Source organism: Canis lupus, chromosome 1 (assembly GCF_003254725.2).
Source record: "Canis lupus dingo isolate Sandy chromosome 1, ASM325472v2, whole genome shotgun sequence".
In the NCBI taxonomy this organism is placed as follows: domain Eukaryota; kingdom Metazoa; phylum Chordata; class Mammalia; order Carnivora; family Canidae; genus Canis; species Canis lupus.
The window spans coordinates 31,496,724-31,640,902 of NC_064243.1; the positions used below are offsets into that span (position 1 = coordinate 31,496,724).

A 144,179-nucleotide genomic window follows, 5' to 3' on the forward strand; every position below is an offset into this window, starting at 1 on the left:
TTGGGGTTATATTTAAGAAATCTTGCCTAAACCGAAGATTACAAAGATATTGCTCTGTTTTCTTCTAGAAGTCACAGGGCTATAGGGGATCCCTGGGTGGCTCAGTGGTTTAACGTCTGCCTCTGGCCCAGGGCTGATCCTGGTGTCCTGGGATCGAGTCCCACGTCGGGCTCCCTGCATGGAGCCTGCTTCTCCCTCTGCCTGTGTCTTGCCTCTATCTCTCTCTGTGTGTCTCTCATGAATAAATAAATAAAATCTTAAAAAAAAAAAAAAGAAGTCACAGGGTTGTAAGATTTAGATTTATGATCTCATTTGAGTTAATTAGTATACATAGTGAAATGTGTGGTTTGAAGTCCATAATTTTGCACATTGCTATCCAATTATTTCAGTGTATTTGTTGAAATGATTATTTTGTCTCCTCTGCACCTATGTTGAACATCAGTTATCCATGTGCCTGTTGGTCTCTATTCTGGACTCTTCTGTTCTGTTAATGCATTTGTCTGTCATTATGCTAAACACATACCATTTGATTACTGTAGCTTTGTATTAGGTCTTGAAATATGGTTGTGAGAGTCCTCCAACTTTGTGCTTTTTTCAAATTTGTTTTGGCTATTCCAGTTCCTTGTACGTCCTTTACATTTTGTAATGAAATAAATGTGGCCATTTCCACAAGAATGTCTGCTGGGGTTTTGAATACGGATTATATTGAATCTATAGATCAATTTGAGGGGAATTAACATCTTAGCAATATTGAGTTTTCCCAATCCAGGAACATGGTCTTATCACTTGATGTTTCTAGGAGTTCTATTACATCTCACAGCATGTTTTGCGGTTTTCATTGTATAAGTTTCTCATATCCTATGTTAGACTTCTCCCTATTTCACATTTTGATGCTGTTGTTTGTTAGTGGCATTGTTTTTTAAAATTTCTGATTATTACCAGTGTAGAGAACTTCAACAGATTTCTGTATATTTTTCTTGCATGCTGAATCCACTTGTTAGTTCTAGTAGCTTTTAATTGATTCCATAAGATTTTCTACAGACAATCATGTCATCTGTAAATAGACTTTTACTTCTGCCTCTTCAATTTGGATACCTTTCATTTATTTATTTTTTTCTTTTTGCCTTTTGCACTGGCTAGAATCTCTAGTAAAATGATAGTTTAAGTGGAGAGGGTAGACATCTTTGTCTTATTTCTGATCATAGGGGAAAAACATTTGTTTTTCATTACTAAGAATGAAATTAGCTGTAGGTTTTTCACAAATGTCCTTTTTCCCTTTATTAGGTTGAAAAAGTTCCCTTGCTGTGAACTTTTATTAGGACTGAGAGTCAGGTTTTGTTAAATGCTTTTTCTGCATTTAATTAAATTATCATGTGTATTTTTTCTTTTTAGTTTGTTGATGTGGTGAATTACATTAATTGATTTTTGAATGATAAACATTGCTGCATTTGTAGGATAATTCCCACAATTATCCCCCTTGGTTATGGTAACATTTTAACATATTTTTGAATTCAATTTGCTAAAATGCTTGTTGAGTAATTTTATGTCTACGTCATCAGAGGTATTGCTCTGTAGTGTTCTTTTCTTGTAGTCTTTTTTTTAAGATAATGCTTACTTTGTTGACTGAGTTGGGAAGTACTCCTTCTTCTTCATCAGCCTTCTGCAGTATTTTGTGTGTGATTGCTATTGTTTCTTTCTTAGATGTCTGGTAAATTTTTCTGGTAAAAATACCAAGGCCTAAATTGTCTCTGTGGGAAAGTTTTTAGCTCCAAATTCAATTTCTTTGAGAGATATAAACCTATTCAGGTTACCTATTTTTTTCTGAAGTTTGTGTATTTCAAGGAATTTTTTCCATTTATTTTAAGTTGTCAAATTTATTGGCATAAGGTTTTTCATAATATTACATTATTGTCCTTTTAATATTTGTAGAATCTAGACTGTTATTACATCTCTTTGTGGATATTGGTAATTTTTTACTCTTTTCTTTTTTTACTGATTAGTCTGGCTAGAGATTTTCTAATTTTATTGATCTTCTCAAAGAACCAGCTTTTTGTTTCATTTATTTTCTCAGCTAGATTTGTGTTTCTATTTCATTGCTCTCTGATCTGATCTATTGTTTCTCTCTGTTACTTGGGTTTCACTTTCTAATTCTATAAATTTCCCCTAAGTACTATTTTAAACACATCTCAGAAATTTGGAAGTAGTTTCTTTTGATTTTTACTCAGTTTAAAATACTAATTTTCTTATTGATTTATCATTTGTTTAATGGATTATTTAGAAGTGTGTCATTTTAGTTTCCAAATATTTGAAATTTTCTAGAGATCTTCCAGTCATTAATTTCTAATAATTAAAAAAAATTTCTAATAATTATATTATGGTCAGAGATCATCCTTTGTATAGCTTGAATTTTTAAAATGTATTGAGACACTTTTTCATAGCCCAGAATATGGTCTATCTTGGTCAGTGTTTCATGTGCACTTAAAAAGAAGGCATGTTCTGCTTTTGTTAATTGGAGTGTTGTATAAATATCCTATTAAGTCAAGTTGATAGATTATGTTGTTAATTCTTCTATGACTACAGATTTTCTATTTTTTTTAAGAGAAGAATATTGAAATCTCCAACTGTGGTGGACTAGTCCACTAGTAATTCTAAACAGTCCACTTCTGTAATTCTATCAGTTTCTGCTTCACCTATCTTGTTATCAGTTATATAAATATTTAGATTTTTTAATGCCTTCTTGATGGACTAACCCCTTTTTCCTTATGAAATAACCTTTAAAAAAAATCCTGATAGTACTCTGCTTGAATTCTATTGTGCCCAATACTAATATAGTCCCTCCAACTTTCTTTTAATTAGGGTTAGTACGGTATATCTTTTTCTATCCTTTTCTATGCAGTGCTTACATGCAGCATATAGGTGGCTCTTACATTTTTTTTGAAAATCTGATTTGACAGTCTCTACCTTTTAACTGGGATGTTTTGACAATTACAGTTAATGTGATTATTAATCTAGTTAAGTCTATCATTTTGACATTTGTTTTCTATTTGTTCCAGTTCTTCCATTTTCCTTTTTGTCCTCTTACTTTGCCTGAAAATTTTCCTTTAACATTTCTTATATAGCAGGTCTGTGGGTGATGAATTTTTTTTCAGCTTTTGTACATCTGTAAGTCTTTATTTTACCTAATTTCTTAAAAGATATTTTGCTTAGTGTAGAGTTCTAGGTGGACAGGTTTTCTGTTTCTTTCTTTTCTTCTTCATCTTCTTCTTTTTTTTTGGACAATACATTAAAGATATTGCCTCATTGTCTTCTCTTTGTATTGTTTCCTATGAGAAATCTGCCATCATTCCTCTTTTTCTCTGTATTTGACAGGTTTTTCTGTTTTTCCCTGCTTTTATAATTTTCTATCACTGGTTTAGAAAAAGTCAATTATGATATGCTTTGGTGTATCTTTTTTCCTAAATCTTGTGTCTTGGATTCATTGAACTTAGATATGCAGATATATAGTTCTCATTTAATTTGGAAAATTACTGGCCATTATTTCTTCAAACTTCTTTCTGTCACCCTCAAACCAAACAGAGACTTTTATTACATATGTACAGATATGGTATCTTCAAGTTGTCCACAGCTCACTGATACTCTTTTTTCTCTTTCTTTGCTTTATTTTGGATAGTTTCTATTGCTGTGTCTTCAAGCATTTCTGTTCTGCAATTTCTAATTAACTCTTTAAGATAATTTTTACTGTGCTAAAAAAGCATGTCACATAAAATTTACCATCTTAACTATTTTTAAGTATATAGCTCAATAGTGCTAAGTATATTCACAGTGTTGTGAAACATCTTATTGATTACTTTTTTTCTAACTCTTAATTCCACTTGATTTATTTCTCATCTCATCACTAAATTTTTGTCACTAAAAGTTTGATTTAGGTCTTTTCTTTTTCTTTCTTTTTTTTTTTTTTTAGGTCTTTTCTATGTCATCCATATCTGTACTTAATTTTTGATCATATGGAAAACATAACTGTTCTAATGTCCTTGTCTGCTAATTTTAACATCTTGTTTGTTTTCAATTGATTGACTGTCTGCCTCATTAAGGGTTGTATTTTGTTTCTTTGCATGCCTCATAACCTTTTATGGGATGCTGGACATTGCAGATTTTTTCCCATTCTGTGCTGGATATTTTTATATCAGTAAAAATATTCTCAAGCATTGTTTTGGGATATAGTTAAGTTACCAAAAAAAGTTTGATTCTTTCATAAATTGCTTTGAAGATGTGTTCAGCAGTCCTAGTGCGGTGTTTAGTCTAGGGTTAATTATTCCACACTACTGAAGCAAGATGCTTTACCAAATGGCTTGTGAATTATGAAGTATTTCAGTCTTGCTAGTGGGAACAGGCACTATTCCCAGTCCTGGGTGAGCACCAACTATTGTTAGTTTTAATCCTTTTGGGTAGTTCTTTCCTGGCAGCAATCTCTAGTACTCTGCCCTGTGAACTCTAGCCACCTTGTTTTCCTGAGACTCTATCTCCTCAATGCAGGGAGTCGGCTTTGAGTTTCTGGGTTTTTTTTCTGTGGTATAGTCTGGAAATTCCTTAAGGCCATAAGCTAAGGAAATCATAGGATTCACCTGATTTCTTCCTCATTTCTCAGCCATTGGTATTGGTGTTTTTCACCTGATGCCAGGATCCTGAAATTTGTTTCTCTCAAATATTTTGTCTATTTGTTTTGGTTGTTTCAGGCAAGAGTGAATCTGGTATCTGTTACTCCATCTTGGCCATAAGCAGAAGACCATGGTGCCAGTTTTTGTCATAGACTTAGACTTTGTTTATCATTCTATATTGTCTTCCCTTTAATCAATGAATAATGCTTATGAGAAGATATAACACAATCGAGTTGAAGAGAGGGAACACATTATCACCAAGAATTTTTGTTCACCAAAATTTCTTTGTAGCACAGATCTCATCAGAAAGTTCAAGACATAAATGAATAAAATATTATTTTCTCAGGAAAAAATATTTTTTAAGTTTTGGAAGCTGCAATGAAATAATATTTTAGATCCACCAAATAATTCATCTCTCCAGCAGAGCCCAGGAACCTCAAGCAGAAGAGACCAGCAAGGCCATGAGGATGCATACAGAAGATGTCTAGCTTGGTGGTCCTGGGCCGTGGCAGGAAAGTCAGAGCTGAAACTTGGTAAGTCCTCCAAACTGTGTGAAGCTCCTCTTTAAATAAAGAAACCAGTTACAGTATAAATGAAAAAACTCTATGAATTATAGAAACAAGGGAGAACATTTCAATTCTGAAATGACATCTTGTTGGAGGAAATGACTGTACAGTTTTTTATTGTTCACTGTTTGGCTTCAGGATATCTTAAATGGGAACAGTCTTCAGATTGGTTAATTTCTTGAAGTGGTTGATGTAAGTGCCATGAAGTTCTTAATGAAAAAGGAATTGCTATGTGAGTCCTAAGACATTTTAAAGTTGAAATTGGACATAGTTCTTAAAGTTCTCAATTTTGCATGATTGATGGAGGTGGTTGTTCTGTTCTAATCTATTAACACATGGTAAGCTCTGTGTAATGTTAACTATTATTATATATTTAAACAATGAAAACTAACTCAGCAGACTGTAATCTGCACTCATGGCAAGGCACATTTTTGTAGCATGCTATAGATATTCTCCACTGTACTACTCTTTTTGTTAAAGATTTTTTATTTTTAAGTAATCTCTACACCCAACATAGGACTTGAACTTACAACTCTGAGATCAAGAGTTGCATGCTTTACTGGCTGAGCTGCCAGGCACCTCTCCACTATACTATTCTGAGTTGAGTTGACTATGTTGCAACATGGTAGTCTTTCCTGTAGCTTCTCTTTAAGTTATTTATTTTGTACTTGGCAAATAGACTTGAGAACAGTGTTCTAGAAAAGTGAAGCAAAGAAACTTCATACCAGGTATTAAAATTTGAGTTTTACATTGACTAGAGGAGACTTCAAAGATAGAGCTGTCAGGGATTAGTGGTAGTCTATTATGAAGTATACTATAAAGAAAACTGCAACAAGAGAGGTCTGACCAGAAATTAAACAAATGGGGCTGGGAAAAAAAATGTTCCAGAGACAGGTCATGGGGCGAATTGAGAAGGGAAGAGTGAGTACCAGCTGATAATGCTGGGGAATGCATCCCTACCGGGACCATGCAATAACCATGTCAGCCATAGCTGACAATGGCAATTAACACTTATTTCCAAATGTACATCCCTTCCAGTTGATTCAATCATACTATTTTGATCTTTAAAATCCCTGTTTAAGGAGCACCTGGTTGGCTCAGTCGTTAAAATGCCCAACTCTTGATTTTGGCTCAGGTCATGATCTCAGGGTTGAGAGATCAAGCCCTACATTCTGATAATTTCTCTCTGTGTGCCTCTTTTAGTTAAAAGAAAGAAAGAAGGGAAGAAATAAAGAAAGAAAGAAAGAAAGAAAGAAAGAAAGAAAGAAAGAAAGAAGAAAGAAAGAAAGAAAGTAAGTCTCTGTTTAAGACAAGATCAGTAAATTATCCAAGAAATAAAAAACTCCACACTCTCTGCAGCTGAGCACAATAATTATTTCTTATCAATGCAAAATCTGCTGTGGGTCCAAGCAACTCTCCAGGACTACTGCTCTCCATGTGGTTATTCAGTGATGGAGGCATGATCCTGTAACCTGGAACACAGGGCCTCTTAAAGATTTATTTATTTATTATTTGAGAGAGAGAGAGAGAGAGCAGGCATGCGTGTATTCATGAGTGGTGGGGAGGGGCAGAAGGAGAGGGAGAGAGAGACTCTCAAGCGGATTCCCTGCTGAGAATGGAGCCCGACTCAGACTCATCTCACTGTCCTGAGATCATGATCTGAGCCGAAATCAAGAGTCAGACATTGAACCAACTGAGCCACCCAGGCGCCTCCAGGACCTCTTCAGTTAAAGGTCAGAGGACAAGAGAGATTGCTGGATGTCTTTTCTGCTCCCATTTTAGTGGACAGAATTAATCACATCGCCCTGCCCGGCTACAAAGGAGCTGAGCAGCAGAATCCTCTATGACTAGGCAAGAAAAGGGAGATTGGATACTGGAGAACAGTTGGTTCTTACCTTCTTGCGTCCAGGGCTGTTGCATATACTGCCCCATGCCTGACTTAGACCTCAGTTTGGCTTTGTTCACACTCACTAATCCTTCTAGCTTCAGGTTAAATATTATTTGCTTCACATGTAGCTCTACCAGTAGACTGTAAACTGCATTACTCATCCTATCTGATTTCCCCAGCCCCTAACACACACAGTACCTAGTATCTAGTTAGTCCAAAATTTGTAAATAAATAACTACTTTGGATAGTAACAGAAGCATCTGCAAATTTCCTTCTTGATATTGTAATTTCTGCTTTTCTAACTATGGAAACATTCCAACATTGTAAAGAAACATGTCATAAGTGGCAGAGAAGAAGCTGGGAGACATTTACAGGCCAGTAGGGCACAGGTGCTGTGGATTGTCAATAGTGATTCCAGTTTCTGATATTGGGTAGTGTTTTGTTTGTTCATCATTCCTCCAGATAATATTGCTGTTTTTTTTTTAAATTTTATTTATTTATGATAGTCACAGAGAGAGAGAGAGAGGGGGGCAGAGACACAGGCAGAGGGAGAAGCAGGCTCCATGCACCGGGAGCCCGATGTGGGATTGGATCCCGGGTCTCCAGGATTGCGCCCTGGGCCAAAGGCAGGCGCCAAACCGCTGCGCCACCCAGGGATCCCAATATTGCTGTTTTTAAGAGAGATAAATTATTTAAAAATTTCCTTCAACTTTTTTTCCTGACCGTAAATATGACATGTATACATCATAGAGAAACTGGAAAGTCCATCAAATATAAGGTCTTCATTCCCATATTCGAAACGATTGTATTTTGACAGGTTTACATTCAGACTTTTATCAACACACATCTTTACATGGTTGAAATAAAATGGTAAAATGGACTTTTATTTTGAATTTTAAAATATTTTGTCATAGAATTTCCACTTTAATTAAGGTCTGCTAAAGCATCATTTTAAATGACAACATTTTTCTTTCATGTTTAAACCATAATTTAAACATCTTAATAGTGGTCATTTAGATCATATCCAATAGCTTTTCACTACATAAAATGTGTAGTAAATACTGTAATGAATAAACATTTCTCTATTTTTTGGACTATTTTCTTAGGATAGATTCATAGAAAAAAAACAGATAAATTAAAAGACAGGAGCATTTATACAATCGTAGTCACTTTAGTCAACAGTGTTAAACAAACACTTAGGGATTATTTAAACTGCTTACTATTTCCTTGGTTAGAAATACGGAATATGAACTCAGAGGATTTAAAATACTTAGTCTTTCTATGTAGCAGTAAAAAAAAAAAATCTTTAAAAGTAGTTTCTGTATGATCAGCATTATCTCATTGGGTGGGACCATAATAACATGCCCAGCATTTCCACACTGCCTTATATAGCGGGTTCTTAACATTCAAGAGAGATACATCTGAAACCCATCTGGAATCTTTCAAGTTACAAAAGTACTTTAACATATAGTCCCCCCACCCAAATTTCCATATTTGCAGTGGCTAAAGCACTAGGTGAAAGACTTTCTTCAATCACCTTTTCTTCTTTCAGAGTCAATAAATATGGCAGTCTTTCACATAAGAGTGTCATTAACCATGGATAAATTCAAGATTCTGCTCTTTAATATGTTTAAAACTTAATTTTTCTGAGTAATAATTATTACTTTCTTAGCTCTCTTTACTCTGTATTCAGTTTTTCCAACAACACTTGCATGTGGCTTGCTTTGGCCTAAGGTGTCCATTTTTAACAAAGAACCAAAGTTTCCATTGCTCAGTGTGAATTTTTGCTGATGAGAAGGGTACTATAAAACCAAACAAATTAGTTATTGGACAGTGCAGGTGCTCAGGCACTCTGAGTGACTATCTCGGGTATCATCCTTAAACATCCACTAATTCAAAATGACAATCTATTGAATATGTCAGAGATTATGTGTGATGCATAGCCATGAAGATTAAATCCATACATTCCAATGATCCCTGCGATCTTTGCGATTTTTCAGAGCATATTAATAAATGGAACAGTTATAATTATCCCCTTAGTCTAGAAGAGGAAGCCGAAGCCAATGAGGATGTAATTGTCTTGACCAAGGTCATATAGTCCATAAGTGAGATTGCTGGGGTGAGACTTAGATTCAGGAATGGAACACTTTAGAAAGTGAATCTTCATTATATACATGAACAGATGGAATGGAGCTGAGTAAGACATTATTCTTCAGAGTCAATGAGACGTAAATATAGGTGGAAACAAGAGTAGACAAGATAATAGGAAATCAAATCATCCTACAGAATAATCCTTACCGAATAATTACTGCACAAGAGATGACCTCAATACACTCATGAAGAGAAGAAAAAAAATGAACTGATGTTTTTGCCATATGCTGGCTGAAGACGTGTAGAGGAAATAGCAAGCTGATTTGAGTTGAAGGGGCATGGCAGGAGCTGGCAGCCTAATTTCTTTTCCCATTAATTTTTACCCCCATCCCAACCTCCACCCCACAAGGGACCTGCCAAAGTAGACATCCAAAATGAGTGTATCTCAGTTAAGGATAGGATGTTATGCCATACAACTGAGTGGAAAAGGAAATAGGTTTCTGATAGAATCTAGCTTTTATCTCCTAGGGAGTTGTGCAATTATAAATAAGATCCCAGATAAAAGGTAAAGAGATTTATCACTTAGAATGTAATACACATATTTATCTGTCCAAATATGGGTACAATTAATTCAATAAACTTCTGTTTTTCTAATTCAAGGCTTATGTTCAATTACATCACTTCTGAATACTATATGCAATAATACAAATTCTGCTTGGTTAAGATTTACTGACCTTTACTGACTCCAAAACTCATTGTGCTACTGGAACTAAAAATATCAATTATATTATTACAAAATAACCTCAATTGGTAGTCTTCAGAGACAGAACCCCATGAATAGTCTCTGTAAATTCTAATCGTTTATAGGACTGCAATGGAAGTAAGACTTCACTTTAATTTCTGTTCTAATATGTAGGACTCTAGACCTCGGTTTCTCCATCTGTGAAAGGGGATACGATGATATTTATCCATTCTACCTCCCAGGATGATATGAGGATCAAATAAAGCAAGAATCAGGTCCATAAAACACTACCATGATGTAAGAAATTATTATTACGTTGGTATGATCATTACTGACTATTAGCTCTCTTTCTCGACAGATTGGTTGTGAGGTGGGAGTATGTTTGGTTCACTTTGGCCATCCAGAGAGTATGTTAGAGATTAGATTTTAGCACAGGGGCAAAGGGCAGGCTCTTTCTTCCCCAAATCCTCCCAAACCAAAGCAGAATTCCTAGTAGGATTTTGTGTGTTCACTTGGGTTGATTATTCTATTTTTTGATGTGAAAAGTAGGAGATGATAAAGGACATTAACAAATAGAAGAAGGGTGGCAGTGGCAAATATAAACTGGCTTCACCTACATTTTCTGGTCTATCCCAGCTCACATATATCTCTTCCCATTCATTCTTCCATCTATCCATCCACCAATCCATTCATCCATCCATCCAATGAATATTTATGAACCATTTACTGTGTGCCAATTTGGGCTTCCTTTTAGCTTTCCTCATCTGAGCACACTGCTGAGTTGTATGAAAATGATTGCTTAAGTTGCATGTGTCCAATGAGACTGTGAATTTCTTAAGGGCAGGAGATGTGCCTTATACTTTTATTCTGTCCTCTGTAGTGCTTAGGATAGTGCTAGGAAAGTATAAGGAGCCATTAAATAGTTACTGAGTTTTTCTTAAAGGGCCATGTAGTATCTTTATGGTTGATGATTTTTAAAAAGCACTGTGTTGCAGATTGGGTTTCTCAGGGGGTGGCCTCTGAGATGGAGATTAGCATGCTGGGAGTTGAGTGGGAAGTCAATGCCTGTGGAAGGGAAGGGAAGGGAAGGGAAGGGAAGGGAAGGGAAGGGAAGAGAAGGGAAGGGAGCTGAGGGGGTGAGGAAAAGACAATGCAGCCCCAGTGAAGTTCTCAGCCCACCCCATGGGAAGCTCTGATACTAAGATGGCCTTTCAGGGTTGCCCTGAGTTGGAGTGAGGGAGCCAGGCCTTTGTACCTAACATTAACCGGTCATTGGAGGCAGGCTGCCTCGAGGAAGGGATGTGACCTTGGGCGAAGTAATGAGACCATTCTGAAAGAGAGTTGTCAGCTGTAGGCTGTCTTCTGGCAGCATTCTCGGCAACTGAAGGAATAGGTTCTTTAGTCCTGGAGGGAAATCTGGACGGCACCCATTGCTAATTTTAATATTAGTAGAAGAGGATGCTGTAAGCTTCATCTGAGAGGAAAAAAGTGAATTTTAATGCTGGCACTTTATATACCTTATGTTCATTAAAAAAATAACATTCTTAAGTCGCTCACTAGTATAGTTCTAAAATAAAAGTTCCCCCTCAAACACATATTTCTATGAAACATTTAAAAAACAACCCAAATTAAGATGAAACTTGTGTTAGTATATATTAGTCAGAGTGAGTTTGTTTCATGTAATCGAACCCAACTAAAATTAGTTCAGAAACAGGAAATTGTATTGTCTCATGTAACCAAACTCCAGGAAAGGCAAAATTGCAAGTAGGCGTCAGGGACTTATATGGTAACAGATCACTTCTTTGTCTCTGCTTCTCTCTTCACATTGCTTCTTCCACAGAGCTGGAAGTGAGGCTCACAGCAGTTTCCAAGCTCAATTTCATCACTAGAGGGGGATTAAAACTTGATCTGTCTTTTGTGAAGTTAAAAACTCCCTGGGAAGGTTTTTACTGGATCCATTGTTATCTGTGGACAAATTAGCTGCAGCCAGGAAGATGAGGTATGATGATGGGTTCAGTTGAGTCAATCTGGGTAGCTCTCACCAGTCACTGTGGCCAAGTAAGATTAAGGGAATTCTCAAGTGGAATCCATGACTGGAATGCAGACCAGGATATATTGTGGAAAGGTAGGGCAGGCAATGAGAGGATAGAACAAAAGCTGTTGCGTATTAGATTTCTCTTATTCCCTGTTTCAATCTTACCAGACTAATATTATTCTGTTTTTGGCTTTGGCATATGGGCCAGTGCATCTATTCATGGAAATAGACCATATACATAGCTATCAATAAATTGTTCATAAGTATTAGGTTCCACTCATTTTGCACTGAGATTAATCACCTGCCAACGTGTACATGGTTTTCTTGGCTCAGAGAAATTGTTTATTAGTCATATTAACAAGGGAATTTTTAAGGGCTAGAAATGAAGACATAATGATTATATCTTATTTTTAAGAGGATATTTATTTATTTATATTAACAAATATATTCACAATATATTATATATGATTACATTTATATTAAAAATGATTATATTAACAAATAGAAGGCATTTGAACCTTTATCAAAAAAACTTACTCTGAGTGATTTATAATATCATTTAGTTGGCTATACATCTTTATTATATGAAGAAGACTTATTTGAAAATACAACTTGAAAAATAGTCCTGTTCAGTTCCAGTAAAAAATCTCTGCCTTCAATTTCAGAAAGAATCAGCTTACCTTTTAACTCTTCTAGTGTCAGAGTTACTGATCCAGTATTTATCTACTCCACCCCAAGTGATTAGTTACAGTCAACTCTTACTCCCATCCCATGGTAAATCCAATCCCAGTGGTTGGTTCAGAAAGGGGTATGTGGTATGATACACAAGAGAATGAATGTTTCTGTGAAAAGTTTTCCTCTTCCACAGAAAGATGAAAAATTTTCTTTTAGAGATTGTTGGGTCCATATGTCTCAATGCTCTGCTAATATTACCTGTCACTAGTCCAAGGTGAAGCCAACAGTGAGAATATCCCAATAGAAAGATAAGAACCGGGGCATCTGGGTGGCTTAGTGGTTGAGCATCTGCCTTTGATTGTGATCCTGGGGTCCTGGGATCGAGTCCCACATTGGGCTCCTCACAGGGAGCCTGCTTCTATCTCTGCCTGTGTCTCTGCCTCTCTCTGTGTCTCTTATGAATGAATAAATAAAATCTTGAAAAGAAAAAAAAGAAAAAGAAGAACCCAAGTCCCTGTAGACATTGTTGAATCAGTGAATTAACCAGCCTCAGAGCCTTTCCTTCTATTGACTGAGGATGGCTAATACATCTCCTTATGGTTTAAGACAAAATCAGGTTGTTTGCTACATATAGCTGCATATTTCTTAATATATATACAGTCTCCCCCATCTATGGGGAATATGTTCCAAGACCCCCAGTAGATGCCTGAAACTATGAATAGTATAGGATCCTATATATATATACTCATACATACATATGATAAAGTTCAGTTTACAAATTAGGCACAGTAGGAGATTAGCAACAATAACTGCTAATAAAATAAAACAAGTATAACAGTATACTGTAATAAAAATTATGTGAGTGTAGTCTCTGTCTCAAAATATCTTACTATATTATACCTACCCTTCTTCTCTTGATGATGTGAGATGATAAATGCCAATGTGATGAGATGTAGTGAGGTAAATGACATGACATAGACATTGTGACTTAGGATTAGGCTCCTGTTGACTTTTTGATGTATCATCATCTACTTCTGGACCATGTTGACTATAAGTAACTGAAACCATGGACAGTGAAACCCCAGATAAAGTGGACTACTCCAATTGCAAAGCATAAAAGAGGAGCTTATGAAATAATTGTAGTACTGTGTGATAAATACAAATAAATAGGGGTATCTACAAGGTATAGGGATGCCACAAAGTAGAGAGTCCTATGAAAAGATCTTTTGGAGAGAAGACACTTGAAATGGATTTTGAAGGACACTTCAATGAGAGAATGAAGTGAGGAGAGCCTCCCAGGCAGAAGGAGCAACATATGCAAGAGCACAGAGTAATAGAATAGATGTTCCTCTTTAAATCACTCAAGTTAGAACAAATAAAGAAGTCTGAGGATATCTCATAGGAACAATGCACAGGTGAGTGTCAAGGGGACTGAATTGGGGGGTTAGAAATCCATTGGGGACAGATGTATTTTCTCTCTCCGTCTGTATTTGGGGTTATATGGTCTTTTAGTATTGCTCTGTTCTGACCCAGTGTCCTCTCCTGTGGACTTCTACAGGTTATTTTCTCTGGTCTTCTTCTTCTTCTTCTTTTCTTCTTCTTCTTCTTCTTCTTCTTCTTCTTCTTCTTCTTCTTCTTCTTCTTCTTCTTCTTCTTCTAAATTAGATTTTATGTATTTATTCATGAGATACAGAGAGGAAGAGGCAGAGACACAGGGAGAGGGAGAAGCAGGCTCCCCGCAGGGAGCCCAATGTGGGACTCCATCCAGGCATTCCAGGGTCGTACCCTGAGCCGAAGGCAGATGCTCAACCACTGAGCCACCCAGGTGTCCCTCTCTGGTCTTCAATATGAGTGTATGACCCCCAAAGGACATCCTGGAATCACCTCAAGATGATTTGTTTCAACACCACTGTGATCTGACTATAGTTTCTCTGTGTCTTGGTTGGAATTTCCTGGCCAGAATTTTTTTTGGACAGCTACCAGTCTATGGTCCAATGATTGGTGTTACTCGGAGACAGGGTCATTATAATATGAACATGGCTGCGTATATGAACTGTGTTAGTTGGGCCTGAGTAGTAGGATCAAATCTGTATCTTAGAATAACTCTTCCTGAAGCATGAAGCTTGGATGGTAGGGGGTAAAATCGGGGTAGTGAGACCAGATAGGAAGTTATTGCAGTCTAAGTAAGACATAGGATCTGAACTAAGACAATAGAAGGGGGATGGAGCAGAGAATGATACAATAAAGGTGAAATGAATTCATTCACTCATCGACTCATTTGTTTATTCAACAAATATTCATTAAGCACCTACCAAACACCAGTATTCTTCTGGGTATAATGAACAACATAGGCAAAATTTTTAATCCTCATAGGACTTATAATTTAAAGTAAGGACAGAAATCAAGAAATAATTTGAGTAAGCAAATTACATATTTTGAGAGATAGTGATAAGTACTATTCAGTTTTGATAGCTATTTATCAAATCACCCCAAACTTCCCATTTTATGATACTCATGGATTCTGTGGGACAGGAATTCAGAAAGGGTACCAGGAGCATGGTTGGTTTCTGCTCTATGATGTCTAATGTTTGGGGCTTTTGCTGAAAAGACTTAATAGCCAAGAGCTACTCAATGCCGGAGAGTGGAAGCACGTGGAGGTTATCTTCACTCACACTGGAGGTCGTTACTGGCTCTCCGGTGGGAACGTGTGTGAGCGCGCGCATGTAGGAGGCAGGATGTAGGAAGGAGGTTGGAGCTAAAAAGATCCAGGTATTGGAATCCTCAGTTTTAGAACCCTTTCTGATCATATCAGAACCTTTAGGAATTTATGGAATTGGTAAGTGAGGGTGAGATGAGAAGTCTGGTGAACATCAATACTTAACGGAAGAGCAAAAGGCTTAATAGAAGACATCAAACAGCACTGGCTTGAGAGATAAGATGAGGAACAAGAGAGAGGAATGATTTAAGGGGCAGAGAAAGGCAGAGAAAGACCTAGCAATCTTTCAGATTGGTGCACAGAAACCTCCCATTCAAAACACTCCTTCAGTGTAAATGTTGTACTCTCTCCAGAGTTTCTCTCCTAAGATATAAATATCCCCGGTAGGACAGAAAATTGAGCCACTGGTATCTGAGTGAACAAAAGGCTGGGTGAGAGCACTTTGGAAAGGGAACGGGGATAAAGGGGGGGGGGGTGTTGGAGAGTTGGAGAGGAGTGCTGTTCAAAGATACCATTATACCATTTGTCCATTTCCAATTTCTGTCAAACTGTAGTGAGCAATAGTGTCTAGGCAGAGTATGTTGAGGTGTCATTGGCTTACCTTTAATTTTGAAAGTTATAATAGGTCACATGGAACATTTTACATTTCAATAAGTAAAACAAACACCAGGTCAGGAGGCAAGTTCTTTAAACTTGGGACAATCTGGTCTGGCGGGGTGACTGAAGTGTAAATATAAACTTATGGATCATCAGCTACACCTAGTGGCCAAGCTGTGAAAAGAACGAATGTTTTATTGTAATATTTTAACATGGTTCTTCAGCTACTTCACCTTTACATAGTCAATAATTGTTTCTTGGGTAGTTCTGTATTATAGTGCAGTTTCCTCTGTATAACTATTTTCAATGACTCTGTTTGTCATCGAGCTAAATATTCTCCAAACGGGAGGAATGCGGTGGTATAAAACAGAAAGAGATGGTGTGTTGGGAAGGTGGGGAAAAGGAAATGAAAGGGCACAGTGGCTCAGTTTTTTGCCTTACCTGCTTGATAACTCTGAAGTATGAACTTACAGTGTTTAGCACCTGCTAGGTTCCTGTACTTTAACTTTATATAAAGGATTGTCTTTTCCAGAAAAGAAATAACAATGGTAGTGATGATGATGGTGGTCCAGGAAGAGTTGTTTGAAGGAAAGAGAGCCCAAATATTTATTCTGCATCTGAGATTTATGAGGTTGCAAAAATGAAATTAACCTGTAAGAAAATGGAGCAGAACCTAAATGAAGAATTGATCAAATTGTTTTCAGAACATATATATATACTTCAACCACTGCATCAGCCAAGAATGTTACATAGTCACCTGTGTCTTTGCAAGTGGTAATTTTTTTGGCATTTGCTTACAGTTTGAGAAATCCCAGTAGCCAACTCTAGTGTTTCTTATGGCAGTGAAGGGAGACATGTATAGAGATGATTCCAACCATTGAAGAGTTGACTTGACTGGCAATACACCTGTGGCACATCCTCAGACTCACATTTATCTTGGAAAAAGAATGGCAAGGAATGATGCAAAGATTTTGAAGGGGTTTTATGACATTATATTGCAGTTTTCCAGAGGAAGAAAATGATAGGAATTGGTTTATGTTTCCTTCATGAGAATCTGAATACAGGATATATTAATTAAACATATATCTTCATTTTACTGATGGAGAAACTTGAGCCAACAGTGATTAAATTACCCAGCTATTTAATTGAAGACTAAGACTACAACCCATGGTTTTTACTCCTGTTGTACTATTCTTTCTATTATAATTATTAATGGAAAAGTTTTCTGTTCCCAAAGAAGACCAAAGCAAAGGAAGTGGGCTTATACCTACATCAAGAAAGTTTAGATAGATTGAGGAAGCTTATGTAACTGTAAAAGAACTAAATACTATATTTTCTTTATTTTGAGATGTGTCTATTTTTTGCATGCTAATATTCTGAAATCACCCTAACTCTTACAATGTTAAATCATAGTTGCTTCCAGGCAGTGTGTCAAGTCGTGAGGTGGTTCTGTTTACGTGGAAGAATTTAGCCATTGACGTTCTCATTTAGTAGGTTATGGAATTGGCAAGGCTAAGGTGTTGCCTTAATTTGCAAAAGAAACTTTTAATTCGCAATGTGTAATTCAATCAAGAAATAAAAAAACAAAATCAAACTTTAAATCGCTGGTACTATTTCATTTGGCTGGAGGTGTGAACGTGGTGACGCTGTTTAGAAGGAATGGGGCAGACTCACCATCTAAGCTACCCTTACACTGTCAGGGCCAAAGTTAATTTAGAAGAATCTTTAGACTGGATGTGAAAAATACAGACCCAAATGTTGTGAATCCCAAAAAGAAATAGTATGTAACTACATGTATTTCCAGGTCTCAGTTATGTTAGTATACTTCATCATTTGTGTATTTCTAATGTAGTGCTTTTATTTCTCCCCCTGAAGCACGTTATTAAATTGACTGATGAGCTTCCAGTTGTGACATCCAAGAATAAGAGGAATTTGGTTTACAACGGTAGTGTTATGTACCAAAAGCAAGATCTGGAAAACCACTCTGGACTACCAGCTGTATTGGCCTTGAGTAATTTACTTCCTCTGTAAAAAACAGTTTCCTTACCTAATATTGGAATAGTGACGTGAACCTTGCAGGAATATTGTGAGAATTAAATAAAACTCTGCATATAAAGTGCCTACCACCTTGCCTATCACATAGTAGATGTTCAGCAAAGTCAGCTCAGTCATGGGAAACTCAGTTAACAAAATGATTTGTCAAGTAGTGCTCGCTGAAGGGTGAATTTCTCCGATTTGGTAAAAATCATGTAGCCTAAACAGTGTTTCTCACCATTTTAGTCTATGCCCCATCGGTTGATAAAGTTTTTAAAAAGTCCTACTGGGATACCTGGGTGGCTCAGCCGTTGAGCTTCTGCCTTCAGCTCAGGTCATGATCCTGGGATCTGGGATGAGTCCCACTTTGGGATGCCTGCATGGAGCCTGCTTCTCCATGAAGCCTGCTTCTCCCTCTGCCTATGTCTCTGAATCTCTCTCGCTGTGTCTCTCATGAATAAATAAATAAATCTTTTTTTTTTAAAGTCCTACTGAAATAATATGTATTTAAACATGTTTCCAAATACATAATAGTGTGGGATCTGTTTTTTCAAGTTACTCCCTATACCTTCTGCCCCATTCTGATCTGCCTCCTAGAGGGGTGGCCCCACCTAGCTGAGAATCTTTGCCTTAAAGCATGGTGGCAGACAGGGATCTAAGAAACATTTGGATATTTATTTTAGGTTCATATTAGGGGCATAGCAGTTCAATCATTTTTGACCTACCGGCTCCATTGTCCATATATTTGCTAAATACATATGGTAAAGAGAAGAAATATGGAACTAGCCATCATTTTGCATCCAGGATCTTCCTTTCAATAGTTATTCAAAATCAATGTAACGGGGCAATGTTTACAAGGTGACCTAAAGATTATTATGTACAACTTAAGTGCTATGTGTTTGCCCGCATGAAGATATTGTCATGAAGCAAAGGGAGAACAACAACAAAAAAGGGTGGGTTACCAGAAATTTTAAAGTTCTGTGATCCAGCTAGTTAAAGAACCTACAAGGCTGAATTTTCTATCAGTCCCTAGGGAGACACAAAAAGAAAAGGCTGCAATAGCCCTGATCACATTTCCTCTACTCTAGCATCCTGTCCCCTACAAGTGTTCATAAAATAATATCACACCCTAGGGTTGGCTGACCTCTGACAACTTTTTTTCTGGTATTGTGCCCGTTTGACTTTTACTCAAGCCTAATTCTTGCTCCCCCCACCCCCCCAGCTTTCTAGAATAGACCAGCAGGATTCTCTAGCACTATTAACTTTTCAAAAGCCACTCGCCTCTTTGCATATCTCCTGCAAGGCTTACCGCACTAACCTACCCTTGCCACAGGCTCCTTTGGAGTCAGAATCCCTTGTCGGCTTTGTTCAGCAGCCTAAAATGTGCACATTGGTGAGACCGCGGGAAAGTTCCAGGAATCCTGTGAACCACTGTTCTCACCCACGTTGTTCCCTGCCTCACTAATCTTTCAGATTAGTTCAGCCTAATGAAAACCAACAACATATAAAGCCATAATACTACTCATCGTTTGCCTTGTGTCTGCTTTAGTTCACTCTGTGTGTCTCGGTTTAACCAAGCAGAATTCTCAAAAAGCACCACCCACCGGCTCCTGGGGCTGTCTCTGACATCGGTTAATGCTCATGTGGGGGAAAGAAGTAGCTGATAAGGATCCAGGCACTAAGGAAACCATCATCTCTTCCTAGATCGCATGGAAGGTGTTGGTTGATACTCTTTTCCCAAGGACCAACGTGGATTCAGTTCCAACTCAGTAGCAACCCCGATTGCTCTTAGCTTTTCTTTTATTATGTTCACCCATAGCAAAATACTCTGGAAAATCACACCAGCAACTCTTAGAATATTTTCAGTTCATTATTTAGCATTCCTTGTGAATTTAAGTTCTCCAACGAGGGGGGGAAAATGTCTTTATTTCAGATGCCTTACAATCTTTCAAAAATATATGTGAATCTTATTTACTATACAGCAAACTACAACTATTTATGAACAGTACAAGTATTTGATAGAGAAATATCCTTATATTTCTTTTTCCAATTTAAATTATAAGTTTTGCTACCAGACAAAACAGAATCATTTCTCTCCTAGCTGGGTAAAAATAGGTCAAGTAATTTAAGCCAGTCCATGGCAATTAAAATTCTGACATTGCCATTGTTTCTTCTATTCTGGGGGGAAAAGACAAACAGAACACATGATAATAGGGGTTCATTGGCTAAGTCACTTGGTGTGCTACCTATTGTTCTCTTGCTTCAACCTGCCTGGGAGCTCTGATTCTGATGATTGTGGTACAGTACCAAAATGATAAATACCATCTCTGAAGCTGTGTAATACCTCTTTTGTGCTAACAAAACAATACGGTTGGAGAGGAGAAAATTGCCAATGGCTTGGGTCCTAAATTCCTTGAATTCTAAATTTATTTATTTTTTGGAGACAATGTTATCTGCCAAGCTTATTTTAAAGTAAATTTTACTGAATCAATTAGACAGCAACACTCATTCTCATTAAACATCCTGTGGCCCTTTCACAAGATTAGAGCCTGTGGCTTGGTCACATTCCAACACAGATAACTGCATTCTGCATTCCTAGATATGGCTCTCCACCTTTCCAAACCCTTACCATCAGACCCATTATTATTTGCACTTGTCCCAAATCAACAGTTCTGTTGTGAGGGTGCAGAGTATCAGCTTCAGCTGACAGGCTAAAGCACTGCTCACTATACTTTTATTAAAGAAAATTCCTTAACCAGTGCATATTTTGAAATGTGAGGCAAATCTCAATTATGTACATTTCCTTGTAAGTTAAGTAAAAGCCTCTTATTTTCATAAAGGGAGTTTACTTAGGATTCTTCTTTGCTAAAAAAATTTGTTGCTCAGATATGTGCTGTTTGCTTCAAGAAAGAAAATGAAGCATTCAGAAATGGTAAACAAACAAATAGAGCAACAAAAAACCCCTCTTGAGCAAATGGTTTTCCTTTGACCTTCTAAATAAATTCCACAAGGGGGCGAAAACACCTAATAGTCTGGGACTACAAAGTTTATATTACAAAGCCGGCCACCCATAATAGATTAGTGGATTAATATTTTGCTCTAAAGGATCTGGCCTTTAATGTTGACATCAATTTATAGCTATCCCAGGCATTTACAGTAGTAAAAGTCATGGAGACCATAAACTTCACAATAGATGTCAGCCTTCTGGTACTAGTGCTCTAGCCTAGCACCCCATAAACAGTGGTGATTAGGTAACTGTCCTTCAAAGACGCATCCATAGTTGTAACGGCTTTATCAGCTCCAGCAAAAACCCGGCCCCAGGATTTTAGCAGCCACAAGGCAGAGGGACAAGTTTTTATCAATGTGTTATTTTTCTGACATGTTCTATGATGTTCTTGCTTATCATTGATCTCATCTCGAAAAATCAAGCGTGGAGTGTCTATTTGTGTGCAAAGCTTAAAGAACAGAAGCTCTCTTGTACCATATTAGAACTTTTTGAAAAACAGCCAAGGTACAGAGGTCAAATTTCCCCATATGCTATAAGCAACTTAGTAGGAAGCAAGACCACAAAAGGTTTTGCAAATGTCCGCCAGTAGCCCGGTGATCTAGGTCACTGTACAGGTTTCATTAATCAGGTTGTTCAAACAAGGAGTTATTTTCCTCTGCTTAAGAGACCTGCAGATATCACATAGAATCTGCTCAATTGTTGATCAAGAGAGAGTTTTAATGAAATAGATCATTCAAATGAATGGGGGGTGGGGGAGGCTTGTATTTGCACTGAGGAGAAATTGTGCTTTTAAACCAGCTCCTCTGTTTGAGTCCTCTGTTCTGGTAGAGATGGGCTCAGGATCTAATAATAGTTCCTTGGGCTCTGCATCTCCACATACGTGTTCCGGTGTTAGAGCAGCAGGAGGAATTTAGTGACAGAGCAGGTGTTGTGGCTTATTTCCTGGCAGAATAAATGGTGAAGGGTGGTGGCAAGACTATTCTTCTGCGTCTTTCTTTATGCAAAAAAACAAAAACAAAAACAAAACAACAACAACAAAAAACAATGCCTCCAAAAGCTTTCCTTTTTTTCCTGGCACAAGTGAAAAAGAACAAGAATTGCTGTATTAATATGTATGCAAACATATTTTTTCACTTGAGCCTCTGGGGCCGGGAAGGGGGGGGGGGGGGGGAAGGAAAGAAAAACTTACTGTGAAAATGCTTAGCCAGAAAGATTTACTGCTGATTGCAGATTTAGTATTGACATATTTTAGCTGAAGAAAACTTCAGCTTGAACTATTAATGTGGGAAATCTGGATGGGTTTTTAAAAATGGGGTGAAGAGTTTGAAATGATTTTGTTTTCAGAGAAATTATTTATTTAGAACATAATTTTGAATAAGAAAGTGTCAATTATAGAGGTATAAAAAGCCCAGTGGAGTGTGCATCTTAATTTTAATGGCTTGCCTTGGAATTAGAATCATAGTGTAGGTGATCTGAATTATACTGAAATCAGCCTTTACGCCAGACTCACTGTAATTTAACACTTCTGTGTTTCCTTCTCTGATTTTTTTATTATGAAATATGGGATTTAAGATTAGAATCTAAGAGTCTAAATGAAATGCTCTTTTAAAGTATTAGTGTGATTTCCCTCAACCTCTATTTCTTTACTTCTCCAGTGGGTCAAATATAAAAGACTGAATTTTTTTCTTGAATGTAGATGTATTGCTCCTACAAGCTAAGCTAAGGAAAACATGAAAGGGAAAACAAAACTCCATCTTCAAACTGGGATAACTTGAGATGTTAACAATACTTTTTCTTTTACTTGATTATATAAGGCAAAACTCGACACCTACTTAGCCATAATTATGTCTTCTTGATAACACGTTTAGGTAAAATTAAAACAATCTTATCCCTATGTCCTTTGCACCCCTTTCCTGTAACAGAAAAGGCTCAGGAATTCTGGAAAATAGGGCATGCTTGAGAGGGAACATCTTGTGAAGACTGTAATTTGACCTTTGAATCAACCTCCCTGTGTAAATTTTAAATATTATAGAACAAAATAGAAAGCCTCAAGGTGGAATTCTGGCCCCCTCTTCCTCTTAGGACTATAAACCAGTCAGAAGCTATTTCAGAGATTAAGCTAGAAAATGTGTGCCTCTCCTTAGGACTTTTGCTGAGAAATAAAATTCGTCACTAGAGATAAAGGTAGATTTATGTCCAATGCCATCCTCATCAATCTCCCAGTATATTATTCCCGGTCTCCCTTCATTTGTGTAGTTGAATCAGGTATAACCAGAAACACTTGGTTTTCCCCCTCCCAGACTGTGAAAAAAATATATTTGGTGTTACAGACCTTTCTAACTCTGGAGTACACTCGAATATGATGGCAATTAAGAAAAAAAAAATGCTCTTTGACAACTTTGCAGCTTCTGATTAAACCACACCAAGAGGCATGTTACAATGATAACAATGAAGCATTATGCCAATTATGTTAAATCCTGCTCTCCACTTAAGCTCATCATGACCTGTTTTAGTGTCCTGTAATTTATCCTTTGGAATGCTTACTCTCATCAATAAAGTGTTCAACTTAAAGAGGAGGAAAAAAAAAAAAAAAAGCCACCAAAAGGAACAACCACCCCCCAAATGACTTCTAGAAAACAAGTATTTCTTAACTTTTTATTGACATTGGCAAATTAAAATAGAATAAATTAACAAGTATTTTTTCAAAAAAATGTTTTGTACAAAAATACTGTCAAAATTTCCTAAAAAGCTTTCAACACAGTAGTATCTTTTCATGTACTGAATATAACTATTAGCACAGTGTCAAAAATGTTGAAGACAGAAACAAAATAAAAATCTGTGAAATGTTTGCCACTGACGACATTCCACACCCTATTATTGTCTGTACATATGGGGGAGGGGGGACAGCCAACTTGAAAGTGAACAGTATGACTTTTCCTGATCCAGAACGGTTTGGCCCACATCTGTTTAATCTTCCAGTTTAGCATATTAGTCTGTACTCAAATGCATAGTTAAAAAAAATGAAGCGAGATGGCAGAGTTTGTGCAGTAATATCTGCCCTTCAAAGTTCATGCAACCAACTAATGCAATTTTTCCTCTCACTCGTAAATCTGAATGCAGTTCAGTCATTTGAAACCATCTACAAAATCCACAAGATTAAGCAGTTTGCCAAGATTAATATCTAACAGTTGAGCACTGGAGAAAGTGAGGAAATAAGGAGTAAACACAAACAACAAAAAAGACCAAGTTAGCTAGATTATTTCAACTACATAAGGGAGGTGAATGTCAAGGCTACAAAAACGAAACGAAAACAGAAAAAAAAAAAAAAAAGAGTGGCAGCAAATTTCTTTTAAACCAATTTGTACAAGTTTATAGTTTTACTTTGTCTCCAAGTTCTCAAACCTTTCAAGATCTGAAAAGCGAGATACTGTGTCTAAGGGAATGTTTTTTTTAATTCACACCGAAGTTGGGGGTGGGGGCGGGGGTGTTTGATTTCTTCTGGCCGGGGTGGTTTCGAGCAAGTCAACAGCTTACTCTGCTGGGCTGCTGTTTGCACACGAAGTCCGTCATGAAATCAAACTCGTTCTGCCCCAGCCAGAGTTCGGGCAGCTCCTTGATGCGGTCCAAACCCATTTCTATCACTAAGGACATAAGCACTTCCTCGTCGATGAAATCAGTGTCTATGACATTGGGCGGCAGCATTGCAGCAGGGACGTGGGCCACGGAGGCGGGCATGTTGCCGCCGCTGCCGCCGCCGCTGCCGCCGCCGCCGTTGCCGCTGCCCGCGCCGCCGCCCGAGGTGCCGCCGGAGCCGCCCGGGGTGCTGCCGCCGCCCGAGCCGCCGGGGGTGCTGCTGCCGCCGCTGTGCTTGGGGTTGCAATCTCGGAAGTGCTGGTTTGTCCCGTTCATCTGGTGGCCCGCAGCAGGGTGCAAATCCGGCATGTAGTGGTTGTGGGGGTAGGGGTGATGGTTGAAATACTGGTTGTTGAGCTTCTGCAGCTGCATGCTGGCCGGCAGGGAGCCTCCCTGGCTGGCCACCGGGGGGCCCATGAACTGGGAGTTGTTAAACCTGGCCGCGGGGGCCAGCGCGCTCGGGGGGTGCCCTCCGTTCACAGTCCCCGGCCCCATCGCGTGCCTGATGCCGCTCGTGGCGTTCATGCTGCCCGCGCCGTAGTGTATGTGCTCGCCCATCAGGGCGTTGAAGGCGTGCTGCGGCTGCTGCTGCTGGTGGTGATGGGGGCTCGGGAACTGCCCCATGCCCATGCGGTGGGCAGGGTGGTGGTGCAGCCCGTTGGTGCCGTCGGGGAAGCGCCCGTGGTTCATGGCCATCATATGGTCTGCCATTTCCAGTCCTGGAAGCGAAAAGGGCAGGCGGTTAGCACCCGCGCCACACGTGCCGCCCACCACGGCGCACCCCGCTCTTCCGCGCCTCTGCCCCCCAGGCTGCCCGCACGCACGTCGGCTGCGCAACCCCTCGCCACTCGCTCTCCCCGGGATCCGGCCGGTAGCCTGTGCAGCCGGGCCCGCCGCGGCGGGGGACCTGCCACCCACCCCAGAGGCCGGGCGCCGAACAAACAGCCCCTTCCCCGGCGCTCGGGCGGGCGGACCCGGGCCCACACCCCCCTCTGCTCCCCGAAGTCGCCTCATAAAGGAAGTGCCCCGTAGCCCCGCCGCGAACTTCAGGCATTAAATCAGCCCTCCTCATCCTGTTGTTGCACATCCTGTTGTTATTCCCCAGCTCCGCCTCGCGCTCTTCCTCCGGGCAAACCCAGCCCTCGGAGGACGGGGCTGGCAGGCGCCCCAGCCAGCGTCGCCCGCCGCGCTTACCTTCCGTCTTGGCGATTTCTGCTCCAAAGACCGAGGGCGGGATCGTCGGGTCCAGGACCGGCTCAGCAGCACATAGAGGGGGCCTTCCCGGTGTGCAGGGCGCTCGCTGTCGCGACGTCGGCACCGAGGTCCTGCAGCGGCCGCTGGGGCAGAATCGGAGCCGTTCCCTTTTATTTCCCCTCCGCTGCCCTCACAGCTCGGTAAGGCCGCCCGGCAGCTGCCAACAATGAGCTGTGTTTCTTAGGGCTTTGGCCACAGTTAATATAAGGGTTTCAGGAAGGGCGGAGCGAGAGCCTCCCGGGCGGGCGGCGGCAAAACGCGGACTGCGGAGCCCCGGGCACGCCGGACCGGGTGGGCGAGCCGCGTCCCCGCGGCCGGAGGCACGTGCGCAGAGGCTGCGGGCCCGGGCGCCGCCTCGCTGCCGCGGGGCTGTGCTTTCTTCCCGCCGCACGCACGGGGGGCCCCGCGCGGCTGTGCCCGGGGCAGGGAGGAAGTGCCCCTGGACGCCCCCCAGCCCCGGCGCAGCGCCTGCCCTGCGAGGAGCGAGGAGCGAGGACAACCGCACCGCTCCCCTCTGGTCGGATCCCCCGCCCCCAGCTCTCCCGCTCGGCTCTCCTAGCGATCTCAGGCGCCTTCTACGGGGAAAGGGGGGTTCGCTCAGCGCCCCATTCCTCCACAGTGCCCTTCTGCCTCCCCGGCTTTGCAACCCCCGCCCCCCCCCCAAACACACGCATCACACACACACGCTCCCGGGTTGCAAAGAATGGCTGTGTTTTTCCGAGTGGGGTTTTAAATCCCCGGACACATAATGCCCCTTCCCCGAACGCACTTTCCCGGGCTGCGCCTTTGTGCTTTTACAGGGGCACTAGGTAAACCTGATCTAGATATTTCTGCGTGTAAACGCGTCCCCCCCCCCCCCCCACTCCTTTCAAGGACAGGAGCTGGGGGCGGGGAGCGGCAGCGGCTGCAGGTGGACGGAGCGCGTTCGCGGGCCCGGCCGCCTCGGCTCCCGCGCCGGGGAGTCCGGTCCGCGCTTTCGGGCCCGCTCGCCGCTCCCGGGGTACGTGTGCTTCTGCTAAGTTTGCGTTTGCAGCTCTTGGTAGCTTTGGCATCCGAGCTGAGGCGTCTCTGCTCTGTAAACAAACTCAGCGATCCTCGTCCCCAGATCCACCTTTTTGCACATACACAGTTTCTTGCTTCTGCTGTTGCCCTTGATCCGGGGGGTGGGGGTGTGTGCAAACTTGCACAGCCTCCCTCCGGGCTCTGCCTGACGATTTGGGGTTGATTTAGAAGCGAACGGGTTTGTAATTAAGAAATTCGAGGGCTGAGTAAAGCTGCTGTTGCTGGAAAAGGAAAACAAATAGATAACATGGTAATCGCTTTGTAAATAAAGTCGTTCTGGAGGTGGGCACGTAGCTGCACGTCCCGTATGGCACCGCGCGCGCACACACTGCTGGGACTCTTCCCTTTTCAGGGAAATTGTTCAGCGGGGCAATAGGCGATAATCGTAACCTTGCTTCCCAGGACGCGGCACAAGTAGCCCGGGCGTCCATTTGGCTCATTGACTTGCAAATAAAACCCCTTACGCCGGTCTGGGCTCCTACCCGGTCGGAGCTCTCCTGCTTTCTCACTTGGGGAAGCCGAGCTGTTTCCCCAACACCGTGGTGACGCTGCTCCGAGCTTTTATATTGCTCTTTATGTGGCAAAAGCGAGTTTAGCGCTCCGAATAAGGACTTCTGTTCAGAGTTGTTTCTTCATAACTCGATAGCCATTGAGGACTTCCTGCTGCGAAGAGCCAGTCCCCCGCCCTCCACTCCTCCTTTTCTCCCTTCGTGCTCACAAGACTTTTTTTAGGCCCTATTTTTTGAGGCTTGGAAATTCTGATACATTTACCCTTGCAGGAATTTTGCAAAAGAGAGCGAATCCTGATTACGTTAACCTCTTGCCCCTCTGTCTTCCTCTAGTTAGATTATATAGAGATATATGCCTAATATGCAAATATACTTTATTTAATAGATCTATATTTAAACATTGTTAATGTCTTCCTCTCTTTCTTTTTCCCAGCTCTTCAGCATTTATAACTGTGGGTGCAATTATTTCTTTTGTTATGTGTGTGTGTGCAGTAATTTTTAAACCTCAAAAATATTTACTTTTTGGAGACTCGTGCACAGGACACATTGCATTGTTGGTTGCAGTAATCCCCTCCTCTCCTGTCCACCCACCACTTTTACCTGTAGGTCAGGGACTTGAAGTTACAGAATCAGAGCCTGGGAATAAACTTCAAAGTGCCACTGCCTATCAAAAAATAAGCTCCAAAATACTGGTCAACCTTAGACTCGGAGGGATTGTTTACTTCCCTTCCTTCTACTGCAGTGTCTTGCGACACAAGGACCAGCTCTTGAGTGTCTAATCTAAATTTTTCTTGCAACCATTAAGGAAAGGTGCAGTTCCATCCAACTCCACTGGTTCCACATGCTATTGGGAAATCTCTGGAAAGGTCACCTCCCCGTCCCCCACCTCCTTAAAGGGAAAAAAAAAAATTTAGTTCTGGGACCAGCTGGTTAAAACACGGCATGTTCTGTTCATTTATTCATCTGTCCAGTGAATGTTTCCCAAGAGCCAGGCACTTTCCTAGTGCCCAGAGAAACAACCAATAAAGGAACTCATGTTCAAAAAGAGGAGATGGACAAACAGGCCTTGGGCCACTGTAATGAATGCAACAACAGCATTCCACACACAGACTTCTGAAAATACACAGGAGGGACAATCTAACCTGCCTTAGGGGCCTTCAGAAGGCTTCCTTGTGTAGGTGGTAACTAAACTGAGGCCCCAGTCCAAGTTAGGCCACCAGAGCAGGGGGCAGAGATAAGAGAAGCAAGGTTGGAGAGGCAAATCCGGCCGGACCATGTTGTCTTTGGTTCCCGAGATGAGAAACTTGGATTGTATCCTACAAAGAGAAGCAGGTGAAGGTTTGTGAACCAGAGAGATGATCACATTTTCATTTTAGAGAGATCAGAACAGAACTGTGTAGAATGGATTGGAAAGTAAGCCTGGAAGCAAGGTATCCGGTTAAGGGGTGGTTATAGTCATCTAGGAGTACCCAGAGGCCCATGTAAAGATAAACCCCTTCTGAACGAGGCAAGGCAGTGGTCTACGTGTGACCTTCACAGCAATAGACAGCTACGAACTTCGTATACACCACTGAGGCTTAAAGAACAGGAATTTATTGTCACAGTTCTGGAGGCTAGAATTCCGATTTCAAGGTGTGGGTAGGGCTGGTTCTGAGGGCTATGTGGTTCTGAGGCCTATGAGTAGATTCTGAGGGAGAATCTACTCCATTTCTGTCTCCCAGAGTTGGTCATTCGCTGGCCGTCTTTGGTGTTCCTTTGCTTGTACCTGCGTCACCCCGTCTCTGCCTTTATCTCCACCTGGTGTTTTCCTATGTGCCTATCTCTGTATAAAATTTCCCTTTTTATAAGGACAGCAGTTATATTGGATTAGGGCCTAGCCTGGTGACCTCTCTTTAACTCAATTACTTCTACTTAGACCCTATCTCTAAATAAGGTCACACTCAGAGGTACTTGGGGTTAGGATTCCAGCATATCTTTTTTTTTGGAGTGACCCAATTCAACCTGTAACAGTAGAGGAGGAGTTGAATAACACAAGACCCCTGCCACTGTGGGGGGGAAAAAAAAAAGATGTTTCCTGGAACTCTCTTCCCAGATATCCTGCCAACCTACATTCATTCCTTCATGTTTCTGTTCAGTCGCTACCTCAGTGAGGTCTTTTTGACTGTCCTACCCAAATAGCAATATCCCCGTTTGCTTTCTTACACTGTTCCATTTTTCCTTTTAGCATTTGTCCCCACATGGTGTACTGCATATTGAATTTTTTGCTGTCTCTCCCCCTCCTAAAACGGCAGCCCCAGAAGAGTGAAGACCTTGCCTGTTTGTTCATTCAGTGTCTAAAATAAGTCCTAGCATGATTAGTCTTTTCCTAAATAGATGGAAGGAAGGAAGGAAGGAAGGAAGGAAGGAAGGAAGGAAGGAAGGAAGGAAGGAAGGAAGGAAATATATCAGAGATATTGAGGAAAACTAAATGAAGGATTTTTTTTTAAGATTTATTTATTCATGAGAGACACACACAGAAAGAGAGAGAGAGAGAGAGAGGCAGAGACCCAGGCAGAGGAAGAAGCAGGCTCCTCTGAAGGAGCCCAGTGAAGGACTCAATCCCAGACCTGAGATCACAACCTGAGCCGAAGGCAGCCACCCAACTGCTGAGCCACCCAGGGGTCCCAATGAAGGATTTTATTTTTAAGATTCTATTTATTTATTCATGAGAGACAGAGAGAGGCAGACACAGGCAGAGGGAGAAGTAGGCTCCCTGTAGGGAGCCCAATACGGGATTCCATACTCAGGTCGTGATGACCTGAGCCAAAGGCAGGTGCTCAACCACTGAGTCACCCAGGTGCCCCCTAAATTAAGGATTTATGAGGGGGAATGTCAGAGAAGATTTTCTGGTGAAGGTTACTCTCAAGGCTGAAGGGAGAAGAATCTAGTGGAAAGAACAGCAGGGTACCAGCAGGGTACCACTGTCTGCCTGTGGCCTATCATGCACTTGAGCAACACTGTGATCTCTTTGGGAAGACAGCTCATCTGGGGGTCACTGACTATTGAGGTATGGAAGTAGGCCCCTTTTGGTGTGAATTTTGGATCGAAGCAGAGCTTTTGTGAGGTAAGCTTTGGGCTTCAGGAAACCTTGAGTCGAGGAAAGTCTAAGTGACTAAAGGACCCAGCTCCAAGACCTCCGTGGAAGAGTTTATACATGGTGCTGGTGGAGTGGGGGTGGGGCTGGGGGAGAAGGTGGAGTCTAGTACTAGATTTTGTACTTTACATAAATGACCACCTTCTCAGAGCAATTAGGGAAAAGGGGAGAGAAACAGACAGACATATCTTTTTTATTACACTTATTTATTATTTATAATCTCCCCTCCCCTCCCCCAGATCTTAGCTGGTGAGAAAAATGCTACTGTCATCTTATTCCACCATCCGTGTGAACACCGTAATAAGGCAGGGTCATCTATCTGAGCATGAGGTGTGGTGACAGTCCCTATTTCTGCCTTTTCCCTCTTCCACTTCTGTTCTCCCTCATTTGCAGTGTCTGTGGTAGAAAATCCAATATTTTATTGGTCTGTCGCATAATTTGGGTTAGGACCTGTCACTGGATCCATAGTTCTTGATCCAGACTATGGATGGACTTTAGCGTCAGGGTGAGGACTCCTGGTTAATAAGGATTTGGAAGCCCTATATGCAACCTTGTATTTCTGCAAGTTGAATAAATAATGTCTTACATGCATGTGCTTCAGTAAAAATGATATTCATATCAGTTTTAAACCTGTAGATATGGTTCTATGTAATAAAATACAAATTCACTTGAAGTCATCACTAAATTCATAATAGGTTTTTTCTGTCTTTATGTATTTTCTCACTCAATAGAAGAAATACACTAGTTACCGGGGGAGAGGGAGCAGGCACTCAGATGTTTTGATTAAAAGGGATCCTTAGAGGCCCCTGAGTGGCTCAATCAGTTAAATGTCTGCCTTCAGCTCAGGTCATGATCCCAGGGTCCTGGGATTGAGCCTTGCATTGGGCTCCCTGCTTCCGTGGGGAAACTGCTTCTCCCTCTCCATGCCACTCCCCCGCTTGTGCTTGCTTGCTCTCTGTGTCAAATAAATAGATGAAATCTTTTTAAAAATTTAAAAAAAATAAAAAGAGATCTTTAAACTTGATGAAGTTGATACAACTTACCTGAGAAGTTGTTTAAAATAAAGATTCTAGGACATTCTCTCTAGAACTCCTGATTCAGCACATTAGGAGTGGGGCCTGACGATCTATATTTTTTGAAAAGCTTCTTTTTTGAAAAGTTAGTTGTGATGTTTAGACAGGTTTACAAACCACCGACCTTATCCTCAGGTGTAGCATGAGTGTAGCTTATACTCGTAAAATTCTGTCCCCTTCCCCAATTGCCATCCTCTTGCCTTGCCTCCCATTATTGGAATTTTCCTGATCTTTGAAGGAGATTCTGCTCAGGTGATGTCTCCTGTTTCCAGCCTCAATCCCCCAATGGAAAAAATTCTGGCTTCCTTGTTGCTTTCAGGGCACTTTGCTCAGATCTTCCCTTAGAACTTGTTCTGGCTTGAGTCATGTGTGTTTTTGCCCTCCTGTAGCCTTCTCTGTAATGGCAGAACTTCCTTGGTGAGCCCCAAGGAGCTGTACAATGTCATGCATAGAATAGCTTGTATTAGTCTGCTTGAGATGCTGTAACACACCACCACACATACTGGGTGGTTTCACCAACAGACATTTATTTGCTCACAGTTCTGGAGTTCTATAGGCTGGAAGTTTAAGATCAAGGTGTCAGTAGATTTGCTTTCATGTGAGGCCTCTCTCCTCGGCTTGGAGATGATCACCTTCTTGCTGCTCTATACGTGGTCATTCCTCCACTTATCTCTGTGCTGAAGCCCCAGCTGTCTCTTTGATTAGGACCTACGCAAATGGCCCAGTTGTACTTCAGTCAGTTCTTTGAAGACCATATATCCAAATATAGTTACATTCTGAGATACTGGGGGAAAAGGCTTCAACATATGAATTTCATGGGATGCAATTCATCCCATAACACATATCGCATGTAGATTCTTTTTAGATAATTGACATTTGATTAGTCTACAGCTCCAACAATAAACTAGGCAACATTCACATTGGTTATGAAATTGGGTGAAGTCTGCTGGAAGGCAGAAGAGAACTTCAGTGACCTTAACTAATTAGGGAAATGCTCCATTAAAAACAGAATTATATTCAATAGGAAATACTTCAAAGGGCCCATGAGGACAATAACAAATTACATGAGTATTAGGTGGGATATTATTTGACTAGCTATAACAAGTTTAGCAAAAAAGAAAAAAAAAAAAAAAGAAAAAGAAAAAAAAAGAGAGAAAGAAAGACAAAACAGAAAAAAGGAAAAACAAAACAAAACAAAAAACAAGTGTGGGTCCCAACTGAGCTGTTGGTTGAATGGGAGGCAACCATGGAATGTCATTATTAAAAAGGAAACAACTTGGAGTGTGTTGGGAGTAAGAAGATCACATGATAGAGCTGGAAGTAATCCTTTTTCTACACTTGGCTCTTCTCAGAGATTGTGGTTGGTTTGTAACCTTACATTTTAATAAAGAATTACAGAGGCTAAAGAAGGTTCGTTTAAAAAAAAGAGGGGGAATGTATTTTAAAGGGATGGGAAATGGGACTTATAATGGCCTTTTAATCTGGAGAAGAAAAGCTGACAGGTGACTTAATACATATGTTCTGGTGTACATATAGGGAAACTAATATGGTGGATCCTTTCCAGATGTTTTCCTTTTCCACTGAGACAAAGAAAAAAGAAAAGCATTTTGAAAAGAGAGCTTTAGATCAGTGGTTTTCAGATTGTGTTCTGCAGACCTGGAGTGGTCTCAGCTTCACTTTTACGTGCTTTATATATTAAGGATTTTTTGTTTGAATTTGTTTTAAAACATTGTTCTGATATTACACAGTTATGAAAACTAAAGCTTGAGATAATACAAAAATCATAGCATTCTAATTCTAGAGGGACTTTAAAGAGAACCTTTTCCAAACCCCTTCATTTTCTAAATGAGAAATCTAAGGTCCTGAGAGGTTAAGTGACTTGCCCGTAAAAGACTTCCTTAATATCAGGATTTTAAAACACTAGAGCAGATTATCAGAGGGAAGTAAGTCTTTATGAAGACTTCAGTGAAATAGGATAAGAGATGTGTTGAATGGCTTAAATCAGCATTTCTCAACTGGCACTTGGTATTATAGGTGGGTGCATTGTAAAAGCAGTAACAGAATCTGTATCAGTTTCTACTTTTTAAAAAGTGGGAAATAAAATGATTTAAAAGTGTTTTTGCAGTTCAAAATGGGAGTTTAAGTCTATGAGTGTATGCTGAGTGAGCATACCGAGCTCATAGACATCCCACATCTGATGAGCAGGCACTTAACTCATTTTCTCTCTAGCTTAATACCCCCATCAGAGGGATGACTTTTACTGTTGTACAACTTTGAGTTGCTTTAATTCTTATTCACGTAGGGATTGTTCCCCTTTTTTCTTTTATACTTTTAAAATTAAATTCAAGTTAGTTAACATACAGTGTATTATTAGTCTCAGAGGTAGAATTTAGTGATTCATCCGTTGCACATAACACCCAGTGCTTATTCCATCATGTGCTCTCCTTAATGTCCATCACACAATCACCCCATCCCTCCACACACCTCCCCTCCAGCAGCCTTCAGTTTGTTCCCTATAGTCAAGAGTCTCTTATGATTTGCCTCTCTCTGTTTTGTGTGTGTGTGTAAGATTTTATTTATTTATTCATGAGAGACACGGAGAGAGAAGCAGAGACATAGGCGGAGGGAAAAGCAGGCTCCCTGCGTAGAGCCCCATGTGGGACTCCATCCAAGAGCCCCGGGGATCATGATCTGAGCCAAAGGCAAACACTCAACCACTGAGCCACCCAGATGTCCCTCTCTCTGTGTTTTTATTTTATTTTATTTTATTTATTTTATTTTATTTTATTATTTTTACTTTGGGGATTTTTTTTTTTTAAGATAGAAGAGAAATGGCCCTGAATAAAATAAATCAATGAGAAATAGATTTGTGGTAATTTTTCTACCTATGACTTAGGATGATGCTCACCCCATGCAGAGGTTATACTCTTATAATGAAAATTCTTATGTAGCACTAATACGTAACTCTAGAACTCAAAACTCAGAGGGCAAAGAGAAAACAGTTGGCCTTTAATTTATTAGAAATAAAGATTCAACCGCTACATATAACAATAGTAGAGGTGTGTTTACAAATAAGAGCCTCAAACTCTTTTCATCTTATCTCATTAATTACAAACAAAACAAATTCTTTTTAGAAACCCCAGTTGGTTTTTAAGTACAAAGTACAAGAACTAAAAAGCACTAAGAAGTGAAAGTATTTTGTGTCATTTTCTGATGTTATTGTATGCAGTTGATGCTTTTCCTTAATAATTGATTCTTAAAAAAAAAAAAGATTTATTTGTTTATTTCAGAGAAAGAGAGCATGAGTGGGAGGGGCAGCGAGACAGAATCTCAAGCAAAATCCACACTGAGCAGGGAGCCCAAAGTGGGGCTTGATCTCACAACCCATGAGATCACAGCTTGAGCTGGAGCCAAGAGTGGAAATCTTACCCAACTGCACCACCCAGGTGCCCCTCCTTAATAATTGATTCTATAGAAATCATGCAATAGAAGTCTACAACATAAGACAAAAATATTTTGTTTTTATATTTTTCTGTAGCAAATATTATTAAAGATTGGCTTAAAATAAATGCCACAAAATATAGTTCAATAATATATTTATTTAAAACATAACAGTTTCTATGAACTCTCTTCTTTTTATGTAGCATACAAAAAAATTCTAAATGACTAAAGAATGCCTAAGTAGCTCATGAAATAATAGAGAAGGAAACTCACAGGACAGAAATATTGAAAAAAAAAATGCTGGTTTAAAATAATGTTTCTCAAAAGTAATATATGGACCTCTTTCAAGAGAAAAACCTCTCTAAGGCTTTCAATGCTTACTTAAATAATTTTTATTAGATTTCTTAAGTATGTAAAAATAGAAAACAATATGTGATATACTTGTGTTTATAGCTCCTTTACAACTGTAAGACTAAAACTCATTTACATGCTAAACAAAAAATAAAACTGGAGCACCAGTAAAAATTAAAATCAACAGCATTTCACGGCAGATTTTGTCAAAATCAAATTGTTGCTTTTAATGTGAATCTAGCAACAAGAATACATTTTTATTCTATCAAGTTTGATTCTCTAATGGATAGCATGCTGTGCAGTGAAATTCTCTATTTGAACCATTGCAAAAACTTGTATGGACTGCACCATGACTTCACTTGGTTTCCACATGGTATGAACGTATCACTTACATTTTAAAATCACCTCTATTCTTTTCTTTTTAGTGTTTAATGTTTGAAGTAATATGGCTTGACACCACACAGTTGTAACCACAAATCCAAATTTGAAAGATAGTCATTTGGATGATGCACAATATGCCTGTAATAACTCATTAAAAATTACCAATAAAATGAAAGCATAAAATTAAAGAGTACTTGAAGAGGAAAAGAGACCCCCCCAATACTTTAAATAGTATGAAGGGTTCATGAACTCCAGTTGCAAAAACAAACAAACAAACAAACAAACAAAAAACTGGTTTTAATGGTATCCAGCTTTAATATCAAAAGTACCTTGGATCATATAATTATTGATTATAATAAATAATTTGAGTCAGTGGTTGAAGCAGGGGAGGGAATGGAGAGTTTAAACTACTGGGATGTCTGAATGTTATCCATTTTCTTTTAAAAATATAGATTTCTTTAAGAAACAAGTTTGGTGAGGATATGTAGAGAAAAGAACCCTCCCGCACCGTTGGTGAGAATGTGAACTCATGCAGCCACTGTGGAAGATGGTATGAAGGTTCCTTAAAAAATTAAAATTAGAACTACCCTATGATCCAGTAAGTGCACTACTGGGTATTTACCCAAAGAATATGAAACACTACTTTGTTTTTTTTTTTTTTTTTAATTTTTCTTTTTTTTTCTCTTTTTTTTTTAAATTTTTATTTATTTATGATAGTCACAGAGAGAGAGAGAGAGAGAGAGGTGCAGAGACACAGGCAGAGGGAGAAGCAGGCTCCATGCACCGGGAGCCCGATGTGGGATTCGATCCCGGGTCTCCAGGATCGCGCCCTGGGCCAAAGGCAGGCGCCAAACCGCTGCGCCACCCAGGGGTCCCTGAAACACTACTTTGAAGAGATATATACACCCCTATATTTGATGCAGCATTATTTATAATAGCCAAATTACTGGAGCAGCCCAAGTGCCCTTTGATAGGTGAGTGGAGTGGATAAAGAAGATTGGGGGAGACATATATATATATAATTATATAATTAAGTCCTGGAAAAGAACTATATCTTGCCATTTGCAACAACATAGATGGACCTAACATTACTTTGTATATAATGTTACACAAAATAAACCAGTCAAAGACAAATACCATATGATTTCACTTATAATTTAAATGGAATTTAAGAAACAAATGAACAAATGAAAAAGAGAGAGAGACAAACCAAAAAGACAAACTTTTAACCATAGAAAACAAATAGATGGTTACCAGAGGGGAGGTGGACAAGATGGGTGAAATAGGTGAAGGATATTAAGAGTATGGTTACTATAATGAACACTGAGTAATGTTGAATTGTTGAATCACTATATTGTAACATTGTATGTTAATTACACTGGAATTTTTAAAAAATACAGATTTCTTTACTATATCAAATAAATACATGACCCTAGAGTTGTCTGTGAGTTCAATCTTTTGCTTGTTGGTTCATTAGTTCCTTCTTCCATTCATTCAAATGCCTGTCTAATAACTAGATAAGAACGGTTTGTATTAGTGTGTCAATTATTTGTATTTTAAGTAGTATTTTTGGGGTGCTTTTAAGTACTTTAGTTCTTTAAGTACTGTAAACAATCTTTACACCATCAATTTGTAGTGAGCAAGGGATTTCTAAGCTAATTTGCTATGTGGCCTAGTTTCTGGAATTGGTATATTGAGGCACCAGAGAAGCACCCTCAGAACTTTGAGAGTAGATAATCTTCTGGAAGTGAAATAAAGGAGTATGAACATGTACAAGAGAAGATCAGCATCTTCATCAGGAAAGCCCCAGCTTCGTAGGCCTGCTAGGTATCTTGAGAGTTAGTTGCAATGGGAATTCCAGGCACTAGAAGGGCATATTCCTGTTGTAAATTAAGAAGCCATACTTCATCTGTCTCTTCTGGTCTGATGAATGTAGGATCTGGTACAGCTCCAGATGGACAGACCAGCTAAGCTGAAAACCAGTCTTTGGTGTCATCACCAAAGAAAAAGATACCGGTGCTGTGGCTGATCCTCTGGCCTTCCTCCTTTCCTCTTATCTGAATTATAACTATAATGGGTCTGTTGAAATAATTTGAAATTCTGAAGTGTCAGAATCCTACTTCCTGATCTTTTATAATGCCTTGCTATTCTCCCCCAACACCCCCACCCCCCGCCCACCGCCCAGCCCACCATTATTGGTCCTATTATGTATAATGCCTTGTGATTTTCTTTCATGGGCCTTCTCACAAAGGTGGAGTTATACATTTATTTTGTGACTTTTTGATTACTGTCCCCATGACGGCAGGGACCTTACTTCTATTTTATCCCAGTGCCACAACATTGTATCCTCAGTGAAAAAGCAGAACCTGGGGCACAGTGGGTGATCACAAACTCAAAAATTCTATTTCCTTTCACCCTTACAGTTAAGCGATTGAGATTTAATTTAAAACCTCCTTTAAAAAAGAAATTGAAAATGTTTTCCAGTTTTCTAGTTGACTACTTTGTGGACCTTCTCAAAGTTTTCTCCATAATTGCTAATCTATGCTAAATAATTTAGAAGGCTCTTTATAAAATTACTATTTTGTTGTCAAAATGTTTTTAGTCCTTGTGTTCACCATCTTTTCAAGATTCCAAACTCCACCCCCCACCCTGAATTTAAGTTCTCCTCTCTAGGCCACTGATCCTGGATTTTTTATTGGCTTTATGGGTCTTTCATGGTATCATCAGGTGGAAGAGAATTCTGAGCAGGAATCAGTTCTCTGCCTAGAGAGGAGGGCTCCTCATTCCTGTTTCTTTCTATGTTTGAGAGGATATTATAAAAGTGGATTCCAGAGAAGATGAACCAGCATGCAGTATGTTTAGGTAATCCCATGTTACCTGGTGCAGTAGTAGGGCACAGTGATGCTTTCTAGGAAGTAGTCATTTAGGTAGAAGTTCCCAAGCATCATAACACAAACAAGGAGTGATTTCCATGGTCTTTTTTGCTTAGCAGGGAGCCTCCTTAAAAGGGAGGTAGAAGAAAAACTACAGACATAAGGAAGAAGCCCAGAGTTCATGAGGCTGGGTGAGCTCTGCTTTGTGAGATCTGAGGCGATTAGATACAAGCTGCAAGACTGGAACCACAAAGTGAAACTCAGGTCTGACAGAACGGTTTTCCTACGTGTCACCCCCTTACTGCCACTGCCACTGCCACCACCACAACCTTCTTTAGCCTGGGAACCATAACTTATTTTTCACTGTGTCCTGATTTTTGGCACAGTGAGAATTCAGAGCAAGCTTTGCATGATCCTCAAGCCCATTCCCTTTTTACTAGGCTGAAGGATATTAGTCCAGGGGAGGAGAGATTTTGGTAAGTAAAACTACTCTCAGGAAGTAAAAATGGCTTCACTCATAGATCAGAAACTATTTTATTTGAAGTATAGGCCTAAATTCAGTATAGGGTAGAAACTATGTTCAGATATATATTATTTTGATAGACAGCAGACTGGATAAATTGGATTAACAAAATTCTTTAGGAAGAGACTCTTACATTACTAATTATGCTCAGAAGCTCCAGAAGTTGATTGAATTATGGGTCTGTGTCCAATCTGTTATTCTCTGGTCATCACTGCTGGTTCTGTTAGACCCCCTCTTTGCCACCAAGAGTGTACAACTGAATCATAATGGTAATGATTCAACTTGATGTAGCTGTGCTTCTAAAATTGAAAGAGCCTAGGCAGCTAGAGCCAGAAAGTTTTTAGTTTTCTTTAAATGCATCAAGTTACCAACATTTTCAAAAATCTTTACCCTAGTGTCTATCAATGAATGAATGAAGATGTGGTATACCTACATATACATTAGAAATTTGAGGGCATTATGCTAAGTGAAACAAGTCAGACAGAGAAGGAAATACAATGTATGTATGATCTTGCCTAAATGTGAGATCTAAACAAGACAAGACTCAAAACAAAACAAACCCGAACTCATAGATACAGAGAACAGACTGGGGGTTGCCAGAGGTGGGGGATGGGGCAGGGGTGGAGGGTGGGTGAAATAGGAGAAGATAGTCAAAAGTCACAAACTTCTAGTTAAAAAATAATAATAAATCCTGGGGTTACAATGTACAGAATGGCAACTGTGGTTAATAATACTATACTGTATATTTGAAAATTGCTAAAAAAAGGGGGGGCCTGGGTGCCTCAGTTTGTTAAGTGTCTGCCTTCAGCTCAGGTCATGATCTCCAGCTCCTGGGTTGGAGCCCCTGCATCAAGCACCCTGCTCAGTGGGGAGCCTGCTTCTCCCTCTTCTTCTGTTGCTCCCCCTGCTTGTGCTTTCTCTCTCTGTGTGTCGAATAAATAAATAAAATCTTAAAAAAGAAAGGAAGTTACTAAAAACATAAATCTTAAAAGTTCTCATCAGAAGAAAAAAATTTGTAACTGCATGTGTTTATGAATGTTAACGAGACTTACTGTGGTGATCATTTTGCAATGTATACATATATCAAATCACTATGCTGTACACCTGAAACTAATGTGATGTTATATGTCAGTAAAAAATGTTTTATCTTAGTAAAAAAACAAAAACAAAACCAAAAACAAAACCTTGACTAGTTTATCTAGTAATCAGTGCACAAAGTGCGACTATAAAATAAGGGGAAACTTTTCACAAGCCACATGCAGAAATGTGCTTGATTCTTACCACAGCTTGAATGCCAATAATGGAACTTTTGAAGTAAACTCATAAGGTCATGGAATCACAGGAAGCTGCAGATGGGAGGGCCCATAAAAACCATCTAGTCCAACCCTTTACATCTAGAGATTATAGAAATCGTGACTAAGGGAGGTGGACTTTCCCACAGACACAGAGGGACTCAAGAGCCAGAAAGAGGTGCACGAGACCATATGAGCTGTCTTCTGGAATCTGTGCCCTGCCATGTATGCCTTGCTGATAAACATGAAGAAAACAACTGGCACTAGAGGAAACCTACATACAGCTGAACACTTCCCTCACATACAAACCAAAGGCTGCCATTGTGAGACCACCAGTATTCTTAGCTCTCAGAAATCTTTAGAAAGCCAAATCACTATCAGAACTTGAGCCAGCACATGCATGTAGGTCACACTGGTGGCTAGGAATAGCCTCTGAGGCAGAGGAAACACCAGGGACCCCTGTTCAGACAAAGATGTAGAATTAGCCCATTGATAACATCTTGATATTCTGCTTTCAGATTATTTTATGGGAGCCATTTGCAGTAGGCAGAAGCACTGGTTTGGAAAATACTGGCAGGCAAACATAGTGCTCTAGAAGATGGAAATAATGGTCTATACCTGGGCCTCTAGAACACCTGGAGGTAAGGTGACAGTTCTGACTCAGGTCAAGACTGCTCAGTGGACAAATAGAATCTGAAAAAGAGAAGTGCCCAATATGGATTATATTGACAAGTTAAACAAGCAATTCTCTCAACTCAATTGTGTCCCTTTATCAGTGCCAGAGAGACCACTTGATCATTGTTCTTTTCAAACTCCCCTGTTTATTACAACATTCTTTTAATTTTTAGAACATAGAGTGAGGTAAGGGATAACTGGAATTTTGAAGTATAACTAGACAATGAAAATGAGTGAAACTAGGAAGGACTATGTATATTGTGTAAGATTAACTATCTAGAGAAATACCCCAAGAGATTATTTATACACATTTGGCTGGGGAGAATAGGATCACCCACATCTATCTAGTCAATGTTGACCAGGCTATGAATCTCAGGGAAGCACTCTCAGAACAATAGAGCAGTGATACAACTTTGGAAAAGCCAACAAGTAACATAAATGATTAGAACCAACTATGAAACCTGTGGTCTAATAAGTTGTCTGAAGGTGTTAACTGAAGGTCAGCATGACATGTAGATGACATAGAATCTAAAGAGTAAGAATTTGGCTGTGTTAAGCTGCCTTGAACCAAAAACGCTAACTTTGGTACCTTGAGAAGTGTCCTTTCCTGTGTGGGAAACTTTGCTCAGTGACTCTACCAAAGTGTCTGTCAACTATTTCTCATGATCATTTTTTTTTCCCCTGTGTTGATTCTATGTCTACCAATGAAATTTCTGATAAGTAATTTAACTTTTAAGGATTAGAACAAGAAAAAAATATAAAAAATCATTAAGATTTTAGAATAGGGAAAAACTTAAGCAACATATAAAAAGCATTGATAACTTTGATTATGTTAAATTTAGCTTTCTGAATGACAAATAAGATTATAATATTGAGAGATAAATAGCAGACTGGAACAATATATTTGTAACATACAATAAGAAAAGGATTATTACCTAAAGTATCTAAACCATGTAAATATGTAAAAATGTTTAAGAAAAGCTACCAGGTTAATAATAAAACACCCAATAGGAACAAAAACAAAAACACCCAATAGGAAAGTGGGCAAAAAAAAAAAAAAAAAAAAAAAAAAATGAGCAAGCAATTCTCAGTAAGCCACAGGGAATCCAATGATTAATAAATATGATGCTCAAATTCACTTGTAATCAGGAAAATTCAGAATAAAATACCAATGAGATTTAATTTCACTTTCATAAGTTTGGAAAAATTTAAAAGTCTAATATTATTTGTTGTTCAGAAATATGCGGGTGAAATTGTGGGGAGGCAAATGTAAATGTTGCTGCTAGAGTGTGGACTGGTACAGTCATATCAGAAGTCCCACACCCTACAAACCAGAAATTCTACCTTAAGATGCATACATTAGAGAATCTCTTGTGCATATGTACAAGAAGGGAATGAGTCAAATGTACTATAGCAGTACTATAGAAAACTATGGCAGTTAAAAGAAATAAGCTAGCTAGGCCTATGTAGATCTACATAAATGGTTCTCAAAAGAACGTTTTTTTTTTTTTCAGCTTTATTGAAGCATAACTGAGAAATAAAATTGTAAGATATTTTAAAACAAAGAATAAAGATAGGGTAATAAATGTAAAAAAGATATTATACTTGGTGGACCTAAGTATTTCAGCCACTGAAAAAGCATGTCCCTTTCCCATTAAACATTAATAAATTTAGACATGAATATACATTTTAACTGAATCTTGATTAGGACGTGTCAGACCATAGAGTCTGCTAAGCACCTAAAAAATTGAGTTTCTGTACCTGAGAACTAAGAATCACATTCTTTTTTTTTTCCTTTTTAAAAAAATTTAAATTCAATTAGCCAGCATATAGTACATCATTAGTTTCAGATGTAGAGTTCAGTGATTCATCAATTGCATATAACACCCAGGGCTCATCACATCACGTTCTAAAACAGTGACCACTGCCTACAGCTCTTTCTCTATGAAGACTGCACCTTTTGCTTCAGATGCCACTAAGATTAATCTCAGGCCTGGTAGATTTTCTCAGAAACAGCTACCACATTAGCTACCATAGTAGTGATGCCCCACTGGAAGCTCTCCAGACCCCTATAAGTTAGCCAAGGTAGTAAGACAAGCTTTCTAGTGCGTTTTAATACAACTAAATCCTGAAAATCCTGAACCCTATAGGCCGTAATACTGTTCAGGCTATTTAAAAGGTTTAGTTATTTTTGCTTTTGACTTCATTTATTTCAACAAATGTTGATAACAATGGGAATGTCAAGTTGCCATTGTAACTTGGCAGTTATGTATTATTTTATTTAATAAGAACAGGAAAGTTAATGATTAACTTATTCAGTTGGCTGCGGATCCCTCTCCCCTCCCCCCTAAAAACCCCACAGAGGCTCTAAGGGAGAAAAAAATAAATAAAAAAAGTCTTTAATGCTGGCTTTTGGCTGTCATCCACTGCCACACTGGATTCTCCTCCTTAGACAACACTGTGTCTGATGACTTAGAAATTGAAAAAGAGGGTGCCCTTGGGGGAAGTAAAAGGAAGAAGAAAAAGGACACAGACTTCACTTGCTGAGTGTCTGTTACGTGCCATACATACAGTATTCCATGCACTTCCATCTACATTGTCTTATTTAATTTCAGTATCAACTCTGCTAAAAAGGTATTATTATCAGAGGCCTAAAGAGCAAAGTGGTTTGACTGAAGTTATTCAGCTGCCAAATGGCAGAGCTGGCCTTTCACATCAAGTCTGCCTGACCCCACAGTCAAAAGACTTTCTATTATTAGTTGTCACTTTTAAAAGACGGTGGGATGGAATATGACTCCAGACCGAAGTTAAGTTTTGCAAAGCAAGGGTTGTGCTTTATTGTTTCTCCAAATCCAGAAAAACTGCTCCAAAATCCTTTGGCCTTTCATCTCCCTTTGCTCCACTCTGAGGAAAGGACAGTAATCGGCACTATCCTGAATGGAACAAAACAAAATACTCATTATTCTTTTTCTTTCTACTTTCCACCTTCCAACTTCGAATGAAAGAACAGCTTTCAAAGGATACAATAAGACAATCTTAACACAAGAATAAAACAGTGACAGATAAACATCAAAGGAAGAAGAACAATGAGTAATGATATCAGTAAACCCTGGGGGAAGCAAATTTTCTCAGAGCTTCCTGGTAGCCCAGGCAAAGGAAGAAATATGTTGTGTTCCATGCCTTTCATGGTCAAATAAGGAAAGGACTACTTGTTCATCAGGAGAGAGACACTTTTTTTGGTTGTTACTCTGAAAGGAATTTATTGTGTAGGTTATCCTAAAAGGAATATTGAATGACATCAGTGAGAAAATACTAGAGAATAGTTTTATTTAAAAAAAAAATAAACCTAAGATAAATTTTTTGTTCATTACAGATGAAAGACATCTCTTTGACAGACAACTCTGGCTGAGAGGTGAATTTCCATGTTCTGGTTGTTTATTCAACATGGTGCACTAACTTTTGATATATTGATCAAAGAAAGCCTTTAATAGCCTTCTTCCATGATATTGCTCAGACTATTTCTCCCATAAGTTTTATAGTGTAGGCCTCTTTATTCTTGTCCTGCCACATTTTAGATTGAAAATTCCTACGAAGAAGGACCATGTTGGCTCCTTGTGCTTTGCATAAAACACATACACACTATATAACACATAAAGGATCTTTCCATGGGGACTAGATTTTCATGTTTTATTCTTTTAAAGGTTCACTATCAATATTTACTTTGGAAATAGCAACAATGCAAGACATCTGAATTTTACTCCTTAAACCATGTCTCTTCATTTGCCCTATGACCCACTGATATGTTTCTCTCCTTAATATAGCTCTTATTTGTACTTCCAGATTGAACCATTCATGAGTATTTTATCTGTGTGTTTTATTTCTTGTTTCCTGTGTCAAAAATCAAAACTTTCCACAGAGTGCTTACTTTTGGACTTGAGCGAAGTGATCCATTCCTTCTTTTTCACATTTATTGGAATCAACATGACTATTTTTCCTATTAGAGACAGTTTCTCAGTTGTGTTTCTACATCTACTTTCTTTGAGGACAGCTTCTGTATCCATGGACTTTGTGTACCTCTGACATTTATATAGGGATGTAACTTTTTTTTTCTTTCTTTTGCATGTAGATTAAGTTTTACTGAAGTTTGCTGGAAGACCAAGGGAGAGATTGTATTAGAAAAGTGCAATCAATTTACAGCTGATTTCTAGTAGATTTTTTATGATTGTGGTGAAAGCAACAGATGTAAACACATTACAGAAGAGTAAAATTATAGGAAAATTAACCGTGGTTGTAAATAAATAACTTTCATGGAAAATACAGAAAGACATTAAAAAGAAACAAAATTGCCATTTTCCTTAAATTGATACTGTAGGATTTTTTCTTTCCACTACTTCTTACAAGGGGTTTCCAAGGACTCCAGAGAAGACTAGGGTGAAAAATACATGACTCTCTCCAGCAGTGGTGTCCACAACACTATGTACCTTGAACTTGCATTTGACTGGAGTTGCCCTGTGGGTTGCTTCTAACTCCCTGGGCTGTAGACAGCTGCCTTTCCCAAATGCCACTAACACGAGTCCAACACCAAATGATCACAACTGGGTGGTCTACAGTATGGAAAAGAGCTGTCAGTTAAGAGGCTGTGAAGAAACCATTTGGGCAAAACATGCTAGCTTCAATTATGGCACTTTGCTTTCGCCTCTAAGGGTCTTCTCCTTCTGGCCAAATACTTTATTTCCCCACCCCCCTTGCCTAAGAACATTTATTCAAAGCTGTTTTGACTTTCCCTTTGTAAGTATCTATCCAGTAAACATTTTTTTTAAAGATTTTATCTATTTATTCATGAGATACACAGAGAGGCAGAGGCACAGGCAGAGGGAGAAGCAGGCTCCCTGCAAGGAGCCCGATGCGGGACTCGATTCCAGGACCCCAGGATCACGCCCTGAGCAGAAGGCAGATGCTCAACCACTGAGCACCCAGGCATCCCTCCAGTAAATTTTTTAAAGGACACCCTTTTCGAGGAATGGGGCAACTGATGGTAGAGTTATATTCCAGGTGAACAGAATCCCTTTGGCATCCTCTCCTCAAGATTCCTTAGCTTTGGTGGTCCCATATTTCTGGCTTACACTTCTCAAGCTCCCCATCTTCCTTGGTGGCTTCTATTAGCTGGAAGTCGGAGATTTCTGGCAAAAGGTAGTTTACAATCTGTACTCTTCTTAAAGCCCAGCTGCTGGGGGTGGAGACCAAGCTGTGAAGACCCAGCACTGCTGGTGTTCTTGCCTGGCTGAAAGAACCTTCTTCCACTGATCCCCAAGTGGGGACTGGGAGAGGGAAACTATTTTTCAAGATGCTTGTGCATATCAAATACGACTTCCTAGAGGCTCTTCGAAGCTTCTTCTGCATTTCAAAGGGGGTTTATTTATCCCATTAGTTAAGTCGTCACATTTAAGGCAGAGAAGCTTTTTACAGGTGTGGAAGTCTTTAGAAAGGGCTTTCTATAACATTCCCCCAGCGCTGAGCTGACAACAAAGTTCCTACATTGGTTGCTATGCTAATTCAAAAGATGCTTTGTTGCTCTAAGGAGAAAAACAAACACTTCAGGAAGAGAAGTTCTCACAGAATATTGTAGACCTGGTGTGACTGAGTGAAACTAATATTTTTCTTTCCTTAGCAGATTCAACTTGGCAATCACAGTTGTAACTATTACCACTTCGTGATACTGAAGTGCCACTGGTTTCATTGCAATAATCCCCTAGTTGGCCATGTGCCTTCAGTCTCCCATTTCTTAAATCCATCCCACACACCACAGCTCAAGTGATCTTTCTAAATCATCTCATGTCACTTCTTATTCCCCACTTAAAATTCTTCGAGGACCCACGGAAGGCAGTGCCACCTTTTAGAGGTGAAACAAATGTGAAGTCATTAGCTTCTAAGTGGTGGAGCCCAGAGTCTCTCCTAGGTGATCTGATGTCTCAGTCTGTGGGTTTAACCACTAGACGATACTGCTTCACCTGCTGAATTGCTAGTTATCTCAGAACATCCCATTCACTCTTTTCCATGACTTATGGCTTTTTATGTCTTGTTCCCACTTCCTGGAAAGGCTTGTCCCGTTTGTTCAACTAGCTGGCTCCTTCTCCACTGTAGTGTCTCTGCTCACTTGTTAACTTCTTTGGAAAACTTCCAAGGCTCCCCAAGGCAGTGTTAAGAAACAATGTCTCTGCGGCCGTAGTGGTGAATTAGTGTGTGCGGTCGAGCTCTTTTTAAATGGTATTGGGTTTGTTCACGTCTCTATTTCTCTAGCTAGACTGTGAGCTTTTTGAGGGCAGGGAATTTTGTCTTTGTATCGCCAGTGTCTATTTCAGTGCCTAATGCGTGATTGGTTGTGCTCAATAAATTCTTGTCAAATGGAATGAATGTAAGAATGAATGGACAGGGGTTGGAGGAATATAATGCATACAAGGTTTGCTTATTCTTTTTTTTTTAAAGGATTTTATTTATTTATTTATGAGAGACACAGAGAGAGGCAGAGATATAGGCGGAGGGAGAAGCAGGCTCCCTGCGGGGAGCCCTATGTGGGACATGATTCCAGGACCCCAGGATCATGACCTGAGCGGAAGGCAGATGCTCAGCCATTGAGCCACCCAAGTGCCCCAAGGTTTGCTTATTCTTAATCACCCTCTGGAAGTCTATTATCTGGTGTGAACATTCCAGTGAAAGGCTCCTACATCCCTCAGGGTCCTTAAAGATTGGAATGGACACCTTGAGCTATTTTCAGTATTTCAAAAAAGCTAACAGAAATCATTACATCAAGCTGAGATAAGTCCCTATAGGTTAAAAAAAAATGTCAAGTTTCTTTGCTTTTTGCTAAAATTGTATCAATTTCGTGTGGTGACAGAGATTTTCTTTTATTTTTTATTTTTTAATTAAAAAAGATTTTATTTATTCATGAAAGACACACACACACACACACACACACACACACACACACAGAGGCAGAGACACACACAGGCAGAGGAAGAAGCAGGCTTCATGCAGGAAGCCTGATGTGGGACTCGATCCCACGACCCAGGGATCACGCCCTGGGCCAAGGCAGGCGCTAAACCACTGAGCCACCCAGGGATCCCCGAGATTTTCTTTTAATGATCAGAAACTTTGATTGGCAGGAAAGGCTATGTGTGATAAAACAATATGAAAATAAGTTATTTGTTATGTTAAAAACTGCTAATTTTGTAGAAGAAATTTCTCAAAGGTTGGAATCATAGGGGAAAACTCCTAATAGAAGTTAGCCTTTATGGTACGAATATGGGAAAGTCTGTGCTTTTGTTAATGGACTCATGTGGCCCACAACCTTCTTATCTGCACAGAATCTCTTTTTCAGAAAGCTGAGGAAATTATCTTATTATTAGGGATATATGGCTTCTCTGTTGAGCTTTTTTTTTTTAACCTTTCATTGACAATTGGACGTCAGAGTGATCTGGTTTCTTTATCTGCCATCTGCTGATCATTAGATTTAATATAGCTTATTGAGTTGAACTTATGTTCGTTTAAAAAATGTCATTGTTACCATCTTCCAAAATAAAAGGAAGAAAAAAATCAAAGGTAAGAGAGCAGAGGAGACAAATGAGTTTTTCTCTTTCCTATGGCTCTGGCCAGTCTATTTTGGTTATGAAAACAGCTAGCAGGCTACTTTATTGAAATAAAATTCAAATTCCCAATTTGCCAGATATTTCACTAAGTTTAGAATACACCATTATTAAAAATGATTTCATCCCTTTCAGTGAAGGCAAAAGTTCCTAGTAGTTCTGGCTCTGTCACACACCTTTCCATGGGCTCATTTGGTCTTTTGATTTATTATAAAATTTATATGTGTAAACATTGCCATAACCTTTAGAGTAGTAAGCTCATCAAATCTTTTATAATATCTCCTCAATCCCTTGCACTGTTTGAATGACACATCTTCGTAGGATTGTAAATATTCTTCCATTTCTTGCTTACCGTCATTCATAGATACGGCTATTCTTTTCTTCATTTCTGGACTCCCAAAGTCATAGTAATCAAGCTTCATAGGAGATCGCAATCAGGCTTTGAAATTTGCAGCATCGAATTCCATTCCATCTGAAGTGCAGCCATTATCTATCTCCTCGCTCTAGTTCATCCTCCACGGAGAAGCTGGAGTTTTTGATTCAAAAGCCAAATTGGATCCCATTAGTCCCCTGATTAGAAATCTTCAAGGGCTCCTCATTGCTGACATTTTCAACTCCAAATTTCTTGATGTGGTGTTCAAAGGCCCTTGACTACTTGTCTTCAAGGCTACCTTTTCAACTTTAATTTGCCACTAGAGCCACGGAGGTCCTTTCCCTTCCAACCACATTGGATACTCACCTTTCTGCAACAAGGCATGACCTTTTATGCCTCGAATGGTCTTGTATTCCTTTATAATTTCTATTTGTCCTCCAAAGCTCTGCTCATATGTTGTCACTTGTGGGAGTGTTTACTCATTCTTACAGCATATTATCATTTTTTTTAGCATATTATCTTTTAATTTGTATTATAAGTAGTTCTTTCTGAGTCTTCCTCTTCCAATCCTGTGAGCTCTTAGAAGGCACAGATCAGATTTTTTTTATATTTGGATCTCTAGGGCCAATCGCAAAGATGATCACTCAATCAGTCTGGGACGCCTTTGAACATTCTAGGAGGCACTGTTAAGAATTATTTTGAGGTTACAGTTATAAACTGGGTTTACCTGAGTGGTACAGGATATATTTCCACCTACCAATCTTTCAAGCCTTTCAATGTTCCTCCCTTCACCTACTTTCTAGTTTTGCCTCTACCCAATCTCCTTCCCTGCCACCCACACAATATGGATGCTTTATTCCACCCTCACCAAACTGCCTTGAGTGCCATGGTGGTTTCTGCCACTGCTCTCTTTCTGTTGTGTTCCTACCTGGAAAATTCCTCTTCCTCTTTCAGGATTTGCCTATGCATAATCTTCAGAGAAGCTTCCTCCAATTTTCCCCAGATTGGATTAGGAGATCATTCTGGGATGATTGCCAACAATAAGCATGCACTGCTTTGTATTATACCAATTTGCTTGCTTATTTTCTTGCCTGGCACAGCAAGGGTAAGTTGGAGCTCTGTGAGGCAATGACTGCATCCTATTCATCTCTGATTTCCAGTCACTCTGTGATATTGTAATAAATGTCAATTGGATTAAGCATAATTTTGGAATTGCCATAGCTTTTAGGTGGAAAATTCATGAAACTTTTTGTAGCATGCCCCTTCACTATTTATTTTACGTGTATTTCCAAGTTTGAAATTGCTTTTACATTCCAATAAATGTCACAGTACTGTTTGTTGAAATTAATACATCTGATATGAAATGCTAAATTGTGATTTTATTTGAAATGTAACCTATGTTTGGTTTTTAAGTCACCATTTTTTAATAGCTCCTGGATCTAAAATCTTCTAACTAGTATTCTGGCTTTGAAAAATTTTGAGGGGATGTCCATGATTATTGTTATTTGAAGAGCATCAGTTGCACATGAAATATCCTGGGGACTTGGGGGAAAATTCTGTGTCCGTATGTGACTCAATTAGAAAACAAAGCAAAATTTCTTCTTACCTCATAATTATTCTGTATCTTCTTGGCTTAATTGCAGCCAGTCTTCCTAAATCCTTAGCACTTGAAGGACTGAAATTTTAGAGCAAGCATTTGAAGTGGGATGAAAACAGAAATGATCTATTTCCCATCAGAAGAACTTCTGAATCACATCCATACACCTTTATCCTGGTAAAAGACCCTCCAAGTCACCTCCCTCCCCCTCTTCTCTCACTTTGGTCTACAGCCAGGAAGTGACACCAGTGGCAAACAAAGAGTAAAAGCAGGTCTAATGTGCTACCAGGCCCAGAAGAAAGGGTACTTAGAGAGCAGATGATGGGTCTGTCCCATTTCCTCTTCATGGTCTGTGGTTTCTCTTACCCATGGGAACACTCATTGAATGAGCAAGAAGAATCCCTGAAATGGGTCACAAATTTTGAGCAACTAGCACTGTATCTGTCACACTCCCACCTGCTGACAAATACTGAATGAAAAAGGCATGAAAGCATGCTTGGCAATTGTCACCAAGTATTACTGGTTGAGGTTTTTGGAGATCACAGATCTTGGCCAAAAGATGAGGAAGGTAGGGAAAAGAAGGAAAGAAACGTGTCAAGGTAATGCATCCTGAAGAGAATGAAGGTTGACTTGAAGAGAAGTTTCTGAAATGTTAGTTTGTCATTGCTTTAATCTAGTCCCTCAGATTCTTCCAGATGTTGCTTCTGCTCCTGCCCCTTGCACCTTGCTCTTTTGTACAGTTTATTCAGGAAATACCTGAGAAAAAAAAAATATGTTCCTGGGTCTAGGACATTGCCAGAGGCGCTGGGAAAACAGATGAAAGATAGGCCTCCTGCCGCTAGCTCAGAGCCTCTGTTCTGTTTATCCAGACACCTGGTTAGAGATATCCTTCATTTCAGGCCTTACCTCAGTGCACGTGGCTTCAGTGTGGGTTATCTTGGCTGCCCTGGATGTTTTATGAGCTTCTTTATACCAAATAACAGTGAGAGTCCCAGAAGGCCCAATTAGTTGAGAGGTTAGTATGTCCTAGGTGCTGTGATAAACACTGTACAAATATTATTTCACTTAATTCTCATGTCAACCTGAGGTAAAGATTATTTTTAGATGACAAAACTCAGGTTAAGAGAGGCTAACCGAGTTGTGTGGCGTCATGAAGTTACAGCTGGAAAGAATGCTGATGGCAGCCCCTTGCAACCAGTGCCTCAAGCTGTCACCCTCTTCAGCCTGCATCTTCTGCTTGCATCTGGCAGAATGAATTAGAACCTTCTCCAGCCCTTTGCCTCTGAATTTATAACTTGTTCCTTCCTGAAAATCTCCAATCTCCAATCAGGAGAGTAAAGATCCCTTTTCTGAATACTCTGAACAGATGAAGCACCACTAGCAAGAATTACTGCTGCTCATGGTCCCTAGGCACTCCTTCCACTGTCCAGCCATCATTGGCTAGACAATGGCAGGAGGTGTTCCATTATACCCAACTTGCTGCTCTGCTCAGGACCCTAAAGAGAGTCAAATACATAGTTCCCCCCACTTTGCTTCTGCCTCCATCTGCCCAGGGCAACTGGACAAACATACATGACTGAATTATGGGGGGTGGTACCCAGCCTTCAATGGAAATCCCATAAGAGTTAGTATAGAAACAGACTTCTATTATACAGTCTCAGATAGAAACGAGGTAATGTAGGTTTTGGCAGGAAATTATTATTTTTGACTGATTCTCAAACCCATAGTTTATGCCAAAATTCACTTCCCCACCCCCAACCTACTCCACTTGCTTTTACAAGAACTTTGGACACCCTGAATTATTTTGGAAATTTGGGGAATATTCTGTGTTACTGTGTGCAATAGGTTCCTGGGAAATTACTTCAAAGTGTAACTCAAGCAAAGAACAAGTTTTACTTGGATGTCAAACAACCTCCTCAACCAGTGTACATCGTAATTCCTTCTTGCTATTTTTCAAAGATCTCAACATCTAACCATCTAACAGTATTTAGATAACAAAAATTGAACAGTGCTTATAATAGCAGTGTCTGCTCATTCTCAGATAATGCTTCATGCAAAGTTTTTGAAAAGGTGCTATGGATATGGGGCTTTTAGGTTCTAGGTCATCGGTTCAAATGCAACCCAGATTAGTGACTATCATGCAATATTTATCTTTTGTAAAATGAACCACGGTTCTAACTTGAAATCTAAGATGTGGTTAGATAAATTTTAAATATGGCTACCACCTCTGATACCTCGGCAGAAATGCTGTTTGTTGTGAGCTGGGGTAAAATGCACATTAAATGTTCATCTTTAAAAAAAAGAAGTGTTCAAATTTTATTAGACCAAATCATTTAAAAGACATACACACAATATCCATACACATGATAGTTTCTTTTTGCTTTTACAATTGCATGTGCTGATGTGAAATGTTTTACTCAGATGAAAATATCACCAAATACATAATTTTTATGATCTACATAATTTCAGAGACTCTGCAGTTTAATATTTTCTATATGTAAAGAATTATTGTGACTGGTTTATTGAGTTTTATAATGTTAATATTTACTTTTCCCTCTAAGAATTTATAAAATATTTTCTCCTTAATTGGTTATTATTTTTTCACAGAATTGTCTCTCCTTAAAAATAGTTTTCTAAGATAGAAACTTTCCTAGGTGAAGATCAAATTTTCTTTAAACATTCTCATTAATCATTCTTTCATTCATGAAGCGAATATTAACTTTGTTCCTACCATGAGCATAGTATTTGCTGAATTGGGTGCTCTAGGAGGATACAAAGCAATTTAACACATAATCCTCACCATCAAAGAGCTTGGAGTCGAGGGAATACAGTGCAGACACGCAATGCATGTTAGAGAGTAATGGAAGAGTATCTGAGATGTCACAAGGCTGTGTGTGACTAAGTATAGAATGGATGCCACTGGTAGTACATAAAGGCTCTCGGTTCCTAGGAAGGAGAAATTCTGTGGCAAGGAGAGGTTAGACAAGCTCCAGAAGAGGTGGGTTGGTATCTGGTCTTGAAAGGTAAGAAGTTCTTAGGGAGTGGACAAAAAGCTGTTACTGTGCATCCAGATCAGGGCCCAAGGTTTGAGCAAAAGCCCAGTGGTAGGAGTGAGCCAAATGTAATTTTAAAGAATCAGGGTGCATTCTACTCAGACATGGCAGAGGGCTTGGGTGTTGGAGTGTCTCTGGGGCTCAAAATTAGCTGTGAAGACTATTCCCGAAGCAACATGACAAAGTGTGTGAACAGTGTGCGGTGTCGGGACCTGGAGAAGCATGGATAGTTGGTGGAATGTGAGTTGCCATCTGGTCTCATAAGGAAAAGTGATGATCCCTAAACCTGGTGAACAGGTCTTCCCCTTCTGCACCTCCCACCACTTGCCCTTTAAAGAAAAGGGGGAAAGACAGATAAACAGGAAACACCATTTTTGCTTTTGTTCTCTTACTCAGGTAGTCTAATCTTCTATCTACTTATAAAGTTGTTCCCCAAATCAAGGAAAGGCCCATTCTTTGAAGTTTTCAGGGATGCATATGCATGTCTGATTCCAATTGAAATACCCTCTGGTTTTTCCACAGCTTTTTTGGCTAGGAAGATTTTCTAATATCCTTAAAAATTATTTCTTTCTATTTTTCTTCTTCTTTTTGGTCTGAAAATGGTGAGCTGCTTTCCTCAAACTCTTTTGGGCTAAATGGTTTTATCATTTTAGTTATTTTCTGCAAGGGCTGTTTTTCAAACTTGTAATCAAGAAGAAAAAATTGATTTCTTCTTAAACTCCCACATTCTCCATATCTCACTGTAAAAATGTGGGGTTAAAGACACTACAGAATGCTCCAGGATAGCCTGTATCTACTGGCATCAAGGAAAATCCTCATGCTTTTCTTTTACTAAATCAATCATGATTTTAAGGCTGAAGCAGAAACACCAATAGTTAGTGTTGACTGTGACCTCCAGATCGTTTTCTTTATGACATCACAAAATGAATCCTGCAGTTGTGTGCTTTGTTTTTCTTCCCATGTGAATTATACTATAGAACCTCAGTCTGTTTGTGTCCACCCACTTCTCCAGCTCATCAAGATCATTTGCACTTCCATCCAGTTTTCCAAAGTGGAATGTACCACACCCGGTTTGATGTCATCCCTGAACTTAATAACCATATTCTCTACCACCATCTAAGTCCCTACTAAAAATAGCATCAGGTAAAGACCAATTGCTTTGGAATCCCATGAGGTATGCATCTCTGGTCTGACACTGGGCCATTAATAATTACTTACTGAGAAAGGCCTTCTAAACACTTAAGAGTCCACCTGATGAGAAGATGATTTCAGGGTGTACTTCTTTTATTGCCCAATATCAAGCAAGACAAAACTTAAAACTGCACAATAGTCATACTATTTCATATCTTTGCCTTCTACTCAGCATCATCAATCTTGTCATGTTTCTGAGGAATAGCATTTGACTAACGTGATAGGGTTTCTTTTTTGAACAAAACTGCCTTGCTTTTTCACCCTGGCATGCGACTGTGTGTATGTGTGTGTGTGTGCACATGTGTGTGTTGATATGATTATAATGTATTTCTGGATCTGGATGTGAAGGTGTTGAGTCTGATTTCTCCTTTTAAAACACAAGTGTACATTTCTCTTTTTCAGTCCGCAGACACCTCACCTTAAGTTTGCAAAGATAATTGCTAGTGATTCTGTGATGACTTCATTGAAATGCCATGCCATGGTGTTTGCCAGTAATTGTTTATTCACTCTGCCATCCGAGCTTGCAGGTCATGCATTAGCATATGCATTTGTATATAATAATGATTTTCAATTTATTGAGTAGAGTCATCATCTGAAGCACTGTAAAAACACAAGGATAAAAGCAATTCCTACCTCACATGTTTGTCACTTAACTGGAATAGACATGACAATTAAAAAATAAAAACATAGAGAAAGGAAAGGTCAGTCAAACTGCCAGACATTGCTGGCAGCTAGTTGAATTTTTCTTTGGCACAACCTTTGGACTGGAGCCATTTTGATTTAGAGGAGACTCATTGTAGAAAAAGCCTTCCTGGAATGTGAGAATTTTGACAAGAGGTCTGAAAAAGAAAAGGCAACTCGCTAGAATAGTTGGAGGGAGAGCATACGTTAATATAGAAACAAATGGATTGTTCTGATCCCTCTGTTCTGTGACAGGGATTTTCAGTGGCTTCAAAAGGAATTCTGTGTATGATGGGTATGTAGGGGAAGGGAGATTGTTTAAAAGAGTCGACCCTTGTTTTACCTGGCTGGCAAACAAAAGAACCTTCCAGCCACATGAACTTGGTTGCACAACTCACAACATCTTGGTTATGATAAGGGTTGTTGCTAGAGACTGATGTTTCTGGTACTTGAATTCTAAAACATTGTTTTCTACAAGTCATCCACTTTGTTGGGTGTTGTGACTCAAATGTTGGTTGTGGTTAATCTGCACAGACATGGGAATGGAAATGAGTCCCTCGGGGAAGGCTGGCTAGGTTTCTGTTTGGCCATCTGCATACTGTTGAGAAAGGTCCATGTTGTTGTGGCCAGGTCTAGCCATGTAATCTCATGTCACCCAACCTTCCCTTTGACTATTTCCATTCCAGTGGCCAAGGATGAAGCCTGACATGGTGTCATCTTTTCTTACAATCTGCGCTGGGAACTTCACCTCTGGAATCATTCTTGGGGTAAGTCAATAGAGATGGCCATCATCGCCAGAAGGCCCAAGGTAGCCGTTTGAATATTCCTACAGGAGGATGAGTGGTGCCATCTACTTTATTCTTTTCCCATTAGCTCATTGGACTAATGTATTGTATTTCTTAACAACCAAAAGCCTGGCCCTAAGGACATGAGGTTCCACATGGCTGACCTACAAAATGGAGCATGAGAGGAATAGAGGGAAGATGAAGAGAGCATGGTATGATGAAAGCTGGTATAGAGTGTTTTAATGTCCAGGAAAGCAGTCTTAGTTATTGATGGGCCATCCACAGAAGGTGGACATGGGTGCCAATAATGTGGGCTATGGAAAAGGGGGGGGGGTCCATCACTGCTTTATTTTGTCTTTTTGCCTTTTATTCCCCTGCATGTCTACTACTAAACCTATAGTCATGGCAATATTAAGTGTCAAAGCATTCTGCTTTGTACCAAAGAACTCTGAATGAGGCTACTGTTTATTGTATTCTTTGTTGGGTGAAAGGTTAAAGAAAAGTGCATATATTTTTTTTTATCCAGTTCATTCAGGTTTTAATATAGAGCAGAGCAAAATACAATGAAGAGTATTGTACATTAACAGCCCCAGCTTCTTGAAGATATTGAGAGAATATAGCTGTATGTTCTTGCCATAAGTTAAAAGTAGAGCTTCCAAAGCCTTGACTGATACCTTTCTTGGGTTGTTTAGAGAATTGAACCCTTTTGGACATTGGTATGTAGTGAGGTTTGAGCCTTGGCTGGCATAGAGGTAATTACCAAAGCTTGGTTGCTGAATTACAAATCTTACTTACCTAACAAGCATACAAGAGCGGCTTCCATAATGGAAGTAATATATTCCACAGTGAGTGCCAGGGAGGGCAAAGGGAATGTGTTATCCTATGGTGGATCAACCCACCTCTTTGATACGGGTTGGAAACAGAAGTTGAAACTTGCCACTGATTGCATAAGTGATTCCTTCCATACAATTTGTCTAATTACAAATTTTTAAGTATAGTGATCATTAGCTTCTGGGTGGAGAATTTGGTGTTTTATTTGAATACAATCCTGGTGATGTTCAGCTCCAGAATATACTTTCTCTTCTCCAAAAAGTGTGGTCAGTTGCTACCTTGGTTTTTGATGCACAGTGCAGGTTGGGGGGAATATTGTCACATAATTTATGCTGAAATGGGATTTCCTGCATTTTCCCATAAGATTCTTCGCTAAGGTAGATTATCATACTGACTTTGCAGGTGGGAATGCATGAACCAGGGGCATGCAGAATTGATGTGCATGAACTGATGCCCCTTGTGCAACCCTGGCAGGGGCTGGGCTGGTCTTGGCAGGAGTTCTTGATGAACATGAAACTGGAAGGGACTGCCTCTAGATTACTCAGGGCCACTTTCCATACTGCTTGGGGAGCTGGAAAGCTTTGTTCGCAAATTCTTGTCTGACTTTTGGCCTTATCACTTAACAGGCCTCTGTCCATTTGTCTCTGGTGAAGCTGTAGGGAGCTGCTTCTGGCTCTGAATACCTTTGTATGACACTTCACTTGCTCCTTGATGTCAAGGCTTATGGTATTCCAAAGGAGTAAAATATCAGAGTAATGGATAACTCTCCTTCAGAAGTACCTTTAATCCAACTTAAGAATTGCTTTTGACTAACTTAAAAGTGAGGCCTGATTTAATATACCAGGGAGGACATAGTCTTTGGAAAGACCAGAATGGATTTCCTAGCTGTGTCTCCCTGGGCAAGGTTATACAATCTTTCTAAGCCTCATTTTGTTTGGAGGGTGAATACACTTATTCCTTCTTAAAGATGGTTGAGAGCAGTAAATGAGGTAATGTATGTAAAGAGACTAACATAGTGTTTAGTTTATATAAGTCACACATCATGCTGTGGTATATCCAAGCTGGCTTCTGCTGGTTTGTGAGCCAGTTGTTAAATTTCCAGGAAGTTCTTGTGCCAGTCGACATCACTTTGGTAGCTTGAAATCAGCTCTGGAAGTACAAAATCAGACCTTTTCTTCTCCCTGGAGAATCGGCTGTAAAACATTTAAGAGTACACCGTTGGTAACAAGTGTTTAATCCCCCTTTGCTACAGCCCTAAATTATATTACAGACCTCCCAGCCTTTGTAAATGGTTCACATAGAGTTTGAAATGATCCTATAAAGAAGATATAAGGTAATCACAGTAAACTTCAGTCTTTTTTTCATATTGTAACACAAAGATATTGCTAGGGCCCATTGACACTGCCCTTTCTATCCTACAGGACTGGAGGATGTTCTGCTTTTTGAGGTCTTACGTTTGCTTTTCATATTTTTTTTCCTTCTCAGGTTAGCTAGTATGTCTGTCTCTAATAGCTCCTCCCTACTTATTATTTGCTACTCCTCATTATTTGTCAGCTGGAAAACCAGCTGTTAAAATAATGTGTAAAGTAAATGTAAACTGGCTCCCAATTAAAAAAAAATGGGCAAAGAACCTGAATTGATATTTCTCTGAGGAAGATATAAAAATGGCTAATAAGCACATGAAAACATGCTTGACATCTATAGCCATCAGGGAAACAGAAGTGAAAGCCATAATGAGATACCACTTCACACTCATCAGAAAGCTTATGGTCAAAAATCCAATTATAAATGTTGACGAAGATGTGGAGTAATTGGAACCCCCACATACTTGGGGGGGAATGTAAGTGGTGTAGTTGTTTTGGGAAGCAGTCTGGCAGTTCATCAAATAACTAAACACAGATCCACAGACCCATACATATGACTGGCAGTTCCATTCCCAGGTGTATATCTAAGAGAAATGAAAACATATGTCCTGTACACGAATGTTTACAGCAGCATTAATTCATAGTAGCCAAAAAAAAAAAAAAAATAGAAGCAATCAGAATATCCATCAGTTGATAAATAGACAAGTAAAAGGTGGTATATCCATCCAATGGAATATTATTTGGCCCTAAAAAGTAATGCAGGACTGATGCCCACTACAGTATGGATAAACCTTAAAAACATTGTGCAGGGATGCCTGGGTGGCTCAGTAGTTGAGTGTCTGCCTTTGGCTCAGGGTGTGATCCTGGGGTCCTGAGATTGGGCTCCCTGCAGAGCCTGCTTCTCCCTCTGCCTATGTCCCTGCCCCCCTTTCTCTCTGTGTCTCTCATGAATAAATAAAATCTTAAAAAAATTAAAAACATTGTGCTAAGTGAAAAAATGCAGTCACAAAGATCATAGATGGGTCCATTCAAATGAAAGCCCAGAATAGGGATAGCTATAGAGATAGAAAATAGATTAGTGATTCCTTAGGGCTGGGATAGGGATGGGAATAAGGGATTAGAGGAATGGTTGATCAAGGATATGGCTTTTCTTCTTTAGGTGATAAAGATATCCCAAAATGGATTGTGGTGATAGTTGTGCAGATCTGTGAATGTACTAAAAAACATTGAATTGTATACTTTCAATAGATGGTTTATATGCTATGGGAATCCTATGTTGGTAAAGCTGTTACTTTACTATGAAGGTTTAATTCATAGACTACAAGAATGATCTACACTGAGGAAAATATTCTTATGCAATCAATATAGTAATTAACTTACAAAAAAAGCAAACTGGCTTTGAGCAACAACCTGAGGGGTTCATCTAAAAGGGAATTGCATGGGTTTTGACATCTATTTTTGCTGTTAAGGAACTCTTTTTTTCTTGTGGTTATATTCTGGAGAGTTAGTGTCTCAGATAAGTAATATCTACCTACCTGGATGAGTTGTTTACCATACAGGGATTTTATTTATTTATTTTATTTTTAATTTTTTTAAAGATTAATTTATTTGCTAGAGAGAGAGAGAGAGAGAGAGAGAGGCTGAGAAAGAGAGAATCTCAAGCATACTCCGTGCTGAGCATGGACCCTGATGTGGGTCTCAATCCCATTACTCTGAGATCACCTGAGCTGAAATCAAGATTCGGGCACTCAGCTGACTGAGCCATCCAGGCACCCCCCCCCCCATACAAGGATTATAATTGCCCTTTTGGATGACCAATACTGAGCATACTGAATATGTCACTCACCCCATTGGTGTGTATGTTTAGTTTAATAGTTTGGATGATAGTGGTGTTGATACTGTCATTCACAAAATCTGGAATCTGTAGAGATGGGGGAAGGGTCAAGTGAGGGGTAGGGGTAGCAATATGGATATGTACAAATCATCATTAGTAGAACAAAGATAAGTGATAAGTAGATGTAATTTAAAAATAGCAAAGGATTCAACAGCTCTGTGTGTGTGTGTGTGTGTGTGTGTGTGTTTACCTTTTGAAAGAAGCTTATAAGATATTCTGGTGCAGAGTGTAGAGGTGAAGATACTTATGTAAAGAGTGACCCATGGCAGTAACTTTCTACTTGATATAATGCTCTTGTATTATGCCAACACCCAGAAAATTGTGCTGCCTTTCATACTTCGCAGAATTGCTGTGAAAATGTTACCTTATGCCCTCTTTTAGAAAGAATCTACATCTTTGAAGAGGAAAATATCTATGTTATCAGAAATGTTTTATTAAGCATTCAAATGCCTGTCTGAAAAAAATATCATTTTTTATGGATAAGCTGACCCCTTACAGAATAATTATACTCCACTTACAAGACTAAAAACAGAAAAACATGCTATGCTGTGATTCTTCTGTGGTGAAATTAAATTTTTAGCTTCTAATGCTATTTTTACATTAATATTTGGTTTGTTCTTGCTCATATTTTCTTGTTGGTCATTCTTTGTTTATTTTTGTTTACCACAGGATTCAGGGGTTAGGTTTCAGGAAGAAAAACAAATAAGGAAAAATACTTCTGAAGTTCCATACCACATCAATTGCCTCAACATAGTAAATACGGGCTTAAAAAAAAATGCCAAGACTCCAGTACCTCGTCCCCAATCCTCTGGCGAGATCTAAATGCTGTAGGAAGGGCATCAGCCAGTAACCGTTTCCACCAACATCCCCTACCCTCCATGTACCTGCCCAATTGCGCAATCCTTACTGGAGTGTGAGGACGTCATTTTCTCAACAAGCACTGGGTCAATTATAAAGTACTTGGCATTGTGGGAGAGCATTTCTTTCTGACCTCCGTCAGCAGAGGCTTGATCTCTGGAAGCCTGGGGATTGATTACCTCCTGGTAACCACAGTTGAAATCTCACTTAAACATTTGGGGAGAAGAGAAGGGCACAGGGGTGGACAGTCTTATTGCTCCTGATGGTCAGATCCATTGATGAATTGTCTCTTGGGGAAGATGGAGAAAGGAGTGTGCAATGATTTGTGTATTCAGGAACTTACAGGGTCAGGTGAATACGATGAGTTAACTATTGTGTTTACCTGACACTTGCCTTTATTTTTTGGAGTTGGTACAAAATTTCAATATTAGATCTCTGTGCATCTTTCTGGGCTTGGAAGAAGGTCTAAATAATTGCAAATGGCAAATTATTATTTGAAATAATATTTATAAGACTTTATGATACATACATTTACTTATTTCCCATCTTAGAACAAATGACAAATAGCAACTAGAAGAAAGAAGACAGACTGGATCCCATGAGGCACAACTGAGGCCCCTACCAGCCCATAGCATCTCATATTAGAAGAAAATTCAATTTGTCTTTGATGCCATTTACAGACAGTTTCTAGTCTCCCTACAATTTAAGTTGCAAAAATATTAATATAGGTTTTTACCTTTATGGAAAACCTATATGCCCCTTAGGTTCATCTTTACTTCATTCAAATTATTAATGATATATAACTTAAAAAAGAAAAAACTTCCCATATGAGGTTTTGCCTGTCTTTTCTTACCACTTGTAATGAGTTTCCTGGGTGTTATCAGATGTTTCTTTCTATTTTTGCCATCTTCCTTCGGAAACAAGGTGATTTTAACTGCTTGTAGAACAGGTGGGCACCATTGATTTCTGTATGACGTTGGCATATATTCTGTTTCATTTTTACTGCAATTTAATAGTGTATTTGCTTTCTTTCTTTCTTTTTTTTTTAAATTCTACTGAGCACCACACATACATCTTCATTAAGATGTCTTCCTTGAGCCTAGATCTTTTCCTTGTAAGTTTAGAACTAATTCAGAACTCACCCGAGTGGATGAGTAATTTAAATTGCTACTTCTAACATGCAATACTTTGCAGTTGTCTGCTCTGAGTTTCATCTGCCACTGTTTTACCCAATTACTGAGTTTGGATTCTGTGTTTCTCACATCCATCTGTATAGACTTAGGGAACCAAAATAGTTTTGTTTAGTCGGCAAATTTCAGCTCCTCATTATTTAGTTCATTTTCAAGGGTGTTAATAAATATCCTGGAGTATACTACTCTTACACCGATTGCTGATACCCCACTATTAACTCTTTTCCATGCTGGGAGCTGGTCATTTATTCTTTCCTTCCCCTTCTATCTCTTAACTCTCTTTTAACTCATGACTGACAGCCTTTTACCTCTTATCCAGTGGTTGGCAAGTTCCCTGAACAGTCTCTTGTGTAGGACTTTGTCAAAAGCCCTTGGAGAGCCTCAATAAATTATATCAGCTAGTTTTCCTTTATCCACCATTTTGTTGCTTCTATAAAGTTTTGTTTTAAACATACCAAAGGCTCATAAACAAAATAACAACTTCCAAATGTTCCAGAAACTTCTCTCCTCCTTTTGGATATGCCATCTTATCATCTAGTGCTGCTTTTTCTTTTTGTTCCCTTAATAATTATTTTCCATTTTGATCCTCCCCCCTGCAAACCAAAGACATATTTTCTGTCTCCTTTCATGTTGTGACACAACCAATAAGATTTCAAGCTACTTCACAAAGTAAATAAATTCCACTGATTGGCCCCTTCAGAATTGTTGCTAACTCATTCACTCATTCAACAGCTTGTTTGAAGTTTCAAGAAAGCAAATTTTCTCTTTGGTAGTTAACATTTAACATTTTGGTTTCAGGGGCATGACACCCTGTCAGGACTCTTCTATAAAGATATTTATTTGTGCCATATTCACCCTACTCCAATAATTTCTTTTTTTTTTTTAAGATTTTATTTGTTTATTCATGAGAGACACAGGCAGAAGGAGAAGCAGGCTCCCTGCAGGGATCCTGATGTGGGATTCGATCCCATGACCCCGGGATCATGACCTGAGCCAAAGGCAGATGCTCAAGCACTGAGCCACCCAGGTGCCCCCAATAATTCCTTACCTTATAGAAATGTCTTCTTAATTTAAAAAAAAAAAAGGAAATTTTAAAGTGTGCAGTAAGTAATCCATCAAAAGCTCTTCTTCGTCATGGCTCTGGGTGTGATCCTACCCTGGAAGCTTGCCAGTGGTGGCTGCTCCTTATTTTGAAGGAAAGGGGTCCACTGGCAATGGTGCTGCACATGGGGGTTGGGGTGGGGTGGGGGTGGAAGGCAAGGGGGGCATGAGAAGGGGTAGTAGGGAAGCTACATGCTGGCATTTACATTTATTTTTGCATTTACATTAATGTGAGTTTTGAGCCTCACAACAACCTCTGTAAGACTATTATTATTATTATTATTATTATTATTATTATTATTAAATTGTAGAGTAAAGGAACACATAAGAAATACTGTTTGCCCAAGGCCATGGGGAATGTTAATGACCCTAGACTGGAACCTAAGTTTTCATATCCTCCGTCCAAGGTCCCTTCTGTTCTTCTGTTGTGCCCTTGTGAGCTCTTTTATTCCTTTGAGTAGAAAGTGTAAAAGATTTAAGCCATTTTAAAAATTACTCGTAGCTTCTTATATACTATTTATTTCAAAGCCTTTTTGGGAGATGCACATTTCTAAATGTGGAGGGGACATATCCTTGCCCTTTTATATCTTATACCTGCCAAATCTTACCCTTTTGAAGTGAAGGACATTTTCATTTTGGATTAATATTAAGACTACATATAAAAGCATTTTGTTCTCTGAGGTAAGCTTTTCTTCAGTGTTTCAACAAACCATTTATACTTTTATCATTTTTTCCCCTATAAAAAAAAATCTCCCTCATTTAAATTGTCACAGCTTGGGAGCCCTGCCTGGAATACATAATAACTGCTTGTAACACTTAAAACGAAAACAAATTTACCAAGGATGGGTGGAATGACAACAAAGAGCAAGGAAAATATAAGTGCCTGGAAAGTCGTCTCTCCTACGCATATATTTTCAGCACTAAGTATTTTTATTGAAATTGCTGTTTCCTGTTCTGCTGGCCTCCTCTTCATCTGGATTTTTTTGGGGGGAGGGAGTTAAAAATCTGAAGATCCGAAGAGAGACCAATGAGTCTTGAGAGTTTTTACTTGATTTCTTGGGTTCCAAAGGGAGCTTTTGATGAATCTGAGCAGAAAATTGATTGACAAGTAGCAGTTAGAAGAAGGCTTCCCAGACTTGGTACTATTGACATTTGAGGCCGGTGTGTTTTTGTAGGGGGGAGGGCTATCCTGTGTATTGTAGGGTGTTTTGCAGCATCCCTAGCCTCAATATGCTAGATGCCAGTAACAGCCCCTTCCACAGTTGTGACAACCAAATATGTCTACAGACATTGCCCAAAGTCTCTGGGTTTAGAACCCTGACTTAGAGGCAAGTTTCTTAAGAATGCACTTCAGGACTCTGGTTGGGACTTTGGCACACTTCACATTCCTTCCCATGAGCAATCTCTCCCTATCCTTGTCTTGATCCCTGGAAATAAATCTGACTCCAGTGAAGCTTGCTTGCTCACCCAGCCTTTGTTTACACTTTTTTTCTCCCAGTGAATCTGAAAGATCCATTTACTCTTTTGCCAGAACTAAATAGAATGGACAAAAACACTTTGAGAGTTTCCCTATTGGTTGGGTGGAACGCATGACATTTCCTGAAAATTCCATGCTCCTCTCTGGTCTTACCCTATTACTCCTTTCTTTTTCCACCCAGTGTGAAAACTATGATAAAGTGAGAACCCGACTGGGAAGCCGCAGACCTCGCTGACCTTGGGTGAGCCAGTCCCTGCTCTGGGCTTTTGTTTTCTTATCCACACTTTGAAATGGTTGGACTAGATAATACATCTTCATGGCCTTTCAACTCTAGAGTACCATGGTCTGAATGTTCTTATTTTTTGTGTCTTCTTTAATTTGCCAATACAGACTTTAGAAGCAACCTCTACTCTCTCAATGACACTGATTTATAAACATATTTTTGCAAAAACATTTGTTTGGAGTTTACTGACTTTATTTCATCTATATGCCCCTCCCCCCAAACCTAACTTTATTAACCCAATTTTGGAAAACTTGGTCATATCTCTTGAAGTAGACACTCATTTGTTATAATGATTATATCAAGAAATTTAGAGTTAAATCATAGTTTACAAGACTACATTGTGCACTGAGATTACAGCAGCAAAGTGTATGAATGAAAACCATATTTCAGGGATGCCTGGGTGGCTCTGAGGTTGAGTGTTTGCCTTGGGCCCAGGGTGTGATCCTGGAGTCCCAGGATCGAGTCCCACATCCAGTCCCTGCATGGATCCTGTTTCTCCCTCTGCCTGTGTCTCTGTGTCTGTCATGAATAAATAAATAAAACCTTTAAAAAGAACATATTTCACATACATTAGGGAGAACAGGTTATTTAAAGCAACAAGCTAGGGAAGCCTTTTGGGGGGAAAAAAAGGAGGTTTTTTTTTTTGTTTTTTTTTTTAATAGATCAAGTAACTACTACTACTGGATTCATTTGGATATAGGCATTTCAAAATTATGAAAATCCGATTCATTCCTACAAATGTCTGCATTCTTTTGCGGCTGCTTTTACAGTACTGCTGGTGTTCACTCTTGGGAAGCTAGTGCCTTTGCACAGACAGTCCCGGCACTACGGGGCACCGAGGGACTGAGTGGGGGAGGCTTCCCGCCCGACTCGCTGGCTGGGGGCCCTCGGCCCGGTCAGTTTTCCTCCCTGGGCTTGTTTCTGAAATAGGGCAGTCGAATTTGATTTCTAAGGTCTCTGCCAGCCCTGAAGGTCAGTGAGTTGGATCAGAAGCGTTGGTGAGAGGGATCCCTGGGTGGCGCAGCGGTTTGGCGCCTGCCTTTGGCCCAGGGCGCGATCCTGGAGACCCGGGATCGAATCCCACGTCGGGCTCCCGGTGCATGGAGCCTGCTTCTCCCTCTGCCTGTGTCTCTGCCTCTCTCTCTCTCTCTCTCTGTGACTATCATAAATAAATAAAAATTAAAAAAAAAAAAAAAGAAGAAGAAGCGTTGGTGAGGAACCAGGCTTTGGAACACAAACGTCCTCAGCGGGGCTCCCCCTGAAGGGCGGGGGACTCTCCTGCCCGCGGGAGGGGGGAGGGGGGAGGGCGGGGCTCCCTCCCTCCCTCCCTGGGACGCCCTCCCCGCCCCCCAGCTCAGCGCCTGTAGATAAAAGACAGCAGTTCTAGGAAAAGTAGGTGGGATCCTGCTCTGGAAAGTGCCTGACAGGCCCCAGGGGAAGGAAGAGGACAACTGGTGGGGGAGTTGCATGTCCTTGTCCTTGAAGGAGCACAGAGGGGGTGTTGGGGTGCTGGTGACCGCATCCCCAGGGGAGGAGAGGCCGGTGGCGGGGCCCTGGCGGGACAGGAGGGCTCTCAGTCCGGGGATGCACGACGAAGTTCAGAAAGCACAGTCCCAGGGCGCTCCCATGTAGCCACGTGCAGAGCAGCCCCCATCTACCCATCTCTCTGGGATCACCAAGTCCTGACTGACAGATCAAAGCAGCCACTGGGTTTTTCCCGGAATGTTAGTTAAGGAACCAGCCCACAGAAATCCTTTCCATCGGCCCTTCTCAAAGGTGCACTGGATGCCTCGCATCATTACCACCCTGACCACCCATTTGTTGAAGAATTATTTCGTGAGACACCCTGTGCCAGGGGCTGTGCTGGATGCTTGGGGCCCAGGAGTGAACAAATGGCTTGCCCCCCACCCCCACCCCCAAGGAGCGTGCAGTCCAGCAGGGGAGGCGAGGGTGCCCAGGGGAGGTCATAACTAAGTTACACAGCGTGGTAGAAGGTGATGGGGTCAAGGGATAAAAAGGAAAAAGAAAAGGAAAAGAAGAGATGCTTTTATTTCATCTTCTGCTCTTGCTTTTCTTCTTGCTCCAGTGTCAGGCATGCCGCTAAGTATGTTTTCCTTACTGCAGTTTCTTAAAGATTGTATTGATTCATTTAAGGGAGACAGAAGGTGAGAGAGCAGAAGCAGGGGGAGAAGCAGAGGGAAAGGGAGAAGCAGACTCCTTGCTGAGCAGGGCACCCACTCCAGGCTGGATCCCAGGGCCCTGGGATTACAACCTGAGCAGAAGGCAGGCAGACGCTTAACCCTCTGAGCCACCCAGGCGCCCCCCTACTATGATTTCTTACTTAATTTTTTTTTACAACTGGCATGACTATCACTTGAAACTCATCCCATACTATGTCGTGCCGATTTTATGAGGTGAGTCAAGTTAAAATGCCTTGCATTGGTCACTGACACATTTTCTAAAATTTCAATACTTCCATGACGTGGGCAGAAGAGGGTATTATTACCCCCATTTTACAGATGAGGAGACCAAGGTTTAAGGAATCTCCACAAAGCTTGGTGTCATGCCTTTTTCTCAGTATTCTTTTGTAGACTTTTGTGGTAAATATTTTGGCCATTTGTGTGTGTGTGTGAAAAGTGTTAGCACTTTCAAACGGCTTCTTCAAATAACCATGTGGAACAAACCTGGTATTCATTGGGAACATCTAATATGGTGATTACTCTAAGTAGATACACACATGCTGGGATATTTGCCATTCTAGGAAAATGACCGTTAAAAAGAAATTTACTTCCATGTGTGTTTGTTTGATGGTCACCACTGTGGTTCTTGATAACAGAGTTATCCTCAGAGGCCACAAGATTTTCTTGGAGAGCTGGAGACCCACCCTGCTCATGATGGTGGGGGGATTTTTTTTTTTTTTTTTTTTTTTTTTACCCCACAGCATAACATTGGCCAAGCGCAAAATCTTTTTTTGTTTTTCCCTAGACTCTAAGGATACTGGTGAATATTAGCATACTGGGCTCCAAGCTCTTATTGCTTATTTTCTGGAATTGAACATCAATTGATCTTCTGGAAGTGAGCCATGCACTGGGGTGCAATCTAGGTAAGTCTTCTTTAGGCGACAAATAGGATGTGCGCTAGTGTGCTAGTATGCATGGACATGCACACACAGACACACACAGATGATTTCCTAAAGTTCCTGGGGAAATTGCCTGTGTACATTCAGATTATATAATTTGACAGGATGTAAAGGTAAAAGTTATATCTCTGAATTCCTTTGCTTTGGCCCCCACCTTCCCCACCCGGTTCCCAAGCCTGCATGGGACATCTTTATCCTACTGTAGGAATCTGTGGCAAAGCCTTTGTCTCCAGACTGGTTCTCTATAAAAGTTCTTGGGTGCCTTTTCATTAGTTGCTCCATGCTCAGCACCCACAGTCTAATTTCAGTATTAGTACAACCAGACATGTTAGGGAAAGAAAATTTACTTCTGCTGCTGTTGCAAAAATATGATTATGTAATGTTTTGAACACCAGCTATAAATGACTTTTATTTTGTAGCCCCCCCCCAATAATCTAGGATACTGCTCTTACCAGTAATGTGAAAAACTGGGGGATATCTAGCTTCATTTCTTTACCACCCTCTTCTCTTGTTTAGAATATACACCCAATACCAAATTACTTGCAACAAGTTAAAATTAGCAGGCTCCTTCAAGGGGAGATGGGCTTTGGCATAAGAGAATGTAGGATTTGGAACCTGACATGACATTTTAGGAGTTGTGTGACTTTGGCTTATTTAGGTCACTTCTCTGAAGCTTAATTTCCTTTTCTGTAAAATGGAAGAAGTGTCTCTTACAAGTTTTTCTGTTGTTTTGTTTTGTTTGGGAATTAAAAGGGATAACAGACAAAGTGCCTGCATTTAGGTACAAATGCTCAGAAAATGTTAGTTTTTGTCTCTCTTTTTCACCCTTTCCCCCTTTGTTGGATAATAAAGCTTTCTTGGAAATGAAATTTTTATGTGACAGGTTTATTTCTCCATTAGGACTCTATACAGTAGGAATGGTTTGTGGTGCATCGAGGAGGTGTCAGCTCCCCACGTGTGGTTGGTGGGAGATTTATTCTCTTTACCACTGTGTTGATTCCAAGACACTCATCTAAACTAGTAGCTGAAGATGACACCGGGGACGATCTGTTTCAGTATTTGCTATGGGACTGTTTGCCCTTTAAAATCCATTGGTTTGGGAATTAAGAGATCAGCTGTGTTCATCCAGCTTGAAAGTGTGCTGGAAAAATAACAGATACTCTCCTGGCTTCATCTGTCATAAAAGTCTCTTCAGTCTGAAGTGCTGTGCCAGAACTTTCCTCACCATCACCATCATAGGAGCGAGTTTCTGGCCAATGACCCATCCTATAGTCAATTGCTTCTTTCTTAATTTGATAGCTGGGAAGAGCACAGTGACTTCCACACTGAGGAGAAAAAGACGAGGTTTGATGATTAGGGGCACTTTGAGAAATTATAACAGGTCCTACTGGGATCCTCCCTTTTTGAATCAGGTGCAAAGGATAGTATTTGGAAGCCCGGGGAAGAGCTTCTGCAGGAGACAGTTACAAATTAGTCCTCTTACTCTTGTAAGCTGAGTGGTTGGCACCTGGTCCAGAACACGGCCTTCAGCATTAGAGAACATTCCCAAGCCACAAAGAATGATCTGCATGTTGCCTTCCTTATGCAATGAAAAAAGGGTCTCCAAAAGAAATAAAACACAGGTGAGGAAAGCTGACGAATAATTAGGAAAAGTAAGATGAGAGTCAGATTCGACATGCTGTACTATCAAAAACATAATGAGAAACAGCTCCATTAACTTTGCGTGAGTAACTAGATGCATATACTCTTAGGACTTAAATCACAAGCAAAGCGGAAATTGCGTAAAGAAGTAAATAATTTCTTGATAGAGCCTTTTATAAATAATCATGGTTTGTCTCTGGTGGATATTTCATGTTTAAATTGTCATCAAAAGTTTCTATTTTAGCAACAAGGCATGGGATTGTGTTTTTATGATAAATGTAAAAAGCGAAGTTCTTAACAACATCCCCTTAGAATTATTCCTTTAATTCTATTTACATCTGGAATTCACCAAGGAAACAAAAAACAAGCAGAAACAAATCATACATGATGGTGGGGACTTGTGCACTTGCGGTGGTAATAATGACCTCTTCGCAGTGAAAGTTAGCCTTCCGTGCACCAGGAGCACATGGGAAAGCAAATGTCTAGATAAAAGCTGATCTGGTCTGATAGAGCCTACAAAGCAGGAGAAGGATTTCTGTTTGCATCACCTTTATCACACTACCTTTTCTCATCACATCAGAGGATGATTCTCTACTCCACACTCTGTGGGCTAGATACAGCAGAGAGTGCAAGCCACCCTGGACTGAAGGTGGGGGAAGATTATTAGGGCACCCTTGGCAAGAAGGTGCCAGCTTTGGCCCCTAAGTCAGATGGAATGAGACCAGGAGAAGTGGAGAGATCCCCTATGGTGGAGAATCACTGCTATGGAGAGTAAATACATATTCTGGAACAGGTACTTGCTGCCTATGATGACTGAACAGTTGTCACTTTGCATCTGTGATCGCTTTTTCAAATAGCAGAAAAGAAAAAAAAATACATATGCAAAGATACACATTTCAACTCTCTTCCTGATTCCAATTCATCCTTGATACCCATGGCAGAAACTTTCCTTTCAAAAGCAGATCTGGAATGTTCCAAAGGCCCAGAGAGTCAAGGCTAATCTTCCTGGATGTTCAGTCCATTCCCAAACCCCCACCCCCACTTGGCTGGGCTGCTGCCAGGGCCAGACTGAGCTGGGTTCCTTGCTGCACCCTGTTCCTCCCCCTCTGAGTTGCCTCTGCTCACACTGCTCCCTCTGCTTAGAGAGCTCTCCTCCCCCCCAGTCTTGCTGTCTTTCCAAGACCCAGGTGGGCTGACCCCTCTTCTGGCTGGACGGGAGATTAGAGCTCTCTGCTCCTGCTGCTTTTTGCTTTTGCTCAGCTTTTGGCTGAGCTCAGCTTTTTACCTTTCCATGGTAAGGCTTGTACTTTAGTTACCTGCCAGCCTCCCCCACCAGGTACAAACACCTCAAAAGCCAGAACTTGTCTTAGTCATCTTTTTGTGAGAGAGCGCTGCAGGCAGTTAGGAGAGCTTTTCAGCACCGGCAAGGTAAGGTCAATGCTGGCTGATACACCTTTTCCTCTCTCTGTAGGGCCCGGTGATTCACAGTATGAAAACAGGAGTTAGTCTTTCAGTGTTCAAACCCCTTGCTACTTTTGAGATTTTGCTGTGGCATCATATTGTGTCCTGTGGTCTCAGCTTCCCAAAAGTATTTACACTTCTGTCCTGTAAGAGTTTAGGCCCTGGAAGCTAGGGGCTGTATTGTGTCTTTCATTTCAAATCCTGTCCATCAGATTATATTTTCCACATTGCCACATTGGCTTTTCCCTTGCAGCCAAAACCAATTCTCAGTGTGTTCAGAGTCGGTGCTGAGTGAGTAAGAAGGGTCCCCTTTGTGCAGGAGGCCCTGGACTGGCATCTTCCAGAGAATTCCAGATTTGTCACCGCTCAGGGATGGCCTTTTGGTTGGTGCCTAGTGAGGGTGGTTGCTCCTGCCAGCCAAGGACCCTGCTGGAGAGCTTGCCAGGTGAAGTGTTTGCTCTTCTTAGGATTTGTACAAATGGATTTTTATATAGTTGAATGTGGACCAGTAATTCTCCAGAGTCAGAGCACCTATGCCAGATGGGTAGTTTCCCTTAGGCTGGTAGACTGCCTTCCGATAAGATTTGGGCACAAATAAATTGCTTACCCATTATGGACCTTTGGGTACCAGGCATGGAAGAGGGGAGGAGCCTGGGGTACAGCAGAAGGCCTGAGACAGTTGAAGGCCCCAGAGAGAGGTGGAATCAGGGTTCTGACCGATAAAATTCTTAACACACAGGGACCTCGGCTTATGAGATATACTAGTGATCTAATCCACAGTACAAAGGAATGTGGGTTCATTGGAAACTCAGCTGTTTATATCCTGAGCTTAGTGTGGTCTTGCAGGTATATTTCCTAGCAAAGCAATACAACTGAAAGAAAGATAATGTAGATACACGCATCCATAATTATAGCTCTGTTTATTGAGCTCTTTCTAGGTGAGATGCTTTGTGCTTTACATTAGGTGTGTCATTCAGGCCTCACTGCAACCGTAAGAGACAGATATTATTATTTCCACTTTAGAAATAACCAAAATGAGGCGTCAGGATGTTACATAGCTTATTTTACTTGCATACCCAAATTTTATTTTATCTTTTAAAAGATTTTATTTATTTATTCATGAGAGACAGAAAGAGAGGCAGAGACAAGAGCAGAGGGAGAAGTGGGCTCCCTATGGGGAGCCTGATGTCGGAACTCGATCCCAGGACCTCAGGATCATGAGCCAAAGGTGCTCAACCACTGAGCCACCCAGGCGTCCAACATACCCAAATTTTAACTGATGGCTTTTCCAAGTTGTTCTTTTTGTTTTCCCAAAGACTGAAAGAAGTGAAGCAGCTCAAGAGTTTTTATTTCCACTGTTGACCAAGGACAAGCCTGTTTAAGAGGTTTGCTGGAGAAAAACATATCAGTTGGGAGGACTGAAACCCTTTGGCAGAGAGGCAGGAGGGTGAACAACAAATATTTTCTCTAAGTAAGAGCTGGCATTTTAGGATGCAATAGATACAAATTAGTTTGGCTCCGTGGTCTACAGTAATTTCCCCAATGTCCATGTCTATCTTAACCCTTCGCTCCTGACAGCTGACTGGTCCTGAAATTCTTGACCCAAACCCAGTAAAGTAAGCTTCTCTCTCCTGCAAGCATGGCATTAAGAGGTAGAGACCATCAGAAGATCTGGATGGGAATAAATACATAACACGGAAGAGTTTTGGGTCCAGCTGCCTGCTCCTGAGACTTCTGATAGCTATGGATCTCTCTGCCTATATGGATGCGTTACCCTTTTGGTATTTAATAAATCCTGAGCTGGGGTTGGAGTACAGTTACAGGCACCCGTATGTCATCTGGGCAAGGCATGTGCAGCTCTGCTGTTTTGATCTTTCTTCTGTCTTGAACTCCACGTCTGCAGGAAGAGAGAGAAATCCATTCCATCTTTGTGGGTTGTGGGGTGGACACAGAAGCCGAGGAGAGTCTCCTAAACTTGTTCATGTTACCATGATACGTGCTAGGCAACCGCCAGCTCCTCCTTCCCTATCTGCTATTATCCTGAGGTTGAAAGGGGTGGGTGGCGAGGCTGAGAGCAATAGATGGCTCCGACCAAAGGTTGCAGGGTGGGGCCCCCTCACTGCTCCCTGCTGGGTGTGAAAGGACAAAGAGGAAGGCCTGTGCGCTTCCGCAGCGAGCCGGGAGCGCGCACACCAGGAGCCGGGTGGGGGGAGGGGTGGGGGGAGGGGTGCGTGCTCGGAGTCTGCGGCGGCTCATCTTGGGCCTTGGAAACACTGATTAAGCACAGGAGAATGAAGAATCGATGATTAGTGGAACCACCTCGTAAAAATATCTGCTCATAAAAAGTAGGACTCTGAAATGTAGATGGCCTGATAATCTTCAAGTCTGGAAGATAAACTTCTTGAGTTGATCCTCCCTTAAAAATGCACTCGAGAACTAGGACGAGATTCAGAATCTGCAGAAAGAGTAGAAATGATCCCCTGGTAAATTAGATAGAGTGATTTCGCAAGAGAATGTAAGGACCACTGAGGGAAACAAATAGGACAACACCTGTGATCATGTAATCAAGGGCAATAAATAATAGAGATTTTGGAACGATAAATTATGACAAGTCAAATTGGTGGATTGAAGTAGACTAAAAAGACTAGGAACTGAGTCCAGCCAAGCAGATGTTAAATGTTTAGAATTTAGGAAAGCACTTAGGGTGAGTTCTCAAAACATTTTACTTGCAAAATTAGTTCAGATTGATTTGGATATGAACACGCTGGAGGTCAGACAACAAACATGGGCTCTGGAGAGAGAAGAGGCCCCAGCAGAACGGAAGTTCTGAGAGGGAGCAAATGTTTTTTATGTATCTTTTCTCGGTAGGACGTAATTTTTTTCCATAGGAAATACTTTTCAATGTATCTTTTTGATAACTGTAAGGAACTGATTAGTTTTTTTCTTAACTGTGAGGGCATGAAATAAAACAGGAACAAGGATATGCCAGGAAAAAGGGATAAGCACATTAGGTTCTATTTTTGAAAAATAGAACCTGGATCTGTTCCGTGTTCAGGAGAATCATGGAATGCAGTGACGCAATCCTAACCGTCCATTCATTCTGCAGGCACGTGTTCCCTGTCTCCTAGGCTGGGCGCTGTGCTAGTGCTGCCTACTGCCTGGCCGCCGGCCAGCTCAACTGGTGTTGAGGGCACCTCCGGAGGACGGCCTGGAAGGTCTAGGGAGGGACTCCTAGAGCTGGTGGGAATGGACTTGAATCTTAAGTTATAAAAGTAAATACTTATGTTGTATACTTTTATATATATATATACACATATATATATATTTTAAAAGATTTTATTTATACGTGAGAGAGAGAGAGAGAGGCAGAGACACAGGCAGACGGAGAAGCAGGCTCCCTGTGGGGAGCCCAATGTGGGATTCAATCCAGGACCCTGGGATCATGACCTGAGCCAAAGGCAGACGTTCAACCACTGTCCCTACTCTTTTATAGTTTAAACTGTTTCTTTTTTTTTTTTAATTTTTATTTATTTATGATAGTCACACACAGAGAGAGGCAGAGACATAGGCAGAGGGAGAAGCAGGCTCCATGCTCCAGGAGCCCGATGTGGGATTCGATCCCGGGTCTCCAGGATCACGCCCTGGGCCAAAGGCAGGCGCTAAACCGCTGCGCCACCCAGGGATCCCTCTTTTATAGTTTAGAAAGCACCTGCATATACTTATGCTTACATGGTCCTTGTCACGGCTCTGTGGGGTACTGTAACAAGTGTTATTTCACATCACCTCTCTACTATGTTTGACACGATTGGCCTTGTCCTTCTTTGTGACATTGTCTCCTCTCCCAACCTCTGTAGATTTTGCTCTGATAGTTTTCTGTCCATCTCCCTGGATGCTCCTCACGTTCTATCACTGCTCTCCTCCTTTAACCCATCCCTTAGATGTCTGTGTCTCTAAGGGTGCTGTTTCCCGTTCTCATCTCCTTCACTTAATACACTGGTGGTAATGATTTATGACATGCTCAAGAATTGGGAGTGGAGAGTCCTCCCCAGTTGGGGCTGGGGAAAGAAGAAAGACATTGGAGAATTTCAAGAGGATGGTGCATGCAGTTAGAGAAAGCTTCTGGAGGTGACTCTGACAGTCCTTCCTCTTCTTTATTAAGTACCGCTTACCTAGATATGTTGATGATTATAGTCCCAGGCAACCTCTCTGCTGAACTCTGGATTGCCTGTCCAGTTTTCTACACGAAACTTATGCGTGGCTGTTTCATCCGAACCTCATGTTAATGTCCCAAATGAAATCACCTTGTGCCCGTTACCCCCCACCCAGGTCAGGAACATGTTGCACCCTCTCCCCCTCCCCTTCCCCACACAGCCTTGTTTCCTGTGATGTACAGTCAATCTCCAAGCCCTTTAAATAATATCTTCTATTTTTAAAAAATATTTTATTTATTTTACACACACACACACATACACACACAGAGAACAAACAGGAGGAGAGGCAGAGGGAGAAGTAGACTCCCTACTGTGCAAGAAGCCTGACTTGGGGCTTGATCCCAAGGCCTCTGAACTGAAGGCAGATGCTTAATCAACTGAACCACACAGAGCCCCTAAATAATATCTTTTAAAAATCCCTAGAATATGCCCATTTCTCTCTGGTCCCATTGCTGCTGCCATAAGCCAGGACACCATCCTCTCTCCTAAATCATTGCAACAGATTCCTAACTTGTTTCCATTTTTCCAGTCTTCAGCTCTTGATACACATTCCCCATGTAGCCTTTACAATAACTGTTGTAAAATCAAAATCCAGCTGCATAACTCATGGCCAATAGGTAAAGAGAGAGGATGGCCCATGGTTCTTTGTTGCTGGGCTCCCACTTACTTGCTGGCCTCATCTCTTGCTGTATACACCCTGACTTCCCCTTGAACTCTGTCTGGCCATACTCTGTGCCTTCCCCAGATGTGTGATGATCTCTCTCATCTGCCTACCCTGCCCCCTGCCCTGCTTGGCTAACTGCTCCCATGACTATGCCTTCACATTTCAAATGTCCATCTGGCAAGCTTTTCCCAACCCTCTTCCAGCCATGAGTCTGTTGCCCTCCACTCATTTGCCTCTATAATCCCTTGTGGGAGCAGGTGTCTTACATTGCCCTCCTAGAGTGTAAAAGCTCTTTGAGGAACAAAACAGTTGTTCTACAGGATTTTACACTAGAGCCCGAAATAGAGTGGACACCCAGTTAATGTTTTTTGGATAAACGATGAGTGCGTAATGAATAGCTATAGCTCAGAAGAAGAAATAGAAGTTAACTCACATGTCTTAGTGACAGAGTGAGTCTTCTAATCTAGGATTATTTCCAATGGATCCTATATTTACGGTCATAGAGACCCTATAGATGTACATAAGTTGGAATGGAATCTTTATAGTGTGACACGTTTTACGGGCCTGTTTTCCTATTTTGCCACAGAATGGTAGCACTCAATGACAGCTAGGGAATGAGGAGCCAATGTGGCTGACAGAACAGGTATGATAAAGTGAGAAGTGGCCTGGGAATCGAGGCCCCACTGCCAAGACTGTCCTCTCTTGGCACGTAGCTCCTCTCAGACTCGGCCTCCACTCCACAGAACATGTGGATAGATTAGATGATGTTTCAAGACCTATCTAACTCTATCACTCAGTTGTGCTGCATGTGCCACAGTGCCCATTAAGCTATTTCCTCCTTTAAAAAGCTCAGTAAGTGGGGGCACAAGGGTGGCTCAGTGGCTGAGCGTCTCTGCCTTTGACTCAGGTCGTGATCCCGGGATCCTGGGATCAAGTCCCACATCAGCCTCCCCACAGGGAGTCTGCTTCTCCCCCTGCCTATGTCTTTACCTCTCACTGTGTGTCTCTCATGAATAAATAAATAAAATATTTAAATAATAATAATAATAACAAGCTCAGTGAGTAACTGGTCAACATGCTGAAAGGTATGATGTGTCCTGAAGCACAACACAAAGATCTCTTGACATGGGTATCCTGGACGGCACACGACTGAGCTGGTGTCAGATGCAAATGTCTTCCCCTGATAGTAGATGGACCCAGTTTGAAAGGTGGGAAGTTGTACTGGAGTCTCACACAGCAGCCTATCCTGAGGGTCTGTCCTGTAGTCTATCCCTGGATGTCTACAGGAAATTCCTCACCCCACATCTTCTAGTGAGGAAAGCACGCCTGGGCGGGGCGGAAGGGGGGGGGCGGGGATGTGTCCAGTCCTATAGAGGAGTCCCCTACCCTCTCTACCACCAGCTGCAGCTGACTGGATGATGGTGGCATGTGTCACAATCACAGCCAAATTTAAGGCTCGTTAAAAAAGCTCTTGGCATGACGTCATGCAAAAAACATGAGCGGCAATCAGGCCCTTGAACTGGGAAATACTGAAAGAATGGAGCGACTAGCCCTATTCATTCTGGTGGTGGAAACAGGAGCTGAAAAGGACACGAGAAAGAAGCCCCGAAGTCACGTCGGAATGGGGAGGTGTCAGGTGCACCTAGAGTTAGAAGGGAGCAGAAACTGGAGTTTGCAAAAACTGAGAGGTTTTACTCACATGTATGAATTGCTGAGGGATGAGGTAAGTGGTCTGGGGTAAAGAACAAGCAAGTCAGAAAGATGAGAATAGAGTGGACAAGGAGAGAAAGACCACAGGGGTCAAACCCACATATTCCTGCTGCTGGGATCTGGATGTCGGTCTGGGACCTGCACAGTCTTTTGGTCCAATTCTATGCTCAGAAAGTTCTGGCCCTACTGTGCTTCCTGTTCTTACTTCTGTGAGGTTCTTTCTCTAGGGTGTATCCTTACAACAACCATTCCTTCCTCATCTCTTTTTGGGACCTAGAGGAACCCGACTCATTGCTCTGGCCATTGATAGGTGTTCGGGTGTCTGAGTATCTAGGCCACTCTTTCTCCATACTCCTGTAACATTGACATTTGCACAGCACGGCTCCTTTACCAGGCAGCGACCCAGTTCCCCCTGCACTGGTACTGAAGGAAATATTGAAATTAGAGTTCTACGATTTGGGGCTTATGGATTCCAAGGAAACTCTGGATGTCTTCAAGGAGGTCTAGAAATCCTCTGAAATGGTATGCAGTGGGTGTGTGTGCGCGCGCATGCTCACTCACCAGAGAGAGGGAGAGAGAAAAGAGTTTCTATAACTTTAATCAGACTCTTAGAGTGATCCATAACGAGTTAAGAGCCTACAAGATCACTCATTTATCACTAGACTAGCTGGGTTGCCAAGAGTTCAGTCTCTAGAATCAGAACAGTGACTGAAATCCCAGCTGTACCGCTTACAACCAGAGTAGCCTTGAATATGTCTTCTCCCCTATATCTTATGTTATTCATGCATGAAATGGGTCTAATACCAATAGCACTTACATATAGGAGTGTTAGGAGGATTAAAAGAGATAACAGACATAATGTGCTTAGCACAGCTCCTGGCATATAACATTCTTAGTGGTGGTGTATATTACATTTTTTATTATATTTAATAAATAAAATTGTGATCGTTGCTCCATTGTCATGTGTTTTCAAGCCCTGAATATTTATGTCTTATTACTGAGGGGTTTTTTTGGTCAGAGAACCAGGAGACCAGAGGAAAGGACCAATAAACAAATACAATTTTTCAAAAATAGAATTTTTATTCTCTAGTGAAGCATAGCAGGAAATGCTTCTAAGTGGGTGCTTGTAGTTTATACAATGTATAAATAAGTGTATAAAATACTGATGAGGCAAATGTATCTATTTTATACTGATGAGCATAATTTTGTATATCATCATAATCATTAATAAAAATGAGATGAATTTAAAGTCAGCTGCTTATAGGTTAGAAAAATATTGAAATGACTGGAGTTTCACTTAAATTGAAGAATTGTTACCACTTGCCATACACACATTTAATACCTACTGGTTCACTGTAGGGGAATAACTAAGAAACCAAATGTGCCGATTAGAGTTTATAGGAATGTTTCAATACAGCTGTTTTTCCTTCTTATATTTCTTTTTTTTTTTAATATTTTATTTATTTATTCATGAGAGACACACAGAGCGAGGCAGAGACACAGGCAGAGGGAGAAGCAGGCTCCATGCATCGGGATGCCCAATGTGGGATTCGATCCCAGGTCTCCAGGATCGTGCCCTGGGCCAAAGGCAGGCGCCAAACCGCTGCGCCACCCAGGGATCCCTCCTTCTTATATTTCTTTAATGCCTGGGAAAAATCCATGATTAGGCACATTTTTGGCATTACTAATTAACTTGTGTGGGACAACATGTGATCCACAGTAGTTTAGACCTCTGACTAGTGATTTTAGAATAAAAGCAGATACAGTCAAATACATCTTACAGAAACTGTTAGGATAGATCTCATTGTGACGCTGTGTCCAAATGGGAGAGAGATGACACCATTTTCTCAATTGACTTCAACTAAATACCCAACTGTGGAATCAGAGTTCCCAGGAATCTGCCCGGACTCTCAGAAGCGGCGGAAAGGACCATGGTGCAAGAGTGAGCCTGCAATCGGCTGGGGCGATCCAGCTGGTTCTAACAGGTAACTCCAGATGAGGGCTTCTCCGTGGTGGAGAAAGTAAGTCCTCAGAATTCCTGATGGGAGGCCCTTGACTTTTAATTTGACAGGTGGTTAGTCAGGTGTATGTGAATAATCATTATACGGGAAACAACCCCAGCAAAACAAAACCCAACCCAACTCATGAATGTGAAAAATGTCATGTTTCCAAAATAATGATGTCCAGCCTGCCTTTTGGAAAGGGAAGAGGCACAGCAATGGTCTTTACCAATGCAGCATAATGTTCTTATTCTACCAAGTGGAAAAAATAAAAGTAGAGAATTTTCTGGCCCTCATCCAGTAGCTCTACCTCTATCGATTAGGTCTGTGACCTGCAATTGCTTTAGCCCACATAGATATTTGGCTGGACTTCATGTTTGGTTAGGACAAATGTCCTGCTACTTGCAGATCGTGTTGGTAGTAGGAGTCATGACAGTGATGATGATAGTGGTGATGATGGCGATGACGCTTTTAGTCGGGTGCTCTTTTTGATGCATATTTGTACATAATTTCTAATCTCGAGGTCTCAGTTACAGTCTGGTAGGGGGCTTCTGTGGGGGCCGTCTTACCTCTGAGAGAATGCTCCTCTGTCACTTGCCTGCACCTGCCCTGGGCCATGCCAGGTTTAGGGCCAGTGACCAGCAATTCATTTAGGTGTAAGGCTGTTGCACCGCAGCTATCTGTTCAAACATGTTGAGAACTGATTCTGACCCTTATCCTGATCCTCCTTTAAGGCGTACTCGTGTAGGACACAGTATCGGCTCAGGGTCTCTCCCATGAGAATAACTAGTTAGGTACTCTCTCACTGTTTGGCTGCTGCTTTTTTGTAAGGAATGCGTGACTGGTTTTTTCATACAAAAATCAACTTCCTCCTTGTCCCCCCCGATTCTGTTTTGTTTAGTTTTTTTTTTTTTTTCTTTCTTTTAGAGAGGGACAGAGATAATGAAGGCATTTGGAAAATTCTTTAATATTGCTACAAGTTTCTTCCTTATCCCTGATTTGCTTCCCGTAGTATCAGGTACCCATGATTTCAGTGACTTGTGGTCAACCTCCGTCCAGAAGCAGGTGATCCTCCTTCTGACACATTGTCAGACAGTCAGGAGGAGCCTAACACTATCTCAGGTGCCTACACCATTCACCTCACTTCATCTCACCACATAGGCATTTTATCATTTCTCCTCATCACAAGAAGGGTAAAAAGAGTACAATAAAATATTCAGAGAGAGAGAGACCATAGTCACATAACTTTTATTATAGTGTATTGTTATAATTGTTCTGTTTTAATATTGTTGTTAATCTCTCACTGTGCCTAATTTATAAATAAAACTTTAACATAGGAATGTATGTACAGGAAAAAACATAGTATACATAGGGTTATTTCAGGCATCCACTGCAGATCTTGGAAGGTATCTCTTGCAGATAAGGGGGTGGGGGGGGGACTGTAGTTGCTTTTTCTGCAACAGGAGACATGAACATTAGTATAATTACAAATGGTTCCCAATTTAAATACTTTATTTCTATTCCTTTTCTATAAGGATCTCCCATTGCACTGACTTTTTCATTCCTAAATTTAGGCATGAGAATGAGATCTCTAAGTGATTCTTCTAGAAATTCCAGGGCCTCCAGATTGGGTCCCAAGCCAAGGATTAAATTGAATTTAGAATTGTTGTTGTTTAGAATTTAGTTGTTTCTATGAACCCATTCTAGGGAGGGACGTAGAGAGGTCTATGGTATGGCTTTGTCTAACCACTAAACCAGAATATCATCTCCCATAGCCCCTTTCCCTGCATGGCTCCAGGTTACTACTGAGCACAAGATACATGTCAAGAAAGGCATAAGTGAAGCAAACAGCCTTTGTTTACACACTGACCGTGGGTGTGGAACTCCAGGCACCATGGCAGGTCTTTCATGTGTATGTTGACCTGCTTGCTCACGTTGCGGACCACCCAAGGACACAGTTCCTCCAGCCAGAGCCCCTAACCAAGTGTACATGCACCTGTGTGGTAAATTGCCCTGGCTTTACCATGCAAATCACCTCATCACTGACGCTGATGGCAATGAAAGACAGATGTGCATTCCAGTTTGTCCTCATAGGTTCCAGTTTATCATCTCAGGTTCTAATTTGTCCTTTCTTTCCCGGGTTTCACATTGTGTCCTCCTTCCTGACTGCTGGCCCAGGCCCATGGCAACCTCATGGCCAACACCAGCCACAGAAGCAAATTGTGTACACTTGCTTTTCCAGCACCTTCCGTACTTATATAAAGTTTAACCCCAATCATAAATCTCTGTTCTACATCATTCATGGTAGTTTTTTTTTTTTCTCAAAATGAACTTTGACTGATCCACTATCCTTACCCTAAACAAATATGAGCATCCCTTTTCAAACAGTGGCTCTGGAGTTCATATGTTCTTCATACTGTCTTGGGGAACACCAACCCCAGTTGGGAGAAGGCAAGAAGATCTTTTAGTGAAATCCATCTGGTATGTTAGCTGAACTTGTACTCTTGATTTTGTTTTATGTAACTCAAGAATTACACTACCCATGGGAGGGAAGTAGCTAAGGTTTACAAGGTAAAAATAGACAGTCTATTGCCATCAGAGAGCCTGATGGTATAGGTCAAGCATATATACCCAAGGCACAGATATGGAAAATACTTAAATACCTGGGGATGTAAGAGAAGTGCAGAGAACACGAGGGCAGGGTAAAGTCAACGAAGGTAGGCACGAGTTCTGTGTACAACAAATGTTTGTTGAATGAATGTATGAGAGGTGTTTTGACATTTTCAGAAAAAGATTTGATTTATTTATTTGAGAGAGAGGGAGAGGGAGCACAAGTGGGGGGTGGGGGAGGATTGAGGGAGAGGGACAAGCAGACTTCCCATAAACTGGTTCTGAGTGGGACATGAGCTGTTTTGGAAATCAGTCTGATGAACCATTGCTAACACAGCATGTAGCCAAGGTGAGCCCTAAAAAGTAAGAGCTGTTGCTAAGGGAACCACAAGAGAGCCGTTTAGGGTATAAACTTTGCTATCGTATTTAAATTTCTTGCTGCAGGCCTTGCTCACTGGACTTGGAAGTTCAAACAGCTCCCATCCAGAAAGGACCATCTTGGGGGCGACAAATAGGGCGCAGTGGAGGGGTCACAGTCATAAGAGCCAGTGAGGGCTGCTGGAGAGCAGGAAAGGGGTGGCTCCTGCCCTGACCACGAAGAGCACTTTCTGGACTCAGGGATCTGCAAGTTTGAGTGAGAATTAGCTTATGATTGCAAAAGATCATCCCTGTGCAGCTGCCAAGATTGCTACCTACCAGGGGGCAAGTGTTTTGTAAGTTTGCTGGACACACCTATGTGTATTTAAGCACAGCAATACAATGAAAATGAAACCTTACATCCAACTCCAATCCATTCAGCTGATAAAAATGGAGCTGCTTTGGTTGAGTTTTGACTGTGGTGACTGAGCATTTCTCTTGCTTGGCCTTCACCCCACCCTTACTCCTACCTCTAGCTTTTTCCTCCTGCTGTCCCTGAGGCGCATGTGGTCATAAGAAAAATAGCTTGAGGGGCACGGGTGGCTCAGGGGTTGAGCATCTGCCTTTGGCTCGGGTCATGATCCTGGGGTCCTGGGATCGAGTCCCTCATCTGCTCCCCAAAGGGAGCCTGCTTCTTCCTCTGCCTCTCTGTGTCCCTCATGAATAAATAAATTTAAAAAATATATATATATTTATTTATTTATTTTTAATTTTTATTTATTTATGATAGTCACACACAGAGAGAGAGAGAGAGAGAGAGAGACAGAGACATAGGCAGAGGGAGAAGCAGGCTCCATGCACCGGGAGCCCGACGTGGGATTCGATCCCGGGTCTCCAGGATCGCGCCCTGGGCCAAAGGCAGGCGCCAAACCGCTGCGCCACCCAGGGATCCCAAAAATATATATTTAAAAAAAGAAAGAGGGCAGCTCCGGTGGCACAGCGGTTTGGTGCCGCCTGCAGCCCAGGGTGTGATCCTGGAGATCTGGGATCGAGACCCATGTAGGATCCTGCTTCTCCCTCTGCCTGTGTCTCTGCCTCTCATTCTCTGTGTCTCTCATGAATAAATAAATAAAATCTTTAAAAAATAAAAATAAAATTAAAAAAGAAAGAAAAATACCTTGAAAAAATGCTAGTTTAGAACCTCTTTTAGTTCATACTTAGTCTTGAGATTTGAGGTTTTAATGTTTGAGTCAGATATTTTGCATCTCTTTTATTCTCCTTAAACTCTTTGTAATAATAATGATACTATGATAGCAAATTCTCTAATTGTAAAGTCACAGTGCCTACAATGTGCCAGGCCCTGTTCTAAGCATATATCAGCTCCTTTCATCTTCCCCACAACCCTATGAGGAAGATATTACCATCATCCGTCGGTTCTCAAACAGATTTTTCTCTCACATTCAGGCATTTGTGAAACTGGACCATGTCTTACTCTTAAAGGCATGTCATAGTTTAATTGGCAGCATTTAAAAATTTCTTAATGGAACATAAAATAATAGTGTGTTTTACAATGGATGATGGCATAGGTTCCATGAAATACAATATTACTTTCCTCATTTTCCCAATGAAGAACTGAGGCACAGAGAGGTCAGGTGACTTGCCCTATATCACAAAACTCGGCAGTCTGCCTCAGGAGTCCCTGCTCTCAGCTACCTTGTGCCCATACTGGCATTCCTCTGTCCCTCCCTGCACTGCCACTGAGGGGTGCATCATTCGCCTTGAGGTCCCACCATTGCTGAGTTTCACCTGTTGGGTTGAGGGCCTCTTCTAGGAGCATTCCAGGACATGTCCTATGACCCTGACAGGGGAAAAACATGGAGATTTTTCATTCAGCCAATCACATTCTGCTTGGGATGTACTTATTATATTGCTTTGGCAAAGGAAAGGCAGTTCCAAGACAGACTTTTGGAGATGAAGCACAAAGCAAGCTTTGATAAGAGAAACAACTGGAAGTGTAAGTGGTGTGCTAGAACTGGTTCCACCTGGCTTGAAAGAGTTCTTACCAGCTGGTTTTAAGTCATTGGTAGCTTGAAATTGACCACAGTGGTAGTCTTTACATCACGGAAATGGTCAAACATTGTGAATCAAGGCTTTTTGTATATTCGTCCTTTTCAGAGAGCCAGTTTATGAGTACGTCCCTAGGTAGATGCTAACTTATTAGAAGCCTTCAGAAAGGTCTCATTAGTTAAAACACAACAGTAGGAGGGGCTCAGGTGGGGCGAGTATAAGAAAAGGATGAGATATTCTGAAGTTTTCAAAATAGCCTCAATGTCAAATAATTCTACTACTATTAGAGTTATCGTGTGTGTGTTTTAATATAACCTCTGTTATGTTATGATCTTAACCTTTAAAGGGTAGGAGACCAATGACACAAATACTGTCCATCTGAAGAGCTATAGAAAAGGAAAAGGAGAGGAGAGAGCACTGCTCGCTTTTCATTTTGCCCTCCTTGTTAAGAGGTTAGTGAACTACTTGCCAAGGGAAGTAGGTGGCCAGTGGGGCTTCCAAGATCATCCCAGAAGCATTGCCCAGAAACAATAACTATTAGATTCTAGAACACAGTGCTCAACCGGTAGGGGGGTGAATCCATAAAGGTTATTGTTGAAGGAAGCAATTTTGTAAGAGTTCTGATGCAGTCACATTTCTTCCATGTGGGTTCTTGTGTTTTTCTTTTTCTCCTTGGTGATTCCCAGTAAAACTCACAAAACAAAAATAGCTATGGGATTATCATTAGGAGGAGGAAAGAAGTGAGGCGCTGTGTGCCTTGGCCTGAAAAGAGAAAACTCTAGAGAATAGATTGTAGCAGGGTTAAAAAGAAACCCCAAGCTGGCCAAGACCTCAAGTATTTGGCCAAGAGGAAAGGAAGATCATAGGAGGTGGCTGGGGTCTGGGGAGAAGCTCTTGGGCCACGAGTGAGGGTACAGAGCTTGAGTCCCCAAACAGGGTCTCTCTGGTCATCTTGGGGCCAGAGAAGATGCAGGACATTGGTGCGGGGAGGGAACAAGAAGAGACAATGACTGTCAAGGAAGACTGGAGGGGGAGGTGAGCATTATGGCTGTTATACATGTTGCAAAAGATCTGCTCATTTCTCAGTTCCGAATTGGGCTATTTTAGGGAAAAAATCCCAACAAAACCCTTTTGTGAGTCTCCATTTAGAGCTTCCAGTGACCGAGCTTGGGCAAGGTACCTTCATGGATCGATCATAGGATGGAGATTTTAGCAATTGGGTTCTGGTGAGCTCAGACGGAGAGGATGGGCTTCATGAGTGTATGACATAAAGGCTGGATAGCAACTTCTAAAATGACCTTCCTTGTATCTTCCCCCACTCACCAAAAAGGGCTGTTCACAATCTATTAACAAATTTGGCTCTCATTAATAATTCTTTGAACTGCAGAGCAATCCTAGTTGATTGAAAATCATTATCAGCCTCTCTAAATGATTAAACAGCATGTTTGGATTTTCACTTATATCATCGTTTTGATTGAGTGATGTGTATGTGTGTGGGACTGTGTATTAACAAGGTATCTCTTCAAAGTAATAATAAATACCCGGTGAGACTTGCATATTGCTCTGCATAAGAGGAAAAAGAAGTCTAGGGTAGGTGAGCAAAACAACAAAATTAGGACCTAAAATAAATTATGAGAGACCGACTGGGGCAGAGAGAAAGTTTCATGGGAGCAAGTGATAAACGCATAGAAAAATACGACGTTCTGAGCGTAGCATCAGAAGATTGAAAATTCTGGTCAGCGTCAACAAACAAGCAGTGTAATTAATCTGGAACAGAAAGAATACCACAGATGTTTAAAATTATTTTTTTTTCTACTGACTCAGTCTCCTGCATATTTACAAATTGAAGGTTGCAGATTAATAACCCCTGAGATTCGTGCCCAGTGGGCCCCACTCCAGGTTTGTGTTTGCACTCAATGACATCCTTTTGGATTCAAACTATTTCCCCTCATCAGAATATAAGAAAAAATTAAAGGCAAACCTGCTTTGTCTCACACGGGTCTCCCAAGTGTATTCTGTTGAGGATTCACTCAGCAAGAATAACAAACAAAAACTCCCAGCAGAAAGTGCAGCATCTCACCGAGGTGGTACAGGCTGCTGTTTCCTACTCATGTAACTCAGTTCGCTGCAGCCTCATTCCTAACACAATAATACTAACTCGCTTCCACCTGGTTCATTTGAATTCTGATTTTGCTGCATGTCTCCATCTGGATTAGCTCAACAGACTTTAAATGCGAGAGAACAGATTATGCAAACATGGAAGTTCACAACACTCTGAGAACATTTCATTTCACAACCCTAAGGAGCAGGCAAATATTTCATGGCGAGGTAAACTAAGTCACCAAGCTGTTTCGCTGGTGGTTTCAGGTCTCCTGGCAAGTTGGAGGCAAAACAAACACTAGCATCTAGGCCAGAATTGGAAATTCTGCAGGATGGTGTTATAGCACTGCCCTCTTGCAGGTTGTTTTCTTTTATCCTTTTTCTTTTTAAGTAGGCCCCTGACCCAGTGTGGAGCCCAATGTGGGGCTCAGACTCGCAACCCTGAGATTGAGATTGAGACAGACAAGAACTGAGGTCAAGAGTCTGACCCTCAATGGACTGGGCCACCCAGGCACCCCTCTCCATTTAGTTTTTGTTTTTCAGTGCCTGTTAAACATGAGTTTTTTTTTTTTTTTTTTTTTCTGGAAGGGCAGTGAAAAACTCACCAAATGGTCTAGAAGGAGCCCCGTCTTGTCCCTGGGAGCCTTTCCTGCAAGGAGTGCTGGCTGATAGAACTCCGAGAGAACTCCAGGCGAGGACTGTGGTGATGGTGGAGTGGCTCAGGTGGCTTGAGGGGCAGCAGAGACATGGAAACCCCTGCCAGACCCTTTTTAACCTGCAGGGTTCATCTGCAGTGCCTCTGGAGATTTGGCACACCGCATCTCGTGTGGTCTCCACATAGACCAGCCACCCCATAAACAGGGAAGGCGGATATCATTTGCCGAACGTTGAGTTCCCAGCCAGGGCCTTCCACTTCTTTGCTATGAGGCTGGCTGGTCAGAAGCCAAGTCTGGTTCTTTCTCTCTGAAGTTAGCAAAATAGAATATGGTGAGAATAGATTAAAATGTTCTAAAATTAAATGCCCCGTCTCTAAAAATTATGTATTCAACAATTTAAATGTTATCATGTCTTAGACGGGGGTTTTGTCCACATTTACTTTCAAGGTGTGAGAGGTATTCTGACTCACGTACGCAGGAAAGCGTTCAGAGAGAGCCTGAGGGATCCTCTGTGTGCCTAGGAACCAGAATAAAAATAGAAATAGAAACCAGGTATAAAAATAATTTCTCAAAGTCTCTGGCCTACAAAAGAGACATCTGGTTGTTACCAGTAATCTGGCCCTCCCTCCTTTGCCTCCGGACTTCCTCTTAATCCTTCTCTTTTTTATGCTCCCCAAGTCACTAGGGTCAGAGAATATCAGCAATTATCTCCAATGGCCCCATTTAGGTAATGTTTACACAACAAGAAAATATTTCGGAAAGGAGTTCACTGTTGCACTGGGGTGTAGGCATGAATTCCTTCACTTAAGGACCAGTGCTTTACAGAATGTTTCATCAAAATGTTTATTTCGAAGGGGAGGCTCATGCTCATCGAGGGTGTTTTCCTCATAAAAGTTTTCTGATTGGATAAGAGCTGGCCTCACCCAGGGTGTCCTAAAACTGTCTTATCTTTTCACACATTTTCTAACTCCTTTTAGACAAAAGAAGGAAACCAAAACAAAATTGGAGCTAACAATATGGTTAGGAAGATAGGGCATCAGCGTTCCACCAGGAACACGCGTTCCTGTGAAAACGAAAGAAACGCAAAAGAGAGAATCGTCCAATTTCCTAAAGTTCAGGGTTGGTGGGACTTGAAACGAACCTCCCTTAGTCGACTGATGTGGCACTTGGGAACCACACGGAGCAGAGCGACTGATCGTATTTTCCAAAAAACACTTGGCCTCTGATCCAAGAGCTGATTGAGACATTCCGAGGCAGATTTTTCTAGATATTCCAGAAAAAAAAAAAAAAAAAAAAAAAAAAGGCCAGTCTTCTCTTTCATTCCAAAATTCCACCGTTCACATTGCCCAGCAGTCCTTTCTGTCATTCTGATACGTTATAGATTTCTGTTAAATTGCTCAACGCGGGCTTGTTCAGGACAGGCCGACTTTCTGGCAAACTGCTCCAGGCGGTGAATAGAACTTGAGAGAATCTGGACTCTGGCTCTGGCCGACGGGGACCCTGACCGGCTAAGGACAAACCTCCGCAGCTGCCAACCTAGGGCCTCGTGCTTAGAACCGAGGACCGTGTGGCTCACAGGAATCCGAGTCCTCAGGGGCACCCTGCTCGGGGCCGCTAGTCCCCTGCTCCTCCTGAGAGATGCAGAGGAGAGCTCGGGCCACCTGCGAGCCCTTCTCCTGCTGCGCCCTAAGCTCCCCTCGTGCTCTTTACGCAAATCCATTAGATTGGCTTTACTCCTCCCTTTCCCCTCTCTTTTGGAATCTTAATTTCCCAGTCATTTCAAGTTCCGTGTTTTTCAACTTTTTGCCCCACCCCGTTTGACTCTAATCCCCTAATCCCATTTCAATCAAGTATTGCAGTCCTTTGTCTTAAACTTTCTTCCTGTATTTGTTTGTTTTTGAGTGCCTTAGGCAGTTTTACCCTTTTCCCCAAAAGTGCATTTCACTTATTTGGACATTTAAAAATGAACATCTTCTGGTTTCTAGGAGACTGATTTCTTTTACTGTTTTTTTTTTAAATCACTAAACTTCTTGAAAGAGGTCTATACTTAGCCAATACTTAGTGTCTTCACATCTCATTAATTCCTCAACCCATTACAGTCTGGCTTCTGCCAACACCACAATTAAAAACGGTTTCTCACCAGCATCTTTCTCATCAAACCAGTTCAATGGTCTCACTTTTCCTTGTCACCCAAGTTGACATTTATGCAACGGTTTGACATGGTTGACCAGCCACTTCTTATTGAAACTCTTTCCCTTCTCCTCCTCTTTGGATTCCATCAGCTCTGTCTCTCTAAGCTTTCTTCTGGGGCTGCCTCTGCTGGTTCCTCCCACCTTTTGATGCTGTTTTTCCAGGGGACCTATTTTCGTTTTGCTCACACCGCACACACTGACCCTGCTCTTAAGTGTTTCGACAACCCCAGATGCGTCGACGAGGCTGTCTGGTTTTTCATTTCTTGCTGACCTTAGCTCGTATTTCTCAGAACCTATGGGACATTTGTACCCGTTTTCTCTGGACGTGCTGCATCATCATCATTGAATTCTCTCTGCCTTTGCCTTTGCTGTTTGTTTTGCTTTTTTGGCCCTCCGTTCCTCCCTCTGTCACCCTCCATTGTCACCAATGGAAGAGTTCATTGTGTCCTTCTCATAGCTGATCTCCTTCAATCCACCCAGCAGCTTCGGGCGCATTTGCTCTTATCATCCACCACTTTTGGTTGAGAATCCCGAGACTCAGTGTAATAAGTAGTAGATTCCTGCAATACAATTGCAAACCCAGGCAGTCTGTGTCCAGCAGCCTAATTCTGCCTCCCCAGATACTAGTAGCTAACTTTTACTGACTGCTTACTTTGTGCGTGCATTTCTGTGTGTTATCGAATTATTGAATTTCATCCTCGGAACACCATGAGGAGGTAGGACAATTATTGTTTCTATCTTATGAATGAGGTGAGGCCCAAATAGATTAAGCAAGTTGCTTAGAACTGCATAACAAGTCAGGATGCTCTTTATTTGCCTTTGTTATGAAACTTCTCAAAAATTGTTCTACAATTAACTCCTTAGGAGGACGTGTCACTCTCCGGTCAGCTCCTTGAGCGCCCAGATGATATCCTTGTCAACTTTTTAGCCTCTCTATCTCGTCATAGTATGGAAGTTCCATAAAAGTGGAGAGAGTGACTGATAAACATTGGCTAATATTGTCATTGGGTCATTTTTCTAGGACAACTGGCTTGCACCCACTTTGTTATATGTTTTCCATAGCAAATCATTTTTGTATGTGTAACATTATGAAGCCAAATGTGAAATGCTGTGTCTGCAAACTTTCTTTTTGAGTAAAAATAGTTTCAGTTCCCAAAGGTAAAATAATTGCTGCCCTGACAGTCTGTATCTGCTTCCTTCTTACTTTAGTTTTTAGCTGTTAGGTCCAGATGGAAAGTTTAGTTGAAAAGATCCTTAGTCTATTAGAGATACCAAAATTCACAGAACAGAAGCCTACAACAAGGGGCACCTGGGTGGCTCTGTGGTTGAGCATCTGCCTTTGGCCCAGGGCATGATCTCGGGGGCCTGGGATCGAATTCTGCATCTGGCTCCTTGCAGGGAGCCTGCTTCTCTCTCTGTCTATGTCTCTGTGTCTCTCACTATGTCTCTCATGAATAAATAAATAAAATCTTAAAAAAAAAAAAGCCTACAACAAATGTAAGTCATATCGTGGTTTGAAAGAAGCCATTTTCTGTTGAGTGAGGCAGTATCTACCCATCTCAGGTACTTGCTTGCTACCCTCTCTGCCGCCCTTCCTACTTTCCTTCTCTCTCTTCTTTCCTTCCTTCCTTCCTTCCTTCCTTCCTTCCTTCCTTCCTTCCTTCCTTCCTTCCTTCCTTCCTTCCTTCCTTCCTTCCTTCCTTCCCTCTCACTCTCTCTCTCCTTACTTCCTCCCTCCTTCCTTCCACTAGCTGGATTTCACTATGTGCTGATGATGTCACAGAAAATCTAATATGTGTTCCGTGTCTAGCAATATAATTTCCATCTCTCCATTCTCTCTAAAACAGGTTGGTTTTGTAATTTTAAACCATATAATATAGCACATATATGTCTTTATTGATATATATCAATATAAACCATATATATGTATATATATAGTTTTCTTGTTTTATTTATTAAAAATCCCTCTTTGCCATGTATCTCCTTTTCCTCTGCTTTTGCTTGGGATACTTTTTCTTTGCATTGTAAACATAAATGTGCATAAACACACACACATTGAGTCTTCAAGTTTCAGAAACTGAGGTCATATCCTACATACTAGCTTCAGCACATTTTTCGCATCGCAATATATCTTTCCATGTCTGTGTTAATAAATTTACTTCAGTCTTTTTAATGGCTACATGGATATTTCATATTAAGAAGTACATACTTTATAAACCAATCCCACTTCTAAAAACATGTGGATTGGATTCCACAATGCTAACTATACACATATCTTTGTGCCTGTGTGGAACAATTTTGTAGCAAAGTTCCTAGAAATAGAGTTGCTAGATCAGCGAACATACACTCTCAGTCTGATAGACTCTCTTATGGCAGTTGGTCTCCAGTGATGGCCAGCACTGAACCACCACTCCCACAGTCACATCCTTAGATAGAACCTTCCAAAGTTAAATCTGGGATACCCATCCATACAACTTTAATAAGCATAGTTAAACATATATATGTATATATATGTTATAAATATATAAATAAAAAATTAAAAACATAAATATGTATTTTTTAAATCAACATTGAGAATTAACTTGAATCTCTAACTTCTTTTTCTCCCCTCAGTATGCTTTTACTTTTCCCTTTCCTCCTCTAATTCTTTTATTTTTGATTAAATCATTTGGAATTTTGTAGATTTGCTCATTTTTAAAGCACTATTCCTCTGTTTCATATGGCATTTCTGAATTATTGCATCGAGCTTCTTAGCCACATTATCAAAAATAATTTAGACTTAATTATAAGTGCTAGTTTTTTCTTATCCTTTTGTAACATGTTGCACTTTTTAAAAATTCCTCTTTTGTTTTAAATTCCTTTTTTGTATTTTGTATTTTCTACAACCAGAGGAGATGCCTGGGTGGTAAGTTTCATATATCATTGCATGGATAGCAGTATCTTTATTTTTTTTCCCTCACACTGGACTGATATTTTATCTGGCTATGAAATCCTAGGTTCAAGGTCATTTTTTCTTAGCTTTTAAAAGTGCATTTCTCAATTATCTTTTAGTTCTCAGTCATTGATATGAAATATGATGGCAAACTGATTTTTGTTCTTTTAGGTAATCCTTTTATTTTTCTGCTTGGAAAATTTAGATTTTCTCTTTGTCTTGGAGTTTAGAAATCTCGTTAGGATCCATCTATGTTTTTGTTGGTTTGCTTTTGAAAATTTTTTGACTCAGTACATTGTTAGCCATTTTAAGAAAGGACATTTAGATTCTTGGATCCTAAAGCTTTCATATCAAAGAGATGCCGAAATTTTCTTTTATCATTATTTCTCATTTGATAGTAAGAAAAAAAAAATAAGAGAACTAACAGGCTGTGAGAAAAACCAAAATAGGCATAGAGGAGAAATAGCATTTGTAGGTCCATAATTTAAGAAAAATCTTCACAACAGTTATTTGTGTATACTTTACCATGACTAGCTGTTCTATTTTTTTCCTACTGAATAGACTTGAATATCTAGAAATAATGTTATGATTCTTTCTGGTCACGTAGTCTATATAGTTATTTATAGCCAGACCCAAAAAACTTAGATTATAGAACCAATGTATTCCTGCGGCAGGAAAATCTACTTTCTATGCCCCAAAGCCTATATCCTCACTCATTTCCTTGATAAAATTGGAGATGGGCTTGTCTTGACTAATAATTTGGCCCCATTCATTATAAAATCATTTCAACAGTTTAACAAGTGAATTTAGATTACATATTTAGATTGCATGAATTTCTGAAAAATGTATTAATAATATATAACATAACATGCAAAATATCAACAAAAAAGCTTGAAAACATTAAATAGCTTACATGTATTAAAAGAAAAACAGTGCTACTGATGGAATATCCATAGGCTAATCTTTATCAAATTTTGCTCTGTGCTGGGCTCTCCTCTACACTTCATGTAAATAGCCTTCCTTTAATTCTCCTATCCACCCTATGAGTTGAGCATGGCCATGACCCCTACCTTACATAGGACAAGATCTTGCATAGGGCCACACAAGTGGCAAATGACCAACCTGGGATTGGAATTCAAGTTGCTTGGTTCCTTGGGAGTGTTTGCCTTCCTTTGGGGTAAGGAACGTGTTGGGGAGCCTGATCTTTGTAACTTACAATCAGAGGAGACATTCAGGAAGTGGTGGTTTCCAAAGGGCTTAGACAGGAGAAGAAGAGAAAAGGCATCTCAGGAGAGGACAACTTTTATGACACAGAAGAGTAAAGAATGTAACCCACTGGAGAGAATTATAGGTTGTTGTATATGGATTCAGTATCTGCATGGCCATCAACTTTTTTCAGACATGGCTTATTTGGTACTTTGGCTTATATCAATATGATACATCTGCACAATTGTGCACTCAGTGGTTCACATCAGAGGTAAAGGTGATAGAAGTAACAGAGTTGGTAGGGATCTGGTTGTTTCAATCATACAGATATAGCTTTAGGACTTGGTTTTAACTGTCTCGAGTCAGGGCTTAAATTACCCTGGATTTCTGATTAAATTTATCATAAAAGCAGATTGTGGTCCAATCATATTTAGGCATCATCATAATTGACAGTAAAGTTCAAGACAACGGTAACAATTCTGCATGATTCTGGCCCATAAGAATTTCAGATAGGCTGTCTACTTATGAGTAGGCCCCTATCAAGGAAGAATGAGAATGAACACCAGAGAAAAAAATGTTAGTAAGCAGTATACTTTCAATTTTAAACTGTCAGAGCATTTCCATGCACATAAATGAATCAAGAGCCAGTTGAGTAGTTAAGAAAATGCTTTTCACAGAGCTCTTTAAAATTTAACAGGTGTCAAGGAAATTCTACCAAAGAAGCTGAAGTATATTTTGAGTGTGTTTTATGTTCAGTGTTATTGCCCGACACAAGGACAGAATGTGAGACCAAGTATTTTCATCCTGGGACTGCTTAAATTCCAACTCCAGGTTTCATTTCATCATGTACTAGAAATATCCTGGATGATTAAATTAGTTCCTTGTAAAAGGATGCACCAATTCCTATAGACCTCCTTCCCATATGACATAATGAAAAACTTGCTGTAATGAGTAATACTGTGATTTTATTAAGTCAACTTGCTCTATTGTGATGTGTCATGTTTATTTGTGGGCGTCAATGCAATTGTGTTAGGCTTAATTCTGCCTATAATTTGAACCCTTCTCCATTGGAGATCTCTTGATCACTTTAAGGCCTTGGTACCCTTCAAAAACAAAGACCTTATCTCTTCAGATCTCACCCTAAATTCCATTTGCCTCTGAGTTCCAGTCAAAGAAAACTGAATAACCCAATTCCCTGTGAAATTTTTGATGCAATCCGATATTGACATGGCTCTCAAGAGTAGTCTATGTGAAAAACATGCTCTCTGGCTGGATCATTGCCCACACTGTTTTTTTTTTTTTTTTTTTTTTGTATCTGATTCAAAGCTGTTTAAAACATCGTTTCTCTGGAGTCTCTTACATTATCACAGCTTGGCTAAATTGACTTCAGTGGAAAACATCTTGGCATCCCAGCTTCATGAATTTAGGAAAAGTAAGGGTTTTGTCAGAGAAAAGTGCTATGCTATGATTAAGCATTGATAGGATTTTTAAAGAATGTGCCTTGAAACAAAGCTATTGTTTAAGAGATAGGATAAGTTTCTAAGGATTGACATATAGTTTGGAGACTGGTTAACTCATAGAACTTGACATTCTCTTGCAATATCAAAGGGGGAACCGATGACTCAAGGACAAACTCACAAGCCACAACATGTTTCCTGGGGCATGAACATTGTCCTTTTTACTCTGGCCCCTAAATTTTATCCTTCAGTGGCTTTCTATTACCCCAATTCTCTGAACCTCGCATATGGGAACTTAATCTATTTATTCTTTTGTGTTATTTTCAAGTCATTCACGTGTTATCTTGCCTCCACGACCAGATTGAAAGGTCCTGGAGATCAAGGGCCATGTTTTCCCACTGTTTTTGTGACTATTGCAGCATCTAATTGTGAGCTGAGTTCATGGGAGACTTCTGTCAATCCTTGTAAAGTGGAATCAAATTGATTAAGGAACCTTGGTCATCTTGACTCAGGGCCAGGACAGAATCCCCAAAATCTGTTGGATCTCATTGGCAGTGACTTCTTCCTATCTCCTTTCTCTGTCCAAATACTCTCCTGCCGCACCCCCCCCCCCCCCCCCCCCCGGCACCAACCACCCAATTTCTTGCTCTTCTTAAAAGGCATCTTCATTTTTGGAAAATTTCTAGCTTTTCTTACCTGTACTGCTTTTTCTTCTTCTTTCATGACAAATCTACACATTAAATGGTATTTTTGTCAATAATTAATAAGTTAACAGATGCTATCCAGTTAGTTGCCTAGTCTCAGCACAGGATTTAATAGTAACTATATGCTTATAGTCCTTGTAAGTGGCTTTTCAGCTATCAGTTCAGTTTTTACTGAGTGTGGCAAAATTATCATTTTTGCTGGAGTTCAACCTTGCTTCCAAAGCCTAAGCTATTTCTTTATTGTTTTGTTTCCTTTTTTTCTCTTAAAAATGTGTATTTCCACTGATTCTAAAATCAATAAATAGTTATTGTAAAGACTTTGGCAAATATAGAAGGACAACAAGAAAATGAAATCCATCCATAATCTCACCATCCAGAGATAAACATTTTTAAGGTAATTTTCTTCCAGACTTCCTATGCATATGTATGTGCATGATCCTTACTCCATAAGCTTGGACGCATAAAACATGTTTTCTTATTTTCTTAAATCCAAATGGAAATCTGACCTTATTCTATAGCCATCCTTTCAGAGAGTATTACAATCACCTTGCCAACTTTGAACCAGTTTCACTGATATTACAATTGCCTGAAAATTTCAATCCATGAAAAGTAGGTATTTTTATAATATTCACTCTCCCATCTAGGAATATGGTATACCATCTTTATTCAGCTTTTCTTTTGTGTTAGGTAAATTTTTAGGAGAGTCTTTTTTATTTCTCTGGGGTGGTGGTTGTAGGGCGTAGAAGTCCATCTTTCTTTTTCTTTCTTTCTTCTTTCTTTTGAAAGACACAGAGAGAGTGTGCATGCCAGTACAAGGCTTGATGTGGGGCTTGAACTCACAACCCTGAGATCATAACCCTGAGATCATGATCTAAGCCAAAACTAAGAGTTGGACATTTACCCAACTGTGTCTCCCAGGTGCCCCTACAAGCCCTATTCTTTCCTAAGTTATTTCTAGGTGTTTAACTTTTTAAAATTGCAATTGTGAAAAGAATATTTTTATCCTTACATTTACTGTTATTTATATCATTATCTTAGACAGTTACTGAATTTTTTAAAAAGATTTATTTATTTATTTTAGAGAGGGAGAAAGCATGGGAGGGTTAGAAGGAGAGGGAGACAGAATCTCAAGTAGACTCCACACTGAGTGTGGTGCCCTACCGGGGTTTGATCTCACAACCTGAGATCATGACTTGAGCCAAAACCAAGAGTCAGGCGCTTAATGAACTGTAACACCCAGATGCCCTACAGTTAATGGATTTTTTTTTTTTTTAGATTTTATTTATTTATTCATGAGAGACACACAGAGAGAGTAGCAGAGACACAGGTAGAGGGAGAAGCAGGCTCCTCACAGCGAGCCCGATGTGGGACTCGATCCCAGGACTCCAGGATCATGACCTCGGCTAAAGGCAGACACTCAACCCTGAGCCACCCACGTGTCCCTAGGTTTTTATATTTACTTTGTCTTCATATTGGTAAACATTTTTTTATTAATTATATTAATTTTTAGTTTATTCTTTGGAAATTTTACGTAAACCACAGACCACTGGCAAATGATAATAGCTATGCCTCTTATTTCCATTTTATGTCTTTTTATAGTGACTAGAATGCCAAGAACAATGCTGATATCTCTATTTTAAAGAGATTGCTTCCAGTGTTTCATAGGTATATATTATGTTAGCTGGTATTTTGAGGTAGGTGTTCCTTTTCATGCTAGTTAACAATTGCCTTTATGTTTTCATTTAAAATGTTTTTCGAATGAAAGTTTCTTAAAAATTTTATAGCCACCTATTTAGAAAACAATTATGACAGAGTAGAAATGTCATCATGGGCATAATTTACTAATTTATTGATCATTAATAGGTAGTAGTAGAGTAATTATAATAATTAGCATTTGTAATATTTGTTTACATTAGTTCACTTAACCTACTTAGACTTCATTATGCCATTTATATTTCCGTGTTTATCACTTATATTTGCATTTTTCTTCTTCTTCCACTCTATCCTAGTATTCTTAAGGAATTATATATATATATTCTTAATATATATATTTATATATTTTTTTCCCCACATCTCACATGGTCTCACATTCCATGGATATTTGTTGTTGATGACCTATTAACTTGATACTGACAATAATAATAGTGACTTAATTTTTTTAATATATATTTTTAATTTATTCATTCATGAGAGACAGAGAGAGAGAGACAGAGGCAGAGACATAGGCAGTGGGAGAAGCAAACTCTTCACAAGGAGCCCGATGCAAGACTAGATCCCAGACCACGAGATCACATCCTGAGCTGAAGGCAGATGCTCAACCGCTGAGCCACCCAGATGTCTCAATAGTGACTTAATATTTAATAAGTACTTACTAGGTACCCAGGCAGTTCCAAGAACTTTATGTTACCTTTCTTATCCATATAACAATTGCCTCAAGGTAGATATTAGGGAAATATGGGGAAACTGAGGCAGTGAGAGAGATTAAGCAGTTGCCTCAGGTTCACCTAGGGAATAATAGAATCCGGATTTGAATCCAAACATCCTTATCCCAGAGCTATGTTCCCTTCCATAAATGTTCATGTAATTGTATAAGTCATGCTGGTAAACTTCTTCAAAGGACATTCTAATTCTGCTTTATAATTATGAGACCTGGTGCAACCAATAGAACGGGGTAAGACTTAAAATGTGTTTCTCTAGAATGGCATTTAATTTTTGTTTTTGTTTTTCCTTTCAAGATAGAACTTTTGGTTATTCGATATGAAATGGCCCTAAGAATGTTTTATTCAGTAATCTTTATAGCTTTTCTTAACTGGAATAACTTCGGTTGTCTTATAAATCTTTACTTTGCAAAACTCTATTTTTATTGAAAGCAAAAATTATTTTATCCCTTTTGGCAGAAGAAATATTCACCATTAGTAAAGTTACAGTAATGATGCACGTGTACTTTGAGTAGTCCAATGCTCAGATAGCTTTCCCAGGGTTTGCTGGCTTACTGGTTAAACTGTCTGTACTCTTTTGTGCACAGGGTGGTGGACCCGCAGGGGGCTGGATGGGGAGTAGAGAGATGGGGCTGTGGTCTAGCTTGTTACCAGTCATGTATGAGGCCACTAGAAAACCAGAGAAGTGTTCTTATCTATAGAAAGCATATGCAAAACTAGTAAAATATGATTAAGTTTTCTCCTAGGGCTAGAAATTTATTATCTATATGGTTGTGACATTAACATAATTCAGAAATTGCAAAAATATGTTTTTGATAAACACCAAAACATCAAGATTATTAAACATTTTTGCCATTTGAAAACTCTTGACATCTTATTTAATCAACTTAAAGTATACTATTTGAAAAATCTTAAAAATTACCAATTCAATATATAACTTGAACATCTTCAATTTTGAGTGACAGAATTATCATTTTTATGTTCCTTTAGAAAATACATGTAATTAACTCCTCTAGAATACTTTAACTGTAGTTATTTATGTTCCCTATTATTAGCTCATATGTCCACAAATAATTAAAATGATCACAAAACAATAGCTGCCTCTTAATTCCAGTGTAAAAAGAGTATTTAAGAAAGATCACTATTTCAGGTTTTCAAACACTCATTGCCACAGTTTCACATCCACCAACAAAAAGTGATCTTTCTATAATTTTAATTTCTACTTGTTTAGATTACAAATAGTTCTTAGAATTGATATTTTTCAAAATCATCATGCTTCATTGAAAAATAACTTTTTCCCACATTCATTTTGTAACTCTCAGTTGTGTCTACCTTTAGTGTTTTCATTATGGGTTATTTTGGTCTATCTGCATAAAGATGAATTAGATTGGAAGCCAAATTTCATTACTCCTACTACAAAGATAGGTCCAATAACAGATGCAACAGAATTTAACTATCATTTCCGTTGGGATCACAGATGGTATTAATGTGGAAGACATCTGTGGCACAGGCCAGAGGAGAGATGGTTGGCTTCCTTTTAGAGTCAGGGCAAAGGATGTGGCAAAAAAGATCTAAGGATGCCATAAGGAATTCCAGCACTACCCTTGTGCACACGCAGGTCGTGGTGAATCAATTATAACCGATTCCGAGGCCATCTATGGGGGACCCAGGGACAGACTGGCTACTGGGCAATCCAGAGTTTTTGTACTTGGTTTCTGGTGGAATCTAGAATGAAGAAGAGATGTGATAAATTGTTTGTACTTGGAAAATAGAAGAGACTTGTATGTGGGAGAAGTGCTGAGTCAAGCAGGAATCTATATAGCCGCAGTAAGTTTGAGTCCTTTGCACTATTGCTGAGGAGACTTATATGTCAAGAAATAAATGAAACAGCAAGGTAAATAAATAAAACTTATTGGACAGGTGGAAAGGAAAAACATGGGATAGCACTGGACTACTGATTGAGTGTATTGACCATAGGATCTAGACATGGCTTACACTGTCCATTTACTAATTTAGCAGATATTGTTGAGCACCTTTTATGTGCCAGAAACTGTGATAGTTTCCAGGAGACAATGACATGCAAATTAAACATGGTCCCTGACTTCCTAGAATTTACAGTCTTGTCAGGGAACATTGATGCATGTTAAAATACTAGCACAAATGTAAAACATGAATATATAATTGAAACTTTTTTGTTTTGATCATTCTTGATATTTGCATTTGTACAGTCCATCCTTTCCACTATTTTAAGCTATAAATATCAGTGTGACGATAAGCATTTTACATATATTAACTCATTTAATCCTTACACCACTCTGTGGCAGGTGAACTAGTAATAGTGCCTTTTTACAAGTGAAAAAGTGAAGGCATAGAAAGGTGAAAGTGATTTCCCCAGGGTTGAACAGCTTCTCAGCTGGGAGCTGGGAACTGAATTCTGGTATCGTAGGTCCAGAGTTTGTGGTGTTCCTTGTGACTATGTTGCAATGATGCAATTTTTTGTGTGTTAAATATCCAGGGCATTATTATTTATACATTTCCCTTTCATTGGGTCATAATGTCCCTGTGGGCTATGTCACTGATGTTTTCCAAATTACTCTGCATACAGTGGACCTTTGGAATGTGTTAGTGTTGATGACCTCACTGGGCAGACAGTGAGGGTTATCATATTGCATAAATGGTGTTGGCAAACTTCCTTAAATGCAATTTTAATCCTGCTGTATAGCTATCAGATGACTTCAGTTAACAGAGGTTTAAGGAAAGGTAAACCCTGGAGAAGTAAGGGAGACCAAGATTATCTTAACTCACACATAGACCAGAAAGTTCCTGGCGTTTGGGATATAGCAATACTCCAAGGAGGCTTTCAGGATACCTGGTGATCCAAAAGCATCATCGTAGGAGGCTGCCTGCCTTTTGTCCATAGTTCGGCTCTCTCTTCCCACCCATTTGTTTTTGATAGCACATACCTTCTTACATGCTGCTTCCGTTGCTTCATGACATCTACTGCACGTTCATTTCTACAGTGCTCTATGTTTGCTGACAGAGCTGCAAGCCTCGGATTTACATTCCCTGTGAAATAGTTTGTAGTGGGACCTGGTTTTAAGGCACCTAGTTTAGGACAGAGGCTTGATGTTGGTCCTGCATGACCTGATGGCTGGTCTGGAGACAGTTGCCCTTGCTAGACTCAGGAGCTGACCACTGTCCATAATTTATGGCCAGGTTGTATTAATGCTTAGCATTTGATGAATCGGGGAGCTTTCTACAAAAAGTTCTGGGTGTGTCAGGCACTCTGAGATCCTGAGAAGGGTGTAGTGAAGCTGTCAGACAAGTTGCATTGCTTTTCCAGTACACACATATTATTGATTTATTTCTACCTTGAATACCTGTGTGACCCAAGTCGGTAATTTGTGTGGCTGGCGGGCCAGGCAAAAGAGAAAGAATTTGTTTGTTAGAATAGAAAGAGAATGAGGGGAGGACCATGAAACTGTTAGGATTTCATAAATATTAAATTTTGAAGAGATTTCTAAAAATAGAATGAATTATGTGGTTAATTGTGAAGTTGTTGATAACAAAGTGATAGGGCAGAAAGGAACCTCAAGAGATTATCTACATCATTTTCCTCCACCAAGAAACTAGAAGAGGTGGTTACCAGCCATTTAAATATTTGTATCCAAGGGAAACCCCCTAAAATTTGCTGGGCGACATACTCTCCAGAAGGCATTAAAATAGAAAGCCTGTATATTCCCTTTTCCTATTTTCTCTGCCCATTACTGTGCTTTATTTTCCTTTATTTTATTAGCTTCTGTTACTACTTGTCTATTATGTATTCATGTGTTTGTTTGACTGTCATTGCTTCGCCTGCCAGGATATAAACCTTCTGTGCAGCTTGGTCCACCTCTGTATCTTCTGGAACTAGAAAGTTCCTGGCCTATGGTAGATGCTTATAAATATTTGTTGAATAAATAAATTAATTAATATATGTATTGAAAAATTTCTGGAAGAATACACACCAAATTGTTAATGATATCCACCTCTGAGGACTACAGTTGCAAAGCTGAGAGCAAATTGAAGGGGGAAGGAGGTGGAAGGGTGAAGTTTTATTTTATAAACATCTATATTTTGCATTACATAACAAAATGATATTTTGACTTGATGTGTATTTTAACTTTTTAGGAATGCAGTCATTGCACAAGCAAGTAAAGGTGTAGATAGATGTTATGTTGTAACGCAAACATGTTTACTAATGTCCCGTAGTCCTTTTCAATGAATGTGTCTAGTGTTCTATAGCAAGTCCGTAAGTTCTTTTTCAGGAAGGGCTCATAGTTTAAAAATCTATTTTTAGTATTCCATATGTGGTAAGAAATTAATAAGTAATTATTGACTAACACGTGAGGTGAAAGAGAACAACACCAATTTTTATAATAAAAATCTTTTCCAAATGTCTGGAAATAGTCTTTCATCAGTACTCAGCAATACAATAAACTTGCTGGTAAGAATACTTGCAACTATTTAAGAAGCAGTTGAAAAAAAAAATAAGAAGCAGTTGATCATAAACAATAAATAGAATCACTTTCTAAGGTGAAAATGATGCCAACACACATATTGTGTTTTTTTTAAAGAAGGCTCTAGATTTGTGGGGCATCTGGGTGGCTCAGTCAGTTAAGCATCTGCCTTTGGCTCAGGTCATGATCCTAGGGTCCTGGGATTGAGTCCCGCATTGGGCTCCCTGCTCAGGGGGAGCTTGCTTCTCCCTCTGCTGCTGATCCCCCGGAATTGCTCACTCTCACCCTGCAATAAATAAATAAAATCTTTAAAAAGACTATAAAATTGCAGAATTAAAGATGAAGAGTGTTATCAGTCAGGGGCCAGTCAGGAAAATAGAGCCTGTACCAGATGTATTTCAGTAAACATATTTATTATAGGAAAATAATTTCAAAAGTGTTGGGAAAGCTTTAAAGTCAGACAGGGGAAGAAAGACAACCTAGAGATTAGGAATAGCAAGAACCTTCTATCCCTTTACAGCTGGAGAAATCAAGGCATGAGTAGTGTTACCTGGGTACCACTGGGTAGGACCTGGCACTGCCTAGAGACACAAAGGAAGGGGCTAACTAGTAGGGGCTGAACCACAGAGGGAGAGGCTCTGATGGAAACTGGTCTTGACAGAAGATATAGTCACTATTCAGAATGGGAAGCGGGGGGGTGGGGAATACTCTGGCTTCTCTCTATTGCCTTCCTCACATCTCCCACTAGTGCCTCCCATTAGCAAAACCTAACAAGAAGTCCCTTTGAAAGGGATCCCGGGAACTGTAGTTTACAGAGTTTACCCCATGACTTACAGTGCAGATTGAAGAACAATCAGTAATAATTCTGAGAGTAAACAGGCAAATGACCCAAACAAATGGTATGATAAAGAGAAAAATCTATTCTATTCATGCAGTAGTCCAGTTTTGTATAAAATATTTTTAGACTATATTTAGTCATGTTAATTATTTCATTACAGATCTTATGTTAGGGAGAGAGAGTGTGTGAGCAGGGGGAAAGTTAGAGCAGGAGGGAGAGGGAGAGAGAGAGAGAACCTCGGGCAGAGTCCCCATGAGTGAGGAGCCCAACACAGCTCAATCTCATGACCCTGAGACCATGATCTGATTCGAAATCAAGAGTTGGATGCTCAATTGACTGGGTCACTCAGGCATCCCCATATTAATTATTTTATATAACATTGATTCAGGTATGTCTGGGTGAGAATATCAGTGTGGATTGAAGAACAGCATTAATTAGTTCTCACCCTTTTAGATTCAGGAATCCTTTCCACAGCAATAGATGGCTAATCACCTATTGATTCTTTATTCCTATATTATTTTTAATGGTATGCTATGGTATCAAAAATAAATACTTTTTTTTTTTTGCTTACTCAATGTTAGGAATTCTTGTGACAAAGAATTCATATTTAAAAAATATTTTTTTTCTGATTTGTTTCTAAATGGCAAACTAAGAGAGACTTCGAGACTATATTTATAAGCATTTCTCATGAAGAATCTTTCCTCTCCAATAAATTAGAAGCCAAATTAGACATAACTGCCATTATATTTTCTCTTTTTAACTTTGGCTTTTGAAATATTGGAGACATTTCAATGTGCTATGTAGGAATTTAAATTAAATGAAAGCACCTTATGGATCTTTTGAGGATCATCTTGAGGTGAATTTGCAGAATTATTATCATTTATTGCTTTTCATCAACTATATAATTGAGAAGATTTTCCTCATGATTTATACCACCATAAAATACTTGGTCTTATTTCTATTAATTATGATTTGGAAGATGTAGTAAGTATAATGTTAATGAATGTGTTGAATGATGTTGGATTAATTGGAATGACAAAAATGCCTTAAGCAAAGAGTAATAGTTTGAGACTGTTGGCCAATTCAAAGATAAAACTGTTATTTACTTTGTGTCCTTAGAAATCTGACTGGTCCAAAGCAAGAAGTTAGGTCAAATCCGACTGGTTCAGAGCAGGAAGTTAAGTATAATCTTGTCAACATTCCTGGTATTTTTTGGAAAACCTTTTATTATGGAAATTTTAAACATATACAAAAGTAACTAAGAGTACTGTTCACCCAGCTTTGACAATTATCAACTCATGACCAGTCTTGTTTGCATATGTATATATATTTTTATCTCTCCTTGAGCTCCACTGGATTTTTTTTTTAAAGGCAATCTCACACATCACTGATAGTGATATTCATCCCTGGTTTTAAGTAGCCTTTTGTTGGGGGAAGGGAGCACTAGTAGCTTCCCATTTAGTGGTGTAGAAAAAGGATCAACACAAAAATGTATCTGTTTCCCAAGAATGCCTTTTTTTTTAGTAGGCCATGGTGTTGGAAATTACCATAGAATTACATATCCTTTGGTGTATTGTCCTAGATTTAGGCGCTAGGTAAACAATCTTGTAAAATGCACAAACACCTCTTAGAAGGGAAATATATTAATTTCCAGAACTCATTAGTATGCATTTTAAAATCAGATTCATATACAATCATCTGATCCAAGGTAGAAACATAATGAAATGGGATTTTGGACAGAAATATTTTAGAGATAATTAGGAATGTTACAAAACATTCCAGAACTTAGAACTTGCTCTTTTCACCAGTAATAGCAACATTACCCTGGGAACTTTCATGATAGGATAGTGAGGGCAAGAGAAGACTGTGGAGAAATAAGAGGAAGGATTCTCTTCTCATGTTATACAACCTCCTTGGAAAATGATATGTCTGTCAATGGCTTCAATTAGTCTCTGTGTTGATGACTTTTGGACCTGTGTTTCTGAATCTCTGCATAGCCCAGATTCAAATATACAACTCTGAGCAGATATTTCTACCTACCTGTGTACAAAGCTCCTCGTATTCAACATATCGGAAGAGATGGTTCTGACACCCCAAACCTACCTTACCTCTCATTTTCTTCATCTATATGGATGGTATCACCATATAGAAACTTGGGAGTCATGTTCCTCAGACTAATAAATCATCAGTTCTTGTCCTGTCTGTCTCTTAAAAGTCTCTCAAAGTCTCTCTTCCACAGTCCTTATCATAGTTTAGACTTTTTTAAAAAAGTAAGCTCTACACCCAACGTGGGGCTCAAACTCACAACTCCAAGATCAAGGGTTGCATGCTCCACTGACTGAGCCAGCCACCCCAGACTTTTTTTGGGGGGAGAACAAGTACTTAGCTCTAAACCATTCTCCATTCTATTATTAGAGACACAGTGAATATGCAAATTTAGTATCTTTCTAGTTTCAAGTTCTTAAAGTTACCCTTTTGTGTGGCAAATATGACCCCTTGTGAGCACTACTCCATGAGCTCATTTCCTGCTATTCCTTAATGACTTCACCACCTAAGTGTATGGAGATACATCTAGTTCTCCCAACATGCCAAAATGCAGAGTCTGATTCAGAAGATCTGATTCAGATGCAGACTGAGAGTTTGTATTTCTAATGAGATCCCAGCTGATGCTGTTCATCTGCAGACCACACGTTAGTAGCAAGGCTACAGGATCTATTCTTACCCAATTCCTTAATTACCAACTGAGTCACAGCTATTCCTTCCCTTTGCCATTCATTCAGTGTTAATTGCCATTTTTATTCACATAACCAGTCAGATTCTCTCTCCAAATCACTGACTTGGCCAAATCCTTCTTACCCTTCAAGTCTCAGCTCAAATACAATTTTCATTTGGAAAACTGCCTTGACTCTCCCAGGAAGATTTGGACTCTTCTTGTCCTGTGTGCATTACTCTTATATTCTTCTATGATGGTCCTAACGCATAACGCTGTGCGTTCTTGCTTGTCTATTTCCTGGTTCAGAGTGTTCCTGGCATCACTCACAGTGCCAGGCACATGGGAGAGACACAGAAAATATTTGTTGAGAAATAGATGGATGAACCCCCTCCCTTTAATGACTTTATGATTGTCTTTTGATATCCCCATGGCATTCCCAGCACTCTATGAGGAACAAATAATTCAAAGGAGTCCTGAAAGTTTCATGGATCACAGAACTTTAAGATGAATTATAATTCTCTGTTAATAATGATGTAGTCACTGGGAGCTAGGACTGTTTGTTGTCAAGCTTACTAAAGCAGCCACTGAGCCCTACGTTATGACGGTCTGTCTTTAGCCTCCAGGCTTATAGGCCAGGAAGATGATTTGTCAGCATCTTGGCTGAGTGTCTCTTTCTCATGAAGAGACTCACATTTAACTGGGCTTTAAGGCCAATATATATTTTATGTAGTTCATTCATTGTGAAAAGACAGGGCATTAAGAACCAGAAGAGTAGAATCCACATGATTAGCCCTTTCCTTGCTGGTACTAGATTTTAAGGAAAGTCAGATCTTAATCCAGTTATTTGTATGTTTGTTTGTTTGTTATTAATTAATTAATTAATTTATTTATTTATTATAGGACAAAGCCCGAATAATAGGATTTAGATAAACTGGATGGGTACAGCATTGGGTTAAGTTACCTTAAAACATCCAAACCATAATAGGAAAGATCTTGTGAATGGAGGACCAGAGAGAGTCTGTGTATCCAGTTCCATTGTAAGGATGAATTCTCAGTAGGACTGGAAATGCTCAAACTCACAGTCTGATGAAGGAGAGATGGAGGGTGCCACTCCCAGTGTGCTTGGAGGGGCCCTGCCACTGTTTGTCTCTGGGACTCTTCCTTTCCCTGGCAATGAACCCCTTTTCAGATTGACTCATCTTCCATGGAACAGTTCTCCCCTTTTAAAGGTGATTTTGTGTAACTCTGCCCTGATCTCTTCACTTGGTGCTTTCCATCACTTCCAAATCCTGGAAGTCACTTTCCAATAAAACATCCAAGGGATGTAAAAACAAACAAACCAATAAACCACACTTCTTGCTGTAGTGAGGGCAGATTGGCTTTATGAAAAGAGTTGATTCCTTTAAGTTGTGATATAGGGTTTCCTGAACATCTTTCAGCCCAACTTCGTAGTATAAAAAGTTTTAAAAAATTGATCTCTTTTACATGCATTCAGTAATTTATTTTAAGTTGACTGGAAATGCCTCTGGGAGGGGATTCATGGATGGTGGTGGAGTGTGGAGCATGCTCCGTACTATTACATATCTTACTGGAGGGGGGTTTGGAGGGGTCAAGTTTCTGTTCCAAAGCCTACTTGTTAGACTGTACTTATATTGCCATGAAACTTCAGGGAGAAAAGGAACCTGCGTGTACAGCAAAGAAAGTCCTAGTAACTTCTGAGGAGAGTAGTAGGTGAGAGGGTGGGAATTGTAATCAGACCTTGATTGCTAAAGCTAATGGCTCTCGAAATCTGTTATCATAGCAAATTAAAATGTTCCTCTATTGGATATAAATGTTTACACCACTGACAACTTTCTTTCATTTCCTGGTGGTGGGAGACCGACACGGGGAAGTATTTCTCTATCCTTAGCGTGCATCTCAATTTATCTAGGTGTCTGGATAAACCGTGGATTTTGATTCAATAGGTCTGACTCAGAGTGGGCCTTGAGTTTCTGCATTCTTTTTCTTTTTAGAAGATTTTATTTTTAAGCTCGCCACCCAACATGGGGCTTGAGCTTACAACGTCGACTTTTTGAGTTTCTGTATTTCTGACGCAATTCCAGCTGATGCTGCTGGTCCAACACAACACACGGTGAAGAGCAAAGACTGCAGGATCCCTTGAGGCCATTCCCATCTCCTCCCTTAACGATCAGCTACATGTAAACTTTCCCTTTTTCTTGCCATTTGCTCTGTTTGACTCGCTCGCTGGCTGCAGCCATTTCATTTTGCAGAGTCCAACCACGTCATATGGTAGCAACCCCTTCTCTGTCCTGTGGGTTTGCATGGCCTTGGACGCAATGACGAGTAGGGAAGTGTTAAACAACAAGGAAGAATGAGTGGAGGGGAGGGTACTTGTGTGGGGGAGAAAAACTGGTGTGTGTGTGTGTGTGTGTGTGTGTGGCAGGGGTGGTTTAGGGAGGAAAGGATCTAATAGGTCTCATTGGAATGTGGAAATGTGTGTAACTAAGAGACCTGTTAACTCATGTCTAAAATAGCATAACACCCCAGCATGGTTGGGCAAGTATGGTAGCAAAATGGAAAAAAAATCTGGGGAATGTTACAAAATATTTTGGGATAAAACAACATCCCACATTCGCAGCTTCTTTTCTATCTGCTGTTGCAGGTTGGATGCAATTCTCTGCTGTTCAACGTTGGTTCTGTTCCCTCTCCAGCCTTGCAGAGACGAGGTGGAACGCATTACAAAGGGAGACATTTCTACTGTTTGTGGCCAAACAGTATTTAGGATGTCATTATTCCAGTTTCACTTAAGTCTTCTTTCCAGAGTATTATTATGTAATTTCTCTGCTGAAATCCCACTTAACACCTGACCTTCCTGACTTTGCTCTTTCACTTTTTTTTTAAAACCTTGTCTTTGTACAAATTACACATCAACGGTGAATTAATTTTTTTCCCTTAAAAATAAAACTGCTCCAGATTTCAGTTGTTAACTTTTCATTTTAAGGACGTCCTCCCCACTTCAATTCTCTTCAGCCAGGAATTCCAAATGCATTTCACATTGTTATTTTGTTGATGTTCTCTTACTTATCAAAGTGAATCCCGCAGTTATACTTGCTACTATCAGGCTTTAGAAAATGAAGACATTTTAAAATAATGCAAATAGGGGCGCCTGGGTGGCTCAGTGGGTTGAGTGTCCGACTCTTGATTTCTGCTCAGGTCATGATCTTGCGGTAGTGGGATCGAGCCCTGAATTGGGCTCTACGCTCTGTGTAGAGTCTGCTTGGGATTCTCTCTCTCTTCTCTACCCCTCCCCCTACTCAGGCTCTAAATAAATAAATATCTTTAAAATAAAAATAAAATAAAATAAAATAAAATAAAGCAAATAATCAAAATCTCCAATGATTAAATGGCAGTGGAACAGTTTAAGGAGTTTTCTTTTGGAGAAGTTTTTTGAAAAACCTGATCTTTCACCAGCCAAAAGACTTTGGTAATCTATCTGTAAACTAGTTTTCTGTGATATATTTTTCTTTGTGATAGTAAGAAAAACAATATGTGGCAGCAGCAACAACAACAAAAAAGGAGAATGTAAGATGTATTATGATTGTGATAAAATTCCAATTTTCAAATTCAGACTTAGTTATGTTTCTCTTTCTTTCTGTCGGGTTACATTGCAGGTCTATTGGTGCAGGTTAGGCATCTCTGTGGGAAGTTGGTACTTATTCAGAAGAAAGTGGCTTTTGTGGAGATGTCACTGGGAAATGTTACTTTTTATTGCTTGGACTATTTAGGATTTTATATGTGTAAAGTGCTATAAAATCCCATCAGTGGTTATACCTATAAATAATTTCATGACTTGATTTATTATTGCTATATCCATTTTATAGATGGTAATGCAGAGGAATGGATTACAGGGGAGTTGAAATTAGAACCTACAATCACAAAAGGTTCTCAGCCTGTTAGTTTAGTTTAAACTGTTGACTGTGATTGTGTCTCTACCTGTCAAGTATCTGATTTAAAAAATGAAATATCTAGGGACTTAGCATCTCTGGGGCTGTGTCTGGGTTTGTAAAGGAAAAATAAAGAGATATGAATCAATGACATAATATTATACAGAAAAAAATCCCTGGTAGTAAGAAATGAGTTTTAACTCAGTGGTCTTCTCTAGCAGGATGAACTCTGTTGGATCATTGCTCAGCCTGTTTGTTTTCATAAATATCACTCGCTATCCTGTCTGTTAAGCTATCAGGAATGGCTACCTTCCACATTCTTCTTGTAATTAGGATTCTAATCCTGAAAATATGTCCATCAGATTTTTAATGGTCATCTTAAGATCATACTGCTGTGGCCTCAGAGAACCAGCTTTGGAACAAGAGTCTATCAGCAGAAAACATCCAGTGAACAGAATGGAGGTATCTTGACAAACATGTTCCATTTGCCCAAGGCCATTTGCACTGGCTTTAGAAAATGTGATCAAAAGTGAATGCTCTGATGGGTGCACTGTCTTCATGTGCAGAAGGTGGGTGGGATTCCTCACACCCCTCCTCCAGCTGGTACAGTATCAGGGGTTGCCAATAAAAGCTGGCCTCTAACTTCAGTAGGGCTTGTGCCATGCCCTAACAGAATCCTGTAGATCCTCAGTTCTTCCTCTATGTGGGGAATAAGCAACCCTGGTGACACTTGATCCTAGCCTTGGGAGACTGTGTTGGACTTCTGACCACCAGAACTATAAGATAATGATGTCACTGAATTTGTCCTAGTTTGTTATGGCAGCAATAGGAAACTAGTAGAGGCAGTTTTTACCCTCATTGGCTCTTTCTGCTATTAAAAAATATTAAAAATGACATTTTATGATTATGTTGGTACAACAATGTATTAATATCATATATGAAAACATTCTTTGACCTAAAGTTCCCTTTTCTTCTGATTATAAAAGAAATCAGAACGTTTTTGTGGGTACCTAAAAGTATCATGGGCCAAGTATGCCTGATGGATAAGTCGGCTCTGCCTACCGGCTCATCTATCTAATCTTTTCCATCATTCACCACATTGGAGTCAGCAAGCCAAGTGCAGGCCAACTGCGGGATTTCAGAGATCATGGCTACTTGTTTTTTGTTTTTTGTTTTTTTTTGGTCTAACCTCTTGGGGTTTGAACTTCTATGTTTACATATTTTGAACAGAAAGAAATTATTCAAAGTGTCTCTCAAGTTACATGACTTCAGTACAGCACACTCCACCCCCAATGCATCCACAATAAACACACAATATATCTTCACTGAATGAAGACTCTTGTCACTTAGTCCTATTTCTTGAATTATTTTGCCCAATCCATACACTCTATCTATGTATGTTGCAAATGGAAGACAGAATGGATTGCAGTTAAAATTTGAAGACATGAAATAATATAAATATTCTTTATGTTTAAAGAGCATCTACAGTTTGTAAAATACATACAGGTACACCCATTACTTTTTATGACATATAAAATCATATATGATCTTAGGAGGAAAATATTATATAATATATAAAAATAGTAATAGTGAGTAGCTTTCATTTAAGATAAGTTATTTGTCATTTGTAATACTGAGTAGTTGTATCTGACTTCTGTCACTTTGGCCTATGGGCTCCTGTGGAGGCAAAAATGCAGAACATAATTTGTACTCTTCAGTCATATCTATTACTTTCCATGCTTGGCCTCTGTGAAAAATGATGTATTTCAAGCTTATGACCATAAGTGTTAATGCTGTGAGTTGGAAATCACAGCATACCTCATTAACTGTTTCCACCTCTCTGACAATCAGAAGCCAGAGAGGCATACTTTCTAGCTAAAAAAGCAAAGTTGGGTTGAGGGAAGTTCAGAGACACGATGAAGGAACCTATAGCTGCAGGGCCTTGCTGCTTATAGAGCTCACAGGGGTAAAATTAGCCAGGCTCCTGAATTCTGATCCTAATTCAGGATTTGCAGAGTCTGCTCTAATTTGGCACCATTCTGGAAAAGGCCACATCGAAAAGGATTTGTTTCTAGAGATTTTCAGGAAAGTAGCCAATTCAAACTGCTCAACTCTGTGAGATCATTCCTGGCTGGTAGCAAGTTCTTTCTGTCATCATGGAGCTTGCTTGAGAGCAAAGAATATTTTCATACCTACTGCTTCTGAATCATACATGTGCTGTCCACGTGTGCTTACATACATCTCCACCAGCACCCAGGTCTTTAGACCCGCCTGTCCTACCAACTGTGTGACCTCGCTCATTAGCCTGCAAAAGTCTCCCAGTTGGACCAGTTTAGTCCAGCTCTGAGAAAACAAGAGTAGGGAGATGAGATACACCAATACATTCCATCAGATTAATTCCTCATTTCACAACTGGAGTTTTGACAGGATGTCTGGCCTCCAATTGCAAGGTGAAGGTCTTGTTAGTCTGCTCAAGGGCTACTAAACGGGCTGCCGATTGGGTCATTAAGAGAAATTGAGTAGCTCTGCAGACCGTCTCTCTTCCATTGTTCTTCTATCTGGGCTTCTTCCCTGCCTGCCTCTGCTGAGGTGCCTTTGAAAAAGTCGCCCTCCTTCAAGCCACACCCTGCCACACCTCCAGGCCCCAGGATGCTTGCATCTGAGTTCCCAGCAGTTGGAAAGCCTGCCAACAGCAGAAAGAGGCATCCTGCTGAGCCTTGGGTGGAGAGAAAGCCCCGCCTTGCGCAATAGTGACCCACTTGGCACAGGGGGAGAGTCATCCTGATGGGCTCCAGAGACTTCTCCGCGAGTCCCCTGGGCCAGGCCCGTGCAGAACAATTGCAAACAGTCACCCTGCCACAGCGCAGGGTCATCCACAGACACCCAGGGAGACAGGGCCCTGTCCCATGGCATCCTGACTCACTCCTGTAGCGTGATTTAGCAGCTGTCTGAAAAAAGAAAATACTTTTAGGACCTGAGCTGGGACCACGAAGTGTAAAGATGTCAAGTTGAAAAAACAAGGGTGAGGGGCGCCTGGGGGGCACAGGCCGCTAAGCCACGGACTCTTGGTTTGGCTCAGATCGTGATCCCCTTGGTCCCAACTTGAGATCAAGCCCTGAGTGGGGCTCATGGCTCAGCAGGGAGTCTCCTTGCAGGATTCTCTCTGCCCCTGTCCCCAGTCTTGTTCTCTCTCTCTCTCTCTCAAATAAGTAAATAAATCTTAAAAAAAAAAAAAAAGAAAAAAAGAAAGAAAAGAAAAGAAAAAAAAAAAACAAGGGTAGGTCTAAATCTCCTACCCTCCTCTTCACCCACCCTTCCTGCCCGGAGAAAATTATTCCAGCAAAAACTTTTCCTTTCAAAATTAGGGTATCTTTGTGCAAGAAAAACTACTTTATTACTCAACATTAATAACCCTCACTTTGAACCTTAATTCTGAAAACCACAGAATTTAAAAAATGCTGTAAATAGCTGACATGGGCGTTCTTCCCCTGCTTTCAAAGGAATTGTTTTTGTAATTAGGGTGCGGGGTGAAGTGGAATTGCTCCCCACCCCCAGCAGCCAGCAGGACAGTGTAATGGGAGATCTCAACTGAAAACATCCATCATATTCAGATTAATTAATAACGGAAAAGTTTCAGCGCATTCCTAATGCTTTTTTCCGATCTTCTATTTTTCAAGTTGTTGGGTCTCTATTCTAGTTTGGAGTACGAGGGTAAATGCCTGACACACGGTCTAAGCCAAATTCCAAAATGTAGCAAAAACAGTGCCTGCATATTTGGCAGGAATTTAAACCGGTTCAGGTCAGTGTCTGTTTCTGCCCCAAGAAGACGTTCTGCATTTACACTGGGCTGGGAAAATAAGACAGGAACACATGGGGAACAGCAAGTAACCGTGTCCGCCGCAGTGCCCGGGCTGGCCGACCGACGAGGACTGGGGCAAGTGGGGGACTCCCCGCCCGCGCTGCCCGGGGGTTTGCAGAACATTCTGGGGGGCGGGGGGCGCGGGCCGCCTGGGCCGGGGAAGCCGCCTGCTCCCTTCCGAGGCTCTCACCTTGCAAATCACCCTCTCGTAGCAAGAGCACATCTTACTTGTTAACTCCTCCCCTGCTCGCTAACCTTTTCAATCATCCCCCTTCTTCATTTCAGAATGGCCTTCGGAACAAAGCCGCGTTTTAAAGCCTTTGCCACTAAAAGTTCGCCCCTCCCCCCGCTGGAAAGCGGCAGCGTGGGGCTAATTTTCTCTTTTTTTTTTTTGTAAATTTGTTTTTCTGCAATCGACTCTTCTGAAGCTGTCATTGTTTGGGGCTTGATGGATATTCCTTCCGAGATACCATCATATCGCTTGTTATTGTAACACTTATTGGTGATAAAGTTCAGACTAAAAATTAAGCAGCTGCAATGTAGCAGCACAAATTAGTTTAATGTAAGCAGTCAGGAGCAGCTGGCTGGCTCAGGACTCGAATTTAGCTGTGGGGGGAAGGGTTCTGTGACGCTGACGGTGTTTTTTTCCTCTACATAAACATTTTTGGCTGTTGCAGCTTTTGTGCTGATCATGTGACAGTGTCCCTAGGCAGATAATTTATTTCTGTGGCTTTCATGAGCAATCATTAACCTTCAGACACCGAGTTTGCTTTTTGCTTTGTGGCATTTGTTATTATTATTATTATTTTTTTGTATACTAACTAGTTTAATTCAGAAAGTGTCAGGAGAAAATTGCAACCAATTTATAATAGACTGCAATGCATAATACTTATGTTTCTATTAAAGCAGACCTCGCTTACAAGAGCATTCTCACAGCTTAGCCCGCGTGTGTGGATCAGAATAATTATTTTCAGCATGTTTGTCCTGGGGATGGTACCTACCTCAGTGTCCCCTTCTGGTTGTCAGGCTGCAAACTGGCCTTGTACAGACTCCCTTCCGAGGTGGACCTTTGGCTGTCTCCGTGTGCTCCGAGGAGGCTGGAGCCCCCAAGAGCCGTCCACGTCCACGGGGCTGGGAGCTGGGCTTTGCGGGTGGGCCCTGCTCCCTCTCTTCTTCCCTCAACAACTGACACACCAGCCTTCAGTAAACAGTCTGGCCGTTTGTATTGAATAACGAGCTGGAATATATGGGGATTGCAAAACAAAGGAAATCAGAAACTGTGTCCTGCATAAATCAGAAGGGGGCGGGGGAACAGAAAAGTATCATTTCTGACATCAACTAATCGTGCTGACCCTGTTTTCTGAATTTATCTGTTGTGTCCTCCTCAGATCTGTTTGTATTGCTCAGCCATTGCTGCCAACCAGTAATTCGGGAGTAAAATGCACAGGGTCACTCTTTGGTGTCTATCATACATGATATCTTCAGACACTTTCAGAATGCCGATTATCTCGTGGGTATTGTGTGGGCCCTGTTAGATATTCATTTATTCATTCTCTCATGGTGCAGGGTTGGTGGGGGAACACTCAGGACTACTTGCACAGAGGGATTTGATAAAGTGTATTTATAAACCTCAATGGACTGTTCAGTGCAAAAGAAGAGGAAGAAAGGTCCCCTTTTCTTTCTTACTCATTTAAAATGTTTCAGTGAGGAGAGCTGTTTTTAACTGATCCTAATATTTTGTAGGAATGGATGTACGGGTTATAGAGCATAGCATGAAAATTCCGGTTTTCAAAATCTATGATTAAGAGCTCAAAACACTATACGGTCATTCTTTAAACATTTGCAGACACCATCAATGGGCTAGGTGTTCATTGTACAAGGCGGAAGGGAGGAAGAGCTTGACCAAGATGATCCAAGTGAGGCTGGGGAAGTGTTTGGGTGATCGCTGATGTCGCAGGACAGGAGTGAAGGGGCCAATAGGTATAATTAATGTCAGTGACACCCAGTCTTGTAAGAGTTACATTGCTGCTGCGGTGGGGGTGGGGGTGGGGAAGTGGGGCATGGGTAAGATAAGGGAACTTCTTTGTCCTCCTCCAAGAGAGAGATTTCTTAGCCCAACATAGGGCCCTCGTGTTCTGGACTTCTACTTCTTCTTCACTTTTCTTGCTCATTGGATTCCAGCTCACAGCATTGGCAGGGCTACATTATGACTTTGGTGCTTTATCTGGTAAGTGGTTCACTGACTTAGCTGAGGACTTTTGTCTCCAAGGGCCCTTCCTCCACACTGACGATCGTATTTTGTGACTGCAGCGGTATAAAGATGAATATAATCCAGGCTGGATTCATTTTTTTAAAAATTTGTTTTAGGATTTTTTTTTTTTTTTTTTTTGTATTTGAGAGAGATGGAGAGAGACAGACACAGAGCATGCGTAAGGAGTAGGGGGCAGATGGAGAGGGAGAAGCAGACTCTGCTGAGCAGGAAGCTGGACATGGGGCTCGATCCTAGGACCCCACAATCATGACCTGACCCAAAGGCTGCCACTTAACCAACCGAGCCACCCAGGCACCCCGGCTGGATTCATTTTTATGTATTCATTATCATTATATCCTTTTTCTCTTCTGATTTTAAAAGAAACCCAGCTGAAAACATTTTCATACGTGAATAAAAGCATCTTGGACCCTGGGCACCTTGTGTCCTGTGAAGAATGGAGAAGCTGGCCTGGGGGTTGGCACAAGCACATGACTGGCCTTCATCACTCTAGGTGAGGATAGCTTGGGTGAGTACAGGTGCCACATGTCACAATGGAGTCTCCTTTCCTCAGGTTAAAGTATTCACAGTTCATTCCAGACACTTCTCTGTCTCAGGCTCTCCTGCTGGGTTCAGCTTTTGGGGAAAGGCCCACTGTTGGGGGCTGACTCTTATCCTGCCCTCTGCCCCCAGTTTGTAATATCGTTGAACTCCTTCCCAGCCCTACTTGGCCTCTCCTTAGCCCTCTGTGCTCCGTCTGTGCCAACATCCCCTCGGACCCTGTTCTGGAAGGTGCTCGCCTTTTTTGTACCAAGCATCCCTTACCGCTGGAGTTTTATGCGTTCAGAATCCCTGCACTCTCAAGGACTCTATGTACACACTTTCTCCCTTGTACAAATATGATCCCGCAGGGCCGTCTAGCAGCCTCCCCTCTCTGAGTCAGCATATCCTTGTTACTCTTGAATCAGCTTTGTCCTTTTACTTTTTGAAACTCCCTCACCTTTCTACTACTTTAACCCCACCTCACAATTTATGTCCGAGTGATCCTGATCATTTAATCTTTAGCACCAGTTTTCTCATTTATACAAAATAGATTCATAGGGGTGCCTGGGTGGCTCAGTGGGCTAAGTGTCTGCCTTCGACTCAGGTCAGGATCCCAGGGTCCTGGGATACAGTCCCATGTCTGACTCCCTGCTCAGTGAGGAGTCTGCTTCCCCCTCTCCCTCTGCCCCTCCTACTCTAAGTGCTCTCTCTGTCTGTTAAATAAATAAGGAAATAAGGAAAATCTTAAAAACAAAAACAAAACAAAACAAAACAAAAAACCCCAAAACACAATGGATTCATAATAGCCAACAATGCGCTGAGTATGTACTTTGGGCCAGGTGCTGTGTGCTAGGGAATTTGCTAGTGATTAATATGCATTTCCCTCTATCGATCATGACAAAGATTGATGAGGTATGTACTGCCATTAATCCCATTTTACAGGTGGGAAAGCTGATGCACAAAGAAATTTACTAACTCAGGTTTTCCCGGATAGAATGTGATCATGTCAGGATTCCAACCCAGAGCACTGGTTCTCAATCATTATGCTGTTGCTGCTCTCAGGCTATTCTGACACCTACCTCAAAGGGTTATTGTGATTCTCTTACTTAGCAAACTTGTTTCACATCTACTGTGTGCCTAGCATGCATTGGTCCCTGTGTTTAGGAACCTTCCAGGTCAGGAGGCACAGAAGGATCAATAAAGGTATCAGCTGGCACGTGCTAGGAACCCCTCAAGCAGCACAGAAGGTGAGGTAGACAGAGGCTTGGGGGTACAGGAGAAGGTAGCTGGGAAGGCTTAGTAGAGAAGAAAAGATTCAGACTTTAAAGGAAGGATAAATTGTAGGTAATGGACAAAAGGGCTAGGGAATTTCCAGGCCAAAGCAAAGGTTAGGCAGGGGGCCAGGTATTTTTCTGGTTTCAACCATGAGCTTTAAAATAGTCAACACCTGGCAGTTATGGTTTTGCTTGGAAACTTTGCCCCCTTCTCTGAGTGGGTAGATACCCAATTATTCCTTTAAGCAGGTAGAGAGCTAAGACCAAGAGGAGTCACAGAAGAAACAGGAGGGTAAGTCAAAGTGACACCGTGGGGATAATGTCATTTATTCTTTTCCTCATCACTTGTTCATCATTGCTTATTGCATTCCGTATTCTGAGCAGAAACTTCTTGTGAGATCAGGCATGAAGAGACAGCTCCTGTCCTCGAGATCCGTCCGTGGGGCAAAGGAGCAGGAAAATCTGAACAATTACCATTGAATGCGGTGAAGGCAGGTAGGAAAGTGTGTGCCAGACGCCCCCGCGGCCCCAAGGAAGGCCCTGCCCGTCCCCTCCTGCATTGAGATCAGAGGACACTTCATGCTGGAGGTGCCACTCGAGTTGTGCCTCAAAAGACAAGTAGGTGTTCATTCACTCAAAGAGGGAAGAACATGGGCAGCCCTGGAGGCCCAACGGTTTAGCGCCACCTTCGGCCCAGGGCGTGATCCTGGGGTCCCGGGATCGAGTCCCACGTCGGGCTCCCTGCATGGAGCCTGCTCCTCCCTCTGCCTGTGTCTCTGCCTCTCTCTCTCTCTCTCTCTCTCTGTGTGTGTGTCTCATGAATAAATACATAAAAATCTTTAAAATAAAAAAAAGAAGAGGGAAGAACAGGACAGCCTGGGCGAGGACATTGACAAATGCAGACGAGTGAACTCGGGGAGTGGTGACTAATGCGAAAGAAAGATTCTGGCAGTTTGTTTTCACAGGCGCCTCAGTGCTCCCTGGGGAATTTGGAGCTGAGGTGTGGCTGCAGGCCTGGCGAGATCTCAGAGGTAGGGTTTGCAGCAGGGCAGGGTCACAGTCCATTCACACAGGCAGGAGGTGAAGGGCGGACCCAGAGGTGGAAGGAGGAAGACCAGTGAGGAGCCCTTGGTGATCATTTTGGTGCCAGAGGGTGAGAACCTGGCGGGGTGGTGGGGCCTGAGGAGGAGGGAATGCATTTATTTGGCCCAGGGCTGACTTAGTTTGCCTGGAGAGGAGGAGGCCTGAGTCCCAGGTTCCTGGGACTTTGAGCTTGTGGATAAGGTGGGGATTTAAGATGAACTAAGGAGATAATCACAGTCCATTCTCTGTATTTATGGCAGTTCTGTTCTATAAAGTCGCTACAGACACTGAATTAGTGAATATCGAACCCTTGCTTCTAGGGGAAATACAGAGTTAGGTTTCTGGGAGCTTCTGGTCACATTTTCTTGCTTCCTTCCTTCTTTCCTCCCTTCCTCCTTCACTCCCTTCCTTCCTTCCTTCCAAAAAATATTTTACTTATTTATGAGAGAGAGAGAGAGAGAGAGAGGGTACAAGCACACGTGTGTGTGCACAAGCAGTGGGGAAGGGCAGAGGCAGAGGGAGAAGCAGACTCCCCACTGAGCAGGGAGCCCGATGCAGGGCTTGATCTCAGGACCCTGGGATCATCATGTGAGTCAAAGGCAGATGCTTAACCGACTAAGCCACCTAGACACTCCGGTCACATTTTCATCAACTGATGAACATCTAACCTTTTTTTTTGGTGTGTTTCTGTTTAAAAACAATGCATTAGTTAGGGTTCTCCAAAGAAACAGACCAATAGAATACACACACACACACACACATACACATGTATATACACATACATACCCATATACATGTATATTTTATATGTATACATATATATATATATATATATATATATATATATATATAAATAGAGATTTATTTTGGCTCACCCAATTATGGAGGTTAAGTCTTGATTTGCCATCTGCAAGCTGGAGACTCAGAAGAGTTGGTGGTGTAATTTAAGCGTGAGTCCAAAGGCCTAAGAACCAGGGGAAATCTATGGGGGTAAATTCCAGCCCAACAGAGAAGACCTAGCTCAAACATCAGGCAGGAGGAGGAAAGTGCTGAATTCCTCCTTCTTCTGCCTTTTGTTCCATTCAGGCCCTTGAGGGATTGAATGATGCCCACCTGCAGCTGGGGACTCTTCTGAGTCTAAGGAATCAAATGCTAATCCCATCCTGAAATACCCTCACAGACACACCCAGAATTGAGGTTTAATCTAGGCACCCAAGAGGGCAGTCAAATTGACAACATAAAATTAGCCGTCACAGACACTCTATTCAATATATATTGTTGATTCATGAACATTGAAATTACAGCCAGTAGCACTGTAACTTATGCCTGAACAAAGCTTACTAATACGTATATTTTCTCTCTAAGGCATGTCATAGTCTTATGCTTAGCGGCATTAGACAGCACTTCAGCAGTAAGCTTGGGGTGTTCATTTTAAAAGTGAAATCCCAACAAAATACAAAAGTGGGAAAAAGGTGGCACAAAATGGACTGCATAAAGAATACTTGTTTAGCATAGGAGAGCTTTAACATCATCTCATTCTTTTTTTTTTTTTTTAATTTATTTATGATAGTCACACACACACAGAGAGAGAGAGAGAGAGAGAGAGAGAGGCAGAGACACAGGCAGAGGGAGAAGCAGGCTCCATGTACCCGGAGCCTGACGTGGGATCCGATCCCAGGTCTCCAGGATTGAGCCCTGGGCCAAAGGCAGGCGCCAAACTGCTGCACCACCCAGGGATCCCCACATCATCTCATTCTACCGCAGTGGGGACATGAGTCCGACAACTCAATTTTTTTTCTCCATTCTGCACATGTCTGTGATAGACCGTGAAAACATCTTGTGTATTGATTTGGAGGTTATAGATACATGGTAGCAAATAGACAAATTTGCAATTTGGAATTCGTGAATAAAGAGGATCTATTGCATTCACTTAAGGTTTGAACATTTTGCTTATGAGGTGCCTTTAAGTCATGCAATTGAAAGTCAGGAGAGATGTTGAGCCAGAAAATAGATACTTGAGATACGTTAGTGTTTAAATGGCTAAACCATGCTGACTGTAAGAGATTATGGGGGGTAAGAGATTGTTAATGTAGGGTTAAGTACATCATGGTGAAGGGTGAAGAAGGAGGGGCAGTGGCTGTTGTGATGCGAAAGGCAGAGCATGGCAGCACGTTGGAGGAACTCTGGATTCTACTTGCATCCCTTCCCTCCACACCCTGCGGTGGAATTTTTTTTTTTTCATTTATTTATGATAGTCACACAGAGAGAGAGAGAGAGAGGCAGAGACATAGGCAGAGGGAGAAGCAGGCTCCATGCACCGGGAGCCTGACGTGGGATTCGATCCCGGGTCTCCAGGATCACGCCCTGGGCCAAAGGCAGGCGCTAAACCACTGCGCCACCCAGGGATCCCCCTGCGGTGGAATTTGATGTAAGTCAGGTCCCCTGAATGGGACCCAGGAGACTGGATTCAAGATCATCACAGTGCAAGTCACTTTCATAGTTTCAAGGAGGTCAAAAGGTCTCATGGGGAAGAGGTGTGTGGATCAGAACTTGGCAGTGAGCTCTTACAGGAACCCATGCCCTGTGATTTGAGCTGCTCTCTTGGTAGGAAAAGGCATGCATCAGCCACTCTGTCCTGGATCCTATGGGTCCCCTTCACAAACTACACAACTTCTTTGAGACATGGGGCTTCAGAGAGTCACATTTTGGGGTCAGACATCCTATCCCAATGATTTTTTTGTTCAGTTATAAGCTTCTGGTATTTCCACCTAACTCTGTCCTTCTCTGCAAACCCCATATCCATTCCCCTCCCCCGTGTCTGGTGTCCCTTTTGTCTTTTTTTCCACCATAACCCCATTCTCACAGACTCAGCTACATAAGCTAAGATAGTTAAGACTTTTTAAAAAATGGGTTAGATTTGGACCCAAGCATTCAACATTTCCTTCCCCACCCGAACGCCCCCTCCTTGCTGTGCTATGTGTTAGGCACTGTGCTAACAGCTAGACAGATAGTGACAGATGAACGAGGCATGGTCCCTGTGCTCCCATGCTTTACAGTGTAGGAACTATGGTACAGTGAGAAGCAGGCCAGGACATCAGGGTTCAAGTCCTGATTATGCCACCGTTTGTGTATCTAACACTGGACAAGTCACTTTAGCTCTTAGAAACTTCTTCATTTGTAAAACATTGGGTTTTGATTTCTAAATTATTTTCTGGCCCTTTACATGCAATGATTCTATAAAATAAAATACTCTCATGTTGTGTTACAGGAGGCTAGCAAATGTTATCAAACTTGATTGTTGTAGGGGGGCAAGACTTAATAGAGATTGTCTAAGTTGCTGACAGCTTTCAGCCACCTACACTGTGTATGTCCATCCCCTGCAGAAAGTATAGGGTGATTGTCAATGCTTACCATGCAACAATTGAACCCTGAAGTATTTGGATTCTGTAGAGGGATTTACTGAATAGAAGGGAAGATGCCAGCCTTGGGGAAAGGATTTGATAATACCTTGCACGATTTAACACCAGCTGGAGAGTGGATCCTCCACTTCCCATTGTTATGCTCAGGTTTAACGGAATGACTCCCTTTGAAAGCCACCGCTGTGCCTTTGTGAGCAGTAGCAGGAGCTCCTGTATTGTTCAGGGTCCCCAAGAACATCTTAGAGAGACCAGGAGACCACGTTTGAAATACAAAAGTTGAGTTACTTTACCAGAGGCAAACACAGCATGGAAATCTGTTGCATGCACAGTAATTTCTGAAAATCAACTCTCTGCCTTCTCAGATACAGATCTATTGAAAGCATGAAGTGAAGCATGAATCCAAATAAAAATTGTTTTTCAAATAAATATTAGGTAATACCCCAGGGGAGGCTGATGGTTCCTGTACTGTGCAATGCCCATGTGTGGTTCAGTCTTTCACTATTAGCAGAAGGAAGCTTAGAGAGATGTTATATAAGTGTTTTTGCTACATTCTATTATGTCTAGGGTAAATAGATACCTTCTTCAAAGGATGCTTTTTAAGGAAAAAAAAGATACCCCTCACAAAAGAACCCTCTTGTGTTTGTCTTATGGCTAAAGCCTGGCTTTATTTAAATTAACAACCTCTTTTGCTATTCAGGGAGAGAAACAGGTTGAATCCACAGGGCGAGGCAGGGCAGCTGGTCTTGGCTTTGCCCTTGATTGGCTTTTTGACCTTAGACATTAGAATTTCTCTAGCACTTTCTCTTAATTCAAAGTGCAGATAGCAGTTATTTCTATACCTTTTCCTTACTTTGCATGCTGATTAATCAGGGTAAAGTATATGGAGTTCTCCAGGAGACAGATTTGCTTTTATAACAAAAGCCCACTGGGTAATATCCATTGAGTCACAGTATATTTGTAATTGGGGTTAGAACTGAATTGATCTACCAAAATATGCGAGACATTTAGACACTTGGGAATACCTGATCATTATAAAATGTGGCCAACATTTTATTTTTAGTTATTTTAAATTTTTTTAGATGTTTTATTTACTTATTAGAGAAAGAGAGTGAACATGAGCCATGCTCTGCCAGGCAGAGGGAGAGAGAAAGGGAGAAGCTGACTCCTGGCTGAGCAAGGAGCCTGATGTGGGGCTTGATCCCAGGACTCTGGGATCTTGACCTGAGCTGAAGGCAGACACTTAACCGACTGAGCCACCCAGGCCAACATTTTATAGAAATGGCTGCAAATACATTTTTGACGTTTGAAACTCTGGTAACTTACACAGAAGAGAAGGCATTCAAATTCCTTGATATTTTCTTCTGATTGTTTTCTGTAGTAAATTGTTCCCTCTTTTGTTCTTTCCTGTTCTTCTGCTTTCTCCCTCTGGTTTTCTGCTGCTACACCTCCAGCCTTTTGTTCTTCCTTACTTGGGGGGTTCTTCTCTTAATCACAAATGTGTGGAATCAGTACTTAAAAATTTAGGACCAACAGGCTGTAGGAGTCAGGTGACACAGTCTTTTGTTGGGAATGGCAGAAAGATTATATTACGATATTCTGGTTCCCCAAGGAAAAGTAGCTTTTACCATTCAACAGTTTAACTGATTAAGGAAGAGTCAGTACTGAGAGTCCTGTCAAAGGAGATAACAAACAAAACCCCGAAATGAACGCCATCTAAAACGCCAAGACACTGGAAAGAGTCTATCAGAGCCATAGCACTCAGGAAGTGCCAAGATAGTGTGGTTTCCATTATTAGTGTTAGTATTATTTTACAAAATGTATGGGTACATATGATAAGGTCCACATGTAAAAGCAGCTTTCTTGTGATTTGGCTGATGAATTCTGCTAAATTTAAGGAGAAGTAGGATGGAGACCTAAACAACAGAATAAATATAAAGAGCGTGTGCTATCAGTGAGTTGAGAAAAGCAGCCCACCGTGGACAAGCAAACAAAATAATGCCGGATCACGTGGATTTACTTTTAAAGTGGTATGGAATTGATGTATCAATTCAATCTATTTCACTTATTAAAAAAAAAAAACAACTACTTCTAAGGTTTAAATGGTCATCTCCTTCAAACGTCCCCTCCTATTCTGTCCTCTTTCAAGGCTCCTCTCCTGGGTCAAGGCCTTTTCTCAGGTGTCCCAACGTTTGCTGGCAAGCTAATCCTCTCCCATGAGGGATCCTGAGCTTTACCATAGAGCACGTGTCCAATGATAGGCTCCTTCCTATTGAGGCCCTCTTTGAAACTAATGGTCCCTTCTGGATTTTCTTAACCCTCTGTACTGGCCCCTTCCCAGCACTTGTCCTTCTTCGTGTAATTGTCTGGTGACATCCCCTTCTGGCTGAACTGTAAGCTCCTAGAGGACTACCACTCTCTCGTTCAACCTATATTCATAACATTTACCATGATGATTGATCCTTAATGAAATAAATATTTCACTGTCAAACCAAATATGTGTTTTCCTATAATTTTTTTAAAAAGATTTTATTTATTTATTCATGAGAGACACAGAGAGAGAGGCAGAGGGAGAAGCAGGCACCCTGAGGGGAGCCCCATGTGACCCTGGGATCACAACCTGAGCCAAAGGCAGACACTTAACCACTGAGCCACACAGCCACCACTGTGCCCCTCTTATAATTGTTTACAAAGTAAGCAATGTTTTAAAAACCTGCATGTTAAGCTTTCAATCAAATCTATCTCTAAATTGCATTCTAAATTGCAGGTAGTCCTATCCCTCTGCCAGTGGTAATACAGAGGATTCCTTCACTTCCTTATGCATGGTGGACCCTCTGCCTGGAATCCTCCACCCATGTCTTGTTAACTAATGTCTCCTTATCCTTTCAGTCCTTCCTTGACTCTGCTTCTTTTCTGGTATCTAACATCTTTCCTGTTGCTTATCCAATCTAAAACAACTTCCCCTAAAATCATGACTCATCACACCCAATTTTCCTTAACATCATTTATCAAAAGTATAAAAGAAAAAAGAAAAAATTTAAGAGATATATTTCTTTAATGGTTTGTTTCTTCCACTAGATTGTTATCTACATGTGAAGAGAATTTATATATTTATTTTGGGATTATATTTCTAGCACCTGAGTCAGTGTCTGCATGCAACTAGTATTTGTAAAATGATGATTTTTCTTTTGCTTTTTCTACTGTGTAAAAGGTACTATAGATATAATATACATTGATAAGTAAGATATTGTCTCTAAACTTAAGAGGAAATCTGCATCTTCAATGCCTTTCAGCTGAAAAACACACATGATGTTGGGGATTAGGAATAATGCAAAGCTCCAGAAATTGAGTATTGGAATGTTTTTTTACCATGAGATATATAATAGTTGTATATTTGTGAAACATTGATTAAGAAAATTCATGGTGATAGAAAACTATGTATTTATTCAGTAATGCTATTAAATAAGTTGACATGTGAATCAGAGTGTTACATTATTTTGAGGGATTGCAGCACACACACACATATATATGTGTATATATATATACACTCATAATCACTTTTTGCTGAATTTAAAGTTTGGTAGCTACAATAACAGCACCTGGATCCTCAAATTTTGGTTTCCAGATATCTAGGGCTCTGAGGAAATGAGTGCCTCAGGAATATTGCCAGGAGGAGAGGGAAGTGTAGCTGGAAGGGCATCTATTCAGATATTTGCTAAGTTCTAGTTTTTGTGGCATTGACATTTAAGTATGCCCCTACGTTTGGCATTTAAAAAAATTTTTTTTTAAAATCTTTCTCTTCAAGGCTATCTGTATTAATTTACTCTTTAAATACCCAGAAGTTGCTCTGGTATGTGTTTAGGGATGCCCGTGTTTAGTTAAGAATACACTGTTCTTCCTCTATTTGCCTTAAGCTGTGATAGACAGTATGGAAATAAACATTTTGAAAGTACAACAAGCCAAGGCATTATGTAATAGGTAGAAGCAAACCTATAAATCATCAAAAAATGCATAAATATTTATAGTGTTTAGCTGCTTAGGGTATTGAAATAAAAAAAGTACTGTCACCTTTCTTTTAAAATTTTAGTCAGGAAATCTTTAGATAAAGCAAAGAGACCTTGTAGGCAATGGAACTGATATAACAGCTAACACTTATGCTGGGCTAAAATGTGTCGAATGCCATTCTAAGTGATTTACAAATTATTAATTCATTTAATCTTTATACCAACTGTAGTGGATGCTGTGGTGTGTCCAGCAGATCTCTCTTCTAGGACAAGACATATGTTCTCTCATTTCCTGAGGGGTTGTCTACTGACAGCTTTTAGCTAAACTCTTCCCTGGAAATTGCCCTTGGCAGACGCTGCCTTGCCCAAAGTTGTATACCTTTCCAATGCATCCAATGATTGGTCATTTTGAGGGTGCAAAGGTCTGGTTGATTTGCCTCAATTCAGGATATGTCTGCAGGGCCATTCATTCTAGCTTCAGAGCTCTCTGGAGGATCACCTCTCCCCTTCACTCTCTCCTCAACTGGCTTCCCTCCCTGCCTTTCTGATGTTTCTCCTGAGAGAACTCCCTAGAGAAATTTCTATCTCAGAATCTGCTTCCTAGGGAATCAGACAGTCACACCAACTTCATGTTTCTTATCCTATAGGTCAGGGAACCAAGGTCCAGAGGAGGAATCATCAGCCCATAGTTACATAGCCAGGATTCAGACCGCAGTGGCCCAGCTCCAGAACAAGTGCTTTTGGCTACTACGCTCTGTCTTAAAATAGGACGAGGGAAACAGATGGGCTCTGCCTGCTTCTCAGGCTTAATCTTGCTCCATGTCCTCTCACCTACTCCTCTCTCAGCCCCCGTTACTGGTCCTGAATGAGGAAGCGAATTCCTAAGGCTGTGGGGTTGGGATATTAGGATTGAGGCTAGAGATGATTAGAATCTTAGAAGAGGAATTTGACCACAACAAAAAGAAGAAAGAATAAAATGTGAATGATACTATGGTTAGTAAATAATAATTTATGAAATGTAAACCGGAGGCTCTCAGCTTGGGGCAAAGCATCTTGTGCTCAGCAGTGTATTAAGTTCTTATTGTGGGGCGTACAGGAGATAATGTCTGCATCCTTTGAAATTTATAATCATTTTGGGAAGAGGAAAACACCGTATAAGAAAGAATGAAAGAACAACACAAGGTAATAACTGATCCAGAGCAAGATAATGTGATATATTCTAAATACGTTTGTGAGACTCTCTAAATGCGATGAGGGAACCTTAGCTACAGGAAATATTATGAAAATGAAATTAATTCCTCAGAGTTAGTGTTGAGTTTGTGTTGCATCTTCATAAGTTGAAGAGAAGGGAAGCTCATTCTTGGCAGGGGAAACAGATGGGATCATTTAAAGAGAGGCACCGTCTTATCGAATCTCACATTTCTCTGAGACGAGTGCCATAATCAGAATTTACAAGAAAGTGAAGGTGCAGAGAGGCAGGGTAGCTTGCCTGGACCTGCCAAATTGGTGAGCCATGGTGCCAAGACCTGAACCCAGGCAAGCTGCTTCTAGAGTGTGTGACCTTAATCACCATCCTTTGGAGCGTAAGGTTTGCAGTGATGTAGTGGATCAGGTGGGTCAGGTTGTGAGGCTGTTAAAATTGCTGGCTGCAAGAGTTCAGAGAGATCCATTAGGCAATCGAAGACCTTCATAATCACTGAAAAGCATGGGTTTGGAAGGCAAACTGATGAGCATTCTCATTCAGTGCTAGTTATTAACTGGAAGAGTTGCTTATCCATCTTAAGGCTCGGTATTCTCTACGATAAAAATGGGAATAACAAGTCTTAACTCTTCAGGGTGTAGAGAGGACTAAATATAATGTATGTAAAGCAATGTGCGTGGCACCTAGTAAGATCGTTGCAGGTACTCTGCTCATAGATGACAGCTGCTGTTGTTTCAATGTAGATTATTGAACATGGCTGGAGGTGCCTGGAAAAGATGAGACCAGAGGACAAAATTCTGAACATGGAATTTTAGGAAGAGAGAAATGGCTGCGCAGAGTACGATGGACTGAAAAAGGATGGGATGCTGGGGATTTGGATGCAGGTAAATTGAATACCACAAATTGGGATTTTCCAGTAAGAGTATATGAGCAGCTGGGCAGTGGCTGCAGAAGCACAGGGGAAGGGGAAGAGGAAGAGGTATCATAGAGGAAGAGTTAACAAGATAATATACCTAGAAGACAAGAGAAGAGGCAGTGAAAAACAGTTAGATGATCTGATGACCAAAAGACTAAGAGAAAGGTAATACCATTAAGGGGAAACTGAGGCAGGCACGGTAATTGGGTGCACAATGATGAGTGCTGATGTTGAAGTGAAGTAATAGATGTGAACATCATTGAGAAAAATCTGAAGAGTGGAATCATAGAAAGAATTAAGAAAGCAAATGGTCTCATTAATTTTGGTCTTGAGAAGGTGGAATTTCTACGTAAAGTCTTTCTGGCCAAAATTTTGAGGGAAAGAGAATCAAGACATGTGGCTGCCTAGAATTGGTGCCCTCGTTGTACACAAGGGAGCTGAAGTTATAGGAATGGGTGAACCTGGGTTTACAAAGGGACAACATAGATTCACCCAGGAGATCACGTAAGGGGGGAGATCCTGCCTGCTTATAAACCACATCCCTTCCTGTGTGGGTTCAATGGGATTCTCCCTCTGAAACATACCAGTTCATTAAGATGGACTCTATGACTTCAGATTTTCACTTGTGGATGATTTAGAATAAAATTTCAAGACCATTGTGTTCTTTTGCTTTAAGAGCAATGCGATGGAATGCCTTGCCAACACCAAAGGATTCAGAAGAACTATTTCTGTTTTTCCAAAGGGCTTAATAAGGAAGCAGCTTATTCTCTCTGAGGAAAATGACACTTTGCAGAGGCCAAATATATTTCTGTAAATTGTGAAGGATAATAATATTGTTCCAATTAAGCTCTTCACGCTCACAGTATAGAGGCCAATCTGACCTCATGCAAATAGGACAGTAGGAGAAAAAAGATGGTACTGTCAAAAACGCTCTCACCTGGAGGATAAATGTCACCAACAAGCAGTTGCCAAAACAACTCTAGAGAAGCTAGAAGCATCATTTTATTTTTCCAAATAAGATAAATAGATGAATTTGTAAATTGAGAAACTATAGAGAGCTGGAATCAGGCAATTTGAATGTATCAGCCATGCTGAGCCAAGTGGCCTTTCTCAGAGTCTAGAATTTCTTATTTTACAATAACAAAGCCTTAAATCCCTCAGGCAAATAGTCCTAGAAAAAAATTTTTTTCATTATCGGCTCATTAGATGAAGTTAACTCTGAGCTCTTGAAATGTATTTGTTTTACTGAGTATTAGCGATGCCTTCTAGAAGGTTTCTTCATTTTTTTTCTCCCCTAAAGATGGTCAAGGTCAGGTTCTGATAAAGGTCCATCTTTTTTTTCCTTTTTTGCAGACTTGTAAAGAAAGATGGAGAACAAAAACCCCAGGAGGAGCCTTTCCTTAGTCTATCTGTGAGCCATAATATTGTCTATTTATGTGTTTTTAAAATATACAGTGAAAAATTATTTCTGTATTCAGTGAAATATATTAGCGGTGTGAAGAAGGAGGAACTCACCACCGTACTTAAAATTCAATTAGCTTGGCTCCAGGCTTGGCGTAAGATTATCTTGCATAGTGATTTTTTTTCTCTCCTTAAATGCTCACATTTTATTCTCAACCATTAATATAAATGTTCATGATGAAAGATCAATAAATGCCCTGGAAACTTTTTTTTTTTAATTAAAGAAATTTTGCCTGTTTAAGGAAACAAATGTACTTGGGAAAGAAATATAGTACAATTTCATGCTCATTAACCAGGCATGTATTCATGCTACCTGTGGCTCTTTTGGGAAACCCTCACATTTCAAGATTCCTAGTTTCTCTTCTGTAACATATTATACAATATTTGACCTCAGAGGGCAATTGTAGCTGTATGGCTTTTTTTGGTGGGTGATTGCAAAGTATGCCAGTCAAGTCTATGGTGGTAAAAGCATTGACCTAGCATCATACAAGGGCATCTCCTGAGTGATACCCTTGAACCACAGCAGCTTCTCATTGGAGATTTAGCTCTTCAACTTCTCTTACCTTCCAGGGCAGAAGCTCCAAGATGGCTCTTCCAATTGTCTAGATTTTCTTACACTTGGGTTAATTAGGAATCTATCAGTCCAAATGTTTAATCCACAGAATTCTTTATAAAAGTGACATCTTCCAGGGAGCCCCATAGAATAAGGAGCTTATGGGGATGGTGGTAGGAAGGGGCTTAAGGGGTGAGGAGCTGGGGAGGATGGTGTTAACCTTTTGCTGATTTTGTTTTACATCTTGAGATTATTTATTCATTTTTACATTGATCATGCCATGAATTCATGGGGAATGAGTTCCAGCAGCTCAGGCTCCTTTCCATTGGTTCTCACAAAGCATGCTTCTCTTGGTGGGGCAGGCTAGCATTTCAGTTGAATCCAAATACCTTTCTTTTTGGCTTCCGATTTTTCTGATCGTTTTCCTTCATGCGCTTCCGGAAGCTATCTCAGGCTCTTTGAGTGCTTCATACGCTCTATAATTACATTCGTTCTCTTGGCAAGGATCTTGCCCTTACCTTGTTTGTTTACAACAATGCCAACAGCATACTGGGTAACACTGCAGACTCTTTCAGGTCTGACATGGTAACATTTGTGGGGCATTCCTTCTTGAATGCTGCCCATTCCCTTGAGGCTTACAATATCACCTTTCTTGTATATCCTCATAGATGTGGCCAAAGGAACAACTCCATGTTTTCTAGAAGAGCCAGAGAACATGTACCTCTTCTCTTCCTCTTTGTTTTGGTCATTTTGGCAAATTATGGGAAGAGGGTGGTTCTGGCCGAAAAGCCCTTTCGCTGATTCTAAGTACACCTGGGGCTGTTCTGTGTTGCTATTGTCTGTGAGGAAGAGAGGGAGAACATCACTCAGATTCTTCTTGCTTCATGAGTTTCTGTTCATGAAACAAGAAGAATGATTCCAACTCTGAGAATACCCTTTACCCCACAGGCATCATGCTAGGAATGGATACAAAATCCCATTTCTCCATCTACCTGAGCATGTGCAGAGTCTCTTATGCCTGGAATAAATTAGCAGCACTCCTATCTTTGCTTAGTGTCCAACACTGTATGAAAAATGATCTGCTTTTATAGAGAATAAGCTAACATGAATGCTGTATTCCATCTTTGGAGAAAATAAAAAGCAATTTCTTATTAGAAGCTCAATATTTTTGTAAAGGTTGAATGGATGCTACTTTAAAAAAATTCTAGCTGCTTAAATGTAGAATGTGGAGAAGAGTCAAGTCTGGAAAGATTTCTTTGCTCCGGGCCTATTTATTTTCACTATATTATGAATTCTGTTTACTTTAAGATTTTGCATTTTGTTTTAGTTTTTTTGACTTGCTTCTTCTTTGATGATGTGAGTAACATCATATTTGATGACCCTCCTCTTTTTGTACATGTTTTTTTCATTCTCATCATTACTGGCTTAAAGGCAGCTTCATTCTCACACGTATTTGTTATTTATTTATGCACTTACTTATTTACCAATTTGGTGAAGAAATGTTCATATTTTCTTATACTGTTTTACCTCTTCTATCACTTATCTGATCTGTTGTTATTTTCTGCACTTTCTTGTTCATATTCCTTTTCAAATGAAAATGTCCAAAGATTATGTGAGCTTTTTACCTAATTCTTGCTTGAATTTATGAGTGTTTTTAAAGAAGAATTTATTGTGTTTTTTTTTTGTTGTTGTTTGTTTTTTGTTTTTTTAGAGGTAGAGAGGTTGGGGGGGCAGGAGGAGTGGGAGAGAGAATCTTAAGCAGGCTCCATGCCCAACGTAGAGTTGCAAAGGGGCTCGCTCACAGGACCCTGAGATCATGACCTGAACCAAATCAAGAGTCGGATAATCACTGAACCATGCAGCCCCAAGAATTTGTTGTTTTAGTTTGTTAGAAAATATTGGTTTGAAAAATTAGCAAAATTATAATTACTTGTCGAAAACAATTCAAAAATACAAAAGTATAATACAGGACACAAAGCAAAACTCTTTTTATATTCCCTTAATCCCACTCTCCAGAGCTAACAGTTTGGCATATATGCTTCCAGATATTTTTCTATGTCTTTGCAAGTTTACCTTTATATCTGTTTATCCATCCATCCATCTAGCTTTCAATCAATCATCTAGCTATCTGTAATAATTTCTTAAAACAAATGGAATATGCTATATACAGTCAATTTTCATCATTTGCAATAGTTATATTCTATAAAGTTGCTCTAAACACTAAATTAGTGAATACTGAACCATTGCTCCTAGGGGAAATTCAGAGTTAGGTTCCTGTGAGCCTCTAGTCACAACATTTTCATCAACTGATCAATTAAAAAAAAACCTTGTTTTGTATGGATTTCTGTCTAAAGACACCGTATTCAATGTATATATTAACTCATTAATATTGAACTCATGACCAACAACACTATAACTCAGGTCCAAATGAAGCTCATTTAACATACACATTTTCTCTATAAGGTACATTATAGACTTCTTATGCTTAAGAACAACAGACAGCACTTAAACACTACTTTGGGGGCCATTTTAAACAGCAAAATCAGGGGCGCCTGGGTGGCTTGGTCTGTTAAGCATCTGCCTTTGGTTCAGGTCATGATCTCAGGGTCCTGAGATTGAGCCTCATGAGTCCTAAGCAGGACTCCCTGCTTAGTGGGGAGTCTACTTCTCCCTCTCTCTCTGTCCCTCTGCCCTCGCTCCCAGCTTGTACTCTCTCTCTCCCTCTCAAATAAATAAAACCTTAAAAAAAAAAAAACCCAGGAAAATCAAATCAAAAAAAAAAAAAAAAAAGGTAGCACTAAGTAGACCATAAAAAGGACACATGTTTGTAAGATGAGAGCTGAAATAAGAAGACAGAACAACACCTTGTTCAACCTCAGCTGGAAACATGTGCATTCCATGACTCAAAATTTTCACTGCTCTGTGCATATCTGTGAATGACTGCCAATGTGCCGTGAGCATTGATTTTTTTTGGGTTACAAATACATTTTATGGATAGGCACATTCACAAATACAGAATCTGTAAATAATGAGGATTGACTGTGTATCTCTCTACAATGTGTTTTTCTTTCCATGTTCAGCAATAATTTAGATATCCTTCCATGCATCTCATTTGTTGAGAACCTACCAGACACTGTGCTACTAGTGCTGGGATCCTACGTGGAACAAAGCATGACAGAATGTTCTTAAAGCTTAAGTTCATTATGAATAGGTAATGTCATGCTAGGGAATGGCAAGTATTATGAAGGAATATAGAACAGTATTAGGGGTAGAGAATGATACAGAGGGTGGTCAGCACCCGTGGTTGGAGGAAACTTTCTAATGAAGTGACATTTGACCACAATTTGAATGACTTGATAGAATCTGCTAACTAGATCAAGAAACTAATGAAGGTTATGCTTTGGGGCTGCTGACCCTGTAGTTCTGGGATGGGTTCTAGCAGTGGCCCTGTGTCTTTGTAAAGTTGGAAAGCAAGATATTCCAACTGGAGTCAGTTAAGACCCCTGCTACATCCCTCTCTGACTTGCCCTCTGCCATTCTTTTCTTTATGTTGGTTGTTGTTGGCAATGAGCATTTTTGGGAATTGGCTAAGGCAGTGGTGTATTGGTCAATGGTTAACAATGGCTTCTCAGGAAATGAAAACCCTAGTTTGTAGCACTTCTCATTTTCTGTGGTGTAGATATCACTATCAGGGCCAATTTTAAGCTCTCAGCATGAGATCACAGGAAGTAGAGTGGGAAGAGATGCACACTCGCACACCATTACATAGGATTTCCACTCTACAGATACAGTAGGTATAATTTCAAGAACATAAGTTAACATGTTACTTTGAACTTGCATTTTCTATAAAGTGATAGATATAGACATTTGGTCAAATTAAGTTTTTTTTTTTGTTTGTTTTTTTACTAGACTCTGTCATTGGTACTATCACACACATCCATCAGGAGATCCATAATGTATGTAGTCTTGCCTTAAATAATTTGATTACTTATCAGCCCAGAGGACAAAGGATAGCTATAAGTGATTTATCGAACATTCTTCTGGAACAGTGAGTCTATTAAAAACTGGTAAGAATAACTTGCATTTGTTGGAATGACCATAATCTTTCCAAGAAGTAGCATTACTTACCACAGTGATTCAAACTGGAACATTGGTAGTACAGGTAGAGTAGATGATGTCATTGCCAGTCACTGGTGAACGAGTCAACAACTTAGAGTCTTTTGTGTTGATCAATGTTGAGTAGGGGTAGAAGCTATTACTTATAAATTTCTGAATTTTTAAGGTGAAAAAAAAAATAGTACTGCATTTCCCTGTGCTATAGGCAACAAAAACTGATAAGGCTATGGAGGGATGCTTTTTTCTTTTCTTTTCTTTTTTTTTTTTTAAGATTTTACTTATTTATTCTTGAGAGACACAGAGAGAGAGGCAGAGACATAGGTAGAGAGAGAAGCAGGCTCCCTGTGGGAAGCCCGATGTGGAACTTCATCGCAGGACCACGACACTCAACCACCGAGCCACCCAGGTGCCCCAGGAGGGATGCTTTTTGAGCAGTGTTTTTACCCTTTTGACTCTGTCCTCTCTGGTTTGGCCTTAATGTCATCATGAGTACAAATTTGGGCCTCCGCCATTTCAGTTGTTGGGAGTCCCTTCTCCCCTTCAGCCTGTGCCCTCCTGAGGTATTATTGCCCTATCTATGGCTCTACTCTGGTTGATAATTCTTAGAGTAGACAATCTTTTCTCCTTTGCCTTCCAGAATACCACCACCTCCTGCTCCCTACCCCTTAACAAATACACATAAACCAGCACATTCTCATTCTTCTGCTATCACAGATTACTATAATTTCTGAGGTCAAAGTTCCATGGGCCTCATTGGAGGGACCTCTGATATAATATGAAGAAATGAAGTTCAGGAACAGTATCCAGCTTCAAGGGATGGAGCTGAAAGAAATGAGGAGAGATCTGATTGTCTCAGGAACAGGGCCTGGGATCATCCAGCACCCATGACATAGGTCCAAACACAAAGTAAATATCTAAGAGACACAGGAAGAATAGTGACTGAATAAGCCAACTGGCTTTTTTCTTACTGACTTCGGGATTTACAAATTTACAAAAACTTTATGCCAATTCTATGAAGATGTTTAGGCTTCTGTAAACTTCCTGGCATTTCACCCAATGGATGTGACTCCAAATCTCACTTACTGGTTGAGAATATTGGTAAGGGACAGCGAGCCTGTCAGACTGGGCTCTCAGGGGCTCTGAAGGCGGCAGAGCTCTCTGTGTGACCACTGCAAGCAGCAGGTGTAGGGGAGCGTCCATACTTCACCCATTGGCCCAGTGTTACCCATATCTAAATCAACTCTCAAAGTCCCTATCTGCCAGCAGCTTGGCTCTATTGTACTTGGAAGCAGGAAGTAATTTGTGAGGTGCACAGTAATGATCTATAGCATGCTCACAGTGGCTAGGCCCTCTCAAACTATTCTTTACTGTCAATTAAACCCAGAATCTTGAGCATAGGCATGCGGTAGCCATTACTGGTATTTGGCCCAGGGCTCTTTAGGACCCTTCTAATAGCCTGTGTCCTCTCCTGACTTCTGTGTTATTTTGCATTATCAAGACCACACATGAGACTGTCTTCAGAGTCCAGCCCTGGGACCATCTGAACCACTTTGGCCACAAGTTTAAAGAGCTACAAATGCCTGGGGGCTTAGGTTCCTCAGGGGCAGCGCTCAGTGAGAGTAGGTGTAGGAGCAGAAGAGCCTAGCTCTCTTACCTCTGGTTGGGAGAAACTCTGAGGCAAAACATAGACTCCCGGAGTTGTGTAGGAGCCAGCTGAAACTATACTCTGGGACTGTGCCTGAAACTGTACCCTTGTTTGGCTGCTGAAAAAAAAGTTCTTTTTCTTGCCTGTTCCTGCTTCCTCCTTTGTCTTCTTGGTTTCTCTTAGGAGAACTTCTTAATAAGTCACCTGTACATGAATTCTAGTCTCAGGGTCTGGCTCTGGGGAGCAAGCGGAATATAAAGAGCCACACTGAGGGCTCAAACAGCTGCTGTGGCCCAGGACTCCCTGCTCCCATCCTTCATTTCCTGGGCCTCAGAACCTGGTTCTGACCTTTCCCTACTTTTCCTGGCTGTGACCACAGACCCCTCAGGACTAGGACACTGCTGGCGTGATTAAACTCAAATATCTTTTTTTTATTCTTGCCAATTACCCTTCCTGGGATTAGAATCTTCCCCTTCATCCCTCAACTGTTTAAGAAAATTCTTACATGGATGGACAGAATTCAGGAAAACTCTTTTGCTCCCAGCTGGCATCTATACACTTGACGATCACCTAAAGTCACCACAGCTGGGATCTGCTGCTTGGTTTCAACCTAACTAGTGCTGGTGAATTCCAGAACCATACTTGAATTGGCTAGATCCTAGACATACTGCATGGTGGCCATTACTGGGTTGACCTCAGAGGACCGATCTCTCCGCTTAGCCCCCCCTTCTGCTTTACTTGGCATCCTTTGCCTCCTCATCGGCTGGATTGTGGAACTTCAAGCATGGTCCCTGGTTAGTAGATTTGTAAGGACAGCAGCTGTATCTACTTTGATTATTAAATCCCTAGAATCTATTGCTGAGCCAGTCTTAGTATTGAATGAACGAATGAATGAGTATTTGCCTAAGTTACTGTAGAGGATTTTATTAACACCTATATTTCTTTCATGGCATATTTGAAACTCTGCTGCTGATATTTGAACACAATCTAGGGTGTGCCCAACAGGGTGGACAAAGTGGCTTTGGCAGAGAGTACTAAAAAAACTGATACACACACACACACACACACACACACACACGCCATCCTCAGGGCAGCATCATGGGGATAATGGGCTCTGGTTTAGCTAGTTCTATCACTCTTTAATAATAAGCATGAATTTAAATTGTGTCAGTATGCACCAGGGAGTGTCCTAAGCACTTTACTTAAAATAATTCATTGTTTAACCTTCCCTACATCCTTATGGGATAGATAATATTATCGTCATTCCCATTGTAGAGATGAAGTGGAGGCAACGGATGGGGGCAGAACTGAGATTTGAATCTGGGAGATCCGTTTAATCTCTGCAATACCCACCTGTGTAATGGGATGACTTTATGAGGATTAAATGCGATACTAGAGACTAGGCTTTAATAGGAGATGATCCATTGTAGAAGTTCATTGACTGCAGAGCACCTGTCTCCTGCTTTTTTTCTTCAAGGCTGTCTTTGTTTTGTTCTTTCAATTAATCTTTTATTTAAGAAAAATTCAAATACCTAGCTGTTTTCAAAATTAAATAAATTAATATCTATGTATTCTTTACATATCTTCAACAAATGCCAATTCATAGGCCCTCTTGTTCCATCTACACATCTTTCTGCATTATTATGAAGTTAAATTCCCAGCATATTATATTATTTCCTCCATAAATATTTCCGGGTAGATCTCCAAGAGATAACCCTATAAAAACAACCAAAATACCATTATCATATCCCCAAATAAAAATCATTCCTTAACGTCATTGAATATCCCAGCAATGTTTACATTTTCCAATTGTTTCTCATATTCCCTACCCCTCCATAAATTTGTATGAATTAGTAGTCTAAATTAAAGTCCATAAATTGCAATAGGTTGCTATGTCATTTAAGTTTCTGATAATCTATAGTTCTCCTTTTCCACAATTTGGGAAAGAACTGAGTTTTCTGTTCTGGAGCTTTCTCAGGAATCTTTTCCTCATGTGGCGGATTGCTTCTATGGTGATGTTTACTTTTTTCTTCTGCCCCTTGTTTTTCCTATGTATCAATAGATCTAGAAACTTGGTCGATTTGATTTAGGGTTTTTTTTGTTTTTTATTTTGGCAGCACTACTTCTTAGGTGTAGTGTCTATTTCTTGCAGGAGGTACACACTTTCTGATAATTCTCCTTTCAGCATGTTGGCAGTCATTGATAATTATGCCTAGATTCATTAATTCATTAGGGGTTGCCAATGGTGCTACTTTACTTCATTTATTATACAGAAGGCTTCCATGTAGAGAAACTTCCCTAATTAACGATTTGTTTTTTTATTTTTTTATTTTTTTTATTTTTTTATTTTATTTTTTATTTTTTTTTATTATTTTTTATTATTTTTTATTTTTTTATTATTTTTTTTATAACGATTTGTTTATGCTGAGTTACAGTTCTTCTAGGGAAAGCAGAATAAATGCTTGATTTCTTCCCTTTACCAGTTTGCAAATAGTGTATTGATTCGCGATCAACTGATGGATTCAAACAAGTCTTTTTTCCATCACTTTTTAAAAATGAACCACTTCAAATTTGTAGAAAAGTTGATAGAGTAAATCCCTTACATAGATGCACCAGTTGTTAAAATTTTGCCACATTTACTTTCTCTTTCTGTCTCTGTCCTTTCTTGGAACTCGAAAGCAAGTTGCAGACATCATAACAGTTCATCCTTAAATATTTCATCTTTGTTTAAGCAGGCTCTATACCCAATATAGGGCTCAAACTCACAACCCCAAGATCAGGAGTTGAATGCTCTACCAATGAGTCAGCCAGGTGCTCCTTTCCTTAAATACTTCAGTGTGTTTCCTAAGAACAAGAATACTTTTCTACATAATCACAATATATTATTGTAAGAAATACATTTACTATTAAAGAAAATAATAGTATTTAACAATTTATCCATATACAGATTGCCTCTTGTTCCAATGATGTTTTTTAAAACTATTTTTAAAACTCCAAGAAGCAATGACAAATCATGCATAATACTTCATGTTCCTTTAGTCTTTTAAAATTCTTTTGGTTATTTCTTCTTTGGGGATGGGTACCAAAATCTGCCTGACCCAGAGCCAATTATCCTGCATTATGCTGCCTGCAGCAGGGCAGGGTGTGGGAGGGTCCTGCAAGTAACATTGCTGGTTACAAGATGGTGATTTTCTAATGTGAATGTATCTTCTGTTGTTGATACTTTTCTGTGAAAAAAGAGTTTTCATTACTCCCCCATTTTTCTGAGTTAACATTATGGACTCATGGTTTCTCTTTTGATTCACTGTATTATAATCTATTATCACTGTTATTCTTTCTCAGGTTCACATCGTTCCAAATTTGACCTATGTGAGCTCCAAGATAGTTCCTGTGTCTTTTTACTATATCCTCGCTTGTCTCTGAGCACTTCCATGGCCCACTCAGATATTCAGGCTCACCTTGTGTGGCTTCTCTAAGGAACCCCTTTTCCTGTGAATGATGGGCTTTTGAGACTGTGACCTGGGTGTCAAGTGTGTTTATTGCAATGGGATGTCATTACCTAAGGCCCTTTCTGTGAGAAAAGCTAGGAGATCATCTTTTTTTCCCCCCTCCCTTCTGATTAAATCAGGAATTCATACTGGACAATCACAGGGTTTCTCTACTTCCAACACTCCATATTTGTATCTTCTTTCTACTACAAAGAGAACCTTGGTTCACAACAATATCGATACACTGGTTCTTTCTCTCCATCACCAAAGTTTTTCAGAATTATTATACCAGCTCCTCCCAACAATAAACCTATAGGAAGGTTCAAAATTTCTTCATGGTTTTTTGTGTTTTGGTTCTTTGACTGTCTCCTGCTAAAATACCGTTTCTCAACCTGGACACTCTTGACATTTTGAGCTGAGAAATGATTTGTTCTGGGGTGCTGTCCTGTGCAGAGTGGGGTGTTTAACACTATTCCTAGCCTCTAGATAGTGTCAGTTCTCCCTTCTCAAACCCCAGTTTTGATAATAAATATCTATATACATCATCAAATGTCCCCTGGGGGCAAGATTCCCCTCGGTTGAGAACTACTTCACAAAGAGGGTACATATGGGCTGAGTTACTATTTTCAAAAACTACTTAATTTTATTATCAATTTGATACTGATCTATGTTCAACCTTAGGGTTTGCTTTTCTTTGATCATTTTCAAATTAAATTTTGTTTTCTGGATAAATAAAACATCTACATGGTTCAAAAGTAAAAACTTGTGAAAAGAAAAAAAAAAAGATATACAGAGTGAAGTCTCATTTCCATCTCTATACCTGCCACTCTCTTTCTGCCCAACTACAAATTATTATTTTAATTAATTTTGGGTTTATTTTTCTTACATAAAATATAGCATACTATATATTCTCTTTGCAACTTTATTTCTGCACTTAAAAATATGTTCTAGATATCACTCCAAAGCAATTCATGGAGATTTTCCTCACTTTTTAAATTTACTTTTTTTTTGCAGCTCTTTAGTACTCTACTGTGTGGCTATTACATGGCTTATTCCCTTATCTCTTAGAGATGGGCATTTAGGTTGTTTCCAGTATTTTGATAATACAAATATTTTCACAGTGAATAACCTTGTGCATATGGTGTTTTGGATTTGTGTAGACATGTCTTTGGGGTAGATTCCTAGAAATGGAATTGTTGGATCAAAGGGAAGATGTATATGTGGCTTTGTTAGATAATGCTAAATTCTGCCTCATAGAGTTTGTACTATCTTGCATTCTTAAAAGCAAGATGTGGGGGAATGTATCGGCAAGCTTTGAATTTGTGCCAATCTGATAGGTAAGAAAATATCTCAGCATATAGTTAGTGTAGTATTGACTTGTATTTCTTTCACTGTGAGTAAAGTTGAACATCTTTACATATGTCTGTGTTCTTTCATATCTTTGTGTGAGTGTGTGAACTATTTATCTTTTCCTCATTTTCACATTAGATTTTGGGTTGTTTCTCTCCTGGTGTTTTTACAGACATTAATAATATTAGGTAGATTAGATCTTTATTTGTGATACATGTTTCAAATATTTTTGCTCAATTTATCTTTAGTTTTAAATTTTTATTTATGATTTTTTTGTCATGCCAAGTTATTTTTAAAAAATTATTTAGATATGCTTATCAATGTATATTTTCATGTCTGGATTTGAATCCTAATTAGGTTTCCCCCACAACAGATTATAAAGATATTCACCCATGTTTTCCTCTACTACTTGAACTATTTCATGTTTTAGATTTAATCTCTAATTGAAGTTTATGCTGATGTATGGATCTAGTCTTATCTTTTTCCAAATAAGGTTCATTTTCCTTAACACCATTTAATAAGATCAGTGACCTTACCCTTGGCATATATTTGGTTCTACTAATTTTGTTCTATTCCATGGCCTCTCTATTCATATGAGAGTATCATATACTTTTTTTTTTTTTTTAAATTATAGAGATTTTCTAGTGTTTTAAATCTGGCAAGGCAAGTCCTCCCCTGTCCCCACCTGGCTCTTTTTCTTTTACTTTTTTCTTCAGAATTTTCCTAGTTATTGCCTTTTAAAAAAATATGAATTTTAGAACCAACAGGACTAACTCCAGCAAAGACTTCCTGGTATTTTTATTGGGATTGCATTAAATTTAAATAACTCGAGGAGAACTGATCAATAACTTTGTAATGTTAAGTCATCCTATTCAAGAGAAAGGGAAATGTTTCCATTTTTTGAAGTCCACTTAATGTCTTTCAGGATTTAAAGTTTTAAAATCTTCCTCATGTAAGTTTCATTTCCGTTTATTACTTGTGTTAAATTTATTCCTAATTATTTTATCTCTTTTTGTGGCTCTTGCAAAAGCATTAAATTCCCTGATTGGTTATGGTTTATATATTTGAAGGCCATTGATTTTTATGTATTAATTTTGTATCCTGATATCTTATGGATTTTATTGTTTTGTCCTACCACTGAATGGCTTCCCAGGGATTCCATCATATTATTTACAAATAGAGATAATTTAATTTTTGTTTTCAATTTTTTATGCCCACCTAGAATCCTCCTCTGACCTTTTGTACTCTCAAGTGCCGTTTTTGCTGTTAATATGAACTCAAGTTATCTTTGTCTTTTCTCAGTAATACACCTGAATGAACCCAAGTATGATGAACTGTAGGCTCTACAGCCTCCTAGCCATGATCCTAGTGACCGTCTTACCAAAAATAAGAATGTGCTGGTTTGTTTCCAGTTGAAGCTGTCACCTTCACCACTAAATCAGGTCTTTCATTGCATTTCTAGGTGTTGCCTGGGTGCTCTTAAACCTTGGCTTTGGCTCTGACCTTTCCTTTCTCCTTCACCTTACAATCACATCAACTGCCAATTCATGCAAATTTCACTACAGCAAACTTTTTTCCTTTCCCCTACATCCAATGGCTAATCCACTTGATGGGTACATGGCCCAGACCCATTGCTTCAGTTGGATATCTTTGAAGGTTAATTTAGCTTTAGAACCTATTCTGGGATTGGTTTAGTCCTCTGCTGTGACTGCATTTCAGTTTACTTCTTCTCTCTGCTAACTTCCTCGCTGCCTTCGAGATATTTCTGAGAGCATTCCTCAGTGAAGTCCCTGTATAAACATCTAAGGGTCTTGGTATGTTTTCTGGGGAATCCCCATCTGTGACATCTCCTTTTCATGTGGACTGCTACACCCAGGGTTAGGCCCTGTTGTTTCTTGCTTAGAATATTGCTAATGCTTTCTAACTAGTCTCTCCTCTCATGGACTCCCCTTTTTATAA

At 40.3% G+C, this 144,179-nt stretch overlaps 1 protein-coding gene and 3 long non-coding RNA genes across 6 annotated transcripts in view; 2 read left to right on the plus strand and 2 right to left on the minus strand.

The window, feature by feature from the left end:
- The window catches only part of LOC125755222 (uncharacterized), a 10,297-nt gene extending 2,276 nt beyond the window's left edge, over window positions 1–8,021 (plus strand). Inside the window, exons 2-3 of the long non-coding RNA XR_007411100.1 lie at window positions 5,077–5,188; window positions 6,425–8,021. This is a non-coding gene — a long non-coding RNA (uncharacterized LOC125755222). The remainder of the gene's footprint in view (window positions 1–5,076; window positions 5,189–6,424) is intronic.
- A 15,626-nt stretch (window positions 8,022–23,647) lies between these two features.
- On the minus strand, window positions 23,648–26,020 carry CITED2 (Cbp/p300 interacting transactivator with Glu/Asp rich carboxy-terminal domain 2). Its single transcript, XM_025422424.3, has 2 exons — window positions 25,834–26,020; window positions 23,648–25,358 (listed from the first exon to the last, which is right to left on the minus strand). Exon 2 carries the CDS (start codon window positions 25,348–25,350, stop codon window positions 24,529–24,531), a length of 822 nt encoding a protein of 273 aa, XP_025278209.2. The 5' UTR covers window positions 25,351–25,358; window positions 25,834–26,020; the 3' UTR covers window positions 23,648–24,528.
- A 30,226-nt stretch (window positions 26,021–56,246) lies between these two features.
- On the plus strand, window positions 56,247–110,692 carry LOC125755575 (uncharacterized). Of its 2 annotated transcripts, none has more exons than XR_007412362.1 (4): window positions 56,247–56,508; window positions 65,423–65,482; window positions 68,510–68,627; window positions 109,782–110,692. It is a non-coding gene; the product is annotated as an uncharacterized LOC125755575 (long non-coding RNA). The 2 variants fall into 2 exon arrangements; XR_007412361.1 differs by lacking the exon at window positions 109,782–110,692 and adding an exon at window positions 88,073–88,503.
- On the minus strand, window positions 81,582–116,277 carry LOC112644206 (uncharacterized). Of its 2 annotated transcripts, none has more exons than XR_003126217.3 (4): window positions 115,924–116,277; window positions 88,090–88,447; window positions 85,124–87,151; window positions 81,582–83,582 (listed from the first exon to the last, which is right to left on the minus strand). It is a non-coding gene; the product is annotated as an uncharacterized LOC112644206 (long non-coding RNA). The 2 variants fall into 2 exon arrangements; XR_004809219.2 differs by having other exon boundaries at window positions 85,031–87,151; window positions 115,924–116,276.
- Between the last annotated feature and the right edge of the window lie 27,902 nt (window positions 116,278–144,179).

Coding starts and splice junctions, on each gene's coding strand:
- CITED2 (XM_025422424.3), bottom strand. CDS start 25,350: ATGGCAGACCATATGATGGCCATGAACCACGGGCGCTTCCCCGACGGC.